At 45.5% G+C, this 144,179-nt stretch overlaps 2 protein-coding genes and 2 long non-coding RNA genes across 4 annotated transcripts; all 4 read right to left on the bottom strand.

The window, feature by feature from the left end:
- Positions 1 to 7,262: 7,262 nt before the first annotated feature.
- Positions 7,263 to 11,033, bottom strand: LOC120990664 (oocyte zinc finger protein XlCOF6.1-like). Its single transcript, XM_040419576.1, has 3 exons — positions 10,289 to 11,033; positions 9,933 to 10,120; positions 7,263 to 7,586 (listed from the first exon to the last, which is right to left on the bottom strand). The coding sequence occupies exons 1-3, from the start codon at positions 11,031 to 11,033 to the stop codon at positions 7,263 to 7,265; spliced, it is 1,257 nt and encodes a 418-aa protein (XP_040275510.1).
- A 6,805-nt stretch (positions 11,034 to 17,838) lies between these two features.
- Positions 17,839 to 18,789, bottom strand: LOC120991249. The gene is made up of 3 exons (XR_005776580.1): positions 18,708 to 18,789; positions 18,205 to 18,329; positions 17,839 to 17,889 (listed from the first exon to the last, which is right to left on the bottom strand). It is a non-coding gene; the product is annotated as an uncharacterized LOC120991249 (long non-coding RNA).
- Positions 18,790 to 39,714: 20,925 nt separating this feature from the next.
- On the bottom strand, positions 39,715 to 113,383 carry LOC120991238 (zinc finger protein 567-like). The gene is made up of 4 exons (XM_040420101.1): positions 113,324 to 113,383; positions 95,984 to 96,075; positions 94,312 to 94,432; positions 39,715 to 40,757 (listed from the first exon to the last, which is right to left on the bottom strand). Exons 1-4 carry the CDS (start codon positions 113,355 to 113,357, stop codon positions 39,958 to 39,960), a joined length of 1,047 nt encoding a protein of 348 aa, XP_040276035.1. The 5' UTR covers positions 113,358 to 113,383; the 3' UTR covers positions 39,715 to 39,957.
- On the bottom strand, positions 63,862 to 65,698 carry LOC120991263. Its single transcript, XR_005776602.1, has 3 exons — positions 65,644 to 65,698; positions 64,210 to 64,333; positions 63,862 to 63,907 (listed from the first exon to the last, which is right to left on the bottom strand). It is a non-coding gene; the product is annotated as an uncharacterized LOC120991263 (long non-coding RNA).
- Positions 113,384 to 144,179: the final 30,796 nt, after the last annotated feature.

The following is a 144,179-nucleotide window of genomic DNA, read 5'->3' as shown; positions in this document are numbered from 1 at the left end:
ATATAATATATTTATCTATGTTTATTACCATTATCATTATATTTTACATATACTGTATATACACAATATAGTATTGCCAATTACATGGAGGTCAGGAGTGCACAGAAACTTGGGCTGCCACAGCGATTTCACCTGTTGTCATCATGTTCTGGCAGGGCGGAGCTGATTGCGGCCAGGCTGGTGATATTTTTACGGTTTGTCTTTGCCATCAGAATCGTCAGGCTTTGGACGGAAGAGTCATGACATGGCAGGCACTGATTGATTATGCACTGTATGTTCTAACCTACCCTGCATGCAAAAAATCCTTAGATATATAAATGTTAAAAAAAACAAGGCCAGAGCAGGTAGGACCCCGAATCACTGAACATAAGGGAAAGGCAGAGTTACTGAATGGGTTTTTTAGCTCAGTATATACAAGAGACGAGAAAGGAGCTGCTATTGGTGGTGCCAAGCTGTTAGTACATCCAGTAATATACTCAACTGGATAAATGTACATATGGTCCAAGCTAAGTTAAACAAGATCAATGTGAACAAGGCTCCAGGTCCAGATGGATTACACCCAAGAGTTCTCAAAGAACTCAGTTCAATGCCCCTGTTCATAATTTTTAGAGATTCTCTGACTGACACAATGCAAATGTGGTGCCTGTATTCAAAAAGGGCTCTAGGTCCTCCACAGGTAATTATAGACCAGTAATCTTAAAGGGGTTGTCCGGGTTCATAGCAGTAATGTCAACGGCACTAATGGGCGAATTTTAGCGCTGCCCTAGCCTTTAAAAAGGCCAGGGCGACGCTAAAGCCCGCCCATTAGTGCCGGTGAAGTCACCGAGAACACTGCTAGGCGGAAAGCAGTGTAAAAAATATAAACAAAAAGCCTTTGCCCAGGGCAAAGGAGAGCATCAGAGCATGAAGGGACTATATACAGGAGTATGTGACTGTTAATATCATGATAACCAGCATGGGTTAACTAAGGACAGAAGTTGTCAGACTACCCTGATTTATTTTTATGAGGAGGTGAGTAGAAGCCTGGACAGAGGAGAGGCTGAGAATGTACACTGATGAGAAAAAGGGTAACAATGTGTCGAACTTTTGACTTTCAGGCTCCATATCTCACCATCCACTACAGATTCGAATGCGAGACTATAATTTTTAGAGACAATCATCTTGGCTATACATAAATTGGACTTGCAACTATTTAACATATGATTAGTTCTGCAGATTCTTTTCATGTAACAGCATTGTTACTGTATGCTCCTAAAATTTTACATTTTAATTTTTATAATTAGTTAGTATTTTGTAAATCCAACTTTGGCTTTCAGCACTGCCTGAATCCTTTGGGGCATGCTCTCAATCAGATTCAAACATGTCTTGACCAAAATCTGTTCCCAGGTCTCTTATACATGTTCCTAATGTTGGTGCATACTGGTCGACTCACTTGGGTACGAATACAGCTTTTTCTTCAACTCTACCCACAAGTGTTGGATTGGGTTGAAAATCTGAGGTGAGTTGTAGTTCTTTACGGGGAAGGATTTGCATGATTTCTTCTGGCTTTTCTGTTGTTTGCACTTTGGTATATAGAATATTCAGAGATCAGAGAAAACAAGATTTTTGTCGACTCACCTGTAAAATCTCTTTCTCGCTTAGTTCATTGGGGGACACAGGACCATGGGGTATAGCTGCTGATGCCACTAGGAGGCGACACTAGGCTGAAGAACACACCCCCATGGAAAACTGCCTCGTGGAAGCTGAAGACACTGCTGCCTGCAAGACCTTGCGGCCCAGCGCAGCCTCCGCTGATGAAAAAATATGCACCTGGTAAAACTTGATGAACGTGTGCAAGGACGACCAAGTCGCTGCCTTGCACAGCTGTGAAGCTGAAGCCTGGTGGAAGCGAGCCCAAGACGCGCCCACCGCCCTGGTCGAGTGGGCTGTGATAGGCGGTGCCTTGCCCCAGGAGCGGTATGCCTCAGCAATTGCCAAACAAATCCACCTGGCAATTGTCACCTTGGAGGCCGCCAAACCTTTGCGAGGACCTTCTGGAATAACAAACAGAGTATGTACGGCGGAAAGTGCTTGAGACAGTTAAGTAAATCCTGAGAGTCCTAACCACATCCAGCTAATGGAGAGCCCGCTCCCTAGGATGCGAAGGAGAGGGGCAGAAAGAAAGAAGAACAATGTCTTTGTTGACATGGAAGGCAGAGACTACCTTTGGCTGAAAAGAAGGTATAGGTCAGAGCACCGCCTTATCTTGGTGCAGAATAAGGAAGGGTTACTTACAGGAAAGAGCTGCCAACTCCAAAACGCGCCTGGTGGAAGTGATAGCCACCAGGAATGCAACCTTCTAGGAGAGAATACGGAGGGGATCTGTGTTTAAAGGCTCAAATGGAGCCAATTGGAGGGAACCCAGAACCAGGTTCAAGTCCCAAGAAGGCAAGGTGGGACGATAAGGAGGGACAGTGTGACCCACCCCTTGTAGGAAGGTCTTAACCGGAGCCTGTAGTGCCAGAGGACGCTGGAAAAAAATTTACAGCACTGACACCTGCCCCTTCAAAGAACTACACTACGTGCAGAATTATTAGGCAAATGAGTATTTTGACCACATCATCCTCTTTATGCATGTTGTCTTACTCCAAGCTGTATAGGCTCAAAAGCCTACTACCAATTAAGCATATTAGGTGATGTGCATCTCTGTAATGAGAAGGGGTGTGGTTTAATGACATCAACACCCTATATTAGGTGTGCATAATTATTAGGCAACTTCCTTTCCTTTGGCAAAATGGGTCAAAAGAAGGACTTGACAGGCTCAGAAAAGTCAAAAATAGTAAGATATCTTGCAGAGGGATGCAGCACTCTTAAAATTGCAAAGCTTCTGAAGCGTGATCATCGAACAATCAAGCGTTTCATTCAAAATAGTCAACAGGGTCGCAAGAAGAGTGTGGAAAAACCAAGGCGCAAAATAACTGCCCATCAACTGAGAAAAGTCAAGCGTGCAGCTGCCAAGATGCCACTTGCCACCAGTTTGGCCATATTTCAGAGCTGCAACATCACTGGAGTGCCCAAAAGCACAAGGTGTGCAATACTCAGAGACATGGCCAAGGTAAGAAAGGCTGAAAGACGACCACCACTGAACAAGACACACAAGCTGAAACGTCAAGACTGGGCCAAGAAATATCTCAAGACTGATTTTTCTAAGGTTTTATGGACTGATGAAATGAGAGTGAGTCTTGATGGGCCAGATGGATGGGCCCGTGGCTGGATTGGTAAAGGGCAGAGAGCTCCAGTCCGACTCAGACGCCAGCAAGGTGGAGGTGGAGTACTGGTTTGGGCTGGTATCATCAAAGATGAGCTTGTGGGGCCTTTTCGGGTTGAGGATGGAGTCAAGCTCAACTCCCAGTCCTACTGCCAGTTTCTGGAAGACACCTTCTTCAAGCAGTGGTACAGGAAGAAGTCTGCATCCTTCAAGAAAAACATGATTTTCATGCAGGACAATGCTCCATCACACACGTCCAAGTACTCCACAGCGTGGCTGGCAAGAAAGGGTATAAAAGAAGAAAATCTAATGACATGGCCTCCTTGTTCACCTGATCTGAACCCCATTGAGAACCTGTGGTCCATCATCAAATGTGAGATTTACAAGGAGGGAAAACAGTACACCTCTCTGAACAGTGTCTGGGAGGCTGTGGTTGCTGCTGCACGCAATGTTGATGGTGAACAGATCAAAACACTGACAGAATCCATGGATGACAGGCTTTTGAGTGTCCTTGCAAAGAAAGGTGGCTATATTGGTCACTGATTTGTTTTTGAATTTCAGAAATGTATATTTGTGAATGTTGAGATGTTATATTGGTTTCACTGGTAAAAATAAATAATTGAAATGGGTATATATTTGTTTTTTGTTAAGTTGCCTAATAATTATGCACAGTAATAGTCACCTGCAAACACAGATATCCCCCTAAAATAGCTAAAACTAAAAACAAACTAAAAACTACTTCCAAAAATATTCAGCTTTGATATTAATGAGTTTTTTGGGTTCAGTGAGAACATGGTTGTTGTTCAATAATAAAATTAATCCTCAAAAATACAACTTGCCTAATAATTCTGCACTCCCTGTAGGAGCAAGACCCAAATCCAGACCAGATTGCAGAAATTTAAAGGATGATGGGAAGGGAGAAGCGTAGTAGGGGGAGGTTATGTTCCGCACAGAAACGCAAAAAAGACCTCCTGTAATAAATCCTGGACGATGCTGGTTTCCTGGCTTTAATCATGGTGTGGATGACTCTAACCGGGAAACCTCGCTGCTTCTGAATAGCGGTTTCAACAGCCACGCCGTCAAACGTAGCGAGCGACTCTAAATGCTGGTGGAAGACAGGACCCTGAGAGAGAAGATTGGGTCTGAGCGGAAGGGGCCATGGCGTGTCTCCTAGAAGACGGATGATGTCTGTGTACCACACGTGACGTGGCCAATCCGGAGCAATAAGAATCGTCTGGATGCCCTCCATCCTGATTCTGCATAAGACTCGAGGCAGGAGAGGAAGAGGTGGGAACACGTACACCAGGGAGAACCCGTCCCATGGTGCCACCAGCGCGTCTATGGTGCATGCCCTGTGATCTATTGTGTGGCGAAACCAACCTCGCCACTGGGTTTTGAAGAGGCCTGTTTACCAGCCTCTTGCCTCAGGATTATGGCCCATACTAACTTTAAAGGAGAAGACAGACCGGCCACACAGCTTAAATCTGTCTTTGGAATTGTATTTTGTTATGTGAGGGTACCCAGATAGCTAATTTTATTGTATTCGTGTATTCTGAGTGCCATTCACCTAATGATATGCACTCAGACTTGAGCAATCTGGGAATATGTTAAATGCCTGTGTTTGCTGTGGGGGTGTGACATTGTGTGTTTGGGTGGGTATTTCTCTCCTGTTGTCTCCACATGTGTATTGGCGATTTCCCTTTGTCCTGAGAGATAATTGAATTGCTCCTCGGGTGTCTCCAGGGCAGAGAGGAGGAAACCATGATGCATTGTGGAGATGTGTTGTGTCTGTGTATCCTGGGTTGCTACGTATCTGTCCTGTGTCACAGTCTTCCTTCTGGTCCCCTAGGGGCGTGTCCACCAGATGGAGCACGGAGGAGTCTAGGATTTGGGACATCTACGACTACCGGATGGGCATGCATGTTTATGCTGACGGAAGGGAGGTGAGCAAAGACATGACCCACCTGGTAACAAGGGAGTGGGAGCTGGAGCAGACCTACCAACACCTGCTCAGCTCCATTCATCCCCAACCTACTCGACAAGCAGAGCCAGATCTGCCCTCCTACAACTGGGAAGACTTGCCGGCGATACCCCCTGCTTCCCTGCTTCCCTACCAACTCCCAAAGTAGGGAACTTCATCGACTGGTTCTGGGAAGACCTCCCGATGGCAGGTGGAGATGGGACCGAGGTCTCTCCACCGGCCCTACAGAGATGCTGGGCAGTCGGCCCAGATCCCAAACGGCATCCGGAGTTTCAGGGAGTTGAGACAGTTGGTCTGACTCCCCAGCAGCAGTGTGTTGTAAAGAGAGAAGAGACAACCGATCTCTCTCCCCAACCACAGGGGGACAGCACCCCTAACTCCGATGGTGCAGATGGGACCGCGGTCTCTGCACCAGGCCTACCGGGATGCTGGATGGCCGGTTCAGATCCCCCACCAACCCTGCAGGAATGCCAGGAGGAAGAGGTAAGCGATTCCTCCTCTCCACAGCCGATCTGCAACAAGGTCCTGGGGATAGGATTCCCTGACCACATCCCAGCGGAAGAGCTGGCATCTGGGCAGAGCGCAGTCAGCCTCTGCCCTCCCCTATCCTCTTCTCCAGAGCCGGACATCCCACAGGCTAGCCCAGCGGAAGAGCTGGCATCTGGGCAGAGCGCAGTTGGCCTCTGCCCTCCTCTATCCTCTTATCCAGAGCCTGACTCCCCACAGGCTACCCCAGCAGAAGAGCTGGCATCTGGGCAGAGCTCAGTCAGCCTCTGCCCTCCCCTATCCTCTTCTCCAGAGCCGGACATCCCACAGGCTACCCCAGCAGCAGAGCTGGCATCTGGGCAGAGCGCAGTCGGCCTCTGCCCTCCCCTATCCTCTTCTCCAGAGCCGGACATTCCACAGGCTACCCCAGCGGAAGAGCTGGCATCGGGGCAGAGCGCAGTCGGCCTCTGCCCACCAAGTACCTACATCTCCAAGCTAGAGAGCAACAAGGAAGCAAGGAGTAGCAGATGCCCAATCAACAGCTGGGGACATACAGAACCGAGCCAGGCCCCAAGATTCAACAGGTCCAGTATTGGGTTGTGGTTGGACTGCCAGACTAACTCAGGTACTGACCGTGAAGTCAGGTATCCGGTTAGTCTTCCCTGGGAGGGGGAGATGTGTGGCGAAACCAATCTCGCCACTGGGTTTTGGAGAGGCCTGTTTACCAGCCTCTTGCCTCAGGATTATGGCCCATACTAACTTTAAAGGAGAAGACAGACCGGCCGCACAGCTTAAATCTGTCTTTGGAATTGTATTTTGTTATGTGAGGGTACCCAGATAGCTAATTTTATTCACCTAATGATATGCACTCAGACTTGAGCTATCTGGGAATATGTTAAATATCTGTGTTTGCTGTGGGGGTGTGACATTGTGTGTTTGGGTGGTGATTTCTCTCTTGTTGTCTCCACATGTGTATTGGCGATTTCCCTTTGTCCTGAGAGATAATTGAATTGCTCCTCGGGTGTCTCCAGGGCAGAGAGGAGGAAACCATGATGCATTGTGGGGATGTGTTGTGTCTGTGTATCCTGGGTTGCTACGTATCTGTCCTGTGTCACAGTCTTCCTTCTGGTCCCCTAGGGGCGTGTCCACCAGATGGGGACCTGCATAAATGCGGGCGGGTAGCCCTCAATAAAGTGTGCCTATTTTATCCTTCATCATGTTGAGGCTGGTGTTTGGGTAACTGATCGACACTGGGGGATTGCTATACGCTGGAAGATTTGCTATACTCCCCTGGCTATAACTACTAGCTCTTTTAAGAGCTGCTCCTGCTCTCTGGTTTTAGGAGAGGTTCACCCACTGGAGCCTGGAGCCTTGTCGTAGGTCCAGGGTGGGTAGGAGACGGTGAGACCTCAACCAAGCTTCGGCGGGTTCGTGGGGTCTGCAGTGCGTACGGTGTCAAGTGGAGTGCTTGGAGTCCTCGGAAAGCACTAGGACTATCTATCGACTGAGGTACCCGGTCGAGGTGCTAGGAGATCCGTTACATCTTGTTCAAGAGAAGAAGGCGTGAAGTTTGTGGTTGAGCCGGGACGCCATCAGGTCCACCTCCGGTTGACCCCACCGGAGACAGATCGCTTGGAACACCTCCGGGTGCAGAGACCACTCCCCTGGGTCCATCGTCGTCCGACTGAGGAAATCTGAGGTCCAATTCTCCACTCCCAGAATGTGGACCGCCGAAAGAGCTGGAACATGGGTCTCTGCCCACCGCAGGATTTTGGCCGACTCCGCTATTACTGCTTGACTGCGGGTTCCTCCTTGGTAATTGATATAGGCCACTGCCGTGGCGTTGTCTGACTGTACCCGGATCGGCCGACCCTTCAGGAGAGGGGCTCAATGTAGAAGTGACAGATGAATGGCCCGGAGTTCCAGAATGTTAATGGGAAGTTTGAACTCCGACTGAGATCATACACCTAGGACTGTCTGGGCAGGAAGACTCCGCCCCAACCCTGAAGACTCGCGTCGGTGGTGATGACCGTCCATTAGACCGGGAGAAAGGATTTTCCCGACTCCAAGGTTGGGGTCGAAAGCCACCACCTGAGTGCCGAACGCACCCCTGGAGGCAGGACGATGTGACGGTCCAGGGAATCCGGTGACTTGTCCCACAACTACAAAATTGTCCGCTGAAGTGAACGAGTGTGAAATTGTGCAAACGGAACCACCTCAAAGGAAGTGACCATTGCACCCAAGACCTTCATGCAAAATCAAATTGAAGGGTACCTGCGCCGGAGGAAAAGGCGGACTGACCGACGAAGGGCTAGCCGCTTGTCTGGAGGGAGGCGCACCAACGCTGCGGCCGTGTCGGAGATCATACCTAGAAAAGTGATCCATCTGGTGGGGGCTAGGGAAGACTTCTGGAAGTTCACCAGCCAGCTGAACCGCGCCCAGGGTATCCAGAGTGATACGCAGACTGTCCTCATATCAGGGTGATGCCCCTGGTAAGAAGAAGTGTGAGTACTTTCGTGAAGACACGCGGTGCCATCGCCAAGTCAAAAAGAAGGGCTACGAACTGGTAGTGATGGGGTTCCACTGCAAAGCGGAGGAAGTGCTGATGCGCCAGAGCAATAGGGACGTGTAAGGTACTTTTACCGCCCGTAGCCTCTTAGATAATTTCATCTAGCTTAGATAAAAGCTAATCTCATCTAACTTAGATAAAAGCGCCTCTTGAAGGTTAACACAGGAGGGTACTATAGTACACCATCAGACGGTAATACGGTTGAATACGGAGAAAGTCCAGTTTGCTGCTTTATAAATCTTGGGGAGATAGGCCTGCCAAGTAGGGCAGTTACTCTGTTTGATGGAGGTAGGGTTAATGTGTTTACAGTCCACTCTAGGTTATCACCATGAGATGGGACTTAGGTCTTAAACGGTTGAGTAAGCTGCCAAGAGTGGTTTCTTGTAAACAGCCTTGATTCAATAATACCCAATATAGAAGAGTGTGGGTATGGTCGGTAAGTATGATCCCATGTGATCTGAGGGGTGGAGTGTAATAGTAAAAGTGTGACAGTATAGCAGTGCACACTTGCAGACTCGCCATGTGCTTAACTCTCCGAGGCAAGATGGTGGCTGAATCCCACAGTTTCAGTGTCTCTAAAAAGGTGAAGAGCTGGGGCCAAGATGAAGGCAGTGTAATAGAAGCAAGATCGTCCTTACAGGGTGTAGTATTTATTTATTTTATGCACTTATATATAGCAGCTATATACCGCAGCACTTTACAGACATTAGCATCTAGCTGTCCCCAATGGAGCTCACAATCTAAGTTCCCTATCAATATGTCTTTGGAGTGTGGGAGAAAGCCAGAGAACCCTGAGGAAACCCAGGCAAACATGGGGAGAACATACAATCTCCATGCAGATGTTTTCCTTGGTCGGATTCGGACCTAGGACCCCAGCGCTGCAAGGCATCAGTGCTAATCACAAAGCCACCATGCTGCCCAGTAGTAGGACCACAACGCCAGGTCACAGTAATAATGGTGCATTGCCCATCCTCAGGACTTTCACAGTCCTTACTGTGAAACTCTGCTCCTCACAAAGGCTTTTCTCCCTTACCCGATTAATAGTTTCACACATAAGATGTCAATTTTCTACAGGTTACACCAGTTAAAAAAGTGTGTCCAGACATATGCCACACCCTATATAACAAAGCTGACAAGTGCAGTGTGTTATTAAACAGGCTGCTTGTTGCCACCGGCTTACATCAATTTACCCATAGTTATACAGCACATGGCACAGCCACTTTAAGATTACTAATACTGTCTTGGAATTAAAGAGCTTCAAAGTAGTTGCATACAAGCCCTAGTAGAACCCAGAATGTCCACATCTGAGCATTTTCAATTTTGGTTGAACTTATTTGTACCAGACTCAAACTCATTGAAATCTGGCCCCCCCAAAAAAATATCAAGAAATTTGATCATCTCTACTACTCGTAGATCTCTGACTTTTGATTCTTATGCAAAACATTTTCCACATTCTGAACATGAAAATGGTCTCTTCCTTATGTGAAATCTCTGATGTTTAACACAACTTGTTTTTTTTTAAAACCATTTCCCACATTCTGCACATGAATATGGTTTCTCTCCTCTGTAAATTCTTTCATGTTTAACACAATTTGATTTTTCTGTATAATATTTCCCACATTCTAGACATGAATATGGTTTCTTCTGACTTTTCTATGTGTACGAAGATTTGATTTAGTTTTAAAACATTTTCCACATTCTGAACATGAAAACGGCTTCTCTCCTGTGTGACCTCTCTCATGTATAACAAGACTTGATTTATGCGTAAAATATTTCCTACATTCTGAACATGAATATGGCTTCTCTCCTGTGTGAATTCTCCCATGTATAACAAGATGTGTTTTAGTTTTAAAAAATTTCCCACATTCTGAGCATGAATATGGCTTCTCTCCTCTGTGAAATCGTTTATGTGTATCAAGACTTGATTTGTCTGTAAAAAATTTCCCACATTCTAGACATAAATATGGTTTCTCTCCTGTGTGACGTCTCTCATGTTTAATTAGATGTGATTTATCTTTAAAACGTTTCCCACATTCTGAACAAAAATAAGGCTTCTCTCCTGTGTGAGTTCTCTCATGGGAAACAAGACTTGATTTATGTTTAAAACACTTCCCACATTCTGAACAGGAATATGGCTTCTCTCCTGTGTGACTTCTCTCGTGTGTAATGAGATTAGATTTTTTTTTAAAACATTTTCCACATTCTGAACATGAATATGGTTTTTCTCCTGTGTGAATTCTCTCATGGGAAACAAGACTTGATTTCTGTGTAAAACATTTCCCACATTCTGAACAAGAATATGGTTTCTCTCCTGTGTGAATTCTCTCATGGGAAACAAGACTTGATTTATGTTTAAAACACTTCCCACATTCGGAACAGGAATATGGCTTCTCACCTGTGTGACTTCTCTCATGTCTAATAAGACCATATTTTTCTGCAAAGCACTTCCCACATTCTGAACATGAATATGGCTGCTCTCCTTTGTGAATTCTTCTTTTTGTAGAAAGACCTGAGCTTTTTGTGAACTCTTTGGCATGTTGAAACCTTTCACCCCCTTTCTGACCTGTACTTGAGGTAGCAATCTGTGATGGGTGAGGAGAAGGTTTCTCATTATTAGAGGGATTATATGGTTGAGCTAGACTGTGAAGTCCTGGATGTATATTAAGGTTTCCTCTTGAAGAGCGCTGCATGATATCTTCATCTTCTACTTTATAATTTAGTGATAACATAAAGTTTCCCTCACAATTCATACTGGGATTTTCTGTTAAGATAAAAATTGATTAGATTATTTTTTCAAACTACATCATGGACAGACTTGTCAAACTTGCCTTCTATCAATAGATTTGGCCCTTCAATGCCAAATGGGCATTACCTTAATACAACAAATTAACTTAAAAAGGATCTGTCACTACATTCCTCAACACAAACTGCATTCATTATTAAATCACTCTCTCAGACCTGATGAAGCTAGTGGACTGATTACAAAAATCCATGCTATAATGGCCCCCAGGGATAAATTGACAAGCATTTTTTATCTCCTCCTCCTCCCGCTGCTGCTGAAATCTCACACTGCAAAACTTTTAAACATTATGGAGAAAACCACAAAAATATATTGATTATTTTTATATATACTGTATATCATTACTATCCCAAAAGGGTGCTTAACCCTTTCCTGCACAATGAAGAACATTCAGGTCACTTGCGCCATGTAATTCCTGCACAATGCCGTACATGTATCCATCATGATAGCACAGACCCAAAAGCTGTGCCCCCATAATCCCCAGTGGGTGTGTGGATGTGACTGACTGTCATGTCCAGCAGGAACAGCCGGGATCAGAGAAGAACCTGATCAGAGATCGCCGTCAGCTGGATAAGGGGAATACTTCATGATGTAATGGGACATCTCCAATCCAAGAGCAGCGCAGCAGTCAGTGATCAGATTCTCCTCCTGTCCTCAAGTCACCAAGGACAGAATCTGGTCACTTTCTCCATTCATGATTCCATACCTGTGGTGACATCTCCTGGAATGTCCACCTCCACCTCACTCTTACACGGCGGATCGCCCATCATCCTCTCTTCTTCATCCTCCACTTTAATATCAGTCAGATCTTCTCCCTGATTTGTCATCTGTAACAATTCAGTACAATACAGCAGACAGGTGGGAAATCTAACAGATCCACATAAGAGACCCCCACAATCTATGACCCCTCTATGACTGTAGGACCCCCCTATATAGATGTGTATAGGGCTCAGCTCCATCTACCTGAGGATTCTCTGGGACCTTCTCCTCTAGACAGTCCTGGGAATACAGAGGATGGGGACATCTCTCTGGTGGATTTCTCCTCCTGGATCCATCTGTGGAGACACAGGCACACAGTGACTGAATACATGGCCTCCTGTAGATCTGTCTATAGATCAGACACTTCTCTCAGCTCCTTCACTTCTAAGTTTAGTTATCAAGAGGAAATATCAATATTCTGCTCCTCACCACTCGTGCCGAGGTCCCAGCACCTAGCAGACCACAGGCCCAAAGTAAGGCTGAATTCACACGTCCGTGGAACACGGTCCGTGAGATACCTGATTGGCATCCTGCTTAGTGCAGGAGCGCACGGCGTCATTGGTTGCTATGACGCCGTGCGCTTTGTGCCGCCTCCGCAGTACATTAATACATGATATAAATGATCTATACGAGTGTATTACTGTACAGCAGCATCGGCATAAAGCTTCTGCACTAAGCAGGATGCCAGTCCGATATCTCACGGACCATGTTCCACGGACGTGTGAATTCAGCCTAACGGCTGGTCAATGACAGAAAATCGCAGACAGTGGGCTGACGGCTCCTTCTCCACAATAGTACATTTTGATGATGAAGATACAGATGTATATGGCAATGTCGGGAAGGGGGAAATCTTTATACAGTCCTGATCAAAAGTTTAAGACCACTTAAAAAATGGCAAAAAATCCTATTTAGCATGGCTGGATCTTAACAAGGTTCCAAGTAGAGCTTCAACATGCAACAAGAAGAAATGGGAGTGAGACAAAACATTTTTTGAGCATTCAATTTAATGAAAACAACGAATAAACTGAAACAGGCTGTTTTTCAGCTGATCAAAAGTTTAGGACCACATGCCTTTAAAAGGCCAAATCTGTGCAAAGATTCATTGTCATTTTCTGTCAGGTAGTCACACGTTGTGATGGCAAAGGCAAAAAAACTCTCCCTTTTTGAACGTTGAACTGCATAAGCAGGGTCTCTCACAGCGCGCCATCGCTGCTGAGGTGGGACGCAGTAAAACAGTCATTTGGAATTTCTTAAATGATCCTGAGGGTTATGGAACAAAAAAGTAAAGTGGAAGACCCAAAAAGATTTCATCAGCACTGAGCCGAAGGATCCAATTGGCTGTCCGTCAAGACACTGGACGATCCTCGACCCAAATTAAGGCCCTTACTGGTGCTGACTGCAGCCTCATAACCATCAGACGGCATCTGAGACTGAAGGGCTTCAAAAACAAAAAACGTCTTCAAAGACCTCGTCTTCTTGAACGCCACAGAACTGCTCGTTTGGACTTTGCAAGAGAGCACCAAACATGGGACATTCAAAAGGTGGAAGAAAGTTTTATTCTCTGATGAGAAAAAATGTAACCTTGATGGTCCTGATGGTTTCCAACGTTACTGGCATGACAAGCAGATCCCACCTGAGATGTTTTCTACGCGCCACAGTGGAGGGGGCACCATATTGGTCTGGGGTGCTTTTTCCTTCAGTGGAACAATGGAGCTTCAGGAAGTGCAGGGGCGTCAAACGGCCGCTGGCTAGGTCCAGATGTTGCAGAGAGCATTCCTCATGACTGAGGGCCCTCGTCTGTGTGGTAACGACTGGGTTTTTCAACAGGACAACGCTACAGTACACAATGCCCGCAGGACAAGGGACTTCTTCCAGGAGAATAACATTACTCTTTTGGCCCATCCTGCGTGTTCCCCTGATCTAAATCCAATTGAGAACCTTTGGGGATGGATGGCAAGGGAAGTTTACAAAAATGGACAACAGTACCAGACAGTAGATGGCCTTTGTGCAGCCATCTTCACCACTTGGAGAAATGTTCCCACTCACCTCATGAAAACGCTCGCATCAAGCATGCCGAAACGAATTTTTGAAGTGATAAACAATAACGGCGGAGCTACTCCATTACTGAGTTCATGTTTGGAAGTTGGATTTCTGTTTTGGGGGGGGGTTATTTTTTTTTTGGAGGTGTGGTCCTAAACTTTTGATCAGCTGAAAAACAGCCTGTTTCAGTTTATTCGTTGTTTTCATTAAATTGAATGCTCAAAAAATGTTTTGTCTCACTCCCATTTCTTCTTGTTGCATGTTGAAGCTCTACTTGGAACCTTGTTAAGATCCAGCCATGCTAAATATGATTTTTTTCAGCTGTACAGCTCCCTGAATCAGGACACCATCTTGACACAATGACAACTCTGCTTATGAGGCAAATTTCTGAAAAGGAATCCCCCAGTGAAGACCTTCATCAGTTAGACACAGTACATAATGAAAGTAAAACAACTACTATCAGTCTCCTCTCCACCAGGCAACAAGGTGTTGGAGAAAGCTCTGTCCATCCTGTCCACCAAAAGTGTCTGCAATGAACACCTCTGACATCAGAAAAGCAGGAACTGAAGAATACAGTCTGGTCTGATGAATAAGGGTCATGTGGACAGCCAGGTGCGTGTGTCACTTACCTGGGGAAGATATGATTTCAGGTGCTATATGGGAAGAATCATCAGAGAAGAATATCCTGCGGCGCAAAAACCATCCAATGATTTGATTCAGATTTCAGAAATGTATTTTGCAGATGATACAACGCGTTTCAGGGACAACGGTCCCCTTTATTAGGTACAGACTGCTTATACACAAACATTACCAATGATACATGTATGTATACACCTTTAAAAAAATGCCCAAAACACTAAAATGGAGGTTAGGGGGTGGGGATGTGCGGTGCAGGACCTGCCCTATTGTCTCTGTTATGTGGATAACTTGTAGTTTTTATTAAAATAATAATATAAATATGTGCTCCAATGGTTTGGGGCTTATAGACGTTGGTGGGGTAAGTGGAGAGTTAAAACTATATAAATAAGAGACCCTGCCGGTATTACCGGAGCGATCGCCAGGTTTGGAGCGCTCATGTGACTCGGAGGCCGGTCACGTAATCACAATGGCGGGCATGTGACTGCTGTTGCCTAGTAACGAGACGCTAGAGCTTCTAGTTAGGGCTAGAATGTAGGTCCTGCTGGGAGGATGGCAAAGAGCCATTAGAGCTCTCTCTCCTAGCGCTGGCGCCCCTTGACCTCCATTTTAGTGTTTTTGGCTTTTTTTATGTGTATAAATACATGCATCATTGGTAATGTTTGTGTATAAGCAGTCTGTAGCTGATGAAGGGGACCGTTGTATCTGAAACGCGTTGTACCTGGGTAAGAGATGGCACCAGGTGCACTCTAGGGAGTAGAAAAGCCGGCACGGGAAGTATGATGTTCTGGGCAATGTTCTTCTGGATACCTAAGGTCTAAAGATGAGCAAATTGATTTGTACGAATTCAGTGGAGTTCATTCTTAAGAATTTTAGGTCTGTGAGGAAGCATCCCACTACAGACAATTAACAAATGTGCCAGCATATTAACATTGTCACATATATCGTGCAGCCATGATAATTTCATGTATGTGCTGTTACTGAAAGTATTGACACGCGCGCAAATGTTCTAGTTAGTGAAATAGGGCATTGTGCACTCGCCGCATGCAAATTTGTTGAGACGATTAGTAGCCAGATCATAATGCATGAGTAAATAGTGGAAGTAAAGGGACACATGCAAGATTACTAAAGCTGCCGGCAGAGGGAGCATCCTGACCTTTGGGCACGCTCCTTAAACAGTGAAAATTCGTTCAGGTATTTGCTCATCCCAACTTGGGTCATGGCATCATGTACCACCTACCTAAACTTTGTACGGGCTATTACCACCCCTTAAATGGCAGCAGTTCCCGATAATGGCAGTTATCTGTTTCAGTAGGATAATGTCCGGCCACATTGCAAAAACTGTCCAGGAATGAAGAACATGACAAAGATATCAAGGTAATGACTTCCCTCCAGATTCCTAGATCCAAATGCAATCATGTATGGGATGTGCTAAAAAACAAATCTCATCCATGGAGACGCCACCAAGCACCTTACAAGGTTTGTCTTAGAAACTGGTCTCCCCTTGTCTTTAGACATAGTCTATGTGCCGCGGAGGTGTTGGTGAGGGGAAACACAGGAAGGCACCACTGAGACAGGTCAGAGAGGGAGCCACCTACTGACATCTATGCAATGGAAACACTCTTCCCTGTCATTGGAAGGGTTATCACAAAAGGACAAAAATGGTTCTTGTGAAATTCGAAAACAATCTTAGGCAAAAAGGAAGGTAGGGTTTTCATTACTGCCATATTATCAAGTATAGTAGTGTGTGGAGAGGGGAAGCAGAGAGGCCTGCAGTTCACTGACCCAGCGGTCTGAGGTAATGGCCAGGAGGAAAAACATCTTGGTGGAGAAGTACTGGATAGAGACAGAATTCAAGGGCTCAAAGAGAGGACCTGCTAAGGCAGGGATCAGCAACCTTTGGCACTCCAGCTGTTGTGAAACTACAATTCCCAGCATGCTCCATTAAGTTCTATGTGAGTTCTTAGAAGAGCAGAGCAAGTATGCCTGCTGGGAGTTGTAGTTTCACAACAGCTAGAGTGCCGGAGGTTGCCTACCTCTGTGCTAAGGCATTAAGTACTAGGTTAAAGGGGTTGTCACACCAGCAAATGGCCTTTGTTATGTAGGTATTATGTAGTGAATACAAGGCAATAATCAGATAGATCCTCCTCTCCTCCTTCCCTGGTAACTGGGCCAAGGAGGAGCTGAAGAGCAATCATCTGCTGCATCAAAAAGGGGCATCTGCCCCCCAGACATCCCCAGCAGCTCCTGGAGGAGAATGACTTCAGCAGGAACCTTCTGAGATCCTTCAGGTGAATGGAGTCTATTAATATGTCTGACTTATAAGGCAAATGCAGGGACCTAACGTGATGGGTAAAGAGTCTAACTTGTGGGGTTCCTCCATTACATGTCACTGCACACACGTGTATACACTGCACATGATGGGTCTTACCCTGTGATATAAGAGGCTGGTGCTCCTCCATTACATGTCACTGCACACACGTGTATACACTGCACATGACGGCTCTTACCTTGTGATATATGAGGCTGGTGCTCCTCCATTACATGTCACTGCACACATGTGTATACACTGCACATGACGGCTCTTACCTTGTGATATAAGAGGCTGGTGCTCCTCCATTACATGTCACTGCACACACGTGTACACACTGCACATGACGGCTCTTACCTTGTGATATAAGAGGCTGGTGCTCCTCCATTACATGTCACTGCACACACGTGTATACACTGCACATGACGGCTCTTACCTTGTGATATAAGAGGCTGGTGCTCCTCCATTACATGTCACTGCACACACGTGTATACACTGCACATGACGGCTCTTACCTTGTGATATAAGAGGCTGGTGGTCCTCCACTACATATCACTGCACACACGTGTATACACTGCACATGACGGCTCTTACCTTGTGATATAAGAGGCTGGTGCTCCTCCATTACATGTCACTGCACACACGTGTACACACTGCACATGACGGCTCTCACCTTGTGATATAAGAGGCTGGTGCTCCTCCATCATGGCCTCCTTGTACAGATCCTTGTGTCCTTCTATATACTCCCACTCCTCCATGGAGAAATAGACAGTGACGTCCTGACACCTTATAGGAACCTGACAACACAATGACACCGTCATCACCCAGACCCCTCCAGTGCTGTTACTGGAGAATTTCCCAGCATTCCCAGCAGTGTCACCTCTCCAGTCAGCAGCTCCATCATCTTGTGGGTGAGTTCTAGGATCTTCTGCTCATGTATCAGGGGGTGAGGGGGAGGCTCTGTGATGGGGGGAGGGGTCCTGCTCCGCCCTCCTGACTCCTGGAGATGGATGATGGGAGTCACACAGTCCCCCGATGTCTTCTTCACTATTGTGTACTCCTGTGGATGGAGAGAGACACTTAGGGAATAAACCCTTCAGGGGCCATGTGCTCTCCTCCGGCCCTTTCCTCCTGGGTACAACGTGCCTACTTACCTTCTCATGGCTCCTACAACATGACTATTGGTCACTGGTCACATGACACATCACTCACCATACTGGGGGCTGATCTTCAGGTTCTCCATCACTTGGAAGGTCTGGAGGCCGTTCTCCAGGACCCTGGACTCTTCCTATCACTTCCTATGATGGATTCTCCTTCCCGATGTCTGACTTGTTACAGAATACAATAAAGAGCAGAGAAATCTAGAAAAGTTTACCTCTCCGCTCAGCAGGGAGATGATCTCCAAGGTGAGGTCTAATATTCTTCTGCTGATCTCCTTCCTGTCCATCCTTGGTGGCTCATTCAGGAGAAGGCTCGTATTGCTGGTTTTCTTCATGATGCCTCCAAAAAAACAGGAATAAAGGTTAATCAGTGAGTCCCATGTCCCCGATAATGAGGCCGAGAAAAAGTACAACTCATCCCGCAAAACTCAGACCCTCATAAAGCTGCACTGATGGGAAAAACCCTGAGCTCCGGGTGTATCTAAGCTCCTGGCAGTGCAGGGTGTATCTAAGCTCCTGGTGGTGAAAACCTCATTCATATGAAACAGATTCTTTTATCCAGCAGTGAATGATGACAACCCCCACTATCCCCACTACTACTCCCCCATCATACTAAGCTGAGGAGCGGAGAAGGATTCCTTGTGTGTAATGGAGGAGAATCTCCAGAGGTGACATGTCTGAGCTCTCCACCACACTGTCTCCTCACAGCTCATCTTACCTGCAGGCTGGAGGAATGGCTGATACCAGAGAGAACAAGAGCCCTGACTACCGACCAGGACCTGCCCAGTATCTGCTGCACTGCCAGAGCTGAAGGACCTGCGGTGACGTCACCGTCATGTGATCAATGCAGGGGGCGGGGCTCAGCTGTGGAGAGGATAAGATGTTGTGATGACGGTCATGTGACATGAGGGGCGGAGCTCCTGTGCTGTGTGTGGATGAGAACTAGAAGGAAGTGGAGAAGTCAAGGACGGATCCGTAGTCTGGAGTCTCAGGAGACATTATGAACCCTGTACATGGGGAGTCTACAGCTGTCTAGCACATAGCCATAGATGACTCCTGGGGTCTACAGCTGTTTAGCACAGGCATGTTCAACCCGCGGCCCTCCAGCTGTTGTAAAACTACAACTCCCACAATGCCCTGCTGTAGGCTGTTCGGGCATGCAGGGAGTTGTAGTTTTGCAACAGCTGGAGGGCCACAGGTTGAGCCTGGTCTAGCACACAGCCATAGAGGACTCTTGGAGTCTACAGCTGTCTAGCACATAGCCATAGAGGACTCGGGGTCTACAGCTGTCTAGCACATAGTCATAGAGGACTCGGGGTCTCCACCTGTCTAGCACATAGTCATAGAGGACTCGGGGTCTACAGCTCTCTAGCACATAGTCATAGAGGACTCTTGGAGTACAAATTCATTTAACCCCTTAAAAACACCAGTTATTTTTTTCAAATCAATGAAAAGTGTCTGTTTGCACAATTTGATTCTAGTTTTCATGCCCAGAACCTTTTTGGGCCAGGCTGAACTCCTCCGTCTGCTGTGTGAGATCAGTGACCGCAATTCATTTCATAATTCAAATCCCTTTTTTTTTTTGTTCCCACTTTTATTCCTAAATTGGGTTTTCTTTTAGGACGCTCACTGTAAGTTTTTCTCTTACTGTCAATAAGGTCTCCTCAAAATTAATTTTAAAAAATATATACAAATGATGTGAATGAGAAACTGACAAATAAGAAACCAACTTCAGCCTCATAACGGACGCCTCAGACCGATAACATACAGTTCCATTGGGGAAAAAAACGGATATGTTAACATAATTTTTTTTTTTACCGGACTCTGCAGGATGGAAAAGCGCAGTGTGCTACACTATTGTATACAGGTTTTTGCAACGTATACGTTAAACAGATGGCAAAAACTTGATGTGGACCTTCCCGTAATACTCACTTAGTTCCTCCAATGATCATCACAGATCACCACCCCAGCAGCAGCAGGATACGGTCCCACATCATGCTTGCTGTGTAGGAGGAGCAGAGGCTGATTCCCGGGTCTGCACCGCTTCTCCTATACAGCCCAGATGTGAGGAATGGTGAAGCAGAGAGCAGATGACTCCCTGCTTCACCATTACAGGCAACTGAGACATCTGAGAGCAGGACATACCTCAGACATTCCGAGATCACCGGACAGCCACTGAATTCTGGGACTGTCGGGGGTATGCCTGCCTGTTGTTTGGATGTATGTAGTGTATGTGCATGTGTACCTACCTGTTGTGTGTATCTACAGTACAGACCAAAAGTTTGGACACACCTTCTCATTCAAAGAGTTTTCTTTATTTTCATGACTATGAAAATTGTAGATTAACACTGAAGGCATCAAAACTATGAATTAACACATGTGGAATTATATACATAACAAACACGTGTGAAACAACTGAAAATATGTCATATTCTAGGTTCTTCAAAGTAGCCGCCTTTTGCTTTGATTACTGCTTTGCACACTCTTGGCATTCTCTTGATGAGCTTCAAGAGGTAGTCCCCTGAAATGGTCTTCACTTCACAGGTGTGCCCTGTCAGGTTTAATAAGTGGGATTTCTTGCCTTATAAATGGGGTTGGGACCATCAGCTGCGTTGAGGAGAAGTCAGGTGGATACACAGCTGATAGTCCTACTGAATAGACTGTTAGAATTTGTATTATGGCAAGAAAAAAGGAGCTAAGTAAAGAAAAACGAGTGGCCATCATTACTTTAAGAAATGAAGGTCAGTCAGTCAGCCGAAAAATTGGGAAAACTTTGAAAGTAAGGGCTATTTGACCATGAAGGAGAGTGATGGGGTGCTGCGCCAGATGACCTGGCCTCCACAGTCACCGGACCTGAACCCAATCGAGATGGTTTGGGGTGAGCTGGACCGCAGAGTGAAGGCAAAAGGGCCAACAAGTGCTAAGCATCTCTGGGAACTCCTTCAAGACTGTTGGAAGACCATTTCAGGGGACTACCTCTTGAAGCTCATCAAGAGAATGCCAAGAGTGTGCAAAGCAGTAATCAAAGCAAAAGGTGGCTACTTTGAAGAACCTAGAATATGACATATTTTCAGTTGTTTCACACTTGTTTGTTATGTATATAATTCCACATGTGTTAATTCATAGTTTTGATGCCTTCATAGTCATGAAAATAAAGAAAACTCTTTGAATGAGAAGGTGTGTCCAAACTTTTGGTCTGTACTGTATGTAGTGTGTGTGTACCTGTCTATTGTATCTGTGTTGCGCAGTGTGTGTATATCTGTCTGTTGTGTGTATGTATGGAGTGTATGTGTGCACCTTTCTGTTGTGTGCATGTATGTAGTGCTTGTGTGTGCAGTGTTCCACTGCAAGGGGTTAATGTCACTGTAATTTAAACATAGAAACATAGATAATAATTTGTACATTGTGTCCCAAAGGCTGTATATGATGAGAGCTGGAGGTTCCTAGTTTCTGTCGCTAGGTGTTGGCTGGTACTACCCCTTCCTCTAGAAGAAAGCTAGTCAGTCTTGGCTAGAGGAAGTGTGAGTAGCAAGCAGCTGAGCTGAACAAGGAAACCTCTTGCCCTCATTGAAATAAAAGCAGTGAAGTGACAGCATATGTGCCAGCCCCTGAGAGAAAGAGTTACTAGATTCTATAGAAAGTATAGCGACCATACCATAGAAAGTGCAGAAAACCTATCAGAGAAAGTAATACTAAATTTGTGGCTGTAGACTTCATTGTTACTGTTTGCGCCTAAAATTTTACATTTGAATTTTTATAATTTGCAATTATTTTGAAAAATCCAACTTTGGCTTTCAGCACTGCCTGAATCCTTTGGGGCATGCTCTTAATCAGATTCAAACATGTCTTGACCAAAATCTGTTCCCAGGTCTCTTCTACATGTTCCCAATGTTGGTGCATACTGGTCGACTCACTTGGGAACGAATACAGCTTTTTCTTCAACTCTACCCACAAGTGTTGGATTGGGTTGAGGTCTGGGGACTGTGGGGACTAATCCAACACCTCTACTTCATTGTCATTGAACCATTTCTTCGCCAAACTTGACATATGATTCAGGTTGTCCTTTTCATACCCAAAGAACTTGAGTGTACAAAGTAACTCGTCTTGTAGGATACTCACATATAGCTTAGCATTGCAACCACCATCGATCCTGGTCAAGTATCCAATGCCTTTGGCTGTGAAACAACCCCATATCGTCAGGCTTCCGCCACCAAACTTGACAGATCCTTCAATTTCTTGATCCATTAGCCCCTTTTATCGTGTTTCTTCCAGACCCATTTGCACCCATCAGAGCCCAGTCTCTCAACTTTCCACTCATTGCTTCAAATCACCTGTTTCAAATCATCTACTGTCCATAGTTTTGTGGAAACTCGAGCCAACGCATTTTATGACGATAGTAAAGTTAAGGCTTTTTCACCTTTTTTTGGGGCCACCATTCCAGACAGATTGTGTAATGATCGTTAGTGATGAGCGGCAGGGGTCATATTCGAATTCGCAATATTTCGCGAATATTTAGTAGTATATTCGCCGAATATTCGCGAATTTGAATATTCGTTATATTATACGATTTTTTTACTCAAAAAATTCGACAAGGTAATAATCGCGTAATATGCGAATTTTCAGAATGCAAATTTTTCAATTGCCGAACAACAACATGATTCCTCCCTGCTTCTTGCTTGTGGGCCAATGAGTCATAGCACTATATCGAATATATTAGTTTTTTCAAATATTCGTAATATTCTAAAACAAGAATATATAGCAATGCAGCGAATATTCGAAAAAAACGAATGTAGAGCAATTTAGCTAATATAGTGCTATAATCTTTTTTTCAATAGATGAATTTTTTTTCCAATCTGAACTTCAGATGAGAAAAAATTTACAACTACTATTACAACTATTTTGCTCTATATTCGTTTTTTTCGAATATTCGCTATATTGCTATATATTCTTGTTTTAGAATATTACGAATATTCAAAAAAACTTATATATTCGATATAGTGCTATATATTAGTTTTTTTTGAATATTCATCATTTATCCCATTTAAAGTCATGATTCCTCCCTGCTTCTTGCTTGTGTGCCAATGAGTCATTGGCCCACATGCAAGAAGCAGGGAGGAATCATGTTTTTCCTCGGCAATTGATAAATCGCATTACGAAAATTCGCAATAAAAAAAATCTCGAATATTCGAAATTATCACTATATTCAAAATATTCACGAATTTTCGAAGTACCTATATTTGCGATAAAAATTCGCAATTCGAATATTCGTGATCAACACTAATGATCGTCGCACAGTGCTTGCATGGATGTCTGTTATCTCACTATTATGAAGCATACGAGATGCCTCCACTGCCGTGTTTGTCACATCAGAACTGATAGATCTTGTGATGAGCCAACTTGTTGATGCCGATATTTTGCCTGGATGTCCAGCTCTTGGCTTTGGAATACATGGACGAACTTAATTTTGTATTCTTCCAACTGTCATGGCGCTCACATGATGCAGTTTGGCAATTTTCTTGCCCAAAATACTGATATCGATGAGCTGGATGATGCTTTTTTTCTTTTCTTGGGAAATCTTCTTCTTCATCAACCTGATTAACACACTGAGCTATTAGGGAATGCGAGAACAGATTGTAAGTCGAAAGTTCAAAACATTGTTACCCTTTTGCTCGTCAGTGTAGATTAAACGAGGCATGGAGTCGCGGGGGCAGGGATGTAATATTACCATTCTACAAAGTGTTGGTGTGGCCTCATCTAGGAATATGCAGTTCAGTTCTGGGCACCAGTCCATAGAAAGGATGTCCTGGAGTCCGAAAAAGGACAAAGGAGAGCAACTAAACTGATAAGGGGCATGGAGGGTCTTTATTATCAGGAAAGATTAAAATAATGAATTTATTTAGTCTTGAGAAGAGACGTCTAATGATCAACCTATACAAAAATATAAATGGGCTATACAAAAAATACGGTGAAAAACTGTTCCATGTAAAATACCCTCAAAAGACTAGGGGGCACTGCCTCCGACTGGAGAAGAAAAAATCTCCAGAGGCATCAAAGCTTCTTTACTGTAAGAACTGTGAATCTGTGGAATAGACTTCCTAAGGACGTGTTCACAGCATGAAAAGTGGACAGTTTTAAAAAGGGTTTAGATGATTTTTTTAAAAGTAAATGACATTAATGCTTATAAAAATGTGTAGAAATCTGAGTCTCACTTCCTTCTGGGGTTCATGTCCCCACCTATCCCTTGGTTGAACTTGATGGACTTATACCTTTTTTTTGTTGTATTAACTATGTAATTCTTACTGTTACATGTGCTTTACATGTTGTGTGTGTCTTAATAGAGTGTGAGAAGCTCTTGTATAATGAAGACTACAGATCTGTGCTCTGAAGATCTGAGGTGAGTAGTAGTTCTTTACCGGGAAGGATTTGCATGATTTTTTCTGACTTTTTTTGTCGTTTGCACTTTGGTATATAAAATATTCAGGGATCAGAGAAAACGAGATTTTTGTGGACTCACCTGTAAAATATCTTTCTCGCTTACCGTAGTTCATTGGGGGACACAGGACTGTGGGGTATAGCTGCTGCTGCCACTAGGAGGCAACACTAGGCTGAAAAGTGTTAGCTCCTCCTCCTCTGTCGGCTATACCCCCTCCAGCCAGGAGAGAGCATATCACTTTGTGCCCAAGGAGAGGAGAAAAAAACATACATGAAATAAACCAGAACATAACTAATGCCGGAAGGGCCGAACCAGACTAAGGATCCCACCGGCAAACAAACCGCTAGCACCTGCGGCAATAATGGAAAACAATGGGTGGGAGATGTGTCCCCCAATGAACTAAGCAAGAAAGAGATTTTACAGGTGAGTCCACAAAAATCTTGTTTTCTCGCTCATATCATTGGGGGACACAGGACCGTGGGACGTTCCAATGCAGTCCACGGGGTGGGAAGAACACACCTCCATGGAAAACTGCGGCCCAGCGCAGCGTCCACTGATGCAAAAGAATGCACCTGGTAAAACTTGATGAACGTGTGCAAGGACAACCAAGTCGCTGCCTTGCACAGCTGTGAAGCTGAAGCCTGGTAGAAGCAAGCCCACGACCCGCCCACTGCCCTGGTCGAGTGTGCTGTGATAGGCGGCGCCATGCCCCGGGAGCGGTATGCCTTAGCAATTGCCAAACAAATCCACCTGGCAATTGTCACCTTGAAGGCCGCCAAACCTTTGCGAGGACCTTCTGGAATAACGAACAGAGAGTCTGTACGGTGGAAAGTGCTCGAGACGGTTAAGTAAATCCTGAGAGCCCTAACCACATCCAGCTGATGGAGAGCCCGCTCCCTAGGATGTGAAGGAGAGGGGCAGAAAGAAAGAAGAACAATGTCTTCGGTGACATGGAAGGCAGAGACTACCTTCGGCTAAAAAGAAGGTATAGGTCGGAGCACCACCTTATCTTGGTGCAGAATAAGGAAAGGTTCGTTACAGGAAAGAGCTGCCAACTCCGAAACGCGCCTAATGGAAGTGATAGCCACCAGGAATGCAACCTTCTAGGAAAGAATACGGAGGGGAACTGTGTTTAAAGGCTAAAATGGAGCCGATTGGAGGGAACCCAGAAACCAGGTTCAAGTCTTAAGAAGGCAAGGGGGGGTGATAATGAGGGACAGTGTGGCCCACCCCTTGTAGGAAGGTCTTAACCGGAGCCTGTAATGCCAGAGGACGCTGGAAAAAAATTTACAGCACTGACACCTGCCCCTTCAAGGAACTAAGGGCAAGACCCAAATCCAGACCCGATTGCAGAAATGAAAGGATGGTGGGAAGGGAGAAACGTAGCGGAGGGAGGTTACGTTCCGCACAGAAACACAAAAAAAAACTCCAAGTTCTGTAATAAATCCTGCATGACGCTGGTTTCCTGGCTTTAATCATGGTGTGGCTGACCCTGTCCGGAAAACCTCACTGCTTCAGAATAGAGGTTTCAACAGCCACACCGTCAAGCGTAGCGACTCTAAACGTTGGTGGAAGACAGGAGCCTGAGAGAGAAGATTGTGTGAGCGGAAGGGCACACGGCGTGTCTCCTAGAAGACGGACGATGTCTGTGTACCACACGTGACAGGGCCAATCCGGAGGGATAAGGATCATCTGGATGCTCTCCATCCTGATTCTGCGTAAGACTTGAGGCAGGAGAGGAAGAGGCGGGAACACGTACACCAGGGAGAACCCATCCCATGGTGCCACCAGCGCGTCTACGGGGCATGCCCTGGGATCTCTTGTTTGAGAGAAGAAGGCGGGGAGTTTGTGGTTGAGCCGGGACGCCATCAAGTCCACCTCCGGTTGACCCCACCGGAAACAGATCGCTTGGAACACCTCCGGGTGCAGAGACCACTCCCCCAGGTCCACCATTGTCCGACTGAGAAAATCTGCCGTCCAAATCTCCACTCCCGGAATGTAGACCGCCGAAAGAGCTGGAACATGGGTCTCTGCCCACCGCAGGATTTTGGCCGACTCCGCCATTACCGCTTGACTGCGGGTTCCTCCTTGGTGATTGATGTAATCCACTGCCGTGGCGTTGTCTGACTGTACCCAGATCGGCCGGCCCTTCAGGAGAAGGGCCCAATGTAGAAGGGACAGATGAATGGCCCGTAGTTCCAGAATGTTGATGGGCAGTTTGGACTGAGACCATACACCTTGGACTGTCTGGGGCGGGAAGACTCCATCCCAACCCTGAAGACTGGCGTCGGTGGTGATGACCGTCCATGAGACCGGGAGAAAGGATTTCCCTGACTCCAAAGTTGGGGTCGAAAGCCACCACCTGGAGGCAGAAAGATGTGACGGTCCAGGGAATCCGGTGACTTGTCCCACGACGACAAAATTGTCCGCTGAAGTGAGCGAGTGTGAAAATGTGCAAACGGAACCGCCTCGAAGGAAGCGACCATTGCACCCAAGACCTTTATGCAAAATCGAATTGAAGGGTACCTGCGCTGGAGGAGAAGGCGGACTGACCGAAGAAGGGATAGCCGCTTGTCCGGAGGGAGGCGCACCAACGCTGCGGCCGTGTCGGAGATCATGCCTAGAAAAGTGATCCATCTGGTGGGGCGTAGGGAAGACTTCTGGAAGTTCACCAGCCAGCCGAACTGCGCCAGGGTATCCAAAATGATACACAGACTGTCCTCGTTCTGATCGAAGGTCGCTGCTTTGACCAGGATGTCGTCCAGATAGGGAATCAGGGTGATGCCCCTGGTACGAAGAAGTGCCAGGAGAGGAGCGAGTACTTTCGTGAAGACTCGCGGTGCCGTCACCAAGCCAAAGGGAAGGGCTACGAACTGGTAGTGATGGGGCCCCACTGCATAGCGGAGAAAGCGTTGATGCGCCAGGGCAATAGGGACATGTAAGTACGCGTCTCGAATGTCTATTGAAGAGAGGAATTCGCATGGGTACAGTGAAGCAATCACGGAGCGAAGGGATTCCATTCTGAAGTATTGAACCCGGAGGAACCGATTCAGCAACTTGAGGTCCAGCACCGGTCGAACTGATCCTTCTTTCTTGGGGACGACAAACAGGTTTGAATAAAAACCCGTGAATTGTTCCGTCAAAGGAACGGGGAGATCACCCCCCTGTGCGAGGAGTGATTGAATTGCCTGAAAAAAAGGCAACAGCCCGACCTGGATACATGAGAGAAAGAAACGTGTGGAGGACGGGACGCAAACTCGATCTTGTAACCAGAGGTTACGATTTCGAGCGCCCACACGTCTGAGATGTGGGCCCTCCCCACTTTCTGAAAAAGGAGTAGATGACCCCCCACCCGAGAGGATGGGGGCGCGTCTTTATGCGGAGGACTGCTTGCCGGTCGAGGGACGGGCAGGCTGTGCCCGCGGGCGCCAGGCTGGTTGAGGCCTGAAGAATGGCTTCTTCCGCTTGTCCTGCGTGGAGGATCTGGGGGGGTCCTGCTCCCAGACGCGCGCCAGAGAAGCAGCGAAAGGACTGGGCCCGGGCACTTGTCTGCTTAGCGCGAAACGTGCGCCTGGATTTGCCCTGTGGGAGGTGGGCACTTTTACCGACCGTAGCCTCGGAGATATTTTCATCTAGGCGGGCCCCGAATAATCAGGAGTCGGCAAAAGGTAGGCTGGTAAGGGAACACTTTGACGAAGAGTCCGCTGCCCAAACCTTAAGCCACAGTTCGCGCCTCAAAGTTACCGCGAGAGCCGATGAGCGGGCAACAAGTGCACCCACGTCCAAGGAAGCCTCACAGAAGTACTCCCCCCCCCCCCCGTGAGATCTGCAGAGCCAAGGACTGGAGCTCAGTTAGCGGGAGGTCTGCCACCAAGTCTTGGTTTAACCGGAGTGCCCAATCCGAGACTGCCTTAGCCACCCAAGCGGAGGCGAAAATGGGCCAAAGCGCTGAGCCACTTGCCGCGAAAATGGACTTTGCCCAAGACTCCATACGGCAATCCACGGGATCCTGAAGGGCTGAGCCATCGGCCACCGGAATGGCGGTGTGTTTGGCGAGGTCCACCTTGGGAGGAGAGGACCATTTAGCCACCCAATCCGCCGGAAAGGGATAAAGCAGATCAAGCCGATTGACGTGGTAAAGCGACGATCTGGATGGTCCCACGCCTTGGCAATGACAACCGAAAAGTCGTCATGCTAGGGGAAGGCTTTAGGAGTTTGCCTGGAATGGAGAAAAGACACTCCCTGGTGACTCGTGGAGGGGGAGTCATCATGAACCTGGAAGGTGTCACGAACATCAGAAACTAAGCTGTCCACCATGGAAGCAACCTTGGAAGATTGTTCCGGATCCATATCAGAGTCACCAATTTCCCCATCGAACAGAACTTCCCCTGGGAGGGAGGATGCGTCCGAGCATGACCCATGGGGGGAGGAGATGCTTGGGTATCAGAGGAGGAATGACGTCCTGCTCTGGGCCGTTTGTGCGAAGGTCTGCCCCTAAGGCGCTCTCCTGAAGAGGGCACGGACTGCGCAGGTGGAGATTTATCAAACAAACAACCCATGAGAGGGTGCATTAGGACATTTTAGAGAGGTCCTCCACTGCCCGAGATAAGGCACGGGCCCAGTCCGGTTCCACACGGTCAGGGCTTTCCTGCGGCTGCGTAGGCTGGGGGGGCAGAACCTGTGTGGGCGCACAGCATGCGGAGCATGCAGAGTCCAGCTGGCCACGAGGGAACTTCATTTTGCATTTAACACATACATAATAAGTGGCGGCTGTTGGCATGCCGGGGTCACTTGTGGGTTCGGACATGCCTGGTCACTACTGGTCTCAAGGCTGGAGAGGGAAGGTAACCGTCCTACCAGCATGCAGAGAATCCCAGGCCCTGTGGTTACTGAAGAATCAGCCTGCAGGGTGAAGCTGAGTCTGCACGGGTAGCTGCGGTCATACTGAGTCTTATGAGCCGCGGCAGGTATCCTAGCTCCCCCCCTTGTGTCACTGTGGGAGGCGCTGAGTTACGGCCTACACTCCTCTGAAGCCGGGGCCTAAATTTGCGGCGCGCGGCCAAACGGGAGGCACTTCCGGCCGGACGGAGAACGGAGGGACCCGGAGCAGTGTGCGGGAGGCGCCAACTTGCGCATACCGGCCGCGGGTGCTCACCCTGTGGCCCGGGAAGAATCCAGAGACTGTAAAAGTGTGGCATCCCCAAGAAATGTCATCCCTGTGGCCCTAGTCAGGAACTAAAGTGACCTAAAGTGGAGAAGTACACGTCCCGAATGCGGGGGCTGAAGAGGGGAGGGGGGTGCAAGAGAATACTCACCCAATCCTGATTACTCACCCCATTTTCATGCTCTTCTCTTCACCCCTCCCTCAGAGGACCAGCAGGGTCACCTCTTCAGCAGCTGGCACCCGAAGTGGGAGGAGACTGAAATGGCAGGGGGGGGGGTCTTGCCGGATCCAGGTGACCCTTTGGCTGGCGGGAAGCAGGGGAGCTAGGCTGCCCTGGTCCACCTTTGCTTATTGGGGGAGGTCGAGCAGTGAGGGAACCCAACACCGGCCTTGCTCCCGGGGTAGACAGAGAGGCTAGGCGACTGTTTCCCCTACCTAAAAAGTGAAAAAGACAAAACAAAAAAGAAAAAACAACAAACGGAAGCCGCCCTGCAAGCAGGGAGGTCTGCCTCCTACGACACTAAGCTAAAAACTGATATGCTCTCTCCTGGCTGGGAAAGGGGGGGTATAGCCGGCAGAGGAAGAGCTAACACTTTTCAGCCTAGGGTCGCCTCCTAGTGGCAGCAGCAGCTATACCCCACGGTCCTGTGTCCCCCAATAATACGAGCGAGAAAGGGGTATTTAGTCGTACTGAACAGCATTTATAATCTCCAAGTGTTTGTGTTCTGTGGTCCTGCATGTCACTAGGGAACAGAGATATATACTCCACTATATTTACATTTTTCCCATCTATATGCCTCCTCCATGCATCGGAGCACAAAGATCTTCTGGCACTCATTGGCTCCACGTCCCCAGCAGGGATGAGTGTGCTACAAACGCCTCTTGCATCTCCCTCAACAATCCCAGCACTGATCTCCTCTGCAGCTGCTTCTACCAATCTTGCAGAACAACATGTTACTACAGCTGGGAAGAGCTCCCATCATTGCGCCAAATGAATGTCTGTGCCGCTGCCTCAGGTACATACAACTACCTCCCTGTCTTCTGCATGACAGGAGATCACGGGAATATTCCTATCTCTGAATCCATGTGTGCTTTGCTAAATGATTTAAAAGTTACCTTGCAAAGGGACTTACTATCTACAATTAACTACAGGAAGACACTGCCTCGTTAGGGAACAGAACCTCTCATTCAGAGAGTAAAATGGCTGAAATTACTTCTGGTCACAATGATGGACAATTGTGGAATTTTGAAAACTCTGTAGAAGATGAAATAGCTGCTCGGAAAGCAAAAACTGCAGACGCGGAGGTCCGTCCTACAGAAAATAACGTCAGAGGCATCACAGAGATGGTCAAACCTGATGATCTGAGAGACTTTCTGACAGATGTTTTTGCTTGTTTATTACCTCAGGTCACGGCAACTGACCTACTGATTGACAGCGCACAGGCAACCCAAGGCTAAAACCCTATTGAATACTGTACCTGGAGATGTTATTACTCACATCCACTTTTTTATATATCAAAGAAAACTATTTTGACACAACCTTGCTGGACATTTGTTTTTTCCGATTTATAAGCAGCCAGCTTGGCCCAAAACAGGCAGTTAAATGCCAGCACAAAAATATTGCATGATAATCTCTTACATGATAAACTTAGGGTTTTCCAGTAAAAATAATCTTTACCAATAATGAAGCTAAACACATCGTGGGGATATCAGATGAAGCTAAACGTCTTTTACTAGGAGTGGCATCTCATCGCTGCAGAGGACATCATGACTGGACAATGGTAACCTACAGGAAACACCATTCTGTTGGATAGATCCCCACTAATTACTTCTCTTCAATTCTCTGAGACTCTTTTTCGGGATACTAGGTGTCAGGAATATGGATTAATATTTACTGTCAGCAATTATTTGCTAAAAGATGGCAGAGGAAATAAAGCTTCACAGGGGGGCCCTGCTTAAAAGTCGCAGCCAGATAGCAGGAAACTCCTAGCAGGCCACATTTGATTACATTTCACACCTCCATTCAGACAGCACGGATCCTGCAGGAAAACCCCGAGCAGGAGGTATCAGCCCTTGCCAGGATCAATGATACCCCCCAGACATGGTGGCACCCACATTTCATAAGAAATTATGAATTGCCCGGCCATCGCAGGAGCAAACCGGATACATATTTGTGTCCCGGTGGCCACAATGAACATGCCCATGTTTTTTGTTTGAGGATGGGATGCCAGGGAAGGGAGATATACACGTCTCCCCACAGAAACCAAATAACGGTACCATGCTTGGACTCTAGTTGTAGCCGGAACCCAGGTGGATCAATTGGGCCTGGAACCATCTTCCTGCGACATTCTGGTCTGGGGCTATGAGCCCTAAGGGGTTTTATGGTTCATTTGCTGCCAGCACCAGAGTAGGAGGGGCGGACTCTACCCATAGGCGTGAGAGGGGAGCGGCCTGCTACAGGTCATAAGCCCATGCAAGCCAGGGGGCGGCGTCTTTTTCTGAAAGGGGGTCACATCGTGCAAATGTGTTTGGAGAGACCTGGAAACCAGCTGACATCGCTGCCCTCCATTTGAATACAGCAAAGAAACTTTCATCTTACCCGGGAAACTGACTTTCGCTCTGCTTAACCCTATTGTACCTATATCCCCTGTATTTGTAACCTCAGACCATTATATTTTCTGTGTATATTGTGCCCCTAAGGCGATTAAATATATAATTTTATATTGTATCTCGATCACGAATCCCCACGTCTGTGTTTCGGCCTAGGTATAAGCTACCACGGGTTGGTTTCTCACCCTATATAGTCCCGTTAGCGGACCGGGCTTATATCAAACGAGAAGCTGGTGGCAGATACCCGGGCTGAGACAGCGCTGTATTTATTGTGGCAGTGAAAAGGCTCTCTTCAGCTTGTTGCCTCTCTGTGCCCACGTGGACAGGAGGTGTATGTGTAAACTGTACCAAGCTGACCTTACCTGCTACTCTGGAGGGCGTAACGTCAAGCTTTTGGTAACCCATGACCATACTGTGTCTCGTGAGCTTGATGTAGGCGACGTCAAGTGGGCACGAGGTGTGGTATTCGTCACACTAGGTGTTGAACTTTGGTTCCCTTCATTATGATGATGTTTATTACTCACTTTATTGAGTTGTGTACTCTTGATTCCGGCAAGTCTTCCGATTAGTCTTTTAGCTATTGACTGTCCCCAGAATACAGGCAGTTTTATCTGCTTTCTCCACATTTTTGGACTGTATCACCTGTCCACCTTACCCCTTCCATGGGACTTATTTTATTCTCATTTATAATTGTTTTATTGCCTACTGTGCCCTTTTTATTAGCACAACCCATGCTTACTGTTATCGGACATGCATGCACTAATTAGTTTGGTATACTATCCTTTACTATCTTGCCGTTATGGTATTTAAAGTTGCATCCATTAATGTTACGTTTCTGAATTCCCCATTCACGCCCTCAGCGTTGTGGCAAAATCACAGAATGCCGATATTTTATGTATACAGGAGGCACAATTACTTAAAACTGATCTCCCTAGGTGAAAAAAAAAAAAAAAAGACCCTACATATTTTCCACCCCCGCATTCACAAAGAAATGTGGTGTGGCTATTGCCATAAGAAATACTGTAGCTTTCTCCTTAACCAAACAGATGATGTGGTAGGTATATTATTTATTGTGTCTGATTAACAATTAGAGATGAGCGAATCAAATTTGGAGAGCACATCTGAAGTCGCATCGCTAAAAAATTTGTCCTCCGTACAGTATTAGAAAGCATGGGCTCTGAAGTTATTTCTTCGGAACTGAACCAGAGTTCGGTTCCAAGTTTTTTACTGTAATAATTAATTACCAAAGTTATTATACGAAGTCTCGCGCAACTTCAGAAAGAAATAACTTCGGCTCATCGGAGCCCATACATTCTAATACTATGCAGAGAAGCATCTCTGTACAGTATTAGAACAATTTTTTTTGTAAAAGTCGATTCGCTCATCTCTATTAACAATGTTTCTTCTACTTTGGTATCACTTTACGCTGCAAATAAACCTCAGATTCCTTTTCTTTGCTCTCTTAAATGCTAGTTTGTAGGGAACGTTTAGAACCTTACAGTAATTTAATACTACTATGTGGCCTTCTACGGACTCCACCTCAAAACCATTTTACGTTGAACCTACCGCCTTTTTTTATTTGATGTCTGACCATCATTTATATGAGGCCTGGTGTATACGGCATCCTATTGAAAGGGACTTTTTTTCCTCCCCTCATCAAATATATACTTATGTCGATTATAATTTAATAAATAAGCTTGTGTCCCCAAAAGTTGCGTCAACATCTAAACATGGTATAACACGGTCTGATGAGGCTCCCATCAAATTAAGTGTTCAGAAACTTCACACCTCTGATAGATCACTCAGCTCCAGTATCTAAGTAGGTTTACCATTAAACCTCAGGAATGTACATATGGGGTTAATTTTCACAATTCCTCTACCAAATGAAGATCACTCGTTCAGATAAATCAGTGATGTAGTCATCATGCCCCCAATATCACTGTCTCCACACAGGAGGGTTAGTCTGTAGGAGCAATGAATGTCACAGCGCTAGGAGAAAGTATAATATGAGCCAAAAAGACAAATGTCTGTCAGTGACAATGGTGACGCTGTCGTGGAGCAAATAGAAGAGTTTATTTTATCTTTCAAAACTGAATAAAAATGAAATATTAATATGTCCACATACGTTATAACACTATTCAATGGAGCGTCGTTACTTCTCCCCATGTCACTCTGGACTCTCCCGCAGTGTGGGTGGAGGTGTGAATACAGAGAAAAGAAGCAAAGGTTCATGGGGACAGTTCATCTTCACTGCTATGGAAGTAAACAAGGCTCTTCTTCCTCCATGGATCCTGGTCACAGGTGACCTCAATTTGGTCATTTGGGAGATCCAGAATAATTCCTCAAAAAACAAAAATAAAACTTTTTAGCGGTCTAAGATCCAAAAATAAAGCAAATATATGTGGGGGTAGGACGCTAAAACAAAATAATGAATGTTTTATTAACTTATTTTGTTAAAATATAGGGGTATCTACCCGTCACTGCAGAAAGCAGCAACTGAATCTTCACTAATTCGTGGGACCCCACCTATAGCAGCCACATAGATGGCAATGGAGCCACCTCGGGATATAAGTTGGATCCCACAAACTGAAACCCACCAACACTAAGGGGGCTGAGACACCACAGGTACCAGATGTATGACCTGGGTGAAGGTACTGACTAGGTGGATAACTGGTCCCAGCAGGACACCAGGTATCACTCCTAACAGTGAATGTCAGACATTCACTGCACTAGCATAGTACAGGATTACAGGTGCAGGATTATGGCGGGGCAACACCCTTAGCTCCAATTCATGTATCTGGAGCAATGATTGCCCTAACCCTTTCCTTGGTGGTCAAAGCTCTATGCGTTTCCATGCATTTTATCAGGAGCAACGTGCACCATAAATAATACAGCCCAACGCCTCTGACTTAGGTGTTTGACCGAGGCTGTGAGCATGTACCATAAATAATATAGCCCAAAGCCTCTGACATAGGTGTTTGACCGAGGCTATGAACACTAAGCCTGACACCGGATTCCTCTAGTGTGAGGTACGGTGTTGTCACTTGTAATCTACTTTCCTGCCTAGGCTGACCACCTCTAGATTGAGGCACAGCGTGCTGGTGTGCAGACAAATCGGCGCTGTAATGGCCGCGAAGCGGCTCCCAGAACGCCGAGATTTACAGGGTGAAACCCCGCCCTGCTAGACACGCCCCCCGGCTAACAGCCAATCCGGCCAGGAGGCTCGGTACAGGATAAACCAGTGGCTGAGCAACGGGAGGAACTACATCAGTCCCAGGGAAAGCGCAATGCGCCGCATGGTAAACAGGGAAAATCATAGCGGCTCTGTATAACATGTCACTGCAACTACAAAACCTAATTGTCTATATACAGTGGAGTGAGACCACAATCGAGGATCCTGAAACGGAGCGCTGACACTCAGTTACATATATAAGAGAGCTCAAATATATCTACAGGTCCCCTCAAATTAAATACATGGATGGACATAGGCCTGAATATAGGACAGTGTACATTCATATAAAGGGGACAAACGAGATGGCATCATTGAGGCCAGATGGTTTGATGGTATTCAAAGAAAAAATCCATCTCGCCTCTTTTTGTAACAAGATGCGGTCACAGTCCCCGCTCCTCAATGACATCTTCACAGAATCAATCACCTAAAATTTAACGGATGATGTATTTCCACTGTGAGATTCTGATACATGGCGTGCAATCGGGGTGTCTTTTAAGTTCGTAATGTCCAGAACATGTTCCCCGATGCGACGCCTGAGCTCTCTGATGATTTTGCCAACATATTTCATGCCGCATACGCATGTCATCAGGTAGATAACCCCAACTGACTTGCAGTTGTAAAATGACCTGATAAAAAAGGTTCTCTCTGAGGTATTGCTGGCAAAACTCGGTCTTCTCTATAAATCCACAGAATTTGCAAGATCCACAGGGAAACGTCCCTGTAAGCGAATTCCGCAACCAAGACTGTGGTTTAGGGCTTACATATAAGCTGTGTGTCAACATATCTCGTAAGTTGTTCCTGCGCCGGTAAGTGACTGAGGGTCTAGATGGAATCATACCGCCAATATCGGGATCAGATTTAAGTATATCCCAGTGTTCCACAAGGACTTGGCGTACAGCCTCTTGGGCACTGTCATATGTGCCAATGATCCTGACAGTGTTATCATTAGTATCCCTCTTTTTGGGGGATAACAGAAGATCCCTGTTGGTACTTAATGAAGGTTGGTATGCCTGTCTCAGACATCGCTGGGGATAACCGCGACGCTGGAACCTCTGCAGGAACCACAACACCTTTGTCATGGAGCTTCTAAGTTTCATTCTCAAACATAATGTGTTTCTGTTTGATGGGCGGATTTTCCACCAGCTCAGGGGGGTCGCAATGGGCAGTCCCTGTGCCCCGACGTTTGCGAACCTCTACCTTGGCTGGTGGGAAAGAGGTGTGTTTTTTGTGAGGATATGGAGCATTTTACTTCTGTCATCCCCCTCTGGATCAGATACATCGATGATGTGCTGGTCCTGTGGGGGGGGTGGCAGAGCTTTGTTCCAGAAGTTTGTTGCAGCCCTGAATATCAACACACTGGGGTTATTTTTTACGTCGGAAATTGATTCCACTGTTATTTCCTTCTTAGATCTCACCATTTCACTTGACACCGATGGGCACATTAGTACCAACATTTTTAGGAAGCCCACGGCTACCAATAATTTGTTGAAATGGGAGAGTGGGCACCCTTTGGCCCTCAAAAGATCAATACTTAAGGGTGAGGAGGAATTGTTCGGAACTAAGTGACTTTAGGGTGGCTGCGAGGGATCTTCAGCAGAGGTTCCAGCGTCGCGGTTATCCCCAGCGATGTCTGAGACAGGCATACCAACATTCATTAAGTACCAACAGGGATCTTCTGTTATCCCCCAAAAAGAGGGATACTAATGATAACACTGTCAGGATCATTGGCACATATGACAGTGCCCAAGAGGCTGTACGCCAAGTCCTCGTGGAACACTGGGATATACTTAAATCTGATCCCGATATTGGCGGTATGATTCCATCTAGACCCTCAGTCACTTACCGGCGCAGGAACAACTTACGAGATATGTTGACACACAGCTTATATGTAAGCCCTAAACCACAGTCTTGGTTGCGGAATTCGCTTACAGGGACGTTTCCCTGTGGATCTTGCAAATTCTGCGGATTTATAGAGAAGACCAAGAGTTTTGCCAGCAATACCTCAGAGAGAACCTTTTTTATCAGGTCATTTTACAACTGCAAGTCAGTTGGGGTTATCTACCTGATGACATGCGTATGCGGCATGAAATATGTTGGCAAAACCATCAGAGAGCTCAGGCGTCGCATCGGGGAACATGTTCTGGACATTACGAACTTAAAAGACACCCCGATTGCACGCCATGTATCAGAATCTCACAGTGGAAATACATCATCCGTTAAATTTCAGGTGATTGATTCTGTGAAGATGTCATTGAGGGGCGGGGACTGTGACCGCATCTTGTTACAAAAAGAGGAGAGATGGATTTTTTCTTTGAATACCATCAAACCATCTGGCCTCAATGATGCCATCTCGTTTGTCCCCTTTATATGAATGTACACTGTCCTATATTCAGGCCTATGTCCATCCATGTATTTAATTTGAGGGGACCTGTAGATATATTTGAGCTCTCTTATATATGTAGCTGAGTGTCAGCGCTCCGTTTCAGGATCCTCGATTGTGGTCTCACTCCACTGTATATAGACAATTAGGTTTTGTAGTTGCGGTGATACAGAGCCGCTATGATTTTCCCTGTTTACCATGCGGCGCATTGCGCTTTCCCTGGGACTGATGTAGTTCCTCCCGTTGCTCAGCCACTGGTTTATCCTGTACCGAGCCTCCTGGCCGGATTGGCTGTTAGCCGGGGGGCGTGTCTAGCGGGGCGGGGTTTCACCCTGTAAATCTCGGCGTTCTGGGAGCCGCTTTGCGGCCATTACAGCGCCGATTTGTCTGCACACCAGCACGGTGTGCCTCAATCTAGAGGTGGTCAGCCTAGGCAGGAAAGTAGAATACAAGTGACAACACCGTACCTCACACTAGAGGAATCCGGTGTCAGGCTTAGTGTTCATAGCCTCGGTCAAACACCTATGTCAGAGGCGTTGGGCTGTATTATTCATGGTGCACGTTGCTCCTGATGAAATGCATGTTTAATGCATGGAAACGCGTAGAGTTTTGACCACCAAGGAAAGGGTTAGGGCAATCATTGCTCCAGACACATCAATTGGAGCTAAGGGTGTTGCCCCGCCATAATCCTGCACCTGTACTATGCTAGTGCAGTGAATGTCTGCGCGCTGACATTCACTGTTAGGAGTGATACCTGGTGTCCTGCTGGGACCAGTTATCCACCTAGTCAGTACCTTCACCCAGGTCATACATCTGGTACCTGTGGTGTCTTAGCCCCCTTAGTGTTGGTGGGTTTCAGTTTGTGGCATCCAACTTATATCCTGAGGTGGCTCCATTGCCATCTATGTGGCTGCTATAGGTGAGGTCCCACGAATTAGTAAAGATTCAGTTGCTGCTTTCTGCAGTGACGGGTAGATACCCCTATATTTTAACAAAATAAGTTAATAAAAAAATTCGTTATTTTGTTTTAGCGTCCTACCCCCACATATATTTGCTTGATTGTGTATAAGGACGCATACCCATAATACCAATTTCAGTTTTTGTATTTGATCAAGGGCTCTTTCACACTTGCGTTGTTGGGATTCGGCGTGCACTTCCGTTGCCGGAGGTGCCCGCCGGATCCGTAACAGCGCAAGTGAACTGAAAGCATTTGAAGACTGATCAGTCTTCAAAATGCGTTCAGTGTTACTATGGCAGCCAGGACGCTATTAAAGTCCTGGCTGCCATAGTAGTAGTGGGGAGCCGGGGAGCAATATACTTACAGTCCGTGCGGCTCCTGGAGCGGCGTCGGGGCGCCCCATGCGCATGAATTGCGTGATCCATGCGATCGCGTGGTCCATGTGCGTGGGGCGCCCTGGCGTCGCTCTGGGGTGCCCCGGGGGCCACGCGGACGGTGGGTGTGCTGCTCCCCCGCTCTCCACTACACTTTACCATGGCAGACAGGACTTTAGCGTCCTGGCAGCCATGGTAACCATTCAGAAAAAGCTGAACGTCGGATCCGGTAATGCGCCGAAACGACGTTTAGCACTAAGGCCAGATCCGGATTAATGCCTTTCAATGGGCATTAATTCCGGATCCGGCCTTGCGGCAAGTGTTCAGGATTTTTGGCCGGAGCAAAAAGTGCAGCATGCTGCGGTATTTTCTCCGGCCAAGAAAACGTTCCGGTCCTGAACTGAAGACATCCTGATGCATCCTGAACGGATTTCTCTCTATTCAGAATGCATTGGGATAATCCTGATCAGGATTTTTCTGGCATAGAGCCCCGACGACGGAACTCTATGCCGGAACAGAACAACGCAAGTGTGAAAGAGCCCTAAGATCCAAAAATAACCTGATTTGTTAAAATGTTTTCTCTCCTGTTTGACATCTCTCATGTATAATGATTTGATTTATTTGAAAAGCACTTTCTACATTCTGAACGTGAATACAACTTCTCTTCTGTGTAACAAGATGTGATTTCTTTGTAAAACATTTCCCACATTCTTAACATCAATACAACTTCCCGTCTGTATGGATTCTGCCATGTGTAACATTATCTGATTTGTGTAAAACATTTCTCACCTTCTGGATAAGAATACAGCTTCTCTTCTCAGTGACATCTCTCATGTTTAACAAGATCTGATCTTTGTGTAAAACGTCTCCCACATTCTGAACAAACATATGGCCTCTCTCCCGTGTGAATTCTCTCATGTACAACAAGACTTGACTTCTCTGTAAACCGTCTCCCACATTCTGAACATGAATATGGCTTCTCTCCTGTGTGAGTTCTCTCATGTCTAACAAGATTTGATTTATTTATAAAGCACTTTCCACATTCTGGACAGGAATATGGCCTCTCTCCTGTGTGAAACCTCTCATGTATAACGAGAGTTGATTTTTCTGTAAAACATTTCTCACATTCTGAACATGCATATGGCTTCTCTCCTGTGTGAAGTCTCTCATGTATAGCAAGATATGATTTCATTTTAAAGCCCTTCCCACATTCTGAACATGAATACGGCTTCTCTCCTGTGTGCAGTCTCTCATGTCTAACAAGATGGGATTTATATTTGAAGCACTTTCCACATTCTAAACAGGGGAATGATTTCTGCTCTCCTCCTCTGGGAATTCCTCTGCGTGTAGAAAGAAGGACTGTTTTTGTGAATTCTTTACAACGCTGAAAACTTTCAACCTCTTTCTGACCTGTACTTGTGGTAACAATCTGTGATTGGACAGGAGAAGGTTTCTCATGATTCGAGGGATTGTATGACAGATCTGTACTGTAATGTCCTGGAAGTCCATTAAGGGTAATTAGGTTTCCTCCAGAAGAGCGATGAATGATATCTTCATTTTCTGCTTTATCATTTAGTGATAACATGAAGTTTTCATCAGAATTCTTATTGGGATTTTCTGTTAAAATTTAAAAAAAAAAATTTTTTTCTATTTTTCCCCAAACTATAGAAAAGACAAACATATAACATTCCTATTAGGCTGGATGTGGTTCTAACAGGAAGAAGTAAAATCAATTTGTTCTGAATCCATTCCTGGCTTTGACCAAAAATTAAAAAACTGCACGTGCGATTCAAGCCTTATAAAGCGTTCTAGAACTTCCTCAGGATTCTGACTTACATCCAGTCATGATTTTTATTACACACAGAAAACCAAAACTTGATAAAATTCAAAAATCTGTAAAGCCCAACCATGTCTGGCAACCATCCCTGCAATCTGTTAACATCAGCTGGGGATCGCTTTAAAACCTTAGCGACCACCAATACGCCGCTTTACTGTGGTCTCTAACGGGCCGTATACTAAGCTTCTTATGGTGGCCTAGTCTATGCATTGCACTGGTTTTCAAGGCAGCTGAGAGTGGAGACTACTGCTCTAATGGGCCGAACCAGCAGAAGCGGTGATCTGGGCCACTTAACCCCTTAGATGCTGCAGTCAATAACGACGACAGCAAAGTGTTTTAGAGGCAGGGAGCTTCCTCGGTCTCTCAGCAACACCCTGAGATTGTTTTTGCCGATTTGTCACAAAAATGAAATAAAACGCGATAGTCATCAGATCTCGGATCGTTCGGATATAAAATCAGAATCTGTAATAAATGTTTCCAGCTGAATGAATAAGGTGTGCGCTGATGGGGAGGAGGATCTATGTGAGAGGACGAACATACTCTCTGTTCCGCGATTCCTACAACTGTTTGCTGATGGAGGCAGCCTGTTACGGTTATTAGTGGGAGATAACTGATTAATAAAAAAGTAATTTAGAGGTAAGGGTTATTAGATGACCGGCACAAAGTGAAAGTAGGATGCACACAACTAGACAGTTAAAGGGGTTATCCGAGTTATGGGAAAAAAAATAAAACCTAACAAAATTAATCAGGATATACATATACATTAGTCAAGCTTGATTTTTTTTTAAAAAAAAAGATCTTTACACCTTTTCTAGGTTCTGTTATTGCTGTGTTTACATGCAGCAGTAACAACAATGACTCATCTCTCCCTCATGAATATTTGTGGGAGGGGATCTGTGGATGGCACTGTTTAGGGGGGAGATCTGTGTGGATGGCACTGTTTAGGGGAGGGGGATCTGTGGTCTGTGGATGGCACTGTAGGGGGATCTGTGGATGGCACTGCCTGCCATCCACAGACCACAGATCCACCTACAGTGCCATCCACAGATCCCCCTCCCCGACGCTCACAGCAGCAGTACTAATCATTCACTTCATTTTTCTATGCAGAGCTATTTTATTATTATTTTGAAATCTATGAGTCTCTGACTCTTACTTTGCTGAGCTCCGGTAACAACAGCAGGCAGTGCAGGCGACGTTCACTCACTGACGTCACGCGCCTGCTCCGCCTAGTGGGAGGAGCAGGCGCGTGACGTCAGTGACAGTGAGTGAGCGCCGCCCCCCGAACTGCCTGCTCTGCTATTACCGGAGTACAGAGGCAAGAATGCAAGTAAAGAGCTCACTACAGCTCCCTGTATATTCTAATCCCCAGGCAAGCGTCCCTGTCACCATGGGAACGCTTGGGGGTTAGAATATACCATCGGATTTGAGTTTTTTACGATCTCACTGAGCTCGAAAAACTCAGATCCGATGGTATATTCTAACCAGGCAAGCGTCCCCGTCACCATGGGAACGCCTGGGGGTTAGAATATTTTATACCATTGGATGGATCTTCTGACTGTCACTATGCTTGGCCAGCTCGGGGCCCCAACCAGTTCGGGGCCCCAAGCTATTGCTGGTTTTGCCTGACCTATTAGCCGAAGGGAGGAACTTTGAGGTAGCCGCTGCACAAGTGAGGATCGCGCATGCGCGATCAACTCACAGCCGCACGGACTGTAATCCAGAGAGGTGGGGGCGTGGCCAAGGCTGATGACGTTCCGTTTACATGGCTTAGTCACTCCGACAAGCAGAGAGCTCCATGTAAACGGAACGTCACAGCTGATGACGTGGGCGGTCACATGACTCTTTAGTGTAGCAGAGAAACGGCACAAGATAGGTACTGCAAGTTATTTAGGAAAACTAATGTATAGGGGAAATAAAGCCATAGAGAGAAATTAAGTTAACTCGGATAACCCCTTTAACCCTTTGTGATAGAACGGCTCAATATTTTTAATAAAGGCCAATTAAAAAAAAAAAGTGTACATAGAAAATTATCCTTACATGTTCTTAACCCTTTCCCGCACAATGAGGTACATGTAGGTCACTGGCGGCATGTAATTCCTGCACAATGGCGTACATGTAGTAGCACAGATACAAAAGCTGTGCCCTCATAATCCCCAGTGGGTGTGTGGATGTGACTGACCATCATGTCCTGCAGGAACAGCCGGGATCAGAGAAGAATCTGATCAGAGATCACCGTCAGCTGGATAAGGAGAACACTTCATGATGTGTTGGGGAAATCTACAAATCATCAGATTCTCCTCCTTCCCACCAAGGACAAAATCTGAGGTCACTTTCTCCATTCACGATTCCATACCTGTGGTGACATCTCCTGGAATGTCTTCCTGCACCTCACTCCCACACGGGGAATCGACTATCATCTTCTCTTCTTCATCCTCCACTTTAATATCAGTCAGATCTTCCCCCTGATTTGTCATCTGTAACAATTCAGTACAATACAGCAGGCAGGTGGGAAATGTAACAGATCCACATAAGAGACCCCCACAATCTATGACCCCTCTATGACCGCAGGACCCCCCCTATATAGATGTGTATAGGGCTCAGCTCCATCTACCTGAGGATTCTCTGGGACCTTCTCCTCTGGACAGTCCTGGGAATACAGAGGACGGGGACATCTCTCTGGTGGATTTCTCCTCCTGGATCCATCTGTGGAGACACAAGCACACAGTGACTGAATACATGGCCTCCTGTAGATCTGTCTATAGATCAGACTCTTGTCTCAGCTTCTTCACTTCTAGTTAAAAAAAAAAAAAAAAAGCCAGAATTGGTGTTTTTTTGCTGATTTGCCACAAAAATGAAATAAAATGTAATCGTCACCAGATCTCAGGTTTATAGACTTCTTTACAATATCAATCAGAAACTGCAATAAATGTTTCCAGATGAATGAAAAGGGTGTGCGTTGGTGGGGAGGAGGATCTATGTGAGCGGACAAACATACTCTTTGTTCCGCACGTCCTACAGCTGTTTTTTGCTGATGGAGGCAGCCTGTTACGGCCATTATTAGAGGGGAGATATAAGTGCGGTTACCCTGGGAAGTTTTACCCTGCATTGAAAGGGGTCTGGTGAGACACTTGGGCAGGAGGGTTGTACGTCACTGCAGTGAGCCACAGTTGAAGAGGTCTTCATCCTTAAACAGGACAACAGGTCACGAGCTGCGGTGAGATACCAGCAGGATACATTCAGCAGAGTGAGCAGAGGTACAGCACTACAGCGAGCTACAGTCAATGACCGGGCTGGAGTTGAAGTGAGGTTGAAGTTGTATATCCTCTACTATATATTTATTATTAAAGGCCATGTACACCTTTGTGGGAAATTTTTTATTGTTGCATTGTAGTAATTTTGAGTTAAAAATCATTTTTTTTAATTTGTTTTCATTAAAAATTGTGAACCACTGTCTTTGTGCAGCCTTGAGTTTCTCTAGTAACAGGATCTGAATTATCCTTATCTCCAACCTTATAAACACTCATTATAGCTCAGTTCTTATCTTACTGATAGGAATGTGGGCTTAAATAAGTTTATGACCTTTTAGTAATTTAGAGCGCTTAAAAGCCTCCTCCCCATTACCTTCTCCAGTTAATAACCTAGGACTCAAATATAGAAGTCAGAACAAAATTTATTAAGTTATTTACTAAATCAATGTCAGAAATGATTGACCAAACCAAAGAAACAACTGGATATATATAGTCAAAACATCAAACTCAACAGAAATCCCTGTTAGAAAATACATCAAGTCTGTAGTGTCTGAAAAAGGTCGAGGGACTCAACTAGGTAGCTGCACGACAAGTTTCTTCCAATGAGGCCTCTTTCACACGACCGTATGGCTTTTTCAGTATTTTGTGGTCCGTTTTTCATGGATCCGTTGTTTTGTTTTTTTGTTTCCGTTGTGTTTCCGTTCCGTTTTTCCGTATGGCATATACAGTATACAGTAATTACATAGAAAAAATTGGGCTGGGCATAACATTTTCAATAGATGGTTCCGCAAAAACGGAAAGGATCCGGAAGACATACGGATGCATTTTCGTATGTGTTCCGTTTTTTTGGCAGACCCATTGACTTGAATGGAGCCATGGAACGTGATTTGTGGGCAATAGTAGGACATGTTCTATCTTTCAACAGAACGGAAAAACTGAAACATTCAGTTTTTTTTGCAGAACCATTGAAATGAATGGTTCCGTATACGGAACGCATAAAAACGGCCCGTAAACAGAAGAAAAGAAACGGTCGTGTGAAAGAGGCCTGAAGCCGAAGCCCCCTCCGCCCAGGAGGTGGACACCGCCCGAGTGGAATGAGCCGTCAACACCACTGGAGGAGGAATATCCTTTAACTTATAGCACATGATGATGCAAGATTTGATCAAGCGTGCAATGGAAGCCTTGCTAGCGAACTTTCCTTGGTTTCCTCCTCAGTATTGAATTAATAACTGTTCCGACTTCCTGAAGGACTTCATGGATTCCAGGTACTGTAAGACACTTCTTCTTGCATTTAAATTATGGAACAGTTTTTCTTTTTCGGACAAAAAAGGTAGAGAAATTTCCTGTTGGCAATGGAATCTCGACTACTTTTGGGAGGAACTTTTGAGAGTGCATTAAAATAATTCTTTCCTCTAGAATAGTCAAATAAGTTGGTAATATGGAAAAGGCTTGAATCTCACTCTCCTAGCTGTTGTAATTGCTAACAAAAAAAGCTGTTTTTATAGTTACATTTTTATAGAGATTTTAGAAATAGGTTCGAATGGAGGTTCCATTAAGACAGAAAGAATCAGATTCAAGTCCCAAGGAGGCACCGAAGATCTGAAAGAAGGACGAATCCTAGCACCCTTCAGGAATCTTTTAACTAAGTCCAATTCTGCTAACCTTATCCCCATAAAGGCACTAAGGGTTACTACCTATACTTTCAAGGTACTCACTTTAAGATCTTTATCTAGGCTGGATTGTAAAAAGTCCAACCCCGGGTTGACATCAGGAGGCATGGACGAATCCCAGGTGTCTTTTACTGTAAGAAAGGTTTTCCAGGATCGTATATAGATCTTTCAGGTTACTGGCTTCCTGCTGTGCATCGGGGTAGTGATTACAGCATCAGACAGACCTTTCTCCTTCAAGATGGCCTGTTCAACATCCAGGCTGTTAAGCAAGGATGAGGCACATTCAGGTGAAATACTGGACCTTGGGACAGAAGATCTGGTCGGGAAGGTAGGGTCCAGAAATTCTCTCCTGCTAGGTTCCTGAGGATGGGGAACCAAGCTCTTTTCGGTCAAAAGGGTGCCATCAAAATGATCGTGGCCTGTTCCTCTATAGCCTTTATGAGCACCCAGGGAATGAGAGGGGGGGGGGGGGGGGGGAGGCATACAATAGGCCTCGAGGCCATGGTCTTGCTAGAGCGTCTACCTGACGTGGATGATCTCGTAATGAGAGAGAGAAGAAATCCTTTACCTTCTTGTTCTTTCTGGAAGCAAAAGATCCACCACTGGGACTCCCCATTTCACACAGATGGTGTTGAAGATTGACTGATTCAGTCTCCATTCTCCTTTTAATCTCTCTCGGCTCAGAAAATCTGCCAGTAGATTTTCTTCCCCATTTACGTGAATTGCGGTTAGAGATTTCAGGTTCTGTTCGGCCCACAAGAATATGTTTTGCGACATTGTCGCCAGAGAATGACTTCTTGTCCCCCCCCCTGTTTGTTGATATATGAGACCGTTGTGGTGTTGTTTGACAAGATTTTTACATGTCTTGCTTGAATTTTTTGGGACAAGGCCTTTAGGGCCAGCCAAGCTGCACAGAGCTCCCGCACGTTTGAAGGGCTACTGAATCTTCCAGATGAGCACCCCATCCAAGTCTTCTGGCGTCTGTTGTCATTATAATCTGCTGCGCCTGACGCCATTCCCCACCGTACGATATTAGGTGAGCGGGGACGCAGATAGGCCAGGATCAGTTCACCTCCTAAAGCCTCCCTAATCCTCGCACTAACTCCTCACCGTATGAGCAGACCTGGATGGTAGGACTCCTCATACCCAGGATACCTAGGACCCTGAGTCACCCTGATAATCCCTCACATAGGAGCAGGGGAGAGACGACCTGTTCTTCCAAGACACGGAAGAGCAGGAGTCTCTGCAGGCCTAACAGCAAGGAAAGGAAGCCAAGTGGAACGGCAGGTAAGTATCCAGTGTCGGGGATAACCACTGAACCAAGAACCGAGGAAGGCATGGTGACATACTTGCCGCAGCTGCTGGACGGCACAACAGAAGACCACACAAAGGTAAACTGGAACCCATAAGAACACACCGAGGCTTGAGTACAACTGACTCCTGGCCTAAAGCCACAGGTATAAGAAGCACCTAGTGACCACACCCATCAAGGTAGTTAACCCCTCCAGCACCAGACAGAGGAGGAACCAGGAGAAGGGGAGCAAAAGCACACACATGCGGACAACCACACGTTGCCACTGGCAACCGGCAAGTACGGTAAACGTGTCACAGCGAGGCCGTGACAACACCTTCAGACAGATTGCACCACCACTTCAGAGATAGCTTTACCACAGACGGGACTCTCACCTTCTTGTTTAAGGATACTTGTCTTCTGTCCCATGTTCTCAATAGGAACGCTTGTAACGTTCTTGTATGAGCTTGGGCCCACTTGACTGCTGGAATAGAGTTGGTCATAAGGCCTAGGATGGTCATGATGTGTCTGAAAGATACCCTTTCTGTCCCACAAAATTCCTTCACACTCCGATTCAGGGAGACCTGCTTCTCCATTGGAAGGAAGGACGACAGGAGGCGGGAATTTAGGAAAATTCCAAAAACACGCTTTCCTGGGCAGGAATTAAGTTTGATTTTTGAACATTGAGTATTCAGCCCAGGTTTGATAAGGAGTCTATTACAAGCTGCAGATGAACGTATAGAGCTTCTTCTGTTGGGGCTGCTATCAGGAGGTCGTCCAAGTATGGTATTAACAGTATTTGTGATTGTTGAAGAAATCCTGAAATCTCTGCCATTACTTTTGTGAAGACTCTTGGAGCTAAACTCAGGCCAAATGGTAGAACCTGGAACTGAAAATGCTGAAAGGAATCCTGAAACCATACTGCTATTCTTAAATACTTCTGGTATTTTTTGTGGATGGGGATATATAATAGTATGCGTCGGTTAAATCTATTGTTGCCATAAACAGTTCTTTGTTAAATTTATTGTGGACCTCACAGTTTCCATCTTAAACCTTTTGTATACAATGTACTTGTTGAGGGTCTTTAGATTGATAATTGCCCTGAAGGTACCATTTGTTTTGGTCACCAAAAATATTGGGGAATAGAATCCCTCTGTTCTTTCCTGAAATGGGACTGGAACTATAGTTCCTTTCTGGATGAGTAGAGAGATCTGGAGATCCATTACTCTCTGATCCTCTCCTTTCAGTCTTCTGTTTACCCAATATCTGCTGGGAGGAATTTTTAAGAATTCTAACTGGAGACCTGATTCTAATCTGATCACTGATAACACCCAAGGAGATGCATGAATGTTTTTCCAGGCTTCACCGAAGTTTTTTAGTCACCCCCTTCCCCCACTGGACCTCTGGCATCATTGGAAGAAAGGACGAGAAGACTTTTCTTGGTTAAAAAGAAAACCCCTGCCTCTCCTTTTAGTGGGCTGCTAGGCATCTGAATCTTTTTTCTTTTGGTCAAATCTAGGACATCTTTGGGCCCAAAATGACCGTCCTTGGTAGAATAATTTGGATTCCGTGGGGAAACCTTTTTTTCTGTCAGCGACCTTTTCCAATATATCATCTAACGCTGTTCCAAAAAGCCTGTCACCTTCACACGTAATGGAACAGAGCCTGTTCTTAGAAGCAGAATCACCTGACCAAGTTCTAAGCCAGATGGCTCTTTTGGAGGCATTAGACAATGCTGCCGATCTAGATGCTAGTTTCCCCGACATCCACAGAAGCGTCTGCTAGAAAATTGGATGCGTGTTTAAGAATCAGGATCAAGGCAAAAATATCTTCGGCTACTTTCACACTGGCGTTTTGTCTTTCCGTCTGTAAGATCCGTTCAGGGCTCTCACAAGCGGTCCAAAATGGATCAGTTTTGCCCTAATGCTCAGAAAGCATCAGTTTGCCTCCGTTCCGTCTCCATTCCGCTTTGGAGGCGGACACCAAAACGCTGCTTGCAGTGTTTTGGTGTCCGTCTGACGAAACTGAGCCAAACGGATCTGTTCTAATACACAATGTAAGTCAATGGGGACGGATTGGTTTTCTATGACACAAAAGAAAACTGATCCGTCCTCCATTGACTTTCAATGGTGTTCAAGACGTATCCGTCTTGGCTATGTTAAAGATAATACAAACGGATCCGTTCTGAACGGATGCAGATGTTTGTATTATCTGAATGGATCCGTCTGTGCAGATCCATGACGGAACCGCACCAAGCGCAAGTGTAAAAGTAGCCTTCCCTGGGAGTGCTTGATTCAATGTGCTCTTCTAATTGGGAAAGCCATAAAGACAAGGTACAAGCCGTGTATGTAGCTTCAATACCTGGACATAGGAGAGCGGTAGATGACTCCCAGGTCTTTTTAAACAGTGATCCACCTTTTTTGTCCATTGGACCTTTCAAAAGCCCTAAGTCTTCAAAAGGTAATGCAGATTTCTTAGAAATTTTTGCCACTGGGGCATCTACCCTAGGCGTTTTATCCCAGCAAGATTTATAGTGGCTCTAATATTTTTCAAAAGATATTCCGTCTCTTCAATAGAGCATAACGGCTGACCTGAGGTATCCTCAGAGACTGGAACCCAAATCCGAGGATAGTTCACCTTCATCCAGATCTGAGTACTTTTCTTCCAGTGGAGAACACAAAGCTTTGGATGTGGATGGCCTAGGAGGAGCCACAGCTAGTTTTGCTTCAATAGCAGCCCCAACTTCTTTGCACATAACGCTTTTTTACATGATGCAGAAAGGGTTAATTACTCTTACCGGTAATTGGATTTTCCATTAGCCTCCCCAACGGCACTGACAGGAGGGTATCCCCGCCCCCTGGACAGGAAACAACAATGGAGCTGCAGATTTAAAAGGCCTCCTCTCCTTACCTAAGCCAGTTAATGACAAAGGACATGGAAAATTATGCAATAAAAATTATTATTAATTCAAAATAATACAATCCACCAAGGTAATTAACCCTTTATCCCCGGCGCCTCCCCCAACGGCACTGAGAGAAGGATTAACAGGGAAGAACATTCTTTAGGGAGGGATTACTGCAGAAAAAATTCTACGCCCAAAGGACAAGTCCTGATTATGGGTCACATCCAGCCTGTAGTGCTTAAAAAAGGTCATAGGATTAGCCCAGGCAGCCGCTTTGCAGATCTGTTCAATAGATATAGCGGCGCTTTCTGCCCCGGAGGCTGACGTTGCCCGAGTCGAGTGGGCCTTGAGTCTGTTGGGGGGGGGGGGGGGGGGGGGGAAACAAGATTCCTGTTGGTATAACAAAGAGATATAGCGTCTCTTATCCACCGAGCGAACGTAGGCTTCCTGGCTACGAGACTCTTATTTGGACCCTGGAACTGGATAAAGAGGTGGTCTGACTGTCTGAACTGCTGTCACGGAAGGTGTACAGCAAACTAGAAGACACAAAAGGAAGATCCGAAACTAAGGAACTAAAGGGATAGTCCTGCAACAGACCTGGCTCTCTCCCTAACTGCTCAGCCTATGCAAAATTCTCAATGGTAGAAGATCGCATATCCTCGTACCTCGACTGTATAACCCCTGAACACCCTATAATAGTGAGGGGACACGACCACCGGCTCCCTACACTTGATACGGAGGGAGTCAGGGTCACCTGGGATCCAGCAAACAGGAAAATACAAATGAACAAAACTTATCTGTAGAAGACAGTAGTAGCATCCAGCATGCATACACTCCAGGAAGTTGTATAAACCGCAAAGTGATGCAGTATGGGAAGGGATTTAAAGGGATGCAATCAGTGCAACTACATGACAGCTGAGAGAGGCTAACGAGATGAGGAAACTAAAGCAAAACAAAAAGAAACCTCAAGTGGGAGGTTCTGAAGAACATCTGTCAGAGCTTCTCAGATGTTTGGTGGTGACAACTGCTTTGTTCTTTCCAGATAACATAGCAGGCAACGTCTTACATCCAGATTGTGGAACTTCCTCTCTTGGTCCGTGGTAGGAGAATCACAGAAGGACGGCAGAACTTCCGGATTACAATGGAATTTTGAAACTACTTTTGGAAGGAACGCTGGGCAATGCTTAAGGATTATGCGATCATCTAAAATTTTCAGATACAGTGGACGACAACTGAATGCCTGTGCCTGGATCTCACCCACCCTTCTAGCAGTTGTTATGCTAGAAGAAAGGCGGTCTTGAGTGATAAAAGCTTCATGGAGATGCTATCAATGGGTTCGAATGGTGACTCCATTAAGACTGTAAGAACTAAATTTAAGTCTGATGTTGGAATGGTAGAGCGTACAGTTGGTGAGATTCTGGCAGCCCCTTTAAAAAATTGCTTGACTAAAGGTTGTTCTGCCAATTTTGCGTCCAGAAAAATACTCAAGGTCGATATCTGCACTTTGATGGTAGAGGGTTTGAGACCCTTGTTCAACCCCGACTGTAGGAAATCCAAAATAATGGGCAGATTTTGTAGGGATTCCGGACAGTTCCTGTTCTTTGTAAAGGCAAGGAAGGGTTTCCAGGTCCTAAGATAAATCTTTGATGTCACGGCTTTCCTACCCTTTAGAATAGTGGATATTACTGGATCCGAGAGGACCTTCCCCCTTAAAGCTAAGCGTTCAATCTCCAAGCCGTCAATACGAGTTGAGACACTGAGGTGATAGATCGGACCCTGGAAAAGATCTGGCAGTGTACAGTATTCCCCTTCCGACAGGCTGAGAAGCGGAGAAAACCAGGCTCTTCTTGGCCAATAAGGAGCGATCATGATTACCTGCGCCAGTTCTTCCACTACCTTCATTAGGGTCCTCGGAATTAATCTGAAAGGGGGGGGGGGGGTTGGGGGGGACACGCATATAGCAGCCCCTTTGGCCAAGGGTGAGATAGGGCATCTACAAACTCTGGCTGGTCCTGTGGGGACAGAGAACAGAATTTTTGTACCTTCCTGTTGCTTCAGTTTGCAAATAAGTCCAGGATCGGAACGCCCCACTTTGCTGTAATCAATTGAAATACTTTGGGATTCAAGGCCCAATCTCCTTTTCTTATCTTCTGCCTGCTCAAACTCCCTGAACCATCAGGTCTGCGCATGACCACCACAGCCTCTGCTGCTGGCATCTGTAGTGACTACTAACAGATTTTCCTAACTCCAGCAGACTCCAGTCTGCAAATTTTTTCTTATTCTCCACCAGGCTAGGGACTAATACTCTCCATGGAAGGCCTACCTTCCTTTCTAAGGAGGTTTGAGTATCGTCCCAGGAGTCTAGAAGAAAGCACTGCAGAACCCTTGTATGGCTCTGTGCCCATCTGACTGCGGGTATTGAGGATGTTAGGTACCCTAGAACCGTCATGATGTTTCTGATGGTGGAAGCTTTTAACTTGCAGAATTGAGAGATCTTCTGACATATGGTCAACTGCTTCTCTTCTGGGAAGAAGGACATCTGGAGACATGAATCCAGTAGAACTCCTAGGAAGATCTTTCGTTGACTTGGGACGAAATCAGATTTTTTGTGATTTACAATCCATCCTAAAGAAAGGAAGACTTCCTTTACTTGGTCTAGATGAAACAGCAGCTAGTTTTCTGTTTTGGTTGCAATCAGGAAGTCGTCCAGATAGGGTATTATGAGGTAACCTGTTACTTCGGATATTATCTTTGAGAAAATACTCGGAGCAGAGGATAGCCCAAAGGGAATGGCCTGAAATTGAAAATGACACAGGCTGGTTCCTATATGGACAGCAAATCTCAGATATTTCTGGTGATTCTTGAGGATTGGCACATGATAATAGGCATCTTGTAGATCAATAGTTACCATAAAACAATTCTGAGGAAGGAGGTTTATCGTCGACCTGAAGGTCTCCATCTTGAATTTTATTTCTGTTCAACTTCCTTAGATTTGTAATAAGTCTTAAAGAAACTGGTTTCTTGATTAGAAATATCGGAGAATAGAATCCCCTTTTTTATTGGTGGTCTGGAACCGAATCAATACTTCTTTCTGGAGAAGGATGGATATTTCCATCTCCAGAGATAGTTGTTTTTCTCTCCGAGGCAGTGGCTTGTTGATTACATAGTAATCTACTGCCCAGGTATCGAACTCTAGGCTGAATCCTTCTTGGATGGGATTTTGAATCCAAGGGGAGGTGCCTATTCTTTACCACTGTGGAGCAAAGGTCTTTAACCTTGCACCAACCGGGCTTTTGGCGTCATTGAGTAGATTTTGTCGGTTTGTCAGGATTAAGAAGGAATCCTCTTCCTCTCCCTATTGAGGACTGCCAATTTCCTGAATAATCCTTCCTTTTCTGATCCGTTTTTTGTCAGTTTTTCTGGTTTCGAAAGGACCGCCTCTGCTGGAAAAATCCTCGGTAGGGAATCCTTTTTTTCTATCAGAGGCCTTTTCTAGGATGTTGTCAAGGACTGATCCAAAAAGACGGTCTCCTTCACAGGGGATAGAACATAGGTGATTTTTTGATGCCTGACTTGGAACGGAGCCAGATGGCTCTTCTTGTAGCATTGGAGACGGCGGCTGATGTAGCAGACAGTCTCACTAAATCAGCTGAAGCGTCGGCTAAAAAGTTTGTAGCCTGTTTCAACTTCGGTATACAGTAGATGCTAAGATCTCCTCTCTAGGAGTTCCAGCTGCCAGATGAACTTCTAATTTTCCTAGCCATACCGACAAAGATCTAGCCGTGCAGATGGAAGATATACTGGGTCTAAGCATTGCAGTATTGATTTCCCATGATTTTTTTAAGCAGGCTTTCAACATTTTTTATCCATGGGGTCACGTAGTAAGCCCATATCCTCAAACAGAAGGGAGGATTTCCTTGATATACGGGCTACCAGTGCATTAATCCTGGGAGTTTTATCCCAAAAAGTCGCATCAGAATCTGCAAAAGGATACTTCATTTTAAAAGAGCTTGTAACTGGGGTTCTTGCGTCCTGAGTCCCCGCTCTGTGTCCTGGTAGTGGAGGTTTCTCTGCCCTAAAAAAAATTATATTTTAAAAAAAAGGGGGCTAGTAATTTATATCTATTTTAACCTCCACAACCAGACACCCCTCAGTGCACGAGTAAAAGAGGAGAGCTCCACATCCCTAATCTTATCTACACAGGCATACAGGAGAGGAGGCTTATCGGGCTGAGGGCGCTGAAACCGGGATCTACAGGCTTGCGGACCGCATCCTCTTGAGGAGCAGACATACTGGAGGCAGGGAACACACTATCCTCCTCATAGCGCTCAGAATATTTAAAATTCCCGCCCCCGTCCTGACATAATCTCCGCTCTCAGGCCTCCTCCTGCCCTGGAGAAGGCCTTGCTTGTATGGACGCCCATCGTGTCGGATCCACAACCCCGGAGAAGGGGTAAGAAGCCCGGCTTCTCCCTTTTTTCTCTGAGGCCGCCACCAGGTGCACGTGTCAAGTGCAGCGTCTGATGTCATCGCTGCCGGCCTGCTCCTCCACGCCAAACAGAGCATTCACCGGCCCTGGGAATGCCCCCCATCTACTGCCCCATGCTTCCGATGGCGAATCTGGTAGCATTAGAAGCCCGGGGATGCCGGCATCCGCCGGACTTATTCCAAGAGATAGGGAGAGCCACCATGGAGCCCCGTGATCCTCCTCCTACAGAAGCCCTCCCGGGGCGAACAATTAAGAAGGTTTCTGCGTTTCCCTGTGCTGATCCACGTCTGTCTTCCAAGGGACAGAAACAACTGGAGAAGGTAAGAGGGAGGAGGCTTTTAAGCGCTGGTCTCCTAGTTGTTTCCTGTCCATGGGGAGGCGGGGTACCCTCCCGGTGGTGCAGTTGTGGAGGCGTGGCGAAAAGTATGATGCACACAGCTAGACAAACTGTTAACCCTTTCTGACAAAACGTCTACATTTTTTTTTTTTTATGAAGACCAATTGAAAAACTGGCGGCATGTAATTCCTGCACAATGGCGTAGATGTGGTTCATCATGATAGCACAGAAACAAAAGCTGTGCCCCCATAATCCCCAGTGGGTGTGTGGATGTGACTGACCGTCATGTCCTGCAGGAACAGCCGGGATCAGAGAAGAATCTGATCAGAGATCACTGTCAACTGGATAAGGGGAACACTTCATGATGTGATGGGGACATCTCCAATCGAAAAGCAGCAGCCGGTGATCAGATTCTCCTACTGTCCTGAAGGCACCAAGGACAAGATCTAAAGTTACTTTCTCCATTCATGATTCCATACCTGTAGTGACATCTCCTGGAATGTCCTCCTCCACCTCACTCCTACACGGGGGATCGCCCATCATCCTCTCTTCTTCATTCTCCACTTTAATATCAGTCAGATCTTCCCCCTGATTTGTCATCTGTAACAATTCAGTACAATACAGCAGACAGGTGGGAAATCTAACAGGTCCACATAAGAGACCCCCACAATCTATGACCCCTCTATGACTGCAGGACCCCCCTATATAGATGTGTATAGGGCTCAGCTCCATCTACCTGAGGATTCTCCAGGACCTTCTCCTCTGGACAGTCCTGGGAATACAGAGGACGGGGACATCTCTCTGGTGGATTTCTCCTCCTGGATCCATCTGTGGAGACACAAGCACACAGTGACTGAATACATGGCCTCCTGTAGATCTGTCTATAGGTCAGACACTTGTCTCAGCTCCTTCATTTCTAGTTTTAAAAAAATTAAATGCCAGAATTGGTGTTTTTTTGCTCATTTGCCACGAAAATGAAATAAAATGTAATCGTCACCAGATCTCAGGTTTATAGACTTCTTTACAATATCAATCAGAAACTGTAATAAATGTTTCCAGCTGAATGAAAAAAGGTGTGCGTTGGTGGGGAGGAGGATCTATGTGAGCGGACGAACATACTCTCTGTTCCGCGCTTCCTACATCTGTTTGCTGATGGAGGCAGCCTGTTACGGCCATTATTAGAGGGGAGATATAAGTGCGGTTACCCTGGGAAGTTTTACCCTGCATTGGAAGGGGTGTGGTGAGACACTTGGAAGCAGGAGGGTTGTACGTCACTGCAGTGAGCCACAGTTGAAGAGGTCTTCATCCTTAAACAGGACAACAGGTCACGAGCTGCGGTGAGATACCAGCAGGATACATACAGCAGAGTGAGCAGAGGTACAGCACTACAGCGAGCTACAGTCAATGACCGGGCTGGAGTTGAAGTGAGGTTGAAGTTGTATATCCTCTACTATATATTTATTATTAAACTCTTTAGGACACAGCCTTATTTCACCTTAAGGACCAGGCCATTTTTTGCAAATCTGACCAGTGTCACTTTAAGTGGTGATAACTTTAAAACGCTTTGACTTATTCAGGCCATTCTGAGATTGTTTTTTCGTCACATATTGTACTTCATGACACTGGTAAAATGAAGTCCAAAAAAATTTATATGTGTTTATATATATTTTTGAAAAATTAGCAAATTTCCAAGTTTCAATTTCTCTACTTCTAAAATACATAGTAATACCTTCAAAAATAGTTATTACTTTACATTTCCCATATGTCTACTTCATGTTAGGATCATTTTGGGAATGATATTTTATTTTTGGGGGACGTTACAAGGCTTAGAAGAAGTTTAGAAGCAAATCTTGAAATTTCTCAAAAACCAACTTCTGTATATTGGAATGCCTTGGCTGTATGAGTAATACTGTGTGTATTACTCATACAGCTTCCGGCCTGTGAGATCCAGGGGGCTGGATCTCACAGAAAGGCAGCGCCGATGCCTAAGGAAGGCATTGCGCTGCCTTCCATGCCATCGGGTTTCCCCTACAGCCCCATGGGGACCCGATGGCACCGCCGCCGCCCGCAACATGAAAAGCCGCAAACCGCAGGTCTGAATTGACCTGCGGTTTGCGGCGATTGCCGACACAGGGGGGTCACGGGACCCCCCCCCCGCGCATTTAGCCAAGGTGCCTGCTCAATGATTTGAGCAGGCACCTTGTTCCGATCACCGCCCGTCGTGCGGCGGGGATTGGAAATACACAGGGCGTACAGGTACCCCCTGTGTCCTTAAGTACCAGGACATGAGGGCGTACCTGTACGCCCTGTGTCCGGAAGAGGTTAAAGGCCATGCACACCTTTGTGGATAATTTTTTTTTATTCTTGCATTGTAGTCATTTTGACCCAAGAGTCATTTTTTCAATTTGATTTAGTTACTAATTTTGAACCATTGTCTTTGTGCAGCCTTGAGTTTCTCTAGTAGCAGGATCTGAATTTTCACTCTGTTCCGTCAGGCAGCTCAGCTGATGGCTCCTTATCTGTGACCTAATAAACACTTATTATAGCTCAGTTCTAGTCTCACTGATGTTACTTAAATCAAGGTGTTTATGACCTCTTAGTAATTTAGAGGTAAGGGTTATTAGATGACTGGCACAAAGTGAAAGTAAAAAGTATGATTCACACAGCTAGTGAAACAGTTAACCCTTTGTGACAAAACGGCTCAATATTTTTAATAAAGACCAACTGAAAACAAATTGTTTTGCTCAAAATTAAATCAAGAAAAAAAAATGCCCTGAAGGTGTCCATAGAAAATTATCCTTACATGCAAAAGGAGGTACATGTAGGTCACTGGCGGCATGTAATTCCTGCACAATGGCGTACATGTAGTTCATCATGACAGAACAGACATAAAAGCTGCATCCGCATAATCCCCAGTGGGTGTGTGGATGTGACTGACCGTCATGTCCTGCAGGAACAGCCGGGATCAGAGAAGAATCTGATCAGAGATCGCTGTCAGCTGGATAAGGGGAACACTTCATGATGTGATGAGGACATCTCCAATCAGAGAGCAGCAGCCGGTGATCAGATTCTCCTCCTGCCCTGAAGGCACCAAGGACAGAATCTGAAGTCACTTTCTCCATTCATGATTCCATACCTGTGGTGACATCTCCTGGAATGTCCTCCTCCACCTCACTCCGACATGGGAGATCGCCCATAATCCTCTCTTCTTCATCCTCCACTTTAATATCAGTCAGATCTTCCCCCTGATTTGTCATCTGTAACAATTCAGTACAATACAGCAGACAGGTGGGAAATCTAACAGATCCACATAAGAGACCCCCACAATCTATGACCCCTTTATGACCGCAGGACCCCCCTATATAGATGTGTATAGGGCTCAGCTCCATCTACCTGAGGATTCTCTGGGACCTTCTCCTCTGGACAGTCCTGGGAATACAGAGGACGGGGACATCTCTCTGGTGGATTTCTCCTCCTGGATCCATCTGTGGAGACACAAGCACACAGTGACTGAATACATGGCCTCCTGTAGATATGTCTATAGATCAGACTCTTCTCTCAGCTCCTTCACTTCTAGGTTTAGTTATCAGGAGGAAATAATACTGTGTTTCCCACCAACTGTCTCTACTTCACAGCATCTAGCAGGCAACAGGCCCATAGTAACCTCTGGTCTCTGAGAGCACATGGCCAGCAGTGGGCTGATGGCTTCTTCTACAAAGGCCCAGGGCAGGGGGTTGGAGTGTTTTAGGCGCATCCTGCAGCACCCTACCATCCAGAAAGGTGTCAGGCCATCTTCCAGACACAATGACACTTCTGCTTATAATGGTAAATTTCTAGAAAGAGATCCCACAGTAAAGACCTTAATCAGTCAGACGAAGTACACGGAGGAAGTAAAAAACTACCCCCAGTCTCCTTTCCACCAGGCACTGAGGTGGTGGAGAAAGCTCTACATCTGTATCGCTCTCCAAGTCAAGAAAAATATCTTAAGACATTTACTGGATATTTTCTGTGAGACCATGACAGACCGCCTTCCTGCTGGACAGGAACAGGAACCTGTGAGATCACCGAAAGCCCCATCTTCCTCTGTAGGAAGATTCATTAGTTGGACAAGTACAACTGTGCCTAACTGAGATGGGCAACAAGAAGCACCAGAAGCCTCCTTAAGACATTACTGTCACTTAGCTGAATTTGCTGAAGTGCTACCTGTCTCCTGCGCTCTTTACCTCAGAGCTCCACCACATTGTCAAGATGGCACTCGTTTTGAATCTACCTCCTGGTACATCTGCTCCCACAGCCTCCTCAGAGAGCAAGTCTTAGGCCCCAGAATCCCCCTCATTTCTTCCGACTGACGCTTCCCCTCAAAGAGACCCCATGGACGTTCAATAGCAGCTGCCTCTGAAAGACATGGACTCCTCACCGCTGCTGTCTTCAGCTTCCAGCCAGATCGTCCCTCCTTCACTATTAGAGCAGCAGCCCTATAGCCGCCAACAGGCACCAGAGACAGGCTGGTGACTGCTGCCTGGAACAAGGTGGGTTATCAGCAAATCACTCTAGATGGTCCTCAAGCTCTGCCTCCTTCATTTGCCCACCATTTTCTTATAATCTGCAGAAACCTTGGTCATCTCCAGCCTCCCATACCTCTAGTGAATGACAATAAAGGGGTGTGGGGTATTGGCGGTCCACTGTTTTCGATACCTCCTGGCGCAATAACACGACCTCAAGTGGTTGGAGACAATTCTTTTTATTTGCATATACGTGACAACGTGTTTCGGAGTAGAACAACACTTCTTTTTCAAGTCTGAGGCTGTAAATCCACGTGCATACAGGGCTGTATGCTCCACCAGGTGAGCTGGTTGCTGTCTCTGTACTGCTATGTGCTATTTGTTAGCAAGGACTACTCGAGGGACAGTGACTAGATATTGCTATTAATCTCGCCCGTGTGAACGCAGCCTTATAGTCTCACTTGGCCACACTAAACATGCAGAAGATCCTACAGCTGTCTGTTTTGATAAACCTGAAGTCTTCTATTAGGGTCATCCAGGGATAGTTTTGAAGACAGTGTGATGACCCTTATCGAGGCAGATGTTCCACTTTAGGTAGGCTCAAGGAGAAACATTGTAAGTTTATCTTTGGGGTATTGTTGTGGAATAATTCTATTCACTATAATGAAAGTTAAGTTTTGAGGGAACTTCTTTGCTATTCTGTGATTTAGTTGTAAACGTGTAGTGTGCAAATCATGTTCCTTACACACCATTAAATTCCGGGGAAGTAAAGGTCATTTATTTCTGGATCTCTCGCATTGCTCTTCAACAAAGGAGATTCTTCTGCCTCCTGCTGGATAATAACATTACTTATCGATGGGGATTTTGCAAAACGAGATGCTGCAATATTTTATACGTCTGAAGATCTCCCAAAATTTTCAGCTATATTTCAAATTACTGCTCCCTCTCTTGTGAGATCAGATTAGGCTACTGTAACACTAGTGTTTTTACTGGATCCGGCAGAGTTCAGCAAAAACACTTCCGTTACTGATAATACAACCGTCTGCATCCGTTATGAACGGACCCGGTTGTATTATCTTTAACATAGACAAGACGGATCCGTCATTAACTGTCACGGCTGAAAGTGGGGAAAACCCTCAGCCGTGCGGTGTCAACGATAAGATAGCTGATAGGCCAGGACAGGAATCAGGGAGCAGGTCACCTCCTATCGCATCCCTAAATCTGACCCTGTCTCCTAGCCATATGAGCCGACCCTGATGGTAGGAGGGCTCATACTCAGGAACCTAAGATCCCTACTAGCCCTCAGGGTGGCCCTGGACTAGGAGCAGGGTAAGACAACCTGTTCCTCCTAAGCACGGACGAACAGGAGTCTCACTGGCCAAGCTACACAAGAGAGCGGAACATATACAGCATATGGCAATGGCAGGTAAGTAAGACTAGTACCACACCTACCTGCCACAGACACATAGCCTGGAACCCATGTGCAAGTGCTGCAGTCCACAGCAACATAGACGGACACAGCACACGCCACACATCACACAGGAACCCAGGACCATACACTGCAATAAACATAAAGACACCACAAGACATAGCATAAAATCAGAACATCTATGCCTAGACATTACTTATGACCACAAGGGTGGCCCTCACTGGATAGATGTTAAAATACCAGGAGGATGACTCCAGCAAACACCATGGCTGGAGTACCCCTCAGCTACTGGCATCCAGCAGAAGCTAAATAGCCCCAAGTAGCCACACACAGACACAGACACACCCAGTGTTCACTCACTAGGAAGGGAATTAACCCTTCCAATACCAGGCAAGGGATGGAAGCTACTTAAAGGGGAAAAGTACAAACAAACACACACTCCACCTGTTACCACCGGCAACGGCACGCGTGGCAACCATATCCTGGGGATCAACCAGAAGGCCGAGACACTGCCACCACATGCACAATACCACACGTTGCCACGGGCAACCACAAGTGGAGGAAAGTGTCACAAAACACACCAAAGGCCGTGACATTAACTCTGAAAGTCAAGGAAGATGGATCCGTTTGCTATCGTGGCAGAGAAAATGGATCCATCCCCATTGACCTGCATTGGGGGTCATGCCGGATCCGTCTTGCTCCGCATCCCACGACGGAAAGCAAACTACAACACGTTGCAGTTTGCTCTCCGGTCTGGGAACGCAACTAAATAGAACGGAATGCATTTTGGTGCATTCCGTTCTGTTCACTTCAGTCCGGTCCCCATTGAAGGAACTCAATACCGCAAAACTTAAACGCTAGTGTGAAAGTAGCCTTACTCCTCCACCCCCACTATCTGCATGGACATCCCATCAGTCCTGCAAAAACAGACCTCGCACGAGACCATCTCCTGCCATTCTCCTACTTGATCCTCTAGAGAGGTCTGGATCCTGGATTCGGATGCTGTTGGAATCCTTCTCCCCTGATTGGCCGGTGACTGTGGATCTTTATGGATTATTAATACTTCATTGCTATTTCTCGGCTGCTGTTATTTCACAGTTTGGTTTATATTATATGGGGTCACGTGTCCTCTGTGGCGGCCGGTTTTATTCTCTTCTCTCACTTTTTTCCCTCTTCTTTTTATCTCCCTAGATTTTGATAGCCTATCTTCACGTTAGCTCATCAATATCAGATTCGTTGAGTTCCAACTACCGCCACCCCCACCAATCAACAGTTTGAAGCCCTGTGGCTTCTTGCTAAGCTTGTGACGTCATGTTCATTGGTCCTGGGCGCAGATCTGTTCCATGGAAGTGAATAGAGAAGAGCTGCAATACCAAGCACAGCCACTATGCAATGGACAGCGCTGTCTTCAAACATCGCTGATCGTCGGGGGTGCTGGGTGTCGGATCCTCGCAGACAGTGATGACCTATCCTGAACATAAGTCATCAATATTAAACGTCCTGAAAGCCCTGCCTAGGTTTTTGGGATGCTCCAGTCTATACATGGATTCAGGTTGCCTCCTGGTGCCGGACTCATCCAGTCTCCGCTAAGTTCCTTAGATTTCTCAAATATGGTGAGAGTAATCTCACTTAGGCCGAGTTCACACGTGACTGATTAGCTGCGGATTTAGTTGCAGAAAAGCTGCAGATTAGACGTAGTGTCATTATTTGCATAGAAAAGGGTAAAATCTGCAGCACAACGTTTTTTTTACACAGTGTGTGAGAATTGTGAAGTTCTCATCCACTTTCCTGGTACTGAACAACGCTGAGGATTTGCCGCACAAAACTCCACAGCTAATCAGTCATGTGTGAACCTGGCCTTAATATAAAAGGTCTGAACTCCATCAGTAAACGCGGGTTGGCCCCGCATGAACCTCGCCAGCTGGTGCTCCTCCATTACATGTCACTGCACATGACGGCTCTTACCTTGTGATATAAGAGGCTGGTGCTCCTCCATTACATGTCACTGCACACACGTGTATACACTGCACATGACGGCTCTTACCTTGTGATATAAGAGGCTGGTGCTCCTCCATTACATGTCACTGCACACACGTGTATACACTGCACATGACGGCTGTTACCTTGTGATATAAGAGGCTGGTGCTCCTCCATTACATGTCACTGCACACACGTGTATACACTGCACATGACGGCTCTTACCCTGTGATATAAGAGGCTGGTGCTCCTCCATTACATGTCACTGCACACACGTGTATACACTGCACATGACGGCTCTTACCTTGTGATATAGAGGCTGGTGCTCCTCCATTACTTGTCACTGCACACACGTGTATACACTGCACATGGCGGCTCTTACCTTGTGATATAAGAGGCTGGTGCTCCTCCATTACATATCACTGCACACACGTGTATACACTGCACATGACGGCTCTTACCTTGTGATATAAGAGGCTGGTGCTCCTCCATTACATGTCACTGCACACACGTGTATACACTGCACATGACGGCTCTTACCCTGTGATATAAGAGGCTGGTGCTCCTCCATTACATGTCACTGCACACACGTGTATACACTGCACATGACGGCTCTTACCTTGTGATATAAGAGGCTGGTGCTCGCCCATTACATGTCACTGCACACACGTGTATACACTGCACATGACGGCTCTTACCCTGTGATATAAGAGGCTGGTGCTCCTCCATCATGGCCTCCTTGTACAGGTCCTTGTGTCCTTCTATATACTCCCACTCCTCCATGGAGAAATAGACAGTGACATCCTGACACCTTAGAGGAACCTGACAACACAATGACACCGTCATCACCCAGACCCCTCCAGTGCTGTTAGTGGAGAATTTCCCAGCATTCCCAGCAGTGTCACCTCTCCAGTCAGCAGCTCCATCATCTTGTGGGTGAGTTCTAGGATCTTCTGCTCATGTATCAGGGGGTGAGGGGGAGGCTCTGTGATGGGGTGAGGGGTCCTGCTCCGCCCTCCTGACTCCTGGAGATGGATGATGGGAGTCACACAGTCCCCCGATGTCTTCTTCACTATTGTGTACTCCTGTGGATGGAGAGAGACACTTAGGGAATAAACCCTTCAGGGGCCATGTGCTCTCCTCCTGGGTACAACGTGCCTACTTACCTTCTCATGGCTCCTACAACATGACTATTGGTCACTGGTCACATGATACATCACTCACTATACTGGGGGCTGATCTTCAGGTTCTCCGTCACTTGGAAGGTCTGGAGGCCGTTCTCCAGGACCCTGGACTCTTCCTATCACTTCCTATGATGGATTCTCCTTCCCGATGTCTGACTTGTTACAGAATACAATAAAGAGGAGAGAAATCTAGAAAAGTTTACCTCTCCGCTCAGCAGGGAGATGATCTCCAAGGTGAGGTCTAATATTCTTCTGCTGATCTCCTTCCTGTCCATCCTTGGTGGCTCATTTAGGACAAGGGTCGTATTGCTGGTTTTCTTCATCGCCCTCCAAGAAAAAGGTATAAAGGTTAATCACTAACTAGTGTTGAGCGAATTTCTGTTTTAGGTTCGGCGTCTAAAGTTCGGCTTCCGGTTAGCGGAGAATCCCGATATGTATTCCGAATTCCGTTGTGGTCCGTGGTAGCGGAATCAATAATCGGCCATTATTGATTCCGCTATCACGGACCACAACGGAATTCGGAATACATATCGGGATTCTCCGCTAACCGGAAGCCGAACTTTAGACGCCGAACTTAAAACAGAAGTTTGCTCAACACTATCAGTAAGGGCTCGTGCACACAAAAGTGTGCTGTCCGGGCCCGCAAACAACGGGTCTGTAATATACGGGCCACAGCCATTTTAACATCATATCACGGATGCGGACTCATTCAAGTGAATGGATCCACAATCCGGAAGGTGCGGTGAGGAACACAGGCACAGAACTCCATGGAAGCACTACAGATTTATTCCGTGAGGTTTCTCTCCATGCCTCCGCACCGCAAAAAAAAATAGAACATGTCGAATTTTTTTGAAGTGCAGACATTTCATGGACTCATTCAAGTTAAATGGGTCTGAGTCCGTCTGCGTCAGCTGCATGGATGGATGGTGCCCGTGCATTTGCAGTCCCCAATGCACAGAACGGCCGGCAAACATTCATCAGCTCTAAGTCCCCTGTAATGAGGCCGAGAAAAAGTACAACTCATCCCGCAAAACTCAGACCCTCATAAAGCTGCACTGACGGGAAAACCCTGAGCTCCGGGTGTATCTAAGCTCCTGGCAGTGCAGTGTGTATCTAAGCTCCTGGCAGTGTGTATCTAAGCTCCTGGCAGTGCAGCGTGTATCTAAGCTCCTGGCAGTGCAGCGTGTATCTAAGCTCCTGGCAGTGCAGTGTGTGGAGGCAGGAGACTCTGACCTCTGTGTGTATCTAAGCTCCTGGCAGTGCAGGGTGTATCTAAGCTCCTGGCAGTGCAGTGTGTATCTAAGCTCCTGGCAGTGCAGTGTGTATCTAAGCTCCTGGCAGTGCAGTGTGTATCTAAGCTCCTGGCAGTGTGTATCTAAGCTCCTGGCAGTGCAGGGTGTATCTAAGCTCCTGGCAGTGCAGTGTGTATCTAAGCTCCTGGCAGTAAAAACCTCATTCACGCGGAGCAGATTCTCTCCTCCAGCAATGAATAATGACAACCCCCACTATCACCACTACTACTCCCATCATACTAATCTGAGGAGCGGAGAAGGATTCCTTGTGTGTAATGGAGGAGAATCTCCAGAGGTGACATGTCTGAGCTCTCCACCACACTGTCTCCTCACAGCTCATCTTACCTGCAGGCTGGAGGAATGGCTGATACCAGAGAGAACAAGAGCCCTGACTACCGACCAGGACCTGCCCAGTGTCTGCTGCACTGCCAGAGCTGAAGGACCTGCGGTGACGTCACCGTCATGTGATCAGTGCAGGGGGCGTGGCTCAGAACTGGATTGGATATTTATAGATTGGCTTGTGGTGATGGTCATGTGACTTGAGGGGGCGGGGCTTCTGTGCTTCGTGACGTAGTGATCCCGCTCTTTCGGTTCTCAGACAGCTTCTATTATTCTGAGAGGTTTTGCAGTATTTTTTATGAGGTATTTTGTGCCATGTGACATATACAAAAGAAATAACAATGTGAGAACAGAAGCATTATTCCATGTGTTTACAGCATATAAGTGATATTTACAGACATCCCAACCTGCAAAAACTCATTTCAGGGAGGTTTTCTTTTTTTTTTTTTTTTTGCCTAAAGGGTTAACGGTAAAGTGTCACACATAATTACAGTTATTACTCGCCTCAACATGTCTCTGACAGTCATTTAACCCACCGTGGGACATTGAAAAATCACTGCTGCAAACAGCGCAGCGAGCTCCACTTCCATTACTTATTTCCCCTATTAGACAAGGGTGCACTTCAGTGTAGTCCGGGGGGAAGGGCGGTTTGTACTGGCAGATCCTGCCGTGGCGCTGAGCTCTGTCACTGCGTCACTGACTCACCGCACTCTCTCTTTTGGCAAACAGTCAGTGACTGATTCTTAACCACCTCCGGACCGCCTAACGCAGGATCGCGTTCCGGAGGTGGCAGCCCTGCGCAGAGTCACGCATATACGCGTCATCTCGCGATGGCCGAGATTTCCTGTGAACGCGCGCACACAGGCGCGCGCGCTCACAGGAACGGAAGGTAAGAGAGTTGATCTCCAGCCTGCCAGCGGCGATCGTTCGCTGGCAGGCTGGAGATGTGTTTTTTTTAACCCCTAACAGGTATATTAGACGCTGTTTTGATAACAGCGTCTAATATACCTGCTACCTGGTCCTCTGGTGGTCCCCTTTGTTTGGATTGACCACCAGAGGACACAGGTAGCTCAGTAAAGTAGCACCAAGCACCACTACACTACACTACACCCCCCCCGTCACTTATTAACCCCTTATTCACCCCTGATCACCCCATATAGACTCCCTGATCACCCCCCTGTCATTGATCACCCCCCTGTCATTGATCACCCCCCTGTAAAGCTCCATTCAGACGTCCGCATGATTTTTACGTATCCACTGATAGATGGATCGGATCCGCAAAACGCATCCGGACGTCTGAATGAAGCCTTACAGGGGCGTGATCAATGACTGTGGTGATCACCCCATATAGACTCCCTGATCACCCCCCTGTCATTGATCACCCGCCTGTCATTGATCACCCCCCTGTAAAGCTCCATTCAGATGTCCGCATGATTTTTACGGATGCACTGATAGATGGATCCGATCCGCAAAACACATACGGAAATCTGAATTGAGCCTTATAGGGGGGTGATCAATGACAGGGGGGTGATCACCCCATATAGACTCCCTGATCACCCCCCTGTAAAGCTCCATTCAGATGTCCGCATGATTTTTACGGATGCACTGATAGATGGATCGGATCCGCAAAACGCATCCGGACGTCTGAATGAAGCCTTACAGGGGCATGATCAATGACTGTGGTGATCACCCCATATAGACTCCCTGATCACCCCCCTGTAAAGCTCCATTCAGATGTCCGCATGATTTTTACGGATGCACTGATAGATGGATCCGATCCGCAAAACGCATCCGGACGTCTGAATGAAGCCTTACAGGGGCATGATCAATGTCTGTGGTGATCACCCCATATAGACTCCCTGATCACCCCCCTGTCATTGATCACCCCCCTGTCATTGATCACCCCCCCCCCCCTGTCATTGATCACTCCCCCTGTCATTGATCACCCCCCCTGTCATTGATCACCCCCCCTGTCATTGATCACCCCCCCTGTCATTGATCACCACCCCTGTCATTGATCACCCCCCTGTCATTGATCACCCTCTGTAAGGCTCCATTCAGACATTTTTTTGGCCCAAGTTAGCGGAATTTTTTTTTTTTTTTCTTACAAAGTCTCATATTCCACTAACTTGTGTCAAAAAATAAAATCTCACATGAACTCACCATACCCCTCACGGAATCCAAATGCGTAAAATTGTTTAGACATTTATATTCCAGACTTCTTCTCACGCTTTAGGGCCCCTAGAATGCCAGGGCAGTATAAATACCCCACATGTGACCCCATTTCGGAAAGAAGACACCCCCAGGTATTCCGTGAGGGGCATATTGAGTCCATGAAAGATTGAAATTTTTGTCCCAAGTTAGCGGAACGGGAGACTTTGTGAGAAAAAAATTAAAAATATCAATTTCCGCTAACTTGTGCCAAAAAAAAAAAATTTCTATGAACTCGCCATGCCCCTCATTGAATACCTTGGGGTGTCTTCTTTCCAAAATGGGGTCACATGTGGGGTATTTATACTGCCCTGGCATTCTAGGGGCCCCAAAGTGTGAGAAGAAGTCTGGTATCCAAATGTCTAAAAATGCCCTCCTAAAAGGAATTTGGGCACCTTTGCGCATCTAGGCTGCAAAAAAAGTGTCACACATCTGGTATCGCCGTACTCAGGAGAAGTTGGGGAATGTGTTTTGTGTTGTCATTTTACATATACCCATGCTGGGTGAGAGAAATATCTTGGTCAAATACAAACTTTGTATAAAAAAATGGGAAAAGTTGTCTTTTGCCAAGATATTTCTCTCACCCAGCATGGGTATATGTAAAATGACACCCCAAAACACATTCCCCAACTTCTCCCGAGTACGGAGATACCAGATGTGTGACACTTTTTTGCAGCCTAGGTGGGCAAAGGGGCCCACATTCCAAAGAGCACCTTTAGGATTTCACAGGTCATTTACCTACTTACCACACATTAGGGCCCCTGGAAAATGCCAGGGCAGTATAACTACCCCACAAGTGACCCCATTTTGGAAAGAAGACACCCCAAGGTATTCCGTGAGGGGCATGGCGAGTTCCTAGAATTTTTTATTTTTGTCACAAGTTAGTGGAAAATGATGATTTTTTTTATTTTTTATTTTTTTCATACAAAGTCTCATATTCCACTAACTTGTGACAAAAAATAAAAACTTCCATGAACTCACTATGCCCATCAGCGAATACCTTGGGGTCTCTTCTTTCCAAAATGGGGTCACTTGTGGGGTAGTTATACTGCCCTGGCATTCTAGGGGCCCAAATGTGTGGTAAGGAGTTTGAAATCAAATTCTGTAAAAAATGACCTGTAAAATCCGAAAGGTGCTCTTTGGAATATGGGCCCCTTTGCCCACCTAGGCTGCAAAAAAGTGTCACACATCTGGTATCGCCGTACTCAGGAGAAGTTGGGGAATGTGTTTTGGGGTGTCATTTTACATATACCCATGCTGGGTGAGAGAAATATCTTGGCAAAAGACAACTTTTCCCATTTTTTTATACAAAGTTGGCATTTGACCAAGATATTTTTCTCACCCAGCATGGGTATATGTAAAATGACACCCCAAAACACATTCCCCAACTTCTCCTGAGTACGGAGATACCAGATGTGTGACACTTTTTTGCAGCCTAGGTGGGCAAAGGGGCCCACATTCCAAAGAACACCTTTCGGATTTCACTCGTCATTTTTTACAGAATTTGATTTCAAACTCCTTACCACACATTTGGGCCCCTAGAATGCCAGGGCAGTATAACTACCCCACAAGTGACCCCATTTTGGAAAGAAGAGACCCCAAGGTATTTCGTGATGGGCATAGTGAGTTCATAGAAGTTTTTATTTTTTGTCACAAGTTAGTGGAATATGAGACTTTGTAAGAAAAAAAAAAAAAAATCATCATTTTCCGCTAACTTGTGACAAAAAATAAAAAGTTCTATGAACTCACTATGCCCATCAGCGAATACCTTAGGGTGTGTACTTTCCGAAATGGGGTCATTTGTGGGGTGTTTGTACTGTCTGGCCATTGTAGAACCTCAGGAAACATGACAGGTGCTCAGAAAGTCAGAGCTGCTTCAAAAAGCGGAAATTCACATTTTTGTACCATAGTTTGTAAACGCTATAACTTTTACCCAAACCATTTTTTTTTTACCCAAACATTTTTTTTTTATCAAAGACATGTAGAACAATAAATTTAGAGCAAAATTTCTATATGGATCTCGTTTTTTTTGCAAAATTTTACAACTGAAAGTGAAAAATGTCATTTTTTTGCAAAAAAATCGTTAAATTTCGATTAATAACAAAAAAAGTAAAAATGTCAGCAGCAATGAAATACCACCAAATGAAAGCTCTATTAGTGAGAAGAAAAGGAGGTAAAATTCATTTGGGTGGTAAGTTGCATGACCGAGCAATAAACGGTGAAAGTAGTGTAGGTCAAAAGTGTAAAAAGTGGCCTGGTCTTTCAGGGTGTTTAAGCACTGGGGGCTGAAGCGGTTAAGTGCCGCCTCTCCCCTCCTCCCTCTTTGAGATCAGACATCCAGTTGCGGACACATCGGCTTCTTCTTGCACTGTACAGTGCGCACGCGCCGAGACACTGCTACAGGTGCCGGAAAGGTTTACTGCGCGTATTGCCTATTGTCTCATTTGCGGGCGTCAGGGAGCCGCTATCTCAGGTGTCGGCAACCCGCGGCTCCAGGGGCGGATGCTAGCGAGGGGAGGAGGCGCCCTGTGACACTTACCTGCTCTGGCGTTGCCGCTGCTGACAGGTCGCCGCCGCTCCACACTGCCCGCCCGGTGACAGGCAATAGCGTTGCCGTTGCTAGGTAATGCAACATGGCTGCCTCCATCAGCTCCGCCTCGCCGCTAGTACAGTGCCTGGTGATGCCCGTCCGCCTGCGTGCGAGGGGGAGGAGTGACGGAGCCAGCACTGCGCGGGAGGGAAGAACACACACAAAAGAAGGTAACTTGTTAATTTAACGTTTATTTCTATGAGGAGGAGTAATTCTGAGGGGGTCAAACAAAGAAGTAATATTAAAAAAAGTGACAAAAAAGTTATTTTTATAATGACGAGGATGACATTGGGCCCTCATTATTAATTATTATTTACATCAGGCGCTGATTATGATTTATGGTACACTGGGGCCCTGATTCATTCTCTATGGCATTTGGGGGCATTGGTCATTTTCTCTGGCACTTTGGGGCAGTAATTAGTTGTTTATGGCACATTGGGGGCATTGCTATTGGCTGTGTAATGTGCTGTTCAATTGCAGGGAAAGGAACAGGAGGGGGGTGGCTGGAGCTTGAGGGGGCCCTGAGGTTCAGGAGCAAAAATCCCATTAACCAGGTAAATTAAATATTTTAATTAGCTATTAATTTGCAAAAATATATTTTACATTGTTAAGTGAAAAAGTCCTTTTTTTCTTCAGATTGACAGCTGACTGCACGATCCTGTATATAGCATTAAGGTAAGAAACAATATATGCAGTGTTATATTTGTTTTAAATGCCGCAATGGTTTTGCGGCTCCCAAGTGGCTCTTTATGTCTTAAAGGTTGCAGACCCCTGCGCTATCTAATAGCGGGAGACTCCCTGAACGTCCGGGAGACTTGAGATCCCTGTATTTACTATTGATGACCAATCCACAGGAGAACTGCTTTATGAAACTCTAAGGCTGCGCTCACACGGGCGAGATTTCCGCGCGGGTGCAATGCGGTAGGTGAGCGTATTGCACCCGCACTGAATCCCGACCCATTCATTTCAATGGGGCTGTTCAGATGAGCGGTGATTTTCACGCATCACTTGTGCGTTGCGTGAAAATTGCAGCATGCTCTATATTCTGCGTTTTTCACGCAACGCGGGCCCCATAGAAGTGAATAAGGTTGCGTGAAAATCGCAAGCATCTGCAAGCAAGTGCATTTTCACGTACGGTTGCTAGGAGACGATCGGGATGGAGACCCGATCATTATTATTTTCCCTTATAACATGGTTATAAGGGAAAATAATAGCATTCTGAATACAGAATGAATAGTAAAACAGCGCTGGAGGGGTTAAAAAAAAATATAATAATAATTTAACTCACCTTAGTCCACTTGATCGGGGCCCGGCATCTCCTTCTGTCTCCTTTGTTGAATAGGACCTGTGGTGAGCATTAATTACAGGAACAGGACCTTTGATGACATCACTCCGGTCATCACATGGTACATCACATGATCTTTTACCATGGTGACGTACCATGTGATGACCGGAGGGACGTCATCAAAGGTCCTGTTCCTGTAATTAATGCTCACTACAGGTCCTATTCAAAAAAGGAGACAGAAGGAGATGCCGGGCCGCGATCAAGTGGACTAAGGTGAGTTAAATTTTTATTTTATTTTTTTTAACCCCTCCAGCGCTAGTTTACTACGCAGTCTGTATTCAGAATGCTATTATTTTCCCTTATAACCATGTTATAAGGGGAAATAATACAATCTACAGAACACCGATCCCAAGCCCGAACTTCTGTGAAGAAGTTCGGGTTTGGGTAACAAACATGCGCGATTTTTCTCACGCGAGTGAAAAACGCATTACAATGTTTTGCACTCGCGCGGAAAAATCGTGGGTGTTCCCGCAACGCACCCGCACATTTTCCCACAACGCCCGTGTGAACCCAGCCTAACGGAGGATTTATCTTTACCTCAGGCCACATTCATCGGACGTCTTGTCTTCTCCTTCTGTCTGGAGACGCTCCTCCAGTTTCCTGCTCCACCGTACTACTGGAGTGAAAGTGTTAGTGATAAATCTGGAGTGAATCTCATTAACATAGCTGACCACACCCACATTACAAAACTGGAGTGAGTGTTGTAGAAACGCAAAAAACCCTACTTTTGAGTCCAGAATTCTGGAGTGAAGGTCTGATAAATCAAGGCCTCAGTTTCTTCTGTTTTGCTGAAGATTCTCTGTGAAGAAGGAGGAGGGCTCAATGATGACATCACAGTCCACACCTTCAGTGTACCTCCCAACCATCCCGGATCTGGCAGGATGGTTCGGGATTTCAGTGGCTGTCCCGCGGTCCTGGAATGGCTGAGGGTGCTGTTAGAGCTCCTCAGCAGCAGCACAGTACTATCACACATCGCGCTGCTGCTGCTGTGTGTAGGGGGAGCATGCCGGCCGGGAATCAACCTCTGCTCCTCCTACACAGCAGCACGATGTACATCCTCCCTGCTGCTGCTGGGGAGCACCAGGAGCTGAGCTGTGATCATCGGAGGAACCAGGTGAATATTTACAGTTTTTTTTTTTTTTTACTTCCTCTGAAGGGGGCACATATCTAGCTATAACTACTGTGAGAAGGGCTCAATGTGGGCATTACTACTGTGTGCTGGCACAAAAGTCTCTGAGCTACTTTCCCGATACACCCCCACATGCACTCTCCGATCCTCACAAGACCTCCTTCTCTCCTCTTATCACCTCTTCCCACAATCGCCTCCAAGATTTCTCCCGTGCATCCCCCATACTCTGGAACTCGCTACCCCAACATATCAGACTCTCACCTACATTGGAATCCTTCAAAAGAAACCTGAAAACCCACCTCTTCAGACAAGCCTACAACCAGTGACCCTGCTGCCTCTATACCGCCATGACCAACTTAACTCGCACCTACTGTGTCCTTCTCCCATACCATGTAGATTGTAAGCCCTCACGGGCAGGGCCCTCTCTCCTTCTGTACCAGTTTGTAACTTGTCTTGTTTATGCTTAGTGCAATTGTCTGTATTATGTATGTGCACCGCTTATCATATGTACAGCGCCAGGGAATGAATGGCGCTATAATAATAAATAATAATAATAATAATATTACACTCCAGAAATACATCCAGGCCCCTCTTGAACTCTTTTAGTGAACTCACCATCACCACCTCCGCAGAGAGTTTAACCTTTCCTGGTAAGTTTTATCCTGCAATCCATGTACCAGTTTAGTAGCTCTTCTCTGAACTCTCTCCAAAGTATCAATATCCTTCTGGAGATATGGTCTCCAGTACTGCGCACAATACTCCAAATGAGGTCTCACTAGTGCTCTGTAGAGCGGCATGAGCACCTCCCTCTTTCTACTGGTAATGCCTCTCCCTATACACCCAAGCATTCTGCCAACATTTCCTGCTGCTCTATGACATTGTCTGCCTACCTTTAAAGAGGACCTTTCACCATAATAAAACCTCTAAACTAACTATACAGACGTGTAGAGCGGCGCCCAGGGATCCCCCTGCACTTACTGTTATACCTGGGCGCCGCTCCGTTCGCCCGGTATAGCCTCCGGTATCTTCATAGTTAGGCTCCACCCAGTGGAACCTGCCGGCGTCTCTTTCTCCTATGCTGTAGCGCTGGCCAATCGCAGCGCTCAGCTCATAGCCTGAGAGTTTTTTTTTTCTCTCAGGCTATGAGCTGAGCGCTGCGATTGGCCAGCGCTACAGCATAGGAGAAAGAGACGCCTGGAGGTTCCCCTGGGTGGAGCCTAACTATGAAGATACCGGAGGCTATACCGGGGGCGAACGGAGCGGCGCCCAGGTATAACAGTAAGTGCAGGGGGATCCCTGGGCGCCGCTCTACATGTCTGTATAGTTAGTTTAGAGGTTTTATTATGGTGAAAGGTCCTCTTTAAGTCTTCTGAAATAATGACCCCTAAATCCCTTTCCTCAGATACTGAGGTTAGGACTGTATCACTGATTGTATATTCTGCTCTTGGGTTTTTACGCCCCAGGTGCAGGGCTGGGACAAGGCCATTTGGTGCCCAGGGCGAAGATGGCAAACTGCGCCCCCCCCCCCCCCCCCCCCCCCGTTTTTAAGAAAGAATCAATGTTGTTTCAAAACAAGAATATACTTAAAGCAATAGAACAAAGGACTGTGGGACTTTGAAAGTCACAGACACTATAAAGTTCCCCCCCATCATCATGTGCCAGTATAAAGTCCCCCCCATCATCATGTGCCAGTTTTGTAATAAGCCCCCCCAATGTGCCAGTAACACTATTGTAAAAAAAAACAAAAAAAAAACACTTATACTTACCTAAGTGTCAGCGATGCGATGCAGCCTCTTCCTGTGTCCCACGCTGTAATGTAAGGCTCAGGCGGCACGATGACGTCATTGCGCCGGCCTCTGATAGGCTGCCGGCCTAGTGCCTGCAGCCAGGGGCGTACATAAAAATCACTGGGCCCCATAGCAGGAATCTAAATTGGGCCCCCATTCCCCTTTTATAGCCCCTCCCTTTGTTCCATGAACTATTCTTGCTGCTGCGTTTTAAAATTTATGCCATCAGGGCCGGAATGGGATTACAAAACAGCCCTGGCACACAAAAGAGGTATAATAGATGCAGATGTATATTATATACAGCAGTGTACAGTTATGTGAGGTACGCGGTATAATAGATGCAGTGTGTACAGGTATATAGTATATTCCCTAGTGTTCTGATATGTGAGGTACAGGGTATAATAGATGCAGTGTGTACAGGTATATAGTATATACAGCAGTGTACTGATATGTGAGGTACGGGGTATAATATATGCAGTGTATACAGTATATACAGTAGTGTAATATGTTAGGTACGAGGTATAATAGATGCAGTGTGTACAGATATATAGTAAATACAGCAGTGTATTGACACCTCGTACCTCACATATCAGTACACTGCTGTATATACTATATATCTGTACACACTGCATCTATTATACCCCGTACCTCACATGTCAGTACCTGCTGTATATACTATATACCTGTACACACTGCATCTATTATACCTCATACCTCACATATCAGTGCACTGCGGTATATACTATATATCTGTACATATTGCATGTATAATACTGTGTAATATATGCAGTGTGTGTGTATGTATGTGTGTGTATATATATATATATATATATATACAGAGCAGTGTATTGATGTGACACATAGAAGGTATAATACTGTAGATGCAGTGTTTATAGAAATATGTGGTCAGTTATGCATTATAGTCACTGTGAGGTACATGAGGTAGTGGTAACTGTCTGAAGTAGTATACATGAGTGAGCAATGAGTAAAAACAGGGCATGGAGGGGGGGGGGGGGGTAAATGATGAAAAGTGGAGGACCTCCTCTTACCTCTCCATTCCAGTCTGTATGGATCAATACAGAGCTGCTTGTGAACTTTTAATACTTGCTGTTAGGGGTTGAAGGACCTGTGATGATGTCATCACAGGTCCTGGCAGATGTACCTTTGAAACCTAGGAACTACACCATTTTTGGTGCAGTTCCTTTGCTAGATTCTGCAGGACCTGTGATGTTGAAGATGATGTCATCACAGGTCCTGGCAGATGCACTGTTCTAACCTGGGAACTACACTTTACACTGTGCAGTTCCCTTACAGGACCTGTGATGACATCATCAAAGGTCCTTTAGCTTTAGAAAGGTAAACAGGAGTAATTAGGGGGCGGGGCCTCTCCTCCACTTCGGTGCCTGCCTGCAGCCTATCAGAGGAAAGGGAAGGGACACGCCTCTCCCTCCCCTGCACCTCCGCTGGCACAGACAGTTTACAATGGAGATGAGCGCAATGGAAGTGCTCATCTCCCTGTGCCCGGCGGCGGCTGCTCACTTGGGGGGGGGGGTCATTTTAGTTGGGGGGGCACATGGGGGGGGCACAGCATGATGTAGGGGGGGCCGTGGCCCCCTCTGGCCCCCCCCCTGGCCACGCCACTGCTGCTGGCACTTCACCTGCGCCCCCCTCCTGTCCGCAAATGGTAGCGCCCAGGGCACCCGCTCCTTCGGCCCCTGCCTTGTACCGGCCCTGCCCAGGTGCATTATCTTGCACTTATCAACATTAAATTTTAGTTGCCAGATTTTTGACCATTCCTCTAGTTTCCCTAAATCCTTTTCCATTTGGTGTATTCCTCCAGGAACATCAACACTGTTACAAATCTTTGTGTCATTAGCAAAAAGACACACCTTACCATCGAGGCCTTCTGCAATTTCGCAGATAAATTGATGATGGTAGAGTCTGACTGCTGCGCAAAGCCTTCTCCAGCACATCCCAAAGATTCTCAATGGGGTTAAGGTCTGGACTCTGTGGTGGCCAATCCATGTGTGACAATGATGTCTCATGCTCCCTGAACCACTCTTTCACAATTTGAGCCCGATGAATCCTGGCATTGTCATCTTATAATATGCCCGTGCCATCAGGGAAGAAAAAATCCATTCATAGAATAACCTGGTCATTCAGTATGTTCAGGTAGTCGCTGACCTCATTCTTGGAGCACATACTGTTGCTGAACCTAGACCTGACCAGCTGCAGCAACCCCAGATCATAGCACTGCCCCCACAGGCTTGTACAGTAGGCACTAGGCATGATGGGGGCATCACTTCATCTGCCTCTCTTCTTACCCTAATGCGCCCATCACTCTGGAACAGGGTAAATCTTGACTCATCAGACCACATGACCTTCTTCCATTGCTCCAGAGTCCAATCTTTATGCTCCCTAGCAAATTTTCTGGTTTGCCTCACTGATTAGTGGTTTTCTTATGGCTACACAGCTGTTCAGTCCCAATCCCTTGAGTTCCCTTCGCATTGTGCGTGTGGAAATGCTCTTACTTTCACTATAAAACATAGCCCTGAGTTCTACTGTTGTTTTTCTTCGATTTGATTTCACTAAACGTTTAAGTGATCGCCGATCACGATCATTCAGGATTTTTTTCCCCACCACATTTCTTCCTCGTATACGATGGGTCCCCACTATCCTTCCAGTTTTTAATAATGCGTTGGACAGTTCTTAACCCAATTTTAGTAGTGTCTGCAATCTCCTTAGATGTTTTCTCTGCTTGATGCATGCCAATGATTTGACCCTTCTCAAACAGACTCACATCTTTTCCACAACCACGAGATGTGTCTTTCGACATGGTTGTTTAAGAAATGAAAAGCAACTCATTGCACCAGTCGGGGTTAAATAACTTGTTGCCAGCTGAAAGATAATCGCCCATGCAGTAATTATCCAATAGGAGGCTCATAACTTTTTGCTTAGTTAAATCCAGGTGGCGACTTTTTTTTTTGGACAGGCAGTGTACAAGTTTCAGTTTCCCAGTCTATATCTGGATAGTTGAAGTCCCCCATAATAACGACCTCATTATGATCTGCTTCCTATCTCGTTTAGTAGCAGATTTTCTGTGGACTCTGGTATATTAGGTGGTTTATAATAAACTCCTATTAGTATTTTATTATTGTTTTTGCCTCCATGTATTTCTACCCACAGTGACTCCACATGTTCATGTCCCTCAATTATATCTTCTCGGACTGTGGGCTTTAGACAGGACTTTACATAAAGGCAGACCCCTCCCCCTCTCCGGTTTTGGCAATCCTTTCTAAACAGATGTAACCCTGTCATAGTTATCATCCAGCCATGTATCAGTTATTACCACTATGTCATAGTCCTCCTCACACATCACTAATTCCAGCTCCCTAGTTTTATTAGTCAGGCTTCTGGCATTAGTATACATACAATTGAGAGGTTTATGTATATTTTTTACCCTACACCTTTCCTTCTGAACTATTCTAGTCCCTCCTTCCAAACCTCCCCCAGTCCCATTACCTTGCCCCTGGTCTCTATCTGCACTATATTCCCATCCTGTAACGTAATTACCCTCCCTCAAGTCTGTAGTTTAAACACTCCTCCAACCTTCTAGCCATTTTCTCCCTCAACACAGCTGCCCCTTCCCCATTGAGGTGCAGCCCATTTATACGATAGAGCCTGTAGCCAACAGAGAAGTCAGCCCAGTTCTCCAGGAGCCCAAACTCCTCCTTCCTACACCAGTCCTTGAGACACTTGTTAACCTCCCTAATCTCCCGCTGCCTTTCTTGTGTGGCTCGTGGTACCGGTAGTATTTCGGAAAACACTACCTTTGAGGTCCTTGCCCTAAGCTTGTGACCTAAATCCCTAAAATAATTTTTAAGGAACGCTTCACCTACCTCTAACTTTGTCATTGGTTCTGATATGGACCATGACCGCTGGATCTTCTCCAGCCCCTCCCAGTAATCTGTCAACCCGATCCGCAATGTGTCAAACTCGAGCGCCAGGAAGACAACACACCGTTTGACAATCCTGGTCTTTATGGCAGATCGCCCTATCTGTGCCTCTAATAATTGAGTCTCCCACTCAATTATGTGCAGGGAGCCGGTGGTCGTGTCCCCTCACTATTATAGGGTTTTCAGGTGTCACATAGTATAAGGTACGAGGGCACGCAATCGTCTACCATAAAGATCTTTGCATGGGCATAGCAGTCAGGGAGAGCTCTAGGTGTTTTATAGGGCTCACCCATATGCTCCTTAGTTTGGGATCAAGCCAGTCGGATGTTTATTTATAAGTTCCAGCTTTCTGCAACACCATCCGTGACAACTAGAGGCTATGACTGCTCTCCTTATACAGGGTGGGCCATTTATATGGATACACCTTAATAAAATGGGAATGGTTGGTGATATTAACTTCCGGTTTGTGGTACATTAGTATATGTGAGGGGGGAAACTTTTCAAGATGGGTGGTGACCATGGCGGCCATTTTGAAGTCGGCCATTTGGAATCCAACTTTTGTTTTTTCAATAGGAAGAGGGTCATGTGACACATCAAACTTATTGGGAATTTCACAAGAAAAACAATGGTGTGCTTGGTTTTAACGTAACTTTATTCTTTCATGAGTTATTTACAAGTTTCTGACCACTTATAAAATGTGTTCAATGTGCTGCCCATTGTGTTAGATTGTCAATGCAACCCTCTTCTCCCACTCTTCACACACTGATAGCAACACCGCAGGAGAAATGCTAGCACAGGCTTCCAGTATCCGTAGTTTCAGGTGCTGCACATCTCGTATCATCTGAAGGCAATCGTCTATGCTGTGAAGATACGAGATGTGCAGCACCTGAAACTACGGATACTGGAAACCTGTGCTAGCATTTCTCCTGTGGTGTTGCTATCAGTGTGTGAAGAGTGGGAGAAGAGGGTTGCATTGACAATCCAACACAATTGGCAGCACATTGAACACATTTTATAAGTGGTCAGAAACTTGTAAATAACTCATGAAAGAATAAAGTTACGTTAAAACCAAGCACACCATTGTTTTTCTTGTGAAATTCCCAATAAGTTTGATGTGTCACATGACCCTCTTCCTATTAAAAAAACAAAAGTTAGATTCAAAATGGCCAACTTCAAAATGGCCGCCATGGTCACCACCCATCTTAAAAAGTTTCCCCCCTCACATATACTAATGTGCCACAAACAGGAAGTTAATATCACCAACCATTCCCATTTTATTAAGGTGTATCCATATAAATGGCCCACCCTGTATATAGTTTCTAGCTGAGCTAGTACATTCTAGTGGGAGGAGTGGAGTGGAGAAACACAACCCAAACAGAAACACTGTTGCAATTTCTGTCTTTCATTAACTGGTATAGAGTTTCGATGCAAGTCTATGGGAATGACTAAGCAGTTTTTTCAGACACAAACAAGTCTTTAGACCTTAACTACAGAGCTAAACCAGACAGTCAGAAGGTCAGTGTGACAGTTTTTTCCCCTCCAAAACGTTGCATAGCTAGAATGTCCCAAAGTCTCTCAGGATTATCTGGCTGTGCATTAACCCTTTTTACAGTACAGTGTGAATGAAAGGATATAGTACAATAAACATAAAATAGCCAGACAAAAATACCAAAATACCATGAGCTTTTTATGTTCCCTATTAAAAACATGATTTTAGTGATGTAGTGTTTAATTAAAAATAACAAACAATTCTCATAGACAAAGGAAGAGCCAACCCCTCATACCCCTTTTTGGGGGTATGAGTAGTGGAATTATGATACATTTAGCACCATGGCACCTTGGGTTTGTATTTATGGATTTTAATATCCACTAGATTGATTTGGCATTAATATCCGCTAGATTAATTTGGCATTGAGAAATATTCATATGAATTGTCATTTATAATATTTTTATATTGTAGTTTATGGATAATGAATTTAATGGATTCATTTAACAGAATCATGATTTTGTTACACTAAGATTATGTATTTATTATATAATGTTGGTACGTTATTACAGCACTTATAATTATGTATAATTAGTTTATCAAGGCTCCTCAGCACTTTATTTGCAAATTGATACCATATCAAGGCCTCAATATATGGGGCAGTTTGAGATACATATAATAGATTTATCTATGGTTATTACTAGGGATAAGCGACTCGACTTTGGATAAAACGATTTCACCTGTAGTCATTATGTTTTGGCGGGGCTGACTGCGGCCAGGCCGGTTTGTCTTTGCCCTCAGAATCATCAGGCTTCGGACGGAAGAGTCATGACGTGGCATGCGCTGATTGGTTATGCACCACATGTTCTGACCGCAAGCAAAAAATTCTTTAGATATATAAATGCTAAAAAAAACAAGGCCAGAGCAGGAAGGTCCCCTGAATAATGGAAAAAGGAGGGGGGGTCACTGAACATAAGGGAAGGCAGAACTACTGAATGGGTTTTTTAGCTCAGTATATACAAGAGACGAGAAAGGAGCTGCTATTGGTGGTGCCAGGCTGTTAGTACATCCAGTAATATACTCAACTGGATAACTGTACATATGGTCCAAGCTAAGTTAAACAAGATCAATGTGAACAAGGCTCCAGGGTCCAGATGAATTACAGCCAAGAGTTCTCAAAGAACTCAGTACAGTGCCCCTGTTCATAATTTTTTTGAGATTCTCTAAGTACTGGTACAATGACAAGTGACTGGCACAAGGCAAATGTGGTGCCCATATTCAAAAAGGGCTCTAGGTCCTCCACAGGTAATTATAGACAAGAAAGCTTAAAGGGGTTGTCTGGGTTCAGAGCTGAACCCGGACATATCCCCGTTTTAACCCAGGCTCTCTGATATGACCTGTGCAAAGGCTTTTTCTGGAGATCTGGTGACGTACTGGGTTCTCCATGGGTAAGCTAGGTGGAGGCTTCTGCCTAGCAGTGAGCCCAGTGATGTCACCGGAACTAATGGACGGGCTTTAGCGCTGCCCTAGCCTATAAAATGGCTAGGGCAATGCTAAAGCCCGCCCATTAGTGCCGGTGATGTCACCGAGCACACTGCTAGGCGGAAAGCAGTGTAAAAAATATAAACCAATAGCACTTGCGCAGGACAAAGGAGAGCATCGGAGCATGAAGTGACTATATACAGGAGTATGTGACTGTTCATAATATCATGATAATCAGCACAGGTTAACTAAGAACAGAAGTTGTCAGACTACCCTGATTTATTTTTATGAGGAGGTGAGTACAATCCTGGACAGAGGGGCGGCTGTGGATATAGTGAGGTAAGTAGAAGCCTGGACAGAGTGGTGGCTGTGGATGTACACTGATGAGCAAATGTTTTGAACTTTTGACTTTCAGGCTCCATATCTCACCTTCCACTACAGATTCGAACGCAAGACTACTATCATTTTATAGACAATCATCTTGGCTATACATAAATTGGACTTGCAACTATTTAGCATATGATTAGTTCTGCAGATTCTTCTCATGTAACTGCATTGTTACTGTTTGCTCCTAAAATTTTACATTTTAATTTTTATAATTTGTTAGTATTTTGTAAATCCAACTTTGGCTTTCAGCACTGCCTGAATCCTTTGGGGCATGCTCTCAATCAGATTCAAGCATGTCCTGACCGAAATCTGTTCCCAGGTCTCTTCTACATGTTCCCAATGTTGGTGCATACTGGTCGACTCACTTGGGTACGAATACAGCTTTTTCTTCAACTCTACCCACAAGTGTTGGAATGGGTTGAGGTCTGGGGACTGTGGGGCCCAATCCAGCACCTCTACTTCATTGTCATTGAACCATTTTTTCGCCAAACTTGACATATGATTTGGGTCGTCCTTTTCATACCCATAGAACTCGAGTGTACAAAGTAACTCGTCTTGTAGGATACTCACATATAGCTTAGCATTGCGACCACCATCGATCCTGGTCAAGTATCCAATGCTTTTGGCTGTGAAACAACTCCATATCGTCAGGCTTCTACCACCAAACTTGACAGAGCCTTCAATTTCTTGATCCGTTATCCCCCTTTTATCTTGTTTCTTCCAGACCCATCTACTGTCCACTGTTCATAGTTTTTTGCAAACTCGAGCAAACATATATTATGACGATATTAAAGTCAAGGCTTCTTCACCTTTTTTGGGGCCATAAATCCAGACTTGTGTAATGCTCGTCGCACAGTGCTTGCATGGACGTCTGTGATCTCACTATTATGAAGCATATGAGCCACCTCCACTGCCGTGTTTGTTGCACCAGAACTGATCGATCTTGTGATAAGCCAACTTGCTGACCCCGATATTTTGCCTGGATGTCCATCTCTTGGCTTTGGAATACATGGACGAACTTCATTTCGTATTCTTCCAACTGTCATGGCACTCATATGATGCAGTTGTCACGAGGGTGTCAAGAGCCACGTCTGACTCCGTTATACCCGGGGTCAGGAAGTCGCAGCGGGTGGCTGCGCGCTCTATGTATAAAGATAGTGCTGTTTCTTAATGGTAGCTTTCTGGGTTTGCCTTGCAACCCTTTTTGGCTCACTCAGGGATCCGTAGCTTCTCCTCAGCTGTTTCTTGTCCAGCACTCCTAACCTCCTTATATTCCCCTCTCCCACTTCTCTGGTTGCCAGATATAGAGCTTCCTGCCTGGACTTCTATACTGACCCACTGGAGCTGTGTAGCTGTGATCCCTGGTTGTTGTTCCAGAGCGTTACCCTCCGGATCCCTGTTGGGCTTTTGTTGTCTGCCCTTGTCGCCCACCTGGGATTATATGTTTTGTCTGTATTGTCTGTCCTCTCCTTGGTGTTTTCCTTTAGTGTCAGTGGTGGGGACTAGTGTTCCCACCGCCCTGTTCACTACGTAGGGCTCATCTTAGGGAAAGCCAGGGTTTAGGCACGTGATCGGCGTACGGGTGAGGAACCAGTCTAGGGACGTCAGGGCAGTCAGGTGCCAGCCTCAAGGTGAGTCAGGGGTCACCACCTTTCCCTCTCCCTTGGACAGGGCCTTCCGATTTCCCTCCCTTTGCGTGACGCCGGTCATTACATTATATCTGGCCCTTATTTTGTGTAGGTAGAAAAACAAAACAAAAAAAAAACTACTTTTTCTTTCTGCCTATTTAGAATCCAGTATGGATCCAATTGCTGCTTTGACAAAGCAACTTCAAGGCCTGTCTTTGGAAGTGGCAGGATTGAAAGCGTCGGTCCTCCAGCAACAGCAGCAATTGCAACAGACCACAAGCCCAGCGGTTGCTACGGGTAACCAGGTTGTTGCGGAACCCAAGGTTGTTCTTCCTGACAGATTTTCTGGGGAAGGGACAAATTTGTGACGTTCCGTGAGGCCTGTAAGTTGTATTTTAAGCTGCGCCCTTACTCCTCTGGTAATGAAGAACAGCGGGTGAGGATTGTTATTTCCCTGCTTCAGGGGGACCCGCAATCCTGGGCGTTCTCTTTACATACTGATTCCCAGGCTCTCCGGTCAGTGGATGAATTTTTTGGGGCCTTGGGTCTCATATATGATGACCCTGACCGAGTCGCACTGGCTGAATCAAAATTACGGAGACTCCTACAGGGAGAGCGGCCAGTAGAGGAGTATTGCTCAGAGTTCCGTAGGTGGGCTACGGATACCCAGTGGAACGACCTGGCTCTCAGGAGTCAGTTCTGCTCTGGGTTATCTGAAAGGATTAAGGATGCGCTTGCGCTGTATGAGACTCCCTTTTCCCTTGATGCGGTTATGTCCCTATCTATCAGAATAGATAGACGTCTTAGGGACAGATTGAAAAATCCTGAGCAATTGGTAACTCCTCCCAAGCAGCGGTTAGTCTGTACGGACTTAGACGAGCCTATGCAGCTAGGAGGAACTACTTGTCAGGTCCGTCCTCCTGAGGCTCGCCGTAGGCGTGGGGTTTGTTTTTTCTGTGGGGAGAGGGGTCATTTCATTAATGTCTGTCCTTCCTTTCTCAAAAACAAAAGACCGTCGGAAAACTACTAACCCCAGGCTGTGTGGAGGATGTCAGCCGGGGGGTATACGTTTCCTCCATACGAACATCGCAATTTGTGTTGCCAGCGGTTGTTGTTTTTGGTGTTAAGACGGAGACTATTTCTTTTTTTCTAGACAGTGGAGCAGGAGTAAATTTGATAGATGCCCATTTTGCCCACACTATGGGTTTGTCTCTCTGTACGCTACAGAGACCTATTCCCATATTCGCTATTGATTCTGCTCCTCTGTCTCAGAGAAACCTCACTCACATTGTCCATAACTTACACCTTCGGGTAGGGGACCACCATAACGAGTGTCTTTCATGTTATGTTCTGGAGGGGCTTCCCACTCCTGTGGTATTGGGTCTTCCCTGGTTGATAGCGCACAATCCAGTGGTGGATTGGCAGGCCAGGGAGATATTGGAGTGGAGTGAGCATTGCAGAGAAAATTGCTTAAATAGCAATTGCTTAGTCGCCTCCATAACTACCCTACCTACATTTGTTTCGGACTTTGAGGACGTTTTTTCTGAAAAGGGTTGCCAGAAGTTACCACCTCACCGTCCTTATGATTGCCCGGTTAACCTGATTCCCGATGCAAAATTACCCAAGACCAGGTTATATAATCTTTCGGGTCCGGAGAGACAAGCCATGAAAGATTATATCTCCGAGAGCTTGGCTAAGGGACACATCAGACCCTCTTCTTCACCCGTGGCTGCAGGGTTTTTCTTCGTTAAAAAGAAAGATGGGGGCCTGCGTCCTTGCCTAGATTTTCGCGAATTAAACCGGATAACCATCCGAGACCCATACCCTCTTCCTCTCATTCCTGACCTGTTTAATCAGATTGCGGGTGCTAGGTGGTTCTCCAAACTTGATCTTAGGGGGGCCTACAATCTGATTCGTATCAAGGAATGGGATGAGTGGAAGACAGCTTTTAACACCCCTGAGGGGCATTATGAAAATCTAGTCATGCCTTTCGGTCTGACCAATGCTCCTGCTGTCTTCCAACATTTCGTTAATGACATTTTTAGTCATCTTATAGGCAGGTTTGTGGTGATATACCTAGATGATATTTTAATTTATTTGTCTGATCTGAAAACACATGAGGTGCATGTCAGACAGGTACTGCAGGTCCTACGGACGAATAAATTATATGCGAAAATTGAAAAGTGTGTCTTCACCGTTCAGGAAATACAGTTCCTAGGTTATTTATTATCTGCTTCAGGTTTCCGTATGGATCCTAGGAAGGTCCAGGCAATTTTAGATTGGGATCTTCCTGAGAACCTCAAAGCACTGCAACGGTTCTTGGGCTTCGCAAATTTCTATAGAAAGTTCATTAAAAATTATTCGGTGATTGTCAAACCCCTTATTGACATGACTAAGAAGGGGACTGATTTTTCTAAATGGTCTGACGCCGCTAAAATTGCTTTTTCCTCTCTAAAAGAGAGGTTTACCTCGGCACCTGTACTAATCCAACCTGATGTCTCCCAGCCTTTTATTGTTGAAGTAGATGCGTCAGAGGTGGGAGTGGGGGCTGTATTGTCCCAGGGTCCGTCTCCTGGCAAATGGCGTCCTTGTGCTTTCTTTTCTAAAAAACTATCTGCAGCGGAGAAGAACTATGATATTGGCAATAGGGAACTGTTAGCTATTAAACTAGCTTTTGAAGAATGGCGTTACTTTTTAGAGGGGGCAATCCACCCCGTCACGGTGATTACAGACCACAAAAACCTTCTGTACCTCAAATCAGCTAAGCGTCTCACCCCTAGACAAGCTAGGTGGTCGCTATTTATTACCCGGTTTAACTTTTTTATTACCTATCGTCCTGGGGAAAAAAATACCAAGGCAGATGCATTATCTTGTTGTTTCCCTGGAGGGGGTAATGTGAGTGATCCGGTACCCATTCTACAAAGAGGAGTGGTTGTCTCTGCGGTACACTCTGTTCTGGAGGGGGAAGGTGTTAGAGGCCCAGGGGGACGCCCCGGTATCTTGCCCCTCAGAGAAATTGTTTGTACCGTTGAACCTGCGTCTCGAATTGTTAAAGGAACATCATAATTCGGCACTTGCTGGGCACCCGGGTAGTAAAGCAACCTTGGAGCTATTGTCTCGTCGTTTTTGGTGGCCAAGGTTGCGTCAGGATGTAATGGATTTTGTGTCTACTTGTTCTACTTGTGCGCGCGCGAAAGTCTCTCATACACGTCCTGCAGGGTCTTTATTGCCACTTGTCATTCCCAATAGTCCATAGACACATCTGTCAATGGATTTTATCACTGACTTACCTTTGTCTGCGGGTAAAACAGTTATCTTGGTAGTAGTAGACAGGTTTAGCAAAATGGTACACTTCATTGCGTTACCCGCACTACCTAATGCTAAGACTCTTGCTCAGGTATTCATCAGTGAAATCGTGAAGCTTCACGGGGTCCCTTCCGATGTTGTTTCGGATCGCGGAACCCAGTTTATTTCTAAGTTTTGGAAAGCTTTTTGTTCTCGTTTGGGGGTACACTTGTCCTTTTCCTCAGCTTTCCATCCCCAGTCGAATGGACAGACTGAGCGTACCAACCAAAACCTTGAGACATATCTAAGGTGTTTTGTGTCTGAAAACCAAGAGGTGTGGTCATCATATTTACCGTTAGCCGAGTTTGCCATAAATAATCGCCGTCAGGAATCCACTGGCAAGTCACCATTTCTTGGTGCATATGGTTTCCATCCCCAATTCTGTACTTTCAAAGAGGGGGGGTCTTCTGGGGTTCCTGAAGAGGAACGGTTTTCGTCATCTCTTTCATCTGTATGGCAGAAAGTGCAAGCTAATTTGAAAAATATGGGAGGTAAATATAAATGCATGGCTGATAAGAAGCGGTCGCCAGGTCCGGACCTAGGAGTGAATGACTATGTGTGGTTATCTACTAGGAATATTAAATTAAAGGTTCCCTCTTGGGTCCTAGGTTTATTGGTCCTTACAAAATAGTAGCCATCATTAACCCCGTGGCTTTTCGCCTGGAGCTACCTCAGACTTTTAAAATTCATAACATCTTCCATAAGTCGTTACTCAAAAAGTATGTTCCACCTCTAGGACCATCACCGCTGCCACCCCCCTCCTGTTATTGTGGATGGTAATCTAGAGTTTCAAATATCCAAAATTGTTGATTCTCGTCGGGTCCGCCGCTCTCTTCAATATCTGGTGCATTGGAGGGGTTACGGTCCAGAGGAAAGAATGTGGGTTCCAGCGTCTGAGGTAAACGCCGACAGGTTAGTTCGGGTTTTTCATGCCTCTCATCCTGAGAGACGTAGTCCTGAGTGTCCGGAGGCCCCTCGTGGAAGGGGGGGGGGGGGGGGGGTACTGTCACGACGGTGTCAAGAGCCACGTCTGATTCCGTTATACCCGGGGTCAGGAAGTCGCAGCGGGTGGCTGCGCGCTCTATGTATAAAGATAGTGCTGTTTCTTAATGGTAACTTTCTGGGTTTGCCTTGCAACCCTTTTTGGCTCACTCAGGGATCCGTAGCTTCTTCTCCTCAGCTGTTTCTTGTCCAGCACTCCTAACCTCCTTATATTCCCCTCTCCCACTTCTCTGGTTGCCAGATATAGAGCTTCCTGCCTGGACTTCTATACTGACCCACTGGAGCTGTGTAGCTGTGATCCCTGGTTGTTGTTCCAGAGCGTTACCCTCCGGATCCCTGTTGGGCTTTTGTTGTCTGCTGTTGTCGCCCACCTGGGATTATATGTTTTGTCTGTATTGTCTGTCCTCCCCTTGGTGTTTTCCTTTAGTGTCAGTGGTGCGGACTAGTGTTCCCACCGCCCTGTTCACTACGTAGGGCTCATCTTAGGGAAAGCCAGGGTTTAGGCACGTGATCGGCGTACGGGTGAGGAACCAGTCTAGGGACGTCAGGGCAGTCAGGTGCCAGCCTCAAGGTGAGTCAGGGGTCACCACCTTTCCCTCTCCCTTGGACAGGGCCTTCCGATTTCCCTCCCTTTGCGTGACGCCGGTCATTACAGTAGTTTGGCAATTTTCTTGTCCAAGATACTTATATCGATGAGCTGGATTATGCTGTTTTTCTTTTCTTGGGAAATCTTCTTCTTCATCAACCTAATAACACACTGAGCTATTAGGGAATGCGAGAACAGGTTGTAAGTCAAAAGTTCAAAATATTCTTACCCTTTTGCCTGTCAGTGTAGATTAAACGAGGCATGGACTCGCGGGGCAGGGATGTAATATTACCATTCTACAAAGCATTGCTGCGGCCTCATCTGGAATATGCAGTTCAGTTCTGGGCACCAGTTCGCAGAAAGGATGTCCTGGAGCCGGAAAAAGTACAAAGGAGAGCAACTAAACTGATAAGGGGCATGGAGGGTCTTTATTATCAGGAAAGATTAAAATAATGAAATGTATTTAGTCTTGAGCAGAGACATCTAAGGGGGGACATGATTAACGTATACAAAAATATACGGTAAATGGGCCATACAAAAAAAACTGTTCCATGGTAAATACCCTCAAAAGACAAGGGTGCACTGCCTCTATCTGGAGAAGAAAAAAAAGGTGTCAAAGCTTCTTTACTGCAAAAACTGTGAATCTGTGGTCACAGCAGGAACAGTGGACAGTTTTAAAAAGGGTTTAGATGAATTTGTAAAAGTAAATTACATTAATGCTTATAAAAATGTGTAGAAATCTGAGTCTCACTTCCTTCTGGGGTTCAAGTCCCCACATATCCCTTGGTTGAACTTGATGGACTTATGTCTCTTTTTTGTTGTATTAACTATGTAATTTTTACTGTTACATGTGCTTTACATGTTGTATGTGTCTTAATAGAGTGTGATTTCTTCTGGCTTTTCTGTTGTTTGCACTTTGGGATATAAAATATTCAGAGATCAGAGAAAGGGGTATCTAGTCGGTACTGAACAGCATTTATAATCTCCAAGTATTTGTGTTCTGTGGTCCTGCGTGTCACTAGGGAACAGAGATATATACCCCACTATATTTGCATTTTGCCCATTTATATGCCCCCTCCATGCATCGGAGCACAAAGATCTTCTGGCACTCATCGGCTCCACATCCCCAGGAGTGATGAGTGTGCTACAAACTCCTCTTGCATCTCCCTCAACAATCCCAGCATTGATCTCCTCTGCAGCTGCTTCTACCAATCTTGCAGAACATCATGTTACTACAGCTGGGAAGAGCTCCCATCATAGCGCCAAATGAATGCCTGTGCCGCTGCCTCAGGTACAAACAACTACACCCCTGTCTTCTGCATGACAGGAGATCACGGGAATATTCCTATCTCTGAATCCATGTGTGCTTTGCTAAATGATTTAAAAGTTACCTTGCAAAGGGACTTACTATCTACAATTAATTAACTACAGTAAGACACTGCCTCGTTAGGGAACAGAACCTCTCATACAGAGAGTAAAATGACTGAAATTACTTCTACTCACAATGAAATTGTGGATTTTGAAACTCTACAGAAGATGAAATAGCTGCTCGGAAAGTGAAAACTGCAGATGTGGAGGTCCGTCCTACAGAAAATAACCTGCACTTCAGAGGCATCAGAGATGGTCAAACCTGATGATCTGACTTTCCAACAAATGTTTTTGCTTGTTTATTACTGCAACTAACCTACTTATTGACAGCGCACAGCTGACCCAAGGCTAAAACCCTAATTAATACTGTACCCGGAGATGTTATTACTCACATCCACTTTTTTATATATCAAAGAAAACAATTTGCCACAGCCTGCAATGTTCCGACCTTGCAGGACACATTTAAAAACATTTGTTTTTGCCGATTTATCAGCAGCCAGCTTGGCCCGACAAAGGCAGTTTAATGCCAGCACAAAAATATTGCATGATAATCTTCTACAAGTAGGGATTCCCAGTAAAAAGAATCTACCAATAATGAAGCTAAACACATTGAGGGGATACCAGAAGAAGCTAAACGTCTTTTACCAAGATCCTCCCACCCTCAGAGCGTCCTGGGTTGCCTGGAGACTCGAGGCTCCACATTGGTATGACACACCTACTCCAATCGCTTTACCTCCCGTCCTACGATACATTCTAGTGCGCAACGGTGATTCAAAGATGCTGAGAGATGCCCTCAATGTCGGCTTTCTATGGGACATGGGGAACAAGTGTGGTATTTAAAATGTATTATTTTTGATATATATGCACAAAGTGATTTATATTATAAGTTAAAAACAGATGTTATTTTTGTGAGAATCCTGGTTAGGGTGGTCCCCTAATTTAATTATTTGGTACTAGGTGTATATAAGTAGGCTCTTCACTGTTATAATTAATATGCTTGAAAAAGACTCTGAAGTCGAAACGTCGCAAGGTTGGTGGATAAACCATATATGACTGAAGACAGTGCTACAGTAATTATTCTCTTTTATGGATTACTGCTCTGGAGTAAGCAAGGCTCTTCTTTCGTCCTTATATCCACAATACATTTGCTTCATGGATCCTGGTCACAGGTGACCTCAATTTGGTAATTTGGGAGCTCCAGGATAATTCTTCAAAAACAAAAATAAAAACTTTTTAGCTGTCTAAGATCCATAAATAACCTGATTTGTTAAAATGTTTCTCTCCTGTGTGACATCTCTCATGTATAAAAAGATTTGATTTATTTGAAAAGCACTTTCTACATTTCTGACGTGATACAGCTTCTTTTCTGTGTTAATTCTCTTGTATGTAACAAGATGTGATTTCTTTGTAAAACATTTCCCACATTCTGAACATGAATACAACTTCCCGTCTGTATGGATTCTGCCATGTGTAACATTATCTCATTTGTGTAAGACATTTCTCACCTTCTGGACAATAATATAGCTTCTCTTCTCAGTGACGTCTCTCATGTTTAACAAGATCTGATCTTTGTTTAAAACGTCTCCCACATTCTGAACACACATATGGCCTCGCTCCTGTGTGAATTCTCTCATGTGCAACAAGAGCTGACTTCTCTGTAAAACATCTCCCACATTCTGAACATGAATATGGCTTCTCTCTCGTTGAGTTCTCTCATGTTTAACAAGATCTGATCTTTGTGTAAAACGTCTCCCACATTCTGAACACACATATGGCCTCTCTCCTGTGTGAATTCTCTCATGTACAACAAGAGTTGACTTCTCTGTAAAACATCTCCCACATTCTGAACATGAATATGGCTTCTCTCCTGTGTGAGTTCTCTCATGTATAGCGAGATAGGATTTCATTTTAAAGCCCTTCCCACATTCTGAACATGAATACGGCTTCTCTCCTGTGTGAAGTCTCTCATGTCTAAGAAGAAGGGATTTATACTGGAAGCACTTTCCACATTCTAAACAGGGGAATGATTTCTTCTCTCCTCCTCTGGGAATTCTGTGTGTAGAAAGAATGGCTGTTTTTGTGAAATCTTTACAATGCTGAAAACTTTCAACCTCTTTCTGACCTGTACTTGTGGAAACAATCTGCGATTGGTCAGGAGAAGGTTTCTCATGATTCGAGGGATTGTATGACAGATCTGTACTATGATGTCCTGGAAGTACATTAAGGGTAATTAGGTTTCCCCCAGAAGAGCGCTGAATTATATCTTCATTTTCTGCTTGATCATTTAGTGATAACATAAAGTTTTCATCAAAATTCTTATTGGGATTTTCTGTTAAGATAAAAAAAAATTGGCATTTTTCTATTTTTTCCCAAACTATAGAAAAGACAAACATATAACATTTCTATTAGGCTGGATGTGGTTCTAGCAGGAAGAGGTAAAATCTATTTGTTCTAAATCCATTCCTGGCTTTGACCAAAAATAAAAAAAATTGCACGTGCGATTCCAGCGTCATAAAGCGTTCTAGAACTTCCTCATGGTTTTTATTACACACAGAAAACCAAAACTTGATAAAATTCTAAAATCTGTAAAGCCCAACTATGTTTGGCAACCATCCCTGTAGTCTGTCAACACCAGCTGGGGATTGCTTTAACACCTTAGTGACCACCAATATGCCGCTTTACAGTGGTCACTAAGGGGGGCCTTATACTAAGCCTTTTATGGCGGACTGGTCTATGCACTGCACTGGTTTTCAAGGCAGTCGAGAGTGGGGACTACTGCTCTAATGGCCCGAACCAGCAGAAGCGGTGATCTGAGCCACTTAACCCCTTAGATGCTGCAGTCAATAACAACCACAGCACCTAAGTGGTTTAGAGGCAGGGAGCACCCTCTGTCTCTCAGCAGCACCCTGAGATAGCGGTATGCTGATCTATTCGCATGGCAGCCTGGAGCTTAATGGAGGCCCCGGACATGCCTGCAGTGTACACCTAGCAGGCTGCGTCTCTCTGGCGCAGCATGCTGGTGACTGGCAGTATAACAGTATAATACATCACACTGCATAAACTGTGCAATATATTTTAGAAAGAATCAAAAGATCGTCTGAAAGTCCTCTTGTGTGTCTAGTAAATGGTTTAGGGTACTTTCACACTAGCGGCAGGAAGGATCCGACAGGCTGTTCACCCTGTTGGATCCGTCCTGCCGCTATTTCGCCGTCGGAAATGCAGTACTTTTAGTCCGGCGGCCTCTCGCCGTGCACTGCCGTGCTGCGCCGGAGCTCCGCACCCGTCCCCATTATAGTCAATGGGGACGGAAAGGCAGTCCGGCGGCACGTCTAAATAGCGGCAGGACGGATCCGACAGGGTGAACAGCCTGTTGGATCCGTCCTGCCGCTAGTGTGAAAGTAGCCTTAAAAAAAGTTTTCAAATAACAAAATCTTCAATAAAAAAATAAAGTACACATTTTTTTCCATAAAAAAAAAAAACTTTTCAGTGGAAAAAACTGCAAAAACAAAATCTCCTCCACATATTTATTATTGCCGTGTCCGTAATGACCCGCACTACACAGTTCTCATATCATTCACCGGTGAATTACATGTTTTTGCTGATTTGTCACAAAAAGTTAAATAAAACGCGATCGTCACCAGATCACGGGTTTATAGACTTCTTTCGGATATAAATTAGAATCTGTAATAAATGTTTCCAGCTGAATGAAAAAGGTGTGCGCTGATGGGGAGGAGGATCTATGTGAGCGGACGAACATACTCTTTGTTCCGAGCGTCCTACAGCTGTTGTTTGCTGATGGAGGCAGCCTGTTACGGCCGTTATTAGCAGGAGATATAACTGATTAATAAAAGAGTAATTTAGAGGTAAGGGTTATTAGATGACCGGCACAAAGTGAAAATAGTTAACCCTTTGTGACAGAATGGCTCAATATTTTTAATAAAGACCAATTGAAAAAATCATTTATTGTTCAAAATTGAATAAAATGCAATCAAGAAAAAAAAAATTGCCCCCAAAGATGTACATAGCAAATTATCCTTACATGTTCTTAACCCTTTCCCTTACAATGAGGTACATGTAGGTCACTGGCGGCATGTAATTCCTGCAGAATGGCGTACATGTAGTTCATCATGATAGCACAGATACAAAAGCTGTGTCCACATAATACCCAGTGGATGTGTGGATGTGACTGACCATCATGTCCTGCAGGAACAGCCAGGATCAGAGAAGAATCTGATCAGAGATCGCCATAACGCTGGATAACGAGAACACTTCATGATGTGATGGGGACATCTCCAATCATCAGATTCTCCTCCTGCCCTGAGGGCACCAAGGACAGAATCTGAGGTCACTTTCTCCATTCATGATTCCATACCTGTGGTGACATCTCCTGGAATGTCCTCCTCCACCTCACTCCAACACGGGGGATCGACCATCATCCTCTCTTTTTCATCCTCCACTTTAATATCAGTCAGATCTTCCCCCTGATTTATCATCTGTAACAATTCAGTACAATATAGCAGAAAGGAGGGAAATCTAACAGATCCACATAAGAGACCCCCACAATCTATGACCCCTCTATGACTGCAGGACACCCTATATAGATGTGTATAGGGCTCAGCTCCATCTACCTGAGGATTCTCTGGGACCTTCTCCTCTGGACAGTCCTGGGAATACAGAGGACGGGGACATCTCTCTGGTGGATTTCTCCTCCTGGATCCATCTGTGGATACACAAGCACACAGTGACTGAATACATGGCTTCCTGTAGATCTGTCTATAGATCAGACTTTTGTCTGTAAAATGAAATCAAGAAAAAAAAATTGTCACGGTCCCGCCTGTGACAGGGACTAGAAGATCGAGGAGACTGGCTGCACGGGATTGACAGTCTCTTTGGTTTCACTTTTCTGTGTTGTTGCTGGGGATGACCACACCTCTTGTCACAGGTATAGCTTAAGTGGTCATTCCTTCTCCTCTATTTAGTCTGACCTCATCCATCATGCCATGCGGTCGGTAGCTCCTTTTGGCGCTGGTGTTAGTTCTCTTCTGAGTTTCTGCTCGTTCGCATACTTTGGAGTTAAGTGACTCTTTTTCCTATTGTTTGTTTGTGTTTTTTTCCCTTTCTTTCGGTATTAGGACTTAGGGGGTCTCCTGTTCCTTCAACTGGGAAGGAACAGGCCATCCGTTGTCCTGACACTATCTCCAGGGCCCTGTTAGGGTGAGAAAGGGCATAGGTTCCGGCGTATAAACATTCCTACCATCGAGATCTGTACTTACTATTAGTAGTCAGGGCCCGGATTAGGGACTCACTAGGTGGTGACCATCCCCCTTTCCCTAGTTCCAGGCATAGTACCTTTTTCCCCTCCCTCCTGTGTTCGGTGTGGAGTGTTTCCCCATGTCCTAAAGGTGCACATAGAAAATGGTGTACATAGAAAATTATCCTTACATGATCTTAACCCTTTCCTGCAAAATGAGGTACATGTAGGTCACTGCCGTCATGTAGTTACTGCACAATGGAATACATGTAGTTCATCATGACAGCACAGACACAAAAGCTGTGCCTACATAATCCCCAGTGGGTGTGTGAATGTGACTGACTGTCATGTCCTGCAGGAACAGCTGGGATCAGAGAAAAATCTGATCAGAGATCGCCGTCAGCTGGATAAGGGGAACACTTCATGATGTGATGGGGACATCTCCAATCAAAGAGCAGCAGCCGGTGATCAGATTCTCCTCCTGCCCTGAAGGCACCAAGGACAGAATCTGAATTTCTCCATTCATGATTCCATACCTGTGGTGACATCTCCTGGAATGTCCTCCTCCACCTCGCTCTTACATGGGAGATAGCCCATCATCTTCTCTTCTTCATCCTCCACTTTAATATCAGTCAGATCTTCCCCCAGATTTGTCATCTGTAACAATTCAGTACAATACAGCAGACAGGTGGGAAATCTAACAGATCCACATAAGAGACCCCCACAATCTATGACCCCTCTATGACTGCAGGACCCCCCTAAATAGATGTGTATAGGACTCAGCTCCATCTACCTGAGGATTCTCTGGGACCTTCTTCTCTGGACAGTCTTCGGAATACAGAGGATGGGGACATCTCTTTGGCGGATTTCTCCTCCTGGATCCATCTGTGGAGACACAAGCACACAGTGACTGAAGACATGGCCTCCTATAGATCTGTCTATAGATTAGACACTCTCAGCTCCTTCACATCTAGGTTTAGTTATCAGGAGGAAATAATACTGTGCTCCTCACCAACTGTCTCTAGGTCACAGCATCTAGCAGGCAACAGGCCCATAGTAACCTCTGGTCTATGAGAGCACATGGCCAGCAGTGGGCTGATGGCTTCTTTTACACAGGCCCAGGGCAGGGGGTTGGAGTGTTTTAAGCGCGTCCTGCAGCACCCTACCAACCAGAAAGGTGTCAGGCCATCTTCCTGACACAATGACACTTCTGCTTATAAAGGTAAATTTCTAGAGAGAGAACCCACAGTGAAGACGTTTATCAGTCAGACAAAGTACACGGAGGAAGTAAAAAAAATATATATATCCCCAGTCTCCTTTCCACCAGGCACTGAGGTGGTGGAGAAAGCTCTACATCTATATCGCCCTCCATGTCTCCTTTCTCCTAAGGAGCACTTATGGGGAATAAAGAAAAATATCTTATGATATTTACTGGACATTTTCTGTGGGCTTATGACAGCTCCATGCAAGACCGCTGTCCTGCTGGACAGGAACAGGAACCTGAGATCACCGAAACCCCATCCTCCTCTATAGAAAGATTCATTAGTTGGACAAGTACAACTGTGCCCAACTGAGATGGGCAACAAGAAGCACCAGAAGCCTCCTTAAGACATTACTGCCACTTAGCTGAATTTGGTGAAGCGCTACCTGTCATGGTAGGTAAGATAAGGGAAGTAAACAGAACAAGGCAAAGCAAACAAAACAGCCGACTAGTCCCCAAATGCTAGGGAACAAAGGGGTCACCTCCTAGCAATCCCTAAAACACTTTCCCTAAGCTGCTATGCCCATGTGCATATCTCGATGGTAGATATGCACATGCCCACGTACCTAAGACTATAAACACACTGAACCAAACCCTCAGCTGAAGGGAAGAGGCAAAGAGACACCCAGCTCCTTCAACAACCGAAGGAGCTAGCGTCACCCTAGAGGCCTAGAATAATCAGACACAGAAAGAAAAGGACTTATCTAGAGATGTGTTTGAGCAGACGATCCACCAAACTTCCAGAGCTCACACAAGGCAGAACTATAACCCGCAAAGGCTATAGGGAGAGGGAGGAAGAAATAGCCTCACCAATTACATAAAGAACAACACCTGGGAGGAGGTGGGATTCTGTTCAAACCCACAACAAAACCATCTGTCAAATCGAGTTACGTGCAGCAACTCTGACAGATCTCCTCAGAACACCCACAGGGCATGGCGTGACACTACCTATCTCCTGTGCGCTTTACTTCAGAGTTCCACCACATTGTCAAGATGGCACTTGTTTTGAATCTGCCTCCTGGTACATCTACTCCCACCGCCTCCTAAGAGAGCAAGACTTAGGCCCCAGAATCCCCCTCATCTCTTCCAACTGACTCTTCCCCTCAAAGAGACCCCATGGACGTTCCTCAACAGCAGCTGCCTCTGAAAGACATGGACTCCTCACCGCTGCTGTCTTCAGATTCCAGCCAGATCGTTCCTCCTTCACCATTACAGCAGTAACCCTATAGCCTCAAACAGGTACCCAGAGACAGACTGGTGACTGCTGCCTGGAACAAGGTGGGTTATCAGCACATTACTCTCGATGGTCCTCAAGCTCTGCCTCCTCCCTTGGGAGACCTCCCTTTGCCCACCATTTTCTGATAGTCTGCAGAGACCTTGGTCATCTCCAGCCTGCCATATGTCACGGGGTAGCATCACAGGAATAAAGATAAAGATAGAGTGGAGGTCTATAGAGCTGGGTAACAGGGTATTTAAACACTGGGAGAGAGAACTCAAGGATGATTCGCTGACAATAAAGCTGAGGGCGGGGCTGGAGAGAGTGAGACAGGCTGTGACCTGTGAGGATTGGAGAGAGATGCAATTCAAAATCCTTCATAAAGGCGAAATATGCTTTTGATTTATCCTACAAGGATGCCCCGGCACATTATATCAGAGCCTGTCCAAAATGTCAGTTACCTAAAGCTAATCTTCTGCATGGCCTCTGGGAGTGTCCGTCTTTATCCCAACTATGGAGTGAAGTAGTAGACCAGATCAAGGAGATATGGAATGTTGGATTGGATCTCTCTCCTCAACAATGTATTTTCCACTATATCCCGACGGACCTGGAGGGGAACTCCTCGCAGGTGATTGGAGTCAAGGGGATACATGTAATGCTATTGTCCGCAAAGAAGAGTATTCTGAGACATTGGCTATACCCTTCGGTGCCCACTTTGGAGGAGGTTTTGGGCATAGCAAAACAGATAATGTATATGGAAAGATTAGACACAGAACAATGTAAGGGTAGAGCCACAAAGAATTTCTTCAATAAATGGAGAAGATTCATTGAAAAGATATTACCCCAAGATGAAATAAAGGAGTTAGTAGCCCCGTTCCTAGGTACTCAGTGGTATCTCCTGGAAAAAACAAAGGGTACGCTTGGAAGACTAGACAGTGAGTGGCATGAGGGATGAGATAAGCTGTGAATTATGAAACTCAGGTTTAGACAATAAGTGACACACATGATGAACCACAAGGAGCTAATTTTGTTAGTTAGGGATGTTTGTTGATTTTGGGGGGGAGGGAGGTATTTAGCGCACAAAAAATAACATAATAAAAATTGAGAAAATGATTATGTATTATTTTCGATGACTTGTCTATCAAGCAATTCGTAAAAATGGAAATGTAATTGATTTTTGACCAGATGTAGTTTATTGTATCTACTGATATGCGACCTATTCTCATATTTTTTTTGTTTGATGGGACATGTCAAGCCATGTACAATATTGTCATTTTCTGCCAATAAAATTAGTTTAAAAAAAAAAAAGATAGAGTGGAGGTGCACCCCCTGAGCTGCCACCCGGTCCCTGCCTACTTGCACCACCCGCCCTAGGTGACGGGGTGCAACTGGGCGACAGTCCATGACCTGAGTAAGTGCAAGCAGAGAGATAGAGACAGCAGGGAAGCGGACAGCCAATGAGAGGTAGCACTCGAGCGGACAGAGAGGAGGAACAAGCAAGGTACCACCCAAAACGGAAGGGCGAGGTGGGTCAACTAGCCGGGGTCAGTCCAGGAGGTCACGTCAGTACAAGAGAAGAGGCAAAGACAAAATCCAAAAGCAAGCAGAGGTCAAAATCCGAGAGGTAGCGTCTAGGTTCAGGGAGCAGGCAGAAGAGGAGTCAGGAAGCAGATCAAGGGTCAAATCCAAAGGTAAGCAAAATAACAATAATAATACACAGCCTAAGAGACCAAAATCACAGGCAACCTGTAGCCAGCAGGTTGCCTATATTTATAGTGGTGAGTGAGGGTCATGTGACGTGGCCAGCGTCACATGACCGACAGACAAACAAGTCGAGCACCAAGTGATCAGCTCGGCGTTCAAGGCAGACCTAGGAGCAGGGAGCCTCCCAGCTAGCAAAAGCCACCCTGGGAACGAGGCTGAACACAGATCCTCGCTCCCGAAGCTAAGCAGCAGGTCTGCGGCTGATGGGAGACCGAGTGCGCCTTCGGCGCCCCGTTACACCATACCTCTAGTGAATGGATCCCTGGAGACCCAGATCATACCTTTTGGGCTCAACATTTGAAATCTCTTCCAACAACTAAACAAGATTTTCAGTCCCTCATCTCAGAGGTCAGAGATATCTGCCGATTTGAAATTACAGAGGTCAGGGAGGATCTGAAAGCTATCACAAGCCGTACTGAATAACTAGATGATGTCAAGGACAAGAAGCATATCCGCTACTGAGGAATAGGTTTGAACCTCGAAACGCATTTAGCGGACATTCCGAAAAGACCAACTCAACTAATCGCGAACAAGCGATCAAAAATCCTCCATACACTACTGGCAAGCGATTATTTTTCGAATACTTCTGGCAAAAGCGAATACAAATAGAATTTTCGCCATTAACGAACATCCAAGCAGCTCCCCTAAATCTCGCGAGATTATAAAACGGGACTCACAACTACCACGTGGGACGCCGAGTTACGGCAGAAACGAGAGCAAGCACACAGGTGAACACCAACGGAGGTAACAGCTAAAGGCATCGTGATCAACGAGGGTGAGTCCACTGTATATAGAGTGGGACGCCACTCTAATCAGTACAATACCACAGCTTTGCAGAACAAAACAGTGAGTAACAAATATACCATATTTCTCACCAATATATTAGACACGGATAATGATAGAAATGGCTGCAGCTCTCACCTCTGACTTTAATCCACGAAGCAGGGAAAAAAGGCCAGAACTGGGCCTAATAGAATATCCAATAGAAAGAGAGAATCCAGCTTCTTGTGGAGTAAAAAATAGTTCTTTATTGGCTCATCATATAAAATCCACCAAAATCACAGGAAAAAGGTGTAGTAACATGTTTCGGGCTACAGAATCCAGCCCTTCATCAAGGATGTCTTGATGAAGGGCTGGATTCTGTAGCCCGAAACATGTTACTACACCTTTTTCCTGTGATTTTGGTGGATTTTATATGATGAGCCAATAAATAACTATTTTTTACTCCACAAGAAGCTGGATTCTCTCTTTCTATTGGATATTAGACACGGATGCATCATTAGATTAAATCCCTAGCAAATATCGGGAGTTGAACAAAAACAACAGTGAACAACATACTATTGATATATGCTGAAAGAAACGCTGTTGCAAAATCATTGTGATCACCAACATCCATGTTTTTAAAGGGTGGCAGGGATAGCTGCATCCTGAAACTGGAAAATAATTAATCACTTATAGACTGCTACTGATGACGGTTGCCTTTGATATTAACTGCTGCAACCAACAACCGCTGCTTCAATATTGCTTCTATCCTTGTCACCGATGAGTACAAGTATTAATGACATTTGCAGTTACCAATACAATATTGCTGCTACATAATACCCGCTGCTCTTAATATTGCCAATTTTGCTGCTATCAATAACCACTATTTTTATACACGCTTTTAAATTTATTATTTTATTGTTTAAATTATTTTAAACCATTGTTGTTGAAATTTTGTGATAATAAATATTATATCAACCCTTAGTTACCTACATAACCAGATGAGGAGTGCCTGCTATATTTGAAAAACGTATTACATTAATCTGTGTTTGGGAGAAAAATCGATTAAATCCCTCCTTTCCCAGTCCGTGAGTTTTTTTGGGAGGCCGTCTCTTGGCAGGTTTGCTGTTGTGCCATGTTCTTTCCATTTGGTTATGATAGATTTGATGGTGCTCCTGGGGATCATCAAAGATTTGGATATTTTTTTTTTTATAACCTAACCCTGACTTCTCAACAACATTGTCCCTTACTTGTTTGGAGAGTTCCCTGGTCTTCATGGCAGTGTTTGGTTAGTGATGCCTCTTGCTTAGGTGCTGCAGAATTTGGGGCCTTTCAAAAAAAGGTGTGTATATGTAATGACAGATCATGTGACACTTAGATTGCACACAGGTAGACATCATTTCACTAATCATGTGACTTCTGAAGGTAATGGGTTGCATCAGAGCTTTTTATTGGGCTTCCTAACAAAGGGGGTGAATACATACGCACATGACAATTTTCTGTTTTCTATTTCTAAACAATAGTTTTATTTAGATGTTTTTCTCATTTCACTTCACCAACTTAGACTATTGTGTTCTGATCCATCAATATACAATTCAGATTAACAAAACATTGAACGTAAGGCTGTAATGTAACAAAATACCAAAAAAGTCAAGGGGGGGGGGGGGGTGAATACTTTTGCACTGTATATGTAATATTAATGTAATAAAGTGTCTTGCTTTATATTAAGCTGGTCACTTAGTACATACTTGGTATATATATATGCTAGGTGGATTAGCAGACCGAACTATACTTCGGTTAGCACTCCATTTCACACATTGTTGACTCAGAAAGTCCACCTGCCCATTTTCCACCTCCCTGATATGGACTGCTGAAATCGAGGAACATGCTTTTTCCGCTAATAGGAGGATTCTCTGGGCCTGCTGCATTAGAATCCTGCATCTTGTACTCCATTGTCTGTTCAGATAAGAAATCACTGTTTTGTTGTCCGACATAACCCTGAGATTCCTTCCCCTTATTCTTGGAAGGACCGAACATATGGCAAGGCCGACAGCCATCAGTTCCTTTAGGTTTGAGGATACCCTTTTTAGAGTGTCCTCCCAACGGCCCTGTTCTGGACTTTCCAGAATATGAGTCCCCCACCCCGAGGGACTTGCATCGGTTGTTAGACAAACCAGGTCTTCCAACTTCCATGGGACCCCCTGAACCAAATTCTTCTTTTCCAACCACCAGGCCAGACATGAGTCTGGTCCGAGATTGTTATCTTCTGATCTAGGGAGCTGTCCTTTTGCCAATGGGACACAATTTCCCATTGGAAATCCCTTAAGTGGAGTTGCGCCCATTTTACCGCCGGGATACACGACGTAAGGGACCCCAGTATTGACATTGCCTTCCTTATGGGAATTACTGGGTTTCTGGCTAAATCTCTGACCATGTCTTTAATCTGGCAGATTTTTCTTCCGGCAACAAACATTTCTGGGAAGAAGAGTCTAGAATCAGACCCAATAATGTTTGAACTTTGGTAGCTCGTGATTTTTCTAGATTTAAGACCCAGCCTAATCTGTGTAAAATCTCTGAAAATACAGAGACCGCTGTTCCACGGGCAGCTTCTGTTTTTTTCTATTAAAAAAATCGTCCAGGTAGGGAATAAAAAGAATATCTTTTTCTCTTATGTGGGCTGCAATTTTCGCAATTATTTTTGTAAAGACCCGGGGGGCCATGTGAGGCCAAATGGAAGTGCTTGAAATTGAAGATGTTGCAACTGCCCATCTATTTTCACTGCGACTCTTAAGAATTTCTGGTGACCATGAAAGATTGGGACTTGATAGTATGTGTCTCTGAGATCGAGTACAGCCATAAAACAATGTGGAGGAAGAAGGTTTATCACTGATCTTATCGTTTCCATTTAGAATTTTTTTTTATCTGGAGAAACTGGTTTAACCTTTTTAGGTTTATTATAGTTCTGAAGGAGCCATCCGTTTTTTTTTTTTACTAAAAACAGAGGGGGGGGAAGTAAAAACCTTTGCCTTCTTCTCCTTCTAAAACCGGGACTAGTACCAACTTTCTGATTAATTTTAGTACTTCTATTTCCATTATGGACCTCATTTGACACAAAGAGTGACTTTTTGTAATCAGGAACCTACCTGGAGGATCCATGCGAAATTCTAGTTTTAAGCCTGATTGTATGGTGTCCAGAATCCAAGAGCTTGCAGAGATCTGGGACCAGGCGGAGACATACATTTATTACTCTTACTGGTAATCTGTTTTCCATGAGCCCATGACAGCACCTGTGAGAGATCCTCCCCCTTCCGGACAGGAAACAGGAACTTCACAGATCTTTAAATAGGGTTCTCCATACACCATCCTCAGTTTGTGACAATATTCCTAGGACTGTCCATTTTCTAAAATGTAGTGAAACTTAACATACTATACATAAAGAAAGCATCTTAAATATATGACTTTTTTTTACCCTTTAGGGTGGAAATAATGTAGGTGCTCTCATGGGCTCATGGAAAACAGACTACCGGTAAGAGTAATAAATGTATTTCCATTACGCCCCATGACAGCACCTGTGAGAGAATAGACTGCACGCCGTGGATGTAATATGACCGGCCTTTCAGCTTGATAAAGGGCACCAAACTGGGCCCGAAACGTTGCAATAAGCAATAAATGTCACTATGAGATTGTATCACTGGTAAAATAAAATATTGAAATTAAAGCTGTCCTTGGTGTGCTGTCTCCAAACTACTGATACAAGCTACTTAACGACTCCCTGGGTGGAAGGAATCCGCTTGATAAGACGTGTGCTGAGGTTTTGCTGTGATTAGAAGCACCTGTGAGAGAATAGACTAGATAATTTTAGGGTGGGATTACTGCCTGCAAGACTTTTCTCCCAAAGGCCAAGTCCTGAGCAGAAGATAGATCCAATCTATAAATCTTTATAAAATGTGCTTGGAGAGCTCCAGGTAGCTGCTCTACAAATTTGGTCAATTGTGGCACAGCCTTTTTCTGCCCAAGAAGCAGCTATAGCCCTTGTGGAGTGGGCTGAGAACCCTAAAGGAACCTGAAGATCTGCTGAAGAGTAGGTTAGACTTCTAGTTCTCATTATCTTTTGCGAAATCGTACGGTGAGTAACTTTTAGACCCTTGTTTGGGCCCTGGAATTGAACAAATAACTGAGGGGCTTTCCTCCACTCTTTCGTAAAGTCTAAGTATTTACACACAGATCACCTTACATCTAGCGTATGGAATTTTTTCATTCTGGCAGATTTCTTGGGACCTGTGGAAATCGGAAACCACCTTAGGTAGAAAGGCAAGGTCCGGTCTCAACACATTACTGTCCTCTAAGATCAAGGTATAAGGAGGGGAAGCGGATAAGGCCGAAATCTCCCCTACCCACCTGGTTGATGTGATAGCTACAAGAAAGGCTGTCTTGTAAGACAGCATTTTCAAGGAGATTGAGTCTAATGGTTCAAAAGGACTTAGTTTGAGCATGGAAAGTACAATATTTAAATCCCAAGGAGACGATCTGGGTGTAGAGGAGGGATTTAATCTAGTTAACGCCTTTATGAATCGTTTGATCCATGGATGAGATGCCAAAGGACAATCGAACAATACACTTAGGGCAGAGACCTGAACTTTAAGTGTACTAGGTCTTAATTACTTATTGAGGCCTTTCTGTAAAAAAAAATTAATCTGTGGGATCTGTGGAGGAGCTGACAGATCCAAATTAGAGTCCGCAAACCTAATAAAGGTTTTCGAAACTCTCAAATAAATGTCAGTGGTAACTTTTTTCCTACTGGCTAGTAACGTCTCTCTACTATCTGATCTGACAAACCCCTGGCTTTAAGGAATTTTCTTTCAATATCCATGCTGTTAAGTGTAGATTCCCTATCTCGGGATGGTGAAGGGGCCAAAGAGACAGCTTCCTTAACCAAGTAAACCATACTCTTTTCGGCCAATAGGGGGCTATTAAGATTACGGTTGCCTCCTCACTCCATATTTTCTGGATTACTCTGGGCAAAAGCGTGAGAGGTGGAAAAGCGTAGACTAGATTCTTGCCCCAAGGTTGTGACAGTGCACAGATCCCCTGGGCCTGATCCTTTGGGTTGAGGGAGAAAAACTTTTAGCATTTCTTGTTTTTCTAGGAAGCAAACAGGTCTATCGATGGGGTCCCCCCAGTTCGAACACCTCCTGGCACAGGCACCCCTCGCCCTGACTGACCTTGTGCCTGCTCAGGAAGTCTGCCTGAGAGTTCTATGACCCTTTTAGATGTACTGCTAAAAGAGAACAGACTTCACACTCTAGTGACTGGAAGATCTTGGACGACAAATTTAGTAATTGAGGAGACCTCGTCCCCCCCTGCCTGTTGATGTAGGATACCGCTGTCGCACTGTCTGACATAATCCTGACATGCCTGTTTTTTAGGGAGGGAACGCATTCCTTCAGAGCACAGTATATCACCCTTAGCTCTCTGTAGTTTTGAGATTGTTGGCTTTGAAATACTGACCACTGTCCCTGGGAAAACACCAAAACTGAGTGAGCCCTCTACCCCTGAAGGCTGGCGTCGGTTGTGATGATTAGAGGTTTGTCCTTTATCCGTTCCACCCCTTGACTCAGGTTTTCTAACGCTGTCCACGACTTCAGGGAGTTTCTTACCGACAAGGGTAGCAGTATTTTGAGATCTAGTGAAATTAAGTCCTTGCACATCCTTTCTCTCTGGGACATTTGAAAAATTCTGAATCTGAACTGTGCCCATTTTACTGCCAGTATACAAGATGTCATTAATCCTAGAACTGACATTGCCTCCCTTAGGGCTGTTTCACACGAACGGATGCTGTGCGTGTCATCCGCAGCGTGAATTAAAGCCAAGCCCTGTACCGGACAGCAGAGACACTGAGCATTAACATGATTGATGATGCTCTGTGCCTCTCTGTGATCTTTTTACTACAAAATCACAGTGAGATAAAGTCGTCACCGTGATTTTGTAGTAAAAAGGTGACAGAGAGGCCGGTGCGGGGCTTGGCTGTAATTCACGCTGCAGAGGAAACGCACAGCATCCGTGTCACGGGGGAGCGTCACGGGTATCAAGATAGAGCGGAGCTGCACCCCCTGAGCTGCCACCCGGTCCCCTGTCCCTGCCTACTTGCACCACCCACCCTAGGTGACGGGGTGCAACTGGGCGACAGTCCCTGAACTGCGTAATTGCAAGCAGAGAGATAGAGACAGCAGGGAAGCGGACAGCCAATGAGAAGTAGCACTCAAGCGGACAGAGAGGTAGAACAAGCAAGGTACCTCCAATTACGGAAGAGTGAGGCGGTTCAACTAGCCGAGGTCAGTCCAGGAGGTCACGTTAGTACAAGGGAGGAGACAGAGACAAATCCGAGAGCAAGCCGAGGTCAAAATCCGGGAGGTGACGTCAGTACCAGGGAAGAGGCAAAGACAAAATCCGAAAGCAAGCCGAGGTTAAAATCCGAGAGGTAGGGAGCAGGGAGCAGGCAGAAGAGGTGTCAGGAAGCAGATCAAGAGTGAATTCCAGAGGTCAGCTTAATAATAATAATAATACACAGCCTAAGGGACGAAAATCACAGGCAAGCTGTGGCCAGCAGGTTGCCTGTTTAAATAGTGGAGGGAAGGGGTCATGTGACATGGCCAGCGTCACATGATCCCTCCTCCCTGACAGTAGCCGAGTGCCTAGCTCGGCGCTCAGCCCCAGCTGGTCCCCATAGCGACGGGGAGTGTCGGCTGCTCCTGCAGGAGGAGTGCGGCCGAAAGCCCCGCCTCCCCCGTCACCATGGCAACCGGGGCGCCGCAGACAGGAGAGCGCAGCCAGGAGATGTGAATGTCCTGGCTGCCGGGAGATCGGAGGCCAACGGCGGCGCAGGGAACAAGAAGCCCGCTGTCTGCCTCTCGTGACAATCCGCTCGTGTAAAACAGCCCTTAGAGTGGTCATTCTGGACTTGCTGAATTCCCCTATCTTTTGGTGTATTGACAGAAGCTTCCCCATCGGGAGGAAGCACTTTTGGGATAAGGAATCTAGCTGAATTACCAGGAAGGTGCATTGGTAACTCGGCGTCAGACACGATATTTCCCAGTTTATAATCCAGCCCAAGTTCATTAATGTCTTCAACACTTCCTGAACTTGAGCTGAAAGGAGACCTGGAGACTGCTCCACCACTAGCAGGTCGTCTAGATAAGGAATAATTATAATGTCTGACCTCCTTATTTGTGCCATCACTTCCCCCATCAATTTCATAAAAATTCTGGGTGCCTGCGATATTCCAAAGGGAAGGGCTCTGAACTGGAGTTGGACAACTGACTCTTTCACCTGTACTGCCCACCTGAGATATTTTTGAGGCGAGCGGTGTATGGGTATATGGTAATAGGAGTCCTTGATATCTATTGACGCCATGACACAATTGGGAAACAAATGAAGAATTGTTGATGATGCAAAAGTTTTGGTATGTTAGATATAGATTCAGGTCCTTTAGGTTTATTATAGTCTGATAGGACCCATTTGGTTTGGGGATTAGAAAAAGCGTTGAATAAAACTTAATGTTATACTTTGTCAGGCTTGAAAACAGACACCCCCCACCTGAACCCTGCCGTCATTGTTGAGAAGCATTTGAGGACTGGGGCTTAGACTTCTCATCAGGAAAAGATCTTAGCACCAACTCTAATTCCTCCAGCTGGATATCCCCATCTAGCATCTCCCGATGCTCCGTAGATAGATTGGGCAAGGAAATGGCCATCAGGTAATTCTATCTGTCGGGCTGACCATAAGCCTGGACCGATAGACATCCATAAAATGAGCATGAAATACTCCCAGTATAGCTTTATCTCTGGTAATTAAATCCCCTTGTGCATCCCTAACAGAGGTTACACAGGAGGGGCTAGACTTTGCTTTAATAACAGTAGATAATAAATGACCGTCACTATCACCCTCCATAAAATACCTCTGGGTCCTAAAGAACCGTTTATCTCTGGCTTTTTCTATTAAATGTTCCTTTAACAGCCCCTGTGCCTCTTCCCAATTAGCGGCATTTTCCGGTGTTGGAGCTGCTATATATTTGGATTCAGTGGTCGGTACTCTATTCGATAGCTCTACAGAGAGACCCCTACATTTGGTCTTGTGGCTTTAATCAGAAGAGGACTTGGCGGCGCCCCTGGTGGTGGTGGGCGGAATGGTACATGGTGAGCCCGCTCAATAGCAAAAGGCGGAGATAATGTATCTCTCCCAATTTTATCAGCAAGCCATTTCTCAAAGAACGTCACAGCATCTGCTCCTTCTATATGTTCAGGCACACCAATTATTCGGACATTATTGCGCCTTAGCCTGTTTTCAAGATCATCCGATTTAGAGACGAGCAGTGGGACATTATGTATTACACGCTGTAGATACCTTTTTACTGGCGGCATTTAATCCTCCATAGCAGTGACGCGGCCCTCCATTTCGCCAACACGCTCTTTCACTTGCCTCCTATCTTGCCTTATAAGCAGAATGTCCTCTTTGAGGCCCCCCATGTGAGTGTTTAATGAGGTGAGCGCCATGTTGCACTGTGCCACCACTGCATATACATCTTTAATGGTGGGCTCTGCCTCCGGAGTTGCCCCTCTGCCCTGTGCTGCACTAACCTCCTTCTCTGCTTCTGGCAGCGGACCAGGGCTGTCACTTCCAGCAGCATCCAGAGGTTCCACCGCTTTGACATCCTCTGAATCTAGAGCGGTCACTGGTGGATTCGACGAGCGGGCATATTTCTCCAGCCGCGTCGCTACATCAGAGAGTTTTGCAGCGTGCGCGGCGCCATTTTGCTTCACTGGCGTGGCGAGACCGCACTCCTTCCTCTCCTTCTCCTTGGTCCTCTGGCGCGTCATATCACCGCAAAAAGATGGTGATTTGCAGGTGAACACTTCCATTTGATTATATATTAAGTTGCCCGCCACAGCAGCAGGTAATCAGGAGACTCAGCCAGGAGCTCTGAGCCGAACGTCTGCTCACATACCCGGTAAGGCCACGTCCCTTAGACTTGAATAAAAGGCGTTTTGATTTGTCCTTCCTCCAATCAATGCCTTTCTTTTGAAATCTGTCTTCATTCTTTCTGTCTCTGAAACAAAATGGTCTTCTCTGTATAGGAAAACTAGCCAAACCCCTTTTTCCTACCCGATGCTTTGTCTAATATTTCATCAAGTACTGGGCCAAACAAAAAATTACCCTGGCAAGGAATGGCACACAATTTTACTTGGAAGCAACATCCCCTTTCCAACCCTTCAGCCAAAGAGATCTTCTAGCCAAGTTTGACAATGGGGCAGCTCTGGTTGATAACCTTAGAGCATCCGCTGATGCAGCTAAAATAAAATCTACCGCTTTTATGATTGTCGGAATTGCCTCCAGCAGCTGCTCTCTTGGGGTTCTGCTAGCAATGTGCGACTCTAACTCCCCTAACCATATTTTAAGCGACCTAGCAACTGAAGTGGTAGCAATATTTGGCTTGAAGGAAGATACAGATGCTTCCCAATTTTTCCTAAAATAAGTGTCCGCCCTTTTATCCATTGGATCTCTAAGGGAGCCCAGATCTTCAAATGGGAGTGCCAATTTCTTATTTACTTTCGCCACTGGAGCATCTACTCTTGGAACCTCCTGATCATTAAAGGGGCACTTTCTTTTAGCTGATCTGGGAACAAAAAACTTTTTATCCGGCTTGTTCCATTCTTTCTTTATCAACTCTTTAATACAATCTTGGACAAGGAATACTCTGGCCTTCCTTGGCTTCAGACTGTCAAACATTTTTTAAATTGTTCCACAGAGGAGCGGGCTTCCATTCTGACCAGATTCTGTATATTCTGGAACAAAGATGGGGATTCTTCTGCTACCAATTTGTCCAGGCAGGGTTGACAACAGGTTTTTGGATAAGACGGGCTCAACTTCTTTCGGCATACCCCACATTCTCTCCCTTTTGACTTGTGGGTAGCCTTCTTGGGGGCCTCTTTAACCTGTGTCAACACATAGCCCGAAACAGGTTACTAGAGAATATTTACAAATAATCTCCCCAAAGGGAGACTGTGGGGTACAACCCCTCTTAACCCTCCCAGGAGTACCATGATGTCCTCTGCGTGCTGCTCCTGTTTCTCCATGTGCTGCTGTGCTTTCCCTTCCTCCTGCATGTCGATGGACACAATAGAAGGGAATCTGGAAGGAAAGTCTGGCTGTTCTGCTAAACCAGGCCCAGGCTGTATCCACCTTGAATTCCAAGTTCTGCCGTCATTGCTGATCCTGTTTCTTTTTGTCTCCAAAGGGCTGGTTGAAGAAATTATTTCTACCTCTTCTCTGATTTCTGAATCTATCTTCCCTAGATTTCTTGTCTCCTTCCTGATTATTCCTGAAGGCACGAAAGGGACGGTTAAACCTGTTTCTCGAGGTAAAAGGACCTTGGAAACCTGGGAATTTTTTCTTTTTGTCCGCCGCCTTTTCTAGAAGATCGTCTAACACCAGTCAATAAAGGTATTCCTCTTCGCATGGCACACCATATTAATTTTTTTTTGATGGTAGATCCCCCACCCAATTCTTCAGCCACAGAGCTCTACAGGCAGAATTTGATAAAGCGAATGATCTGGCCGCCAACCTAACCACATTGGCTGAAGCATCAAAAAAATCCACCGCCTTCCTCATCGTGGGCAGGCAGGCCAAAATCTCCTCACTGGGGCATCTATTCTTCAATTGGTTCTCCAGCTCAGAGAGCCAGACCATAAGGGAGCAGGCTGTACATGTAGAGGCTATACTTGGCCTGAATGAAGAGGTAGATGCTTCCCAGGCTTCTTTTAAAAAGGATTCAGCTTTTTTATCTAGAGGATCCTTTAAGACTCCCATGTCATCAAAGGGAAGGGCTGTCTTCCTAGATACTTTGGATATCGATACGTCAATCCTGGGTGCCTTATCCCAAGTAGCACTGTCCTCTTCCTTAAAGGGAACCCGTCACCTGGATTTTGGGTATAGAGTTGAGGACATGGGTTGCTAGATGGCCGCTAGCACATCCGCAATACCCAGTCCCCATAGCTCTGTGTGCTTTTATTGTGCATTTTTTTTTTTATACATATGCAAATGAACCTGAGATGAGTCAGAGCTTGAAAATATGACTCTTCTCTGGTCGCACAAGTAAGATATGACTCGTTTATGTTAAATTGCATAAAAAGCGGGATCCGATGAAAGCTGTAATGGCACCGGACGGGGTTAAAAGCAGAGTGTGCTTGGCGTGCATGCTGCACCTGCATTCCCTGGACTTTGTGGGGCTGTCATGGCCCATAAACAGGTAGGAACTAGTGTTAGGGACCACTCCATAGAGGCGACCTTGACGTGGTGAGTGGCTTATTACGCTTTGGCCAAAATGTACACCAATGTCTCATCCAGCATAGAGGCAGGGCAGAATGCTGGTTGCAGAGTGCCATTGCATCTGTGTCTTTTTCTTTGTATATGTATTTCGCCATAGCGATGAGCACCTACATAATAAGGATAATGCCTAGGTTTTTGGGATGCTCCAGTCTATACATGGATTCAGGTTGCCTCCTGGTGCCGGACTCATCCGGTCTCCGCTAAATTCATTAGATTTCTCAAATATGGTAAGAGTAATCTCACTTAGGCCGAGTACACATGTGACTGATTAGCTGCGGATTTAGTTGCAGAAAAGCTGCAGATTAGACGTAGTGTCATTTTTTGCATAGAAAAGGGTAAAATCTGCAGCACAACCTGACACCAGAGACCACAGGTCAGTGTCCGCTGCGTTTTTTTTACACAGTGTCTGAGAATTGTGAAGTTCTCATCCACTTTCCTGGCACTGAACAACGCTGAGGATTTGCCGCACAAAACTCCACAGCTAATCAGTCATGTGTGAACCTGGCCTTAATATAAAAGGTCTGAACTCCATCAGTAAACGCGTGTTGGCCCCGCATGAACCTCGTTATTTTCAGGAGACACATTTTGACTTCAATGGCAATGTTAATTTTCATAAATGGCGTTATGTCCGCTCCTACGGCGTCTTCCATGACAGAAAAAGGGCTGGTGGTGCAGCTCTGCTACCGGATTCCCGTCCCTTACAAGTAACAGGTGTAGCCGAGGACCGGGGGGCAGATCTAATCCTCCAGGGAGCTCTATTAGTTCTACCCCTCGGATATGTCCCTGGAGGATGAATGAGCGATGATTAAACCAATCACAGGAAACCTCTACAGCAACATCTCTCCACTTATTCAACTTCAGGAGCTCACATTGACTGATGTGCAAAAACGACTGCAACTTACCAAACAAGGTTACCAAGAGAGAAGTAATCCCACCCTCTACGAGCCAAACAATGTAACCCCCCAAATCCAGGTCTTCAATTCCTATATGAGATTCTCAGGTAACAGTGTATATATAACCCTCCGTCATAGCGAAGCTTTCCGTGACCATAATTCCTTATACTACATACAGATCCATGATAGTCAGATACACTGTCCACCCCATGTATTCTACACCCTCCGTCCCAGGGACAAAAATAAGCCTCCATTACATGTCACTGCACACACATGTATACACTGCACATGACGGGTCTTACCTTGTGATATAAGAGGCTGGTGATCCTCCATTACATGTCACTGCACACACGTGTATACACTGCACATGACGGCTCTTACCTTGTGATATAAGAGGCTGGTGCTCCTCCATTACATGTCACTGCACACACGTGTATACACTGCACATGACGGCTCTTACCTTGTGATATAAGAGGCTGGTGCTCCTCCATTACATGTCACTGCACACACGTGTATACACTGCACATGACGGCTCTTACCTTGTGATATAAGAGGGCGGTGCTCCTCCATTACATGTCACTGCACACACGTGTATACACTGCACATGACGGGTCTTACCTTGTGATATAAGAGGCTGTTGCTCCTCCATTAAATGTCACTGCACACACGTGTATACACTGCACATGACGGCTCTTACCTTGTGATATAAGAGGCTGGTGCTCCTCCATTACATGTCACTGCACACACGTGTATACACTGCACATGACGGCTCTTACCTTGTGATATAAGAGGCTGGTGCTCCTCCATTACATGTCACTGCACACACGTGTATACACTGCACATGACGGGTCTTACCTTGTGATATAAGAGGCTGGTGCTCCTCCATCATGGCCTCCTTGTACAGATCCTTGTGTCCTTCTATATACTCCCACTCCTCCATGGAGAAATAGACAGTGACATCCTGACACCTTATAGGAACCTGACAACACAATGACACCGTCATCACCCAGACCCCTCCAGTGCTGTTACTGGAGAATTTCCCAGCAGTGTCACCTCTCCAGTCAGCAGCTCCATCATCTTGTGGGTGAGTTCTAGGATCTTCTGCTCATGTATCAGGGGGTGAGGGGGAGGCTCTGTGATGGGGTGAGGGGTCCTGCTCCGCCCTCCTGAGTCCTGGAGATGGATGATGGGAGTCACACAGTCCCCCAATGTCTTCTTCACTATTGTGTACTCCTGTGGATGGAGAGAGACACTAAGGGAATAAACCCTTCAGGGGCCATGTGCTCTCCTCCGGCCCTTTCCTCCTGGTACAACGTGCCTACTTACCTTCTCATGGCTCCTACAACATGACTATCGGTCACTGGTCACATGATACATCACTCACCATACTGGGGGCTGATCTTCAGGTTCTCCGTCACTTGGAAGGTCTGGAGGCCGTTCTCCAGGACCCTGGACTCTTCCTATCACTTCCTATGATGGATTCTCCTTCCCGATGTCTGACTTGTTACAGAATACAATAAAGAGGAGAGAAATCTAGAAAAGTTTACCTCTTTGCTCAGCAGGGAGATGATCTCCAAGGTGAGGTCTAAGATTCTTCTGCTGATCTCCTTCCTGTCCATCCTTGGTGGCTCATTCAGGAGAAGGCTCGTATTGCTGGTTTTCTTCATCCTCCCTCCAAAAAGAAGGGAATAAAGGTTAATCAGTGAGTCCCATGTCCCCGATAATGAGGGCGAGAAAAAGTACAACTCATCCCGCAAAACTCAGACCCTCATAAAGCTGCACTGACGGGAAAAACCCTGAGCTCCGGGTGTATCTAAGCTCCTGGCAGTGCAGTGTGTATCTAAGCTCCTGGCAGTGAAACCTCATTCACATGAAACAGATTCTCTCCTCTAGCACAGAATGATGACAACCCCCACTATCCCCACTACTACTCCCCCCATCATACTAAGCTGAGGAGCGGAGAAGGATTCCTTGTGTGTAATGGAGGAGAATCTCCAGAGGTGACATGTCTGAGCTCTCCACCACACTGTCTCCTCACAGCTCATCTTACCTGCAGGCTGGAGGAATGGCTGATACCAGAGAGAACAAGAGCCCTGACTACCGACCAGGACCTGCCCAGTATCTGCTGCACTGCTGAAGGACCTGCGGTGACGTCACCGTCATGTGATCAGTGCAGGGGGCGGGTCCTTTTGCGAAAAGGTAGCAAAGGACCTATAGTGACATCATAGTAATTTGACCAATGCAGGATAGGAGTCCGGCCCCTACACTGATCACATGACAGTGACATCACCGCAGGTCCTTCAGCTCTGGCAGTGCAGCAGATACTGGGCAGGTCCTGGTCGGTAGTCAGGGCTATATACCTTCCTGCAGGAACCAAGCTTATCAGTTTTAGCTTCGTGTCTGTAGGAGGCAGACCTTCCTGGTTGCAGGTCTGGGTAAGGCTCCATTCAGACGTCTGTCTGGGAGAGTGGGCTCAGACCACTTTCGGATTTTTAAAGCTCCTGGCGGTAAATGAGGGTCTGACTGGCGTTTGGAGGGACACAGGCTGGGTGTTGTTTGTTCCTTCCCATTTGCCTCAGTGGGGTGACAGGGGTGTCATTATGTCTGAACCCAGATCCCGAAGCAGGCGGTCCCTTTGGTGCGTCATTTTGCCTGCGCATCATGTCGCGTAAAATTTCCATCCCCTCAGTCAGACTCCCTCTGCTTTGCGTGTTCTACGCCGCCATCTAGTGGCTCGACCCCGGACTCATTGCTTCCTGTTGCCCAACCTACGGAAGAACCAGAATGGGCGCGTTACTTGTCTAGGGTGGTACAGGACGTCTTCAATACCAACAAATCTATTGTGGATATATTGGGGCATTTGTCGGCAAGGCAGTCCTCTGACCGGTCCGACTCTTGGTATCATGGGGCACGTGCCCGTCACGGCCGCCCCCAAAAAATGGGCCAGAACTTCCTCCCCCAAAAGGGGTTCTATATCTCCTGTGTCCTCGGCTTCTCCTCCTCCTGCTAGAGAGTCTCACTCCGACATGTCCTCAGTTGAAGAGGCATGTTCTGAGGAGAGAGGGTTCAGATGATGATTTTGTCTCACCGGAGGGTCATTCGCCCAAACTGTCCTCCATGGTGGACAGTTAAATTACGGCGGTTATTCAGATGTTACAGGTTGAAGATCCCGCTCAGTCATCTGCCAGGTCGGGTTTTTCCTTTAGAAGGTTCCATCGCTTGCACAAGTGTTTCCCCAACCACCAGGAGTTAGATTTCTCTCTCTCCAAGGAGTGGAATTTCCCTGATAATCATTTCATGTTGCCAAAACGCTTGAACGTCCTTTATCCTTTTCCTGAGGATTGGACTAAGAAATGGTCAGCTCCACCTGTAGTGGATCTGCCAGTTTCCCGCTTGGCTAAACATATTACCTTGCCAATGGCGGATGGGACTTCTTTTTCTGATATCAAAGATACGAAGCTGGAAGCGTTTGCAAAATCTGCCTTTGAAGCAGTGGGCACAGCGCTGCAGCCAGTATTTTCCTCTACATGGGTGAGCAAGGCTATGGGAGAGTGGGCAAATAACTTATGTCAGGGTCTTGAATTGGGGGTCCCCACGGGGGAACTTGCAGATGTTGCTCTGCAGCTTTCCCATGCCAGTGCATATGTTTGTGAAGCAACTTTTGACTCGGCCAGGTTTATGTCTCGCTCGTCAGCCCTGTTACTGGCTATTCGCCGTACCCTATGGCTCTCCTGCTGGGTGGCAGATAATGCCTCAAAGCGGACCCTGACGGCCCTCCCCTTTACCGGCAACAGACTTTGTGGTAAGCGCCTGGATGAGATCATTTTGAACGCTACAGGTTTTAAGAGCACCCATTTACCACAGAACAGGGGGCGGTCTAATAAGTCAAAAAGCAGAAGCCTTTTATTCATCCCTTTTGGAGTTTTTCCAGCACCGATAAGTCGGCCACAGGCCAAAAGCACAGCCATTCCTTTAAGCCGCGGCCTTCCTGGCATTCCCATCAACAGGGCTCCAAGTCTTTTAACCCTAAGAGCTCCGCTGCATGACAGGCGGCTCCTGGCGCCCTCCGTTCAGGTGGGCGGCCGGCTTCATGTGTTTCAGCATGTTTGGCTGGCTCACGTCTCAGATGCGTGGGTGAGGAAGGTCATTGCAGGGGGCTACAAGCTGGACTTCAAGTCCTCCCCTCCGTCACGTTTTTTTCGGTCATCTCCTCTGGCCTCTCCCGCAGCCGCAGATACTTTTTTTTTTCCTGGCAATTTTCATGCTGCTGCAGCAAGGCGTGATTGTTCCAGTTCCTGCACAAGAACGTTTTCAGGGGTTTTACTCCAATCTCTTTGTGGTTCCCAAAAAAGAGGGGATGGTCCGTCCCGTTCTAGACCTCAAGGCGCTCAACCGTTTCTTTCGCGTCCGCAGATTCCGGATCAAGTGTCACGACCATGGTCATGGTCGCGACTCCTGGATCCGCATGCAGTTGCCTGCGGTTTGGTCTGTTATCAACCACATGGTGAGGGCTGCTGGTATGTTGCCTCACATGTGGTTGCCGCTGGCAACATGTTTGTACTTGGCAGTATAGCAGCCTGAGCTGTTGCTAGGCAGCTTGCTGTCAAGTGCATGCAGTTACACCTGGCAACCTGTCTTTGTACAGATGCCTTTTCTATGTCTGGTGTGCATGAGGTGTGTGTGTTTGTGTGCACTTTCCCTGTCTGGTGTGCACTGTGACATTTTCCCTTCACTGGTGGCTGCCCGTGGTAACGTGTCGTGTTGTACTTCTGGCTGTTTCCCAGGACATGGTTGCCACGCATGTCGTTGCCTGCGGTAACAGCTGCAGTGTGATGTTTGTTTGGACACTTCCCCTTTAAGTGGCAGTCTTCCCTTGCCTGGTGTAGGAAGGGTTAACTCCCTTCTTTGTGTGTGAACACTGGGTGTGTCTGTGTGTGGGTGTGGCTACTTGGGGCTATTTAGCTCCTGCTGGATGCCAGACTCTGAGGGGTACTTCAGCCACAGTTAGCTGATGTCATCCTCCTGGTTTATACCATCTTCCAGTGAGGGCCACCCTTGTGGTCATAATACCAATGTATGATGTCTAGTTGATGTGTTACCCTTTCCGTGTTTTATTACAGCTATGGATGCCCTGGTTTCCTGTGTGTTTTGTGGTGTGCTGTCTCCTTGGTGTTTGTGTGGACAGCAATACTGGTGCATGGGTTCCAGTCAGCAAGGCTGTGGCAGGTAGGTTTGGATCTAGTGTTGTTCACCTGCCATATCCATATGCCTGTATGTGTTTCCCCTTCCTTGCAGCTTGGCCAGTGAGACCCCTGTTCCTCCGTATCCAGGAGGAACAAGTCGTCTTACCCAGCTCCTAGTTCAGGGCCACCCTAAGGGGTAGTAGGGACTCCAAGGTTCCGGAATATGAGCCCTCCTACCATCAGGGTCGGCTCATACAGCTAGGAGTCAGGGTCAGAGTTAGGGACGCTGTAGGAGGTGACCTGCTCCCTAATTCTGTCGTCCTGGTCGAGCAGCGACCAGACATCTTCTGGCATCGCACGGCTGAGGGTTTCCCCCATCCTCAGCCGTGACATCGAGTCACTGAGGTCGGTTATTGAGTCCATGGAAACGAGGGAGTACCTGTCCTCGATAGACACCGAGGACGCTTATCTTCACGTGCCCACATGCGTCAGTCATCAGAGGTTTCTCCGGTTCGCAGTGGGTCCATTTCACTACCAGTTTGTAGCCCCGTTCGGCCTGGCCATGGCTCCCAGGGTCTTTACAAAGGTTCTGGCGGCAGTCATGGCCCTGCTCCATGCCAGGGGGATCGTGGCGATCCTGTACTTAGACCATATCCTGGTGAAGGGTCCGTCGTGCCAGGGGACGGCGGACAGCTTGAACTTCCGCCGATACGTCTCTTTGCCCCAGTGCGCCGGGCCCTCAGATGGTGAATGGCCTCTCCGAGGTTGACATGGGGGGCGTTCGTTTCTCCCTCTCCGTTGGAGGCTGTTAACAATGGACGCAAGCCTCAGGGGTTGTGGGGGAGTGTTGGAAAATCTCTCTGTTCAAGGGGTATGGTCACACAAGGAGCGCTCGCTTCCAATCAGTGTTCTGGAGTTAAGGGCAATTCGGCTCTCTCTGCGACATTAGGCCGACCATCTCAGGGGTTGTCCGGTGCGGGTGCAGTCCGACAACTCCACGGCGGTAGCGTACATAAATCACCAGGGCGGCACCCGGAGCACGGCAGTCATGACGGAGACGGCATTGATTCTCAGCTGGGCGGAGAAACATATTCCGGCACTGTCGGCAGTTCACATACCCGGCATCAACAACTGGATCACAAACTTTCTCAGACGGGAGCGTCTCGATCCCAGCGAGTGGGCTCTTCACCCGCAGGTCTTTCGGGCAATCGGCGAGAGGTGGGGTCAGCCGGATGTGGATCTCATGGACTCGCGCTTCAACAACAAGGTCAAGAACTTCATCGCACAGTCCAGGGACCCCAGGGCCCTGGCATGCGATGCACTGGTGATGCCATGGAGTCGGTTCACGTTTCCTTACATGTTCCCGCCTCTTCCGCTCATTCCGCGGCTCCTCAGGAAGATCAGGTCCAAGGGACTGTCCGTATTCTCGTGGCCCCAGATTGGTTGCGCAGGGTGTAGCACGTATTCCTAGTCACACTTCTCGCCGATGAACCTTGGCGTCTTCCTCTTCAGGAGGACTTGTTGTTGCAAGGGCTGATCTTCTAGCCGAATTTAGGGTTGCTACGTTCAACGGCATGGCTGTTGAAGCCACTGTACTGAAGGCTCGGGGTTTTTCGGATGCAGTGGTCCAGACTATGATTCATGCCAGATAGCCGTTGTCTTCCAGAATCTACCACCGGACTTGGAAGTCCTATACAAATGTTAGGATTATTACTTTAGTTGGTGCGAGCGGAGACGGCTGTCTCCTGTTCGTTTTTCTTTGCAGCGACTTTTGACTTTCCTGCAGTCGGGCATGGACTTGGGGCTGGCTCTCAGCTCTCTCAAAGGACAAGTGTCAACTCTGTCCATTCTTTTTCAGTGAAATTTAGCTTCTCTTTCAGAGGTTTGGACTTTTCTGCAGGGGGTGGAAGATGCTGCTCCCCCTTTCCGTCCTCCGTCGGATCCTTGGGATCTTAATCTAGTGCTCAACGCTCTCCAATCTTCTCCGTTTGAGCCTTTGCAGCAGGTGTCGCTGCGCTTCCTGTCTTATAAGGTGGCTTTTTTGGTTGCAATTACTTCTATCCGTAGAGTGTCAGTCGCCTTTCCGGATCCTCCATCAGTATAAGGTGCAGTCCTTCTTGCCGAAGGTGGTGTTGACATTCCATCTAAATGAGGAGATTATTCTTCCTTCATTTTGTCCGGACCCGTCTCATCCTCGAGCAGTCACTCCATACTCTGGACCTGGTCGTCTTTGCATACTTTTTCTAAGTGTTACAGAGTGCACACCTTTGCATCTTCTGATGCTTCTTTGGGGCGTAGAGTTTTGCAAACAGCGGTTCTCTGATTGGCAGGGGGGGGTGAAGTTAAGCCCACCCTCAGGGACTGCTCTGGAACGTCCCATGGTCTAGTGTCCCCAATGAGACGGATGAGAAAACTAGATTTTTGTACTCGCTATAAAATCAGTTTCTCTTCCGTTCATTTGGGGGGACAGCGCCCACCCAGTTTTTTTTTGTTTATGGGCCTATTCAGTCCTGTGTGGTTCTGGGTTTGCACATAATGTGATTTTCTTATGTCTGGCTTCTCCTACTGCTTTTGCACTAAACGGATTAGCTTGGTCCCTGCAGGAAGGGATATAGCTGAAGGGGAGGAGCTTACACTTTGTGTGCTTAGTGTCCGCCTCCTAGTGGCAACAGCTATACCTATGGTCAATGCCTGTGTCCCCCAATGAACGGAAAAGAAACTGATTTTTCGACTATGTAGCTGTATGAGGGCTTGTTTTTTGCGGGACAAGTTGCAGTTTTAATGGTGCCATTTTGGGGTGCACATAACTTTCTGATTTAAAGGGATTCTGTCACCTTGTTTTAGCCTAGAGATGCGGACATGCTCAGCTAGATCGCCGCTAGCATGTCCGCAATATACCTGTCCCATAGCGCTGTTTCCTTTTATTGTGTTAAATTATTATTTTTTATAGATATGTAAATGAGCCTGGTAAGGAGCCCAAGGGGCTGTACTAACCTTCTTGGAGCCCAGCCACGTCCCCCTGTGAAGGAGCCCAGCACCGCCTGCGTCCTCCGAATCTCCTCCTTGCTCACAGTTAGATCGCCGTAATCTCGCGATGCGCAAGCTCGCGCATGCACAGTGCCGACATTAGCCTCAGGGAAGGAACTGCGCATGCGCTAGCTCGCACATCGCAAAATAACGGCGATCTAACTGTGAGCAAGGAGGAGATTCGGAGGACGACAAGAAGCGACGGCCGGGCGCAAGCGTGATGGAACTGAACGGCGCATGCGCAGTCTGCAAAATGAAGGCGGTGAGTGAGGGAGCCGAGATCGCGCTGTAACAGGCAGTGCATGGTGCATGCGTGAGAAGAGCGCGATCACGGCAAGATGTCCATCACAATGCAGAGGGGAGGGGTAAGGGGCGGGCTTATCGTGCCTTGAAGCAAGGAGGCCGCTGCCCCCTTGACTTCAAGCCTGACTTGGAGAAGGCGCCAACAGACATTAAAACTGCGATTTTAACAAATATGAGGAGACAGAATGAGGAAAGAAAATCATGATTAGCAACACACTGGGGGGATACTTTCAGGTACTGTGGTTGGTTTAATATGTGTTTTCCAGGTGACAGGTTCCCTTTAATGTAGAAAATGAAAATCAATTCTTGATGCACATGTACGAATTCACACAGGGGAGAAGCCATATTCATGTTCAGAATGTGGGAAATGTTTTGCAAATAAATCAACTCTTGATGCACATGTACGAATTCACACAGGAGAGAAAAGATATTCATGTTCATGAATGTGGGAAATATTTTACCAGAAAATCAAGCCTTTTTATACATAAGAAAATTCACACAAAGGAGAAGTTGTATACATGTTTAGAATGTGGGAAATGTTTTACACAGAAATCAAGTCTTGCTACACATGAGAGAATTCACACAGGAGAGAAACCTTATTCATGTTCAGAATGTGGGAAATGTTTTAGACAAAGATCCAATCTTGATACACATAAAAGAAGTCACACAGGAGCGAAGCCATATTTGTGTTCAGAATGTGGGAAATGTTTTACACAAAAATCAGATCTTGGTAAACACAAGAGAAGTCACACAGGAGAGAAACCATATTCATGTTCAGAATGTGGAAAATGTTTTACAGCTAAATCAAATCTCATTACACATGTGAGAATTCACACAGGAGAGAAGCCATATTCATGTTCAGAATGTGGTAAATGTTTTACACATGAATCAAGTCTTGATCAACATATGCAAATTCGCACAGGAGAGGTGTAATGTTTTCTATTTCTCTGCTTTTAAAACAGATAGTGATACCTCATAAAATATTTATTGCTTAACATTCCTCATATGTCTACTTTTATGTTGCTATTATTTTGAAGATGCCATTTTATATTTTAGGATGTAAGAAAGCACAGAATTGTAGAAGTTACTCTTAACATTTTAAAGAAAATTTCCAAAACCCACTTTAAGGTTCAGTTCTAATGTTACTTTGTGGGGCTTACATAGTGAAAACCACCCATAAATGACCCTATTTTAGAAACTGCACCTTTCATGTAATTCAAAACTGATTTTACAAATTTTGTTAACCCTTTAGGTATTCTACAAGAATTAAAGGAAAATGGAGATGAAAATTCAATTTCAATCCATTATTTCCTGTCACATAGCAAGGGTTAACAGCCAAACAAAACTCCAATATATATTACCCTGATTCTACAGTTTACAGAAACATGTGGTGGTAAACTGCTGTATGGGCACACGGCACGGCTCTGAAGGAAAGGAGCGCTGTATGGTTTTTGGAAGGTAGATTTTGCTAGATTGGTTTTTAGGCCGATGCACCCCTACTGTAGAAACTACCAAAAAGTGACTCCATTTTGGAAACTACAGGATAAGGTGAGCATTTTATTGATACTATTTTAGGGTACATATGATTTTTGATCGCTCAATATTACGCTTTTTGTGAGGCACGGTAACCAAAAAATGGCTGTTCTGGCACGGTTTTAATTGTTTTCTACAATGTTCATCTGACAGTTTAGATCATGTGCTATTTTATAGAGCAAGTTGTTATGGATGTGAAAATATCAAATATGTCTACTGTTTTTGTTTGTCTCCGTTTTACATGATAAAGCATTTTTGGAAAAAAAATGTTTTTGTGTCTCCATTTTTTGAAAACCATATTGTTTTTTCCGGTCATCGTGTGCAGAGCGCATTTTTTTGCAAGAAGAGTTTATGTTTTTATTGGTACCATTTTTGGGTACATATGATTTTTTTATCATTTAATATTACACTTTAAAATTTTGGCTGATTGTCTTACTGTATATAGTGGCTCATTTTTTGTGGGATGAGGTGACAGATTGATTGGAACTATTTTGGGGTACATACAACTTCTTGATCGCTTGGTATTGCACTTTTTGTGATGTAAGATGACAAAAAAAGGCACAGTATTTATTTTTTTACAGTGTTTGTCTGACAGGGTAGATTATGTGATATCATTATAGAGCAGGTCGTTACGGATGCAGCGATACCTAATATGTCTGTTTTCTTTCTTTTTCCAACTTTTTTAAAACTAGGGAAAATGGGCGTTTTTTTTTTTTTTTTAACTTGATTTTTTTTTTGTATTAAAAAAACTTTTTTCACAATGCATTACAATACATCCTCAAACACCATCTATGCTGTGGTCAGCACTGACCGCAACATAAAAAGGGTTAATCCGCCAGCATCGGCTTTTACAGTGACGCCGGCGGATACAGTGACTGTCAGGCCCCTGCACTGATCGGGTGTGTACCGCTCCTGTGCCTGTCTGATCAGCTTGACGTAGTACATTAAATTGCAGGAAGTCACTTCCCGCTATGACGTACTATTACATCATATGTCGGGAAGGGGTTAAAGACTAAAAAAAAATGTATGTTCCAACCACAACAGCGTCACCATTGTTACTAACACATTTTCTTTTCCAGTTCCTCCCATATGACCGCACCACTGGAGATTTGACCCCTTGACCTTCTTGGGACAGGAAACAGGTTGAAAGGCCTTTTCCACCTCTACCCTCCAGTGTTCCTTCTGTCCTTACTGAGGACGGATGCAGAGAGGTTACCTGTTCTGGGTATGAAGATTTTCTACAAGAGAACCTATGAGCCTATAGATGGGTTCTCTGTTGGCCTGGGGTTGATCAGGGGGTTCATCCTCTTTCTTCCTACCCTGTGTATCTATGCCAGCACCTCCTATGGTGGAGGTCCTCTGCTTACCCCTGACCCCTATAACATAACTAATGCAGCTTGCAGTTACTTCACTATTGAATGCTGTGGGTTCATGGAGCACAGATCCGCTGTTCCTTAGCGAGGATCACAATAAGATTGCGTGTGAGGGATACTGGAATTGAAATAAGCTAAACACTGCCATCTAGTGGCCTTATATGTATTGTACTCAGGTAACTTGATATACCCAATGTTCTTATGTCACATGACTGGTGTAGCTACAGTATAAGGGGGGGGGGGGGGGGGTGGGTGAAAATCTGGCTAGCTGGGGGAAGTTATGGTTTAAAGGAGCCAGTTAACTCAGGGACCAACTAATAGTGAACACTCCCATCTTATTAGAAAACCAATCATTACAATATAACCAACTTCTGTAAACTCCTGTATGTCATTTCTGTTATATAAGGACGTGTACTGTGAATAAAGGAAGGGAACTTTTTATATAATACCAATGCTCTGGTGTTTATGTGAAGCTGTATGAGCGCTCATACTCCCAAGTGATTCAGACCCGCACAAAGAGGAAGGAGACCGCGTATATGTAACTATATAAGTGAGGCTGCCTAGTCTTTTGAATCGAAATAACCTGAAGTTTCCCTCTTTGTGATGGTTTTTATGTTGTTTTGTGATACTGTGTAGGAGAGATATCCGGTAGTATCTGGAAGGCCTAGATGCTGCATATCGAAACTGCATAAGAAGGAAAGCAAATTAGGAAACCAGGCTCTGCCGAGAGTCTGAGCGGTGATTTCTCATGAGCGTGTTAGATACGAGTTCCCGCTGAGAAATTCACGTATTTCAAACAGAGTGTGGATACGAGTTCCCTCTTAGATTTTGGGCAGAATCTTATTGTGTGTGTGGCACAAATCCCTGCTAAGATTTGGAGGAAATTGGTAATTCTAACATCACAGGGTGTAATGTTCAGTCTTTAACTGCTGCTCAGAGAGTTTTTAGAGTGAGAGGCAAGAAGTGCAGTTAGAAAGTTAAATCGTTTATGCAGTCTGTAGGAATGCCAGTAGGAGGTAGACTGAATGAGGAATTGTGGAATGAAATACTGGAGGAAAAGAAAGGTTGGTTGAAGGACAACAACAGGTTAGAGCAGGCTGAATTATGGTAGAAAGCGTCTGCAGAAGTAACTGATGGAAAGTTGAAAAGAATGGCCAGTATTGTTATGAAAAGAAGGTGCCATGCACTCCCTCATTAGCCCCCACCACCGTGTGTAGTACCACTCCTAAAACTACCTCCACTGATGTGAGGAGTACTTTGGCCCCCTCCCTGGAATGTGCTCCAACAGGAACACTTCCCATTGTGTGTGGTGTTTCTTCTTCTCCTCCCTCAGGTACTCCTGAAATAATAGCCCCCTCCAACGTGCAGAATGCTCCACCCCCTATATGGAGGAGGCTGGGAGGCTTAGAGTAGACAAAAGAACCCGGAATGGGTGCAATCTGCTCCTAGACATCATTCAACTCCAGTTATTGCCCCTAGCACAGGGCTATATCCAGTAGTATCAGCCAACAATCCTTCTATGTTGTATGTTCCACCAGCTACAACTCTGCCTGCAGTTGTGGCTCCTATCCTGCCAACCGGAGGTGTTCCGGACCAATCTTATCAATCTAGGGCTGCACCAACTCTTAGTCCTTATTTAGACTTAAATGGGATACAGTCACAGGAGAATGTAGAAATACCATCATCTTACACCAGCAAAGATTGGTAGATTTGGTCTTTGAGAATAACTCAGATATGCATGGGAGAATTATAAGTGCTGCATTTGAAGATGGTCTTAAAGAGACCGTCCGGAAAGGTCTGGTACAGGCCAGACCTGAATGAAGATCATTACAATCTTCCATTCTGTTGCAAGTTGCTAAAGGAGTGGAAGCAGAACTTACGCGTGGCTGCCATTATGAAAGAAGGAAGTTCCATCAAAAGTTTAGGTGTTACAACTGTGGTCAGCTTGGGCATTTTCAAAGTGACTACCAGGCTCCTCTATGCTCAAGGGAGGCTGTGCCCCTATTATCATTGCAATCCTTAGGGCCCGCCCCAGTTGTCTCCTTGGCAATTAATGGGGGGAAGCCCATTCCCTTTTTAATTGACACTGGAGCAGCCAAGACCGTTGCACAGAGCAAGTATGTCCCACATTCCCGCATGTCTAAGGATAGCATTCCATGTAAAGTAGTAGATGACAATGCACTTCCTACTTCCCTGACAAAGCCTATACCAATTGAATTCACCCCAAACCAACAAATGCTGTGATACTGCTCCTGTTAATCAGTGATACATCTCCTGTTAATCTGTTGGGAGCAGATTTGCTGCAAAGAATGCAGGCTCAAAAAACGTATCTCCCCGATAATACTGTTAAACTGCAAGGAACCCTAGGCCAAGAGGATATATGCCTCTTAGCTGCCTGTGATTTCAACCCCTTTTCAATGTATGTGTTGACACTTTCAAAAGAAGATTTGTCCCTTCTGCTGCAGGAAGTACCCCCACAGGTGTGAGCCTCCGGACCCACAGATGTAGGCCTTCTACCTGTCCCTCCTGTGTTGGTAGAACGTAAGCCTGGTGCCCCTCTACCTTACAAGGCACAGTATCCCCTCAGTATACAGCAGACAGATGCCATCACCAAGATTTGTTAAGAGTGGAGTACTGGTTGAGACTCCCTTATATCCCATCAAGAAAAGAGGGGAAAAGGGCCAGTGCATTATAGGATGGTGCATGATCTCAGAGCAGTTAATGAGGCCACAGTCATTAATAAACCTATTGTGCCTAACCTACATACAGTACAGACCAAAAGTTTGGACACACCTTCTCATTCAAAGAGTTTTCTTTATTTTCATGACTATGAAGGCATCAAAACTATGAATTAACACATGTGGAATTATATACATAACAAACAAGTGTGAAACAACTGAAAATATGTCATATTCTAGGTTCTTCAAAGTAGCCACCTTTTGCTTTGATTACTGCTTTGCACACTCTTGGCATTCTCTTGATGAGCTTCAAGAGGTAGTCCCCTGAAATGGTCTTCCAACAGTTTTGAAGGAGTTCCCAGAGATGCTTAGCACTTGTTGGCCCTTTTGCCTTCACTCTGCGGTCCAGCTCACCCCAAACCATCTCGATTGGGTTCAGGTCCGGTGACTGTGGAGGCCAGGTCATCTGGCGCAGCACCCCATCACTCTTCTTCATGGTCAAATTGCCCTTACTTTCAAAGTTTTCCCAATTTTTCGGCTGACTGACTGACCTTCATATCTTAAAGTAATGATAGCCACTCGTTTTTCTTTACTTACCTGCTTTTTTCTTGCCATAATACCAATTCTAACAGTCTATTCAGTAGGATTATCAGCTGTGTATCCACCTGACCTCTCCTCAACGCAACTGATGGTCCCAACCCCATTTATAAGGCAAGAAATCCCACTTATTAAACCTGACAGGGTACACCTTGGAAGTGAAAACCATTTCAGGGGACTACCTCTTGAAGCTCAAGAGAATGCCAAGAGTGTGCAAAGCAGTGATCAAAGCAAAAGGTGGCTACTTTGAAGAACCTAGAATATGACATATTTTCAGTTGTTTCACACTTGTTTGTTATGTATATAATTCCACATGTGTTAATTCATAGTTTTGATGCCTTCAGTGTGAATCTACAATTTTCATAGTCATGAAAATAAAGAAAACTCTTTGAATGAGAAGGTGTGTCCAAACTTTTGGTCTGTACTGTACATTACTAGAACAGATACCCCACTGTGCCACCCATTTCACAGTGTTGGACCTGGCCAATGCATTCTTTTGTGTACCACTACAGCCAGATTGTAGGAATTTATTTGCTTTCCTCCATGATAGGAAGCAATATACCTGGACTGTCCTACCCCAAGGGGCTCACAACTCCCCTAGTATGTATAGTACAGCCCTGGCTCAGGTATTAGCAGATTGGCCCCTCCCCTCAGAAGAAGTTGTTCTACTACAATATGTAGATGACCTGCTTCTCTGCTGTCCTACAGAGAAGATGTGTAAACATGCTTCTGTGTCCCTCCTCATTTTTCTTGCTAGTAAAAAGGGTGCAAAGTTTCTCGTAATAAACTTCTTCAGTTTTGCTGTCCCACTGTCACCCTTTTAGGGCATTGAATATCAGCTGGAGTTAGACACCTTGCACCTGACTGTAAATTCCATTACCCAATACTATGGAAGCCATGAGAATCTTCTTCGGCCTAGTGCTGTATTGTAGACCTTGGGTACGAAATGCCTCTGCCCTCATGCAGCCCTTGAATGATAGTCTTTCATCTCTACCCTTTACACTAACAGATGAGGCAGTGGAGTGCTTTCATAGATTGAAGCTCACATTAGCTCCTCCCTTCTCTTAGCCTACCTGACTATAACAAACTTTTCCAGCTCTATTGCATGGTCTCTTGGCCATGCATCAGCTGTCCTTACCTAAAGTAGGGCAGGACGACAATGTCCTGTGGTCTATTGCTCTGCCAGATGAGTGCTTTCCTGTGTCCGTGCAGTGGCTGCAGTACAACTCGTGCTTGACAAGAGTTCAGAGATTGTACTAAATTACCCTGTCACAGTGCTTGCCCCTCACGACATCTCTGCTATTCTGTCACAGGTGCAACCCAAACACCTGTGTACTGCTAGATATCTCAGACTTCAGTGTGCATTACTCATGCCACTAAATATCACCATACAACGGTGCACTTAAATGGTACTCTTAAACCCGGCTACTCTGCTGCCTCTGGAGGGGGGGAGGGAGTAGTAGTATGGGCCACTTGGCTCAGTACCTTCCTGGCTCAGTGGAGTCACATGACTGTCTTCATTTAATGTCCCAAGAGACAGCAGGGTTTGATCATGTGGTAGACACCCTCCCTAGAAAACCCATAAATAGAGCTCTTTGTGGATGGATCACAATATGGTGTCCAATAAAAGTTTTATACTGGATATACAGTTGTTACTCAGTATGATACCATCAAGGCAGAACCACTGCCCCCTCATATGTCTTCACAAAAGGCTGAACTCAAGGTTTTGGAAGAAGCCTGCAGATATGCCAAATGAAAGACCACAAATATTTTCACTGATTCCAGATATGGATTTGGAATTGCTCATGATTACTGCCCTGTTTGGAAGGCCAGAGCTTTTCTTACAGCAAATGGCAAGCCAATTAAAATGGTAAGAGTGTAAAAGCTCTAATGGAAGCTCTGATGTTGCCGGAGAGGGTGGCCATCCTTAAAAACAAAAACTCCTGAGGCTCGAGAAAACCATTGGGCTGACCAGGCAGCTGAAGCTGCTGCACAAAAACCCAGACATGACCCTGTAGGGATTGCAGCAGTGCAACAAGACATTTCCCTGCCAATTGACCTTACAGTCTCAAGCAACCAAAGAAGAAAAGGCAGAATAGGAAGGGAAAGGAGCTAAGCTGACCCAAGAAGGAACCTGGGAACTTAGAGGAAAGTTGTGTTTGCCCCGTGCCCTGTTTCCAGACACAGCTCAGGCCACCCATGGAAACACCCACCTGTCTAAGACTGCAATGACTGACACACCCCCAGACCTGATTTCCCCTTTCAAAGACTACAATTCGACTACATCCAACTGCCCAGAGTTGGAACCCTTGAATATGTCCTGGTATGTGTAGACTGCAGCATCCAAACTGCAGAAGGCCGTGGCTGAACTGAAGAATCCATGGACAGAGTGCCTACCCTTGGCACTTTTCTCCATCCGGTACACCCCTAACCGGAAGCTAGGCCTCAGTCCGTATGAGATACTCTTTGGGAATGCCACTAGGTTAGCTCTTTATTTTCCTCAACAACTCCAGATGCAGCATAGTCACCTTTCTGATTATGTTGTCTGTCTCACAAAACGGTTGTCTAACACACATTCTCAAGTTTTTGCTTCTCTTCCAGATCCAGATAGCATAGAGGCGACCCACTTTCTACAGCCAGGAGATTGGTTAGTGGTGAAAAAGCACATCTTAAAAACCTTAAAACCACGATTTGAGGGTCCACATCAAGTCTTGCTGACCACTGCCACAGCTGTCAAATTGGAAGAAAAGCCCAATTGGATCCACGATTCGCATTGCAAAAAAGTGCCTGAACCTCTGCCAGGACCATGATTTCAAGTAATTGTCCTAGATGTTTTAACATTTGTCCTGTATCCTATAAAGGGAGAACCTCAAACTAGTCAAATCCCCACTTTAGTATTCTATCAAGATGAGTAAAAAACTACTAGGTTTGACTTTTGCAGTATAGTTGACTGAGGGCCAGGCAAACAAGACAAGGACACTTGGCTTTGGTCCGATAAATATATATGTGTAACTGAACCCGGCCATACAACATGTGGGCGGTGGGGATTGGTGGGATGGAACACTGGTCCGAAAAGCTGGGGATCTACTCCAATTAAGTGCACCTCTAGAGTAATTAAAGGTGACAACCTATTGCAGAGAATGTCACTCATAAAAGGGATGCCATCTGATAACTACAAAAGGAATAGGTGTAACCCCCTGTTCCTATCCATTAGAAATCCAACTCGAGAGGATTCAGGGATTTATGTACTAGGAGCGTAGAAGGCTCAGACCCCCAAGACCAGTTCAGGATATAGGTGATAGAAAGGCCCCATTATGAGCCTACACAGGAAAATCCTCTTCCCCTAGCTGGGTTTAAGTACTTAGGCAATCTCAAATACGAAGATAAATTAGCCCTTGAGACCGGGTGTTCGTACTCCAACTTATGGTTGGAGTGGGTCCGCTATACAGCCCTCTCCCAGAATCGATCGGACTGTATTGCCTGTGCCACAGCCCAACCCCACCTGGAACTGTACCTTTCCCATTAAAATAAAGCACGGATCCTCAAGGTTTCAGGTGCATCCTTAAGATGTACTCTGAAAATGTTCCAATTAATGACACCTTACGCTGTAAGACCCTAGCTTTATTATATCCTGCGGTAAAAGAGGAAGATAGTATGGGCCTCAGTTTATTCCCATACCCTGGAAACCTGTTACGGTCCCGCCTGTGACAGGAACTAGAAGATCGAGGAGACTGGCTGCATGTGATTGACAGCCTCTTTGGTTTCACCTTTCTGTGTTGTTGCTGGGGATGACCACACCTCTTGTCTCAGGTGTATCTTAAGTGGTCATTTCTTCTCCTCTATTTAGTCTGGTCTCACCCATCATGACATGCGGTTGATAGCTCCTTGTTTGTGCAAGTCCTGGTGTTGGTTCTCTCTGAGTTCCTGCTCGTCCGCATACTTCTGGAAGTTAAGTGTATCTTCCTTGTTGTTTTCCCTTACCTGCTGATATTAGGCCTGAGGGGGTCTCCTATTGTTTGCTTGTTCGCATACTTTGGAGTTAAGTGACTTGTTTTCCTATTGTTTGTTTGTGTTTTTTTAGGCCTTAGGGGCTCTCCTGTTCCTTCAACTGGGAAGGAATAGGCCATCCGTGTCCTGACACTATTTCCAGGCCCCTTTAGGGTCAGATAGGGCTTAGGTTCCTGCATATGAACATTCCTACCATCAAGGTCTGTTCATACTGATAGCAGTCAGGGCTCGGCGTAGGGACTCTCTAGGTGTGATCATTTCCCCTTCCCTAGGTTCCAGGCCTAATAACTTTTCCCTTCTGTGTTCAGTATGGAGTGTATTTACCACACTGCGCCATGACAGAAGATTTTTGTCATATAACTGCATTGTTACTGTTTTGCTACTAAAATAATACATTTACATTTTTATTATTTTGTTTAGTATTTTGTAAATACACCTTTCAGCACTGCCTGAATCCTTCTGGGCATGCTCTCTATCAGATTCAAGCATGTCTCGACCGAAAACTGTTCCCAGGTCTTTTCTACAGGTTCCCAATGTTTGAGCATACTGGTCGACTCGCTTGGGTACGAATACAGCTTTTTCCTCAACTCTACTCACAAGTGTTCGATTGGGTTGAGGTCTGGGGACTGTGGGGTCAAATCCAGAACCTCCACTTCATTCTCATTAAACCTTTTCTTTGCCAATCTCAACGTATGTTTCGAGTCGTTGTCCTGCTGAAATACTATGTTGCCCTTTTCATACCCATAGTACTCGAGTGTATTAAGAAACTCATCTTGTAGGATACTCACTTATAACTCAGCATTGAGATCACCATCGATGCTGATCAAGTATCCAATGCCATTGGCTGTGAAAAAAAAACATATTATCAGGCTTCCTCCACCGAACTTGACAGTTTCTTAAATTTCTCGACCCTTTAGCCACCTTTTCCCTTGTCTGTGAAGGTTCTCATTTATCCAGGTCATGGTATATCTGTAAATAATAAATCAAGGCAACTGGACTTATTGTAGATTTCTTGAAAACGTTTCACTCGTTCTTCCAACGAGCTTTCTCAATTCTGAGATTCTCAGAATTGAGAAAGCTCGTTGGAAGAACGAGTGAAACGTTTTGAAGAAATCTACAGTAAGTCCAGTTGCCTTGATTTATTCCCTTTTCCCTTGTTTCTTTCAGACCCATTTGCACCCATCAGAGCCCAGTCTATTGACTTTTGTCTCATCATTCCAAATCATCCATTTCCAATCTTCTACTGTCCCCTGTTTGTATTTTTTTGCAATCTCAAGCCGACGTTTCTTATGACAATATTGAAGTCAAGGCTTATTCACCTTTTTTCAGGCCAACATTCCAGACTTAAGTAATGCATGCTTGCATGGACGTCTGTGACCTCACTATTATAAAGCATATGAGCCATCTCCACTGCCGTGTTTGTCACATCAGAACTGAAAAGACCTGGGAACAGATTTTGGATGGGACATGCTTGAATCTGATTAGGTATCACCGTGTACGTAATGACTGACTCTATAAAAATATCACATAAACACCGTAAAAATAAATAAAAACTGTGCCAAAAAAAGCAATTTTTCTCAGCTTACATCACAAAAAGTGCAATATCAAGCGATCAAAAAGTCGCATGTACACCAAAATAGTACCAATCCAACTGTCACCTCATCTCGCCAAAAATTAGCTTCTTTATAAGACAATCAGCCCAAAAATAAAAAAGATATGACTTTCAGAGAATGGAGACACAAACTTTTTTTGTTTTAAAAATGCTTTCATTTAAAGTGAAATAAATAAAAAGAATACATGTTAGGTATTGCTGCGTCCATAACGACCGGCTGTATAAAAAGATCACATAATCCACCACGTCAGATAAATGCCGTAAAAAATAAATAAAAACTGTGCCAAAAGTCATTTTTTGTCACCTTACATTACAAAGTTAAGCGGTCAAAAAGTTATATGTACCCTAACATAGTACCAAACAGTCACCTCATCAAAATGAGCCCCTAAATAAGACAATCGGCGCAAATTTTTTTTTTTAAATAAGGCTGTCAGAAAACAGAGACACTAAAAAATGCTTTTAATGTGTAAGATTCAAATAAATTAAAAAAGAGAAAGGAGACATATTAGGTATCACTGCAACCGCAACCTGCTCTATAAAATATCACATAATCTACGCCCTAAGGTCAATGCCATAAAAAATAAAATAAAGACTGTGCCAAAACAACCAATTTTTTTTGTCACCTTGCCCCATAAAGTATAATATTGAATGATCAAAAAATCATATGTACCCAAAAATGGTACTAAAAAAAATTTCAACTCCTCCTGCAAAAAAGGAGCCTTTGAAGAAGATGATTGTCAGAATAAAAATAAAATAAAATGTCTTTCAGAAAATACAAAGACACAAAACAATTTTTTCCCAAAAAGGCTTTATTATGTAAAATGGAAACTAAAAAAAAGTAGACATATTTGATATTTTCACATCCGTAAAACAACTTGTTCTTTAAAAATAGCACATGATCTAAACTGTCAGATGAATACTGTAAAAAAAAAAAAAAAACAGCCATTTTTTGGTTACCTTGCCTCACAAAATGCGTAATATTGAGCAATCAAAAATCATATGTACCCCAAAATAGTATAAATAAAATTCTTGTAGTTTTAAAAATGCGGTCACTTTTTGGTCGTTTCTACTGTAGGGGGGCTTCAAATAGGACATGGTGTCTAAAAACCAGTCCAGCAAAATCTGCCCTCCAAAAACCATACGGTGCTCCATTCCTTCTGCACCCTGCCATGTGCCCTTACTGCAGTTTATCACATGTTTAGAATAAGAGTAATAGATACAGAGTTTTGTTTGGCTGTTAACCCTTGATGTGTTACAGAAAAAAAAATGGATAAAAATGGAAAATCTACCAAAAAAAGTAAAATTTAGAAATTTCATCTCCATTTTCCTTTAATTCTTGAGAACACCTTAAGGGTTAACAAAGTTTGTAAAATTAGTTTTAATTAACTTGAGGGGTGTAATTTATACTATATAAGCCCCACAAAGTGACTTGATAACTGAAGTGGTCCTTAAAAAGTGTTTTTTTGTAAATTTTCTTAATTTTAAGAATTGCTTCTAAAATTCTACGCCCTAAAAGATAAAATGACATGAACAAAATGATGCCAACATAAAGTAGACACATGGGGAATGTTAAGTAATAAATATTTTATTAGGTATCACTATCTGTTTTAAAAGTAGAGAAATAGACATTTTGAAAATTGGCAATTTTTAAAATTTTTGGGTAATTTTGGATTTCTTCATAAATAAAGGTGAAACATATCGACTGAAAATTACCATTGTCCTGAAGTACAATCTCAGAATGGCTTGGATAAGTATAAAAATGTCACATGACCTAACCCCTCATGTGAACGCCGTATAAATAAATCAATAAAAACTGTGCTAAAACAACCAATTTTTTTGGTCACCTTGCCCCATAAAGTGTTATAATGAATGATTAAAAAATTATATGTACCCATAAATGGTACCAATAAAAACGTCAAGTTTGCAAAAACTGCACAAGACTATCGACAGAAAAATAAAAAATATGGCGTTCAGAAAATAGAGACCCAAAAACAATTTTTTTTTTCAAAAATTCTTTATGTAAGACTGAAACTAACAAAGAAAGTAGACATATTTGATATTATTGCATCCGTAACAACCTGCTCTTCAAAAATAGCACTTGATTTACCCTGTCAGATGAATGTTGAAAAAAATTAAAATGGTGCCAAAATAGCAATTTTTTGGTTACCCTGCCTCTCAAAAAACGTAATATAGAGCAATTAGAAATCATATGTACCCCAAAATAGTACCAATAAAACTGGCACCTTATCCCCTAGTTTCCAAAATGGGGTCACTTTTTGGGTGAATTTTTTCTGTAAGGTGCATCAGGGGGGCTTCAAATAGGACATTGCATCTAAAAACCAGTTCAGCAATATCTGCCTTTACAGGGTAAATCAAGCGCTATTTTTATAGAGCAGGTTGTTACGGACGCAATAATATCAAATATATCTACTTTCTTTGTTATCAAGAATTTTTGAAAAAAAAATTATGTTTTTGTGTCTATTTTCAGAACGCCATATTTTTTTTTATTTTTCTGTCGATCGTCTTGTGCAGGTTTTGCAAACTTGACGTTTTTATTGGTACCATTTTGGGGTACATATCATTTTTTAATCATTCATTATAACACTTTATGGTGCAAGGTGACCAATAAAATTGGTTGTTTTAGAACAGTTTTTATAGATTTTTTTTATACGGCGTTCACCTGAGGGGTTAGGTCTTGTGACATTTTTATATAACAGATCGTTACGGATGTGGCAATACCTAATATGTATACTTTTTCTCATTTATTAAAGGGACACTGACAAGCCTCCTGACAAGCGCGCACTGGAGGGAGAGCAGACAGGCCGGCATCGCGTAAGGCGCATGCGCGATTCTCTTACATGATCGCGCTTTTGTCAGCAAGAAAGACGGGATCGCGCGGCGAATCAGGAGGACGGCGCATGCGCAGGTTTCGGAAGCGCCGTCCCGGTGACTGAGCCGGCTGTCAGTTAGGAGCATAGAGGAGGGGTTAGGGCAGGGGCGGTACGGCCAGAGGAGATGGAAGGGCTACCCCCTTGACTGGTTGCATGACTGTTGGAGCACCGAATGTGAAGTTTATAAGACGATTTTTTAAAGTATAAAGAGCCCAGGAAAGCGGCACTAACATGGATAACAACACACTTAAGATAATCTATAAGGTACTGTTGCTAGTTTATAAAGTGAAAATGAGGTGAAAGATTCGCTTTAACTTCCTGTTTGTGGCACATTAGTATATGTGAGGGGGGGGGAAACTTTTCAAGATGGGTGGTGACCATGGCGGCCATTTTGAAGTCGGCCATTTTGAATCCAACTTTTGTTTTTTCAATAGGAAGAGGGTCATGTGACACATCAAACTTATTGGGAATTTCACACGAAAAATAATGGTGTGCTTGGTTTTAACGTAACTTTATTCTTCCATGAGTTATTTACAAGTTTCTGACCACTTATAAAATGTGTTCAATGTGCTGCCCATTGTGTTGGATTGTCAATGCAACCCTCTTCTCCCACTCTTCACACACTGATAGCAACACCGCAGGAGAAATGCTAGCACAGACTTCCAGTATCCGTAGTTTCAGGTGCTGCACATCTCGTATCTTTACAGCATAGACAATTGCCTTCAGATGACCCCAAAGATAAAAGTCTAAGGGGGTCAGATCGGGAGACCTTGGGGGCCATTCAACTGGCCCACGACGACCAATCCACTTTCCAGGAAACTGTTCATCTAGGAATGCTCGGACCTGACACCCATAATGTGGTGGTGCACCATCTTGCTGGAAAAACTCAGGGAACGTGCGAGCTTCAGTGCATAAAGAGGGAAACACATCATCATGTAGCAATTTCGCATATCCAGTGGCCTTGAGGTTTCCATTGATGAAGAATGGCCCCACTATCTTTGTACCCCATATACCACACCATACCATCAATTTTTTTGTTCCAACAGTCTTGGAGGGATCTATCCAATGTGGGTTAGTGTCAGACCAATAGCGGTGGTTTTGTTTGTTAACTTCACCATTCACATAAAAGTTTGCCTCATCACTGAACAAAATCTTCTGCGTAAACTGAGGGTCCTGTTTCAATTTTTGTTTTGGCCATTCTGCTAATTCAGTGCGCCGATCTGGGTCATCCTCGTTGAGATGCTGCAGTAGCTGGAGTTTGTAAGGGTGCCATTTGTGAGTAGCTAATATCCGCCGAAGGGATGTTCGACTAATGCCACTCTCCAGTGACATGCGGCGAGTGCTACGCTGTGGGCTCTTGCTGAATGAAGCTAGGACAGCCACTAATGTTTCTTCATTAGAGACAGATTTCATGCGTCCACATTTTGGCAAATCCAACACTGAACCAATTTCACGAAACTTAGCAAGCAGTTTGCTAACTGTAGCATGGGAGATGGGTGGTCTCATAGGGTGTCTTGCATTGTAATCTGCTGCAATGACCCGGTTACTGCGTTCACCAGACATCAACACAATTTCTATCCGCTCCTCACGTGTTAACCTCGGCGACATGTCAATGGCTGTAAACAAAGAGAAACTTGTAAATAACTCATGAAAGAATAAAGTTACGTTAAAACCAAGCACACCATTGTTTTCCGTGTGAAATTCCCAATAAGTATGATGTGTCACATGACCCTCTTCCTATTGAAAAAACTAAAGTTGGATTCAAAATGGCTGACTTCAAAATGGCCGCCATGGTCACCACCCTTCTTGAAAAGTTTCCCCCCTCACATATACTAATGTGCCACAAACGGGAAGTTAATATCACCAACCATTCCCATTTTATTAAGGTGTATCCATATAAATGGCCCACCCTGTATACAGTAAGTCATTCACTTTAAATGCACCCAAAAAACTGCCCCAAAGACTGCATGTATGATCCTAGCCTTATAAAGCTTTTTATAACCCTGCCTGACAAAGGTCTGGATCCTAGTATATACCTGGTATCCACTTTTATTACACAAATGTACTGTAGCTTAAAATTGGAAAAAGCCAACTATACCTAACAATGAAGCCTGCTTCCTACACATTCCGGAGGGCATTGTATTGATGCAACACATTTACTTAGGATTTCTTACCACATCCTTCAACACAAACTGCAATTATTATTAAATAGACCTCTTAAGCATGATGATGTTGGTGGATTGTTTAGAGATATCCATACTAATGCCCACCTACAGCTTAAATGACGAGCTCTTTTCAGTGTACCTCCTCCACTGCTGCTGCTGAAATCTCACACTTGCGCAGTACAAGCTGCAGTCTCCCTGACTCTGCACTGACAGATCCCCCTCCTCCTATCAGTAGTTTCAATGTGTTTCAGCTTCTAATTTCATCTGCTGCTTTATTTTACTGCAGCCTGTAGGGAGCAAGTGTGAGACAGCAGCAGAGGGGGAGGTGCACTGGAAGGAACTTGTCACCTGAGCTATAGGTGGATGAAGACGGAGTTTAGCTTGTGAACACAGGATTCTTTAACACTCTCTCTAGCTCACGTCATAATATGCTAACTTTAATATCAGATAGCAAAACACTCAGAAAGGATTATACAGCCATTCTGACATGGAGTTTCAAAATAAGAACATTGGTCTCATCAGATCTAAGAGATTTAGCATGGGTATTTAAAGCAACCTCTCCAGGCAGAGTGTGCCTGAGCATAAGGTTCCCTGGTGACCAGCAAAGGTGTTTTGCGATTCACCTGAGTTTATCCTGAATTATTCCTGCCTGTGCTCCAGCCCTGCACCTGTCCTCCCTTTGTCTTCCTGCACTTCCAATTTAGTTTGGTTCATGTTGAAGTTTTCTCAGTCTGTCTGCCTTGTCCACAAAAAAATCAAAACCACCTCCTTTCCCAATAAAAAAAACAACAAAAAAAAACCCATTTAAACAGTAAACATAATTGGCTGTGTCCAAAAACGATGAATGCCATAAAGAGAAAAAATACACGATTCGTCACTTTCTTTGTTAATCTTCCCCCCAACTTACTGAATTAAAAGTGAAGTCTGCACCCTAAAATGGTACCAATAAAAACAGCTCATAACGCAAACTTCAAGCCCTTACACAGCTTTGTAGGTGGAAATATAAAAAATCAGAATATGGCGATGCAAAGAAATATAAATTTTAAGTAATTAAACAAAATGAATAACGATATTATTTGCTATCGTCATAATCTTATTGGCAAACAGAATAAAGTTGTCATGTCGTTTGTAGCATACAATAAATGACATATAGGCAACACCCAAAATATCCCGGTGGAATTCCTTTTTTTCTTCAATTTCGCCCACAAAGATTTTTTTCCACATTTCTCAGTACAAGATATAGTCCTTACCGTATTTTTCACTTTATAAGACACACTTTTTCCCCCCAAAAGTGAAGGGGAATTGGCCCTGCGTCTTATAAAGCGAATAATAATGAGCGCTTTCATTATGGAAGCGCTCATTAGTACCAGAGGACTGGGAAGCGGTGAAGGCTCTGTACTCACCACTTCCTGGTCCTCGGCTGTGCTGTGGCTGCACACAGCTTGACGGCGCTCTGTGACCTCATGCTGTGCGCGTCGGGTCACCGCACAGCCACAGCAGGAAGAAGACAGAGCACACTGGAGGTGAGAAGCGGCAGCGTCTAGGAGCAAGAGAGGTAAGTGAATTTTTTTCATTTTATTTGATCTGTGGCATGGGGGGTAATAAATGGCCCTGGGGCTGACAAATGGCATGGGGGCTCATAATGGAGGCTCAAAGATGGCATGGGGGCTCAGTGGGGGCTGATAAATGGCATGGGGGCTAATAAATGGCATGGGGAGCTGATCTGAGGCATGGGGGGCTGATCTGAGGCATGTTGGGGCTGATCTGAAGCATGGGGGTGCTGATCTGAGGTCTTACTGGGATCTTATTAACATTAGGGGTCTGATTAGGGCTGTAAGATGAGGTCTGATTAACATTGGGTGTCTGATCTGAGGTCTAAGGAAAAATATTTTTTTCTTATTGTCCTCTTCTAAAACCTAGATGCATTTTTTCATTGGGTGCGTCTTATAAAGCGAAAAATATGGTAAATAGTGCTGTTAAGAAATATAGAAAAATGAACAGAAGGTTGGGAGGGGGGACAAAAAGGGAAAACAAAGGGGGGGGGGGGGGAACCACAAAAATGAAAATTGACCCGGTCCTTAACCTGTTCAGGACACAAGGCGTACCGGTACGTCCTGAGAATTTCCGATCACGGCCGCTCGGCCGGCGGTGCAAATCATTGAGCAGGCACCTTGGCTAAATGCAAGGGGGGGTGCCGTGACCCCCCGTGTTGGCAATCGCCTCAAACCGCAGGTCAATTCAGACCTGCGGTTTGCGGCTTTTCACTGTTGCAGTGGCGGCTGGCGGTGGTGTCATCGGGTCACCATGCGGCTGTAGGGGGGACCCGATGGTATGGAAGGCATCGCCGCTGCCTTCCTGTGACGTGCCTGTGAGATCCAGCCCCCTGGATCTCACAGGCCGGAAGCTGTATGAGTAATACACACTGAGAAATTTCAAGATTTACTTCTAAACTTCTAAGCCTTGTAACGTCCCCCAAAAATAAAATGTCTGTCATTCCCAAAATGATCCTAACATGAAGTAGACATATGGGAAATGTAAAGTAATAACTATTTTTGTAGGTATTACTATGTGTAACGGTCGCGTACACACACACACAGGGGGAAGGGAAGTGACCACTGCGCTCCACCCTTACCCCTGGCCCTGCCTACTTGCCTCGCAAGTCCTAATGACAGGGGACAACTGGACGGCAATCCCTAGCTTAGAATAAGTGCAGGGATGACAGACAGACAAACAACAGAACGTGAACGGACCGAGTCAATACCAGGAAAGCTACAAAGTACAAATGGAGCAAGCAGAGAAGAGTCAGGAGAAGCCGGGGTCATAAATACCAGGAGAGACGTGAAGTACCAAAGGAGTCAGCAGAGGATCGTCAGGAGGAGGCCAGGGTCAGAATACCAGGAGAGCAGCAAAGTACACAAGGAGTAGGCAGAGGATGGTCAGAATTTCAGCAGGAGGTAAGTACGCCAGGAAGACAAAATCACAGGTGTAACCTAAATTAACAGGCAACCTGTGGCCAGCAGGCTGCCTGTATTTATAGTGGGGAGTAAGGGTCATGTGACGTGGCCAGCGTCACATGACCGACAGACCAACCAGTCGAGCACCGAGTGATCAGCTCGGCGCTCAAGGCAGACTTAGGAGCAGGGAGCCACCCAGCTCCTAAAGCCGCCCTGGGAACGAGGTCAAACACAGATCCTCCCTCCCGAAGCTAAGCAGCAGGTCTGCGGCTAATGGGGGACCAAGTGCACCTTCGGAACCCCGTTACACCTCCGGTCTCCAGAAAAGGGTTCTGGGAGCTTAATCTGGGGCTCAAAATGCGGAGTGGAGGCCTGAGGAGTGGAAGAACCTTGCCCTAACTCAAAAGAACTGAGTTTTTCCCCTAACTGCACCCTCTGCGTCAGATTAGAGACATGGTCAGTCAGGGTCACCAGAGGATTCATTATACAGTGGCTATTGGGCCTGTTAATCTGTAACGGTCGCGTACACACACAGGGGGAAGGGAAGTGACCACTGCTCTCCACCCTTACCCCTGGCCCTGCCTACTTGCCTCGCGAGTCCTAATGACAGGGGACAACTGGACGGCAATCCCTAGCTTGAAATAAGTGCAGGGATGACAGACAGACAAACAACAGAACGTGGACGGACCGAGTCAATACCAGGAAAGCTACAAAGTACAAATGGAGCAAGCAGAGAATAGTCAGGAGAAGCCGGGGTCATAAATACCAGGAGAGTCGTGAAGTACCAAAGGAGTCAGCGAAGGATCGTCAGGAGAAGGCCGGGGTCAGAATACCAGGAGATCAGCAAAGTACACAAGGAGCAGGCAGAGGATCTTCAGGAATACAGCAGGAGGTAAGTACGCCAGGAAATACAAAATCACAGGTGGAACCTAAATTAACAGGCAACCTGTGTCCAGCAGGCTGCCTGTATTTATAGTGGGGAGTGAGGGTCATGTGACGTGGCCAGCGTCACATGACCGACAGACCAACTAGTCGAGCACCGAGTGATCAGCTCGGTGCTCAAGGCAGACTTAGGAGCAGGGAACCTCCCAGCTAGCAAAGCCGCCCTGGGAACGAGGTCAAACACAGATCCTCGCTCCCGAAGCTAAGCAGCAGGTCTGCAGCTAATGGGAGACCGAGTGCACCTTCGGAACCCCGTTACAGAGAGCTGAGACACACCCCCTGAGCTGCAGCAAAATAGCCTCTCCCCTTGATCTGTCAGCTTCATATAAATCTACCAGAGCAATGAATGTGGAGATCTCTGGATCCATGTGAGGTACAGGGCTGGTTCTAGCTTTGTTAGAAAGAGGTTGCCATTTACTATATGATGTCTGATTTTCATTTTCTACATTAATCATGGGATGACCCCTTTAACCCCTGAGTGACCACCCATACGCCTTTTTACGGCGTTCACTAAGGGGCCTTAGCCTGGGCCACCGCTTTTTCACGGCAGCCCAGTCTAAGCGCTGCACAGGAGCGGGGGCTCAGTTTTCAAATGACCGAGTAGTGCCAATACGGGCTGTTTAATACTTTACATGCCACGGGCAATGACGCCCGCTGCATGTAAAGCTGTGACAGAGGGAGCGGACTGCTTTTGTCTCCCATCAGCACCCCACAAATCTGCCTTGAGTTGTTTCCAGCAGTCTGTTCCTCTCTGGCGCAGCCTGCTGGTCAATGTCAGTATAGCACTGACATTAAAATGCAATGCACTATAGGGGTAATGTATTGTATTTTAAAATCAACCAAAATGTTGTCTGTTATAGTCCCCTTGTGGGACTATTAAGTAGTTAAAAAAAAAACACATTTATTAAATAAAAAGTACCAGTAAAATAAAATGCTTTTTTTTTACCATTGTAAATACGCTTTTTAATGAAAAATATTGTAATAAAAATTTGTGCTAATGACCTTTTTTTTTGTATTTTCATTGTCTGATTCCAAGACCTTAGTACGAAGGCTTGGTTTTCAGTGGCAGAATTTAGATATAGTTTATTGTTTATTTTTCCTTAACCATCTATTGGAGGAATACATGTCTGACACTGAACAGCGTTCAGTAATGATGTCCAGCACCAGGAGAAAATCCAAGGTTCTCTTTACTGAAGACACAGAGGATCACAGCGGTACATAATAGGGAGACAGCACCCCAACAAGTCTCGTTAACAAGTGCGGCCCCCCCACACGTACCGCTGTGATCCCATGTGTCTTCAGTAAAGAGACCTTGGATTATATTCTGGTGCTGGACATCATCATTGAACGCTGTTACCTGCCTGAACCTAGCAAGGTCCGTGCATGGAGATCGGTGGAAGTGCTGGGAGAAGAGGTGAGCTGGAATCTCATGGATACATTATGAGACTGAATAGTCACAGATGTACACATCGCTCATAAACTTCCATTTAAAAAACAATGTATGCATCATAATACTTTTATTTTGCTTAGAATATACCGGACCGACAGATACCAATAGGAGAGACCACTTACCATCCGTCAGCAGCGCGGAGCCTTATCCATATGTCCGACTTATAAGGAAAATGCAAGGCCCTAATATGATGCTAATAGAGTCTAATATGTGCACCTCCTCCATTACATGTCACTGCACACACGTGTATACACTGCACATGACGGCTCTTACCTTGTGATATAAGAGGCTGGTGCTCCTCCATTACATGTCACTGCACACACGTGTATACACTGCACATGACGGCTCTTACCTTGTGATATAAGAGGCTGGTGTTCCTCCATTACATGTCACTGCACACACGTGTACACACTGCACATGACGGCTCTTACCTTGTGATATAAGAGGCTGGTGCTCCTCCATTACATGTCACTGCACACACGTGTATACACTGCACATGACGGCTCTTACCTTGTGATATAAGAGGCTGGTGCTCCTCCATTACATGTCACTGCACACACGTGTATACACTGCACATGACGGCTCTTACCCTGTAATATTAGAGGCTGGTGCTCCTCCATTACATGTCACTGCACACACGTGTATACACTGCACATGACGGCTCTTACCTTGTGATATAAGAGGCTGGTGCTCCTCCATTACATGTCACTGCACACACGTGTATACACTGCACATGACGGCTCTTACCCTGTGATATAAGAGGCTGGTGCTCCTCCATTACATGTCACTGCACACACGTGTATACACTGCACATGACGGCTCTTACCTTGTGATATAAGAGGCTGGTGCTCCTCCATCATGGCCTCCTTGTACAGATCCTGGTGTCCTTCTATATACTCCCACTCCTCCATGGAGAAATAGACAGTGACATCCTGACACCTTATAGGAACCTGACAACACAATGACACCGTCATCACCCAGACCCTTCCAGTGCT

Source organism: Bufo bufo, chromosome 2, assembly GCF_905171765.1.
Source record: "Bufo bufo chromosome 2, aBufBuf1.1, whole genome shotgun sequence".
Classification (NCBI taxonomy): Eukaryota; Metazoa; Chordata; class Amphibia; order Anura; family Bufonidae; genus Bufo; species Bufo bufo.
The sequence above is the reverse complement of the archived record's forward strand: the minus strand, read 5'-3'. Positions and strand labels throughout refer to the sequence as shown.

What these genes read in the sequence shown, in the direction of transcription:
- LOC120990664 (XM_040419576.1), bottom strand. Translation starts at nt 11,033, where the DNA reads ATGAATTGTGAGGGAAACTTTATGTTATCACTAAATTATAAAGTAGAA. An exon ending in ACGTTTTAAAGATAAATCAC is followed by an intron (nt 10,121 to 10,288) that starts ATCTAATTAAAC and finishes AAACTAAAACAC; the next exon opens with ATCTTGTTATACATGGGAGA. An exon ending in ATCTTCGTACACATAGAAAA is followed by an intron (nt 7,587 to 9,932) that starts GTCAGAAGAAAC and finishes CCTCTCCTGAAG; the next exon opens with GGTCGGCCGATCCGGGTACA.
- LOC120991238 (XM_040420101.1), bottom strand. Translation starts at nt 113,357, where the DNA reads ATGATGGAGGAGCACCAGCCTCTTATATCACAAG. An exon ending in CCAGCCTCTTATATCACAAG is followed by an intron (nt 96,076 to 113,323) that starts GTAAGACCCGTC and finishes GTGTCTCCACAG; the next exon opens with ATGGATCCAGGAGGAGAAAT. An exon ending in TCCAGGAGATGTCACCACAG is followed by an intron (nt 40,758 to 94,311) that starts GTATGGAATCAT and finishes AAATTTTAACAG; the next exon opens with AAAATCCCAATAAGAATTCT.